Genomic DNA, 136,081 nt, shown 5'->3' on the forward strand with positions numbered 1-136,081 from the left:
ATGCTATAAATTTATTTATTTCATATTAGTTCAATTTCTTAGTGACACAGTGAATTTCAATGTTTATTGAGTGGCTTCATAAAATGGATAGATTGACAAGAAAGAACTTTGCTAAAACACTAGTTTTAGAATGTTCAATCATGAGAGGGAATTTGGAAAGAGTACTAATTTCAAATGTTTTTATAGTATTTCCTTAGTAACCTAGATTCATTTTTCATTTATGGTTTGAAATATTGAAAATAAATATATTTTCAACAATATTAAATACATACATATTACCTTGTTTGACCCTGATTGAATCTAATCACACTTTATTATATGGTGTTGTCACTCTGTATCAAAAACAACATTGCAACTGACATACTGAAATCCATTTTTACCTGACTAAATATTTTAAAATTATATTATTTAATATGACATTTAAAGTGCAATATTTCTAACCAGGGCTTATCCACACTCACTCACACTAGCCAATTTTAGAGTAAACATTTATCCTAAATGCATGCATATCTTTGGAAAGTGATCTGGAATTAAAGCCAACACAGACAGTTGGAGAAAGTGCAGATTTCATAAGAATAGGGTCTGAGCCAGGATTAGAAACCTACTGTCACACAGTTTTATGGCAGCAGTGCTAACCACTGAACCTCTATGTCACCAAGATATCGTACATTAAAAATGAATTTTAAGCCAGATGGCCATATTCTCCATACCTGTAGTAATAATTTATGTCATGTTTTCTGTTTTTAGAAAACATTGTCTAAACTGAGGTTAGTTAATTTGTACTTACTTCTGAATAGTTTTTTTAAATTGTGTAATGCTTAGGAGAAACAACTCCTGCTTGGAAATTTCAAATTATTCCTTGGATACTGTACCCAGCTCAAATCCCTCTTCACAGACTAACAGTAACAAATATACATCACTGTGGATTACAAAAGAGCAACATGCACTGCAGAAAGAAGAATTTTTTACCTTGACGGCTAAAGATGTTACATTTCATTATGAAGGTATGCTCTGGAGATTTACTGTCTGCTGTTAGAATAAATGTGTTATCAGAGTGGAATATTTTTTATTGTATTTTATTAACAGAGTTAACTCAGTTGTTTAGTGCTATGGAAATAAAAAATATTATTATTATTATTACTCTTGTCTCTTTCTTTAAAAATATATAAATTATAAATGCTTTTGAAAATACACCACTTCCTTGTGTAGGTTACTGTCATTACTGTCCTTCTGCTATGCAGAGATTCCAACAATATTAACAAGACTAAAAACATTTTCAAAATACTAATTTCACTGTAGTTTTCAGATAAACTGTTTCAGACATACTTGCCAAAATTTCATATTCATCATGTTTAATACCGTATTTCATTATACTGTACTTTTCCAAAAATGATTAAATATTTTATGGCAGTAAAATGTAGGAAATGATGTGCGGCCTGTAGGGGGAAATAACAGCACCCCAAACTCCAAACACAATTCCACTGACTCATGTCCCAGGTTCAAATAAGAATTTATTTGTAAAGAAATACCTCTAAACAGATATCTTCACAGGGTTCACAACCACAGTACATTTTTTTCCCCTTGTATCTCTTGTTCCTCCTCTTCTCTTTCCAGGTGATCTTTATCGGTTCTCCACACCCAACTCCAACTTGTCTGGGTGAGGCAAAGCAGCTTCCTTTATGCCAGATCCAAGAGTACTTCTGGTGCCACCACAGTGCCTCCTGAAGCACTTCCAAGTCAGGCAGAACCTCTCCAAAATGAGGAATGCTCCTTCGCACAGCTCCCTATGACAGCACCCAAGAAACCCACCAGGGCCTCCCTTTGAGACTACAACTGTCATGCAGCCCTGTAGGTGTACACATGGGAGATTTACCAGAGAGATGTTACCACCTATCCCTTTGGGGAAGCACATGATCTTGGGAGGCTGCTTCTGCCATCCATCCATTATAAAGGCCTCCTTTCATATCTTCTCTGACAATAGTTATGATAAAGGCTACTACTGGCAAGATGCCAATAATATATATATATGCTGTACATACATCTTTTTTTTTATAAAATACAGTTTTAATGAGTAAGGTATTAATCATGCTGTGTTTAAATTTAAATAATGGTAATATGTGTATAAATCATCTTTAACATCTTTTTTCACTTCACAGATCTTTTCTTACAGGAGCACGTAGTGTTTCAAGACTACCTGTCAGCATTTTCTAGAAAGATGCCACGGCTGTATAATCTCCTTGAGAGATTAAAAACATTCATCGTTGAAGATCCCTTGTCAATCAATGAAAAAGAAATACTGGACGAAATTTTTTTTAGGTATAGGTATTTGCTAATTTATAAACGATCACCAGCTGTTTCTTATGCTGCTGATTTAAACTTTTTCTGTTACATATTGTAGTTGATTTAATGATGATTGTTGGAGCATGTAAATGTTTCTAGAATTTTCCACATTGTAAAGATCACTTTTTAACTATGAAATCATCTTTAAAAATACCAAAATATCTAATAAAGTAAAATAGAAACAAGGTAAAGTTTATGTTTACAATTCTTGTTCAAAATGAATTCATAAAATACTTTTAGGTTTTTTTTCCCACCATTTCTCAGTTGTGATAAATTCTTCACTAAAAAGTAACCTTTTCAAGGATCAGTAGGTTGATTTCTGAAATAATGATGAAACTTAGTTATTATGTGCATTCTTATTAATGAAAAGCTTACAAATTGAGTTACTGTACAATGCATTTTTTCATAAAAAGTGTGTTAATAATAAAGATTATTTGCTTTTACACTGAGATGCAGAGCTTTAAGATTGTCAAAGAGTTACTAATTGTAATTTCTTTCATTTGCAGAAAGTGTATGAGGTTTACTGCGATAAATAATGGGAGCAAACAGCAGAACAGAGGAGATAATCATAAAGAATTATGTTGCAAATTTCCTGTGCTTATTGATGAGGTACAGAAAACAAAGAGAGATCATTGTTTTAAGAATATTTGTGAAATTATCCATCTTAAATTGATAAAATTTTTCAAAAGCACTAAATTAGCCTGTAATAAAAATATATGTAAAAAAATATTACATGTCTGTTAAGTGAAACAAATTAAAGTGACATGTCTTTTAAAAACAGCAGCAGAATTTCTTGACCTGTATTAACTATTCTTATGATAAAATATTGTATGTAATTTGGGCTCAGATCAAAGTTCTTAATTCAAATTAAGGAAATTAATATATAACACAGTGTAAACATCCGAGTTGGATAATGGATGGATGGATAAACATCAGAGCATGTGTATGTGTATAATTAATATACAGTTTATTTTTACAGTCCTTTATGCTGCCTAATATTTTGGAATTATCTAACCCATTTGAGAAAAAATTAAATATCGGAGTAACAGAACTCAAAAATATATTGGGAATTATGGGTGAAATAATGCAGGAAGAGGGCGCATGGAAAGATACTCTTAAAACAGGTAAGAATAATTTGAAATGTACTGTAGATTGACAAAGTAATTGTAGTCAAACATTGATAATATCACATAAAGACAATTGTAACAAACAATAGGTAGAAGACTTTTTGAGAATTCAGCTCCTGATTCACTGTTTAAAGACTTCCATGTTCTGAATTAGTAATTTTTGTCTTTTCATATTTGTCTTCACATGAATTATCCAGTCAAATGTATTAATGTATTCATACTAATAGGTTTTTCTACTTGCAAGTCATGGTGAAAACCACTGGAGTGTTGTTTAGCATAGATAAAGGGCTTAGTTGAGGATTAAGAGGAAAAAACACATTGCTAACTAAATAACATATTTCCTTCTGGTATGGGAAGAAAGGGTACAGTGAACATGTTTACAGAGGGTGCCCTCATTGTATAAAGTGCAAAGGAACCAAGTTCATGAAGATATGTTTGACAAATGAAACTAAGGTAAATGATATCTTTCAGGCCAAACATTTACTACAGGGGTTTCCCAGAGCTGGTGAATGCTGACTGTTATAGAGAACAGGTAGCACAAAAACTTGACTTGTTAAAAGAAACACAAGTCAAACCAAGTAAGTTTTATTTTTCATAACAATCATTGAGAAAACTACCACATTAACTTTGTGTACAAACCTTTTGTATGCCACTCAGATAGATCATATTGTCTTCCTTATACAATCTCTCTTCTGCAGCTGGCTTGATGTTTTATTTATATCATAGCACTTTTGGCAGAGGTAGCCCTTCAGAGAGCATCTATTTGCAGAGCTGCAGCATCTTGATGTCAGTACAGTTTTAGGACATGACATCAGTGCAGTTTTAAGTTTGAATACAAAAGACAAAGCTTTTATACACATGAATAGAAAAGTAAACATCCATCCATCCATTATCTGACCTGCTATATCCTAACTACAGGGTCACAGGGGTCTGCCGGAGCCAATAACATCAAATGGCTATTGCACAGTAGTTACATTTTATTGTTAGCTAGGTACATGATTAACAGAACATGAAGAATGTAGGCAGCAATCTCCTTAAACCCTAACAACATCCTAAAACTGCCATTCTAAAAGAAAGCTAACATTCTGTCCTAATACAGCACTGAGGTCATTGGGCCATTCACACCCTTAACCTTAACTTCAATCCTAAAGCAGGTCTGATGTTATGTCCTAAAACTGCATTGACTTAATAGCAGCTTTGCAAATATATTAAACCAGTAACGGCACACTGCATGATAACTGAATACACTTGACTTGAACATTCATAGTTTTCCTCCTCTTTCTCTGTATGTTTAGCATTCATTTGCTCAGAGGTTGATGTGCTTGCTGCTTCATGAGCAGCTCTTTTCCCCACCCTAGCGGCCCACTTCTTCTCTTCTTTCGTCGACATCTTTTCACGTTCAAACTGATTAAGTCAGTGTTTGAGTTGCAATTACTTTGTAAGTTTAATTAAATTTTTCACTTAAGCTGGCACTTAAGTCTTTAATCTGCCTCCAGAATGATTTCAAATATGAAGAGGTAGGGGCAGTGATGGCGAAGGCGGTAGGGATGAGAATGGCACCCATACACATGCGCCATACGGCCACCCTGCTGGCCACTGCTGAGAGTTGATTCTACAATAAAATAAAAATAAAAAGAGGAATAACCTTGGAGATCAATCATCACCCCAAAAGCGGATAGTAGACGTCATGTAGTATATGTGTACCAGATTTCAAGTTAATAGGTCAAACAGTTTGCAAGTTACAGGTGATTTAAAATCCTGGGTTGATTTGTTTTCAATCCTATTTTTTGTAAAAATTTATATATTTGTATGGAATGATTACAATAAAATCAATAAAATTAAAAATAAAAAAAAATCCTGGACAGACAAACAAACAGCCACAGTAGCGTATTATATAAAAAGATTGCATCAGATGGGGGAACAGGTCATATTAATAAGATCATAAGTCTGGATAACAGGATATAGTGCTGTCTTTGGAAGGCTAACCAGACTATGGGTCATCTTTGAATGACATCCTGCCATGACGGAATCTTGTAACTGGAAGCTTGTAGTTTACATATGGAGCATGTTTTTGACCACTTACAGTATCAGAATCTATATGGAATACCCTTTTCACGTTCAGGCTCAAATGTATATAATGTGTGATTGTGTCGTATAATTATTTTCCTTCCTTTTCCTTTCCTTCTCTAGGTACTAACACAGATACCAAGCATACATTGGAACTCTCACAATATTGTCCTTCTTTTAAAACTAGAGAAGATATGTCAGAAAATATAATTGACGTATTAGAACAGATAGATCAAGGTAAGTGGAATCTGGTAATTATTCATAGTATCATTATACTCTATACTGTTTATTGAAGTAATTTCACTTCACAATTATATTTATTTTTGTCTTTTTTACTTATGAAAATGTTTTTTGCCTAGCTGTATTTTTGTGAAGTATGTATGACTTTCAAGTAAATCTGGAAACTGTATATGTTGATTTCTATGTTCCTAGGGTTACACTTAATATTTAGATAATCTATGTGTTTCATTTTTATGAAAACACTTTAAAAAGATACAAACATGAGAGGTAACTGCAGTTTATTTCCAGATTCCCTACTGCAATGCAAAACTAACTATATTAATATACAAACATTATTTTTCACTGTGCTGTATTGGTTGATTGACAATTGCAATTATATTCATAAAGCAAAAATTGAATGTAAAGTGTAATTCTATGATTATAAAGATATAAATGATCTCTTTTAATTCCGTGTAACCACTGATTCTATAAATTTCACATAGTCCAACTAATAAACCAAAATGTTTCCCTTTATTAATAAACTGTTTTATCAGCAACTGTAGCAATATTTTTTTTATTTTATTGATTTTATTAGAATCACACATCATTCCATACCAATAAATCAATTTTTACAAACCTAAGATCAAAAACAAATCAACCCCCACCCCTGAGAAAGAGAGCTAAGCCAGCAGAGTAAAACTTAAAGCTAGTAAAAATAAGTAAATAGATGAATTAATAAGTGAATAAAGATAAATGGAGAAATCCTGAGTGCTTTAAAAGCTTATTCTAAAATGTTATTGATCAGATCCTGCCAGGTTGTGAAAAAGTTCTGCACAGATCCTCTAAGTGAGAATTTGATTTTTTCCAGTTTCAAATAGTATATACAGTAACATCAGTTACCCACTGACTTAGAATAGGAGAGTTAGGATTCTTCCAGTTGGGCAAAGTAAGTCTGCGTGCCAATAGTGTAGTGAAGGCAATCACAGTTTGTTTGCCCTTCTCCACTTTAAGCCCATCTGGGAGTACACTAAACACAGCTGTTAATGGGTTAGGAGGATTGTGACACCAAGGCTGTATGATAGGCATTTAAAGATTTTGGTCCAAAATGATGTTAATTTGGTGCAGGTCCAGAACATATGGCCCGGTGAGGCTGGAACTTGCTTGCAATGTTTGCAGGTTGGATCTTGCCCTGGAAACATTTTGGACAATTTTAAGCGAGACAGATGTGCTCGATATATAATTTTGAGTTGAATAATTGTATGCTTTGCGCATAAGGAGCTCAAGTGGATTTACTGTAGCGATAATTAGTAGCAGAATTGTTCCTAGTGTTCTACCAGTGAAGGAAGTGGCAGAATTTAGTAAAAATACTAGACAGTGAGAGAGAATTGTAGTCTTTTAAATAAGTTAAATAAAGAAAAACAAACACATGTGAAAAAATAAGCCCAGAGAGAAGCAGAGTTCAGATACTGATTGCCACCATATTTATACTGGAAGGTACTATATAATAATGTCATTAGCTGTGACAGTTACAATCATTTGACATACCTGGGAGGGTGTTGTTGAAAATTAAGTTGTGAATGTAAAATTGAAATCCACATGCCTCAAACCCAGTTAAAGAATGTGAACTGTTACCAACAATCATCCATCCATCCATTTTCCAACCCCCTGAATCCGAACACAGGGTCACGGGGGTCTGCTGGAGCCAATCCCAGCCAACACAGGGCACAAGGCAGGAACCAATCCTGGGCAGGGTGCCAACCCACCGCAGGACACACACAAACACACCCACACACCAAGCACACACTAGGGCCAATTTAGAATCGCCAATCCACCTAGCCTGCATGTCCTTGGACTATGGGAGGAAACCGGAGCGCCCGGAGGAAACGCACGCAGACACGGGGAGAACATGCAAACTCCACGCAGGGAGGACCCGGGAAGCGAACCCGGGTCTCCTAACTGCGAGGCAGCAGCGCTACCACTGCGCCACCGTGCCGCCCTACCAACAATCAACAAGCACAAAATGATGCTGCCCATGTTAAACAAAATGGTGATGTATAATATAAACAAAATAATGAGAAAGAATAATATCAAGCAAAGAATAATTCCCAAAAAAACAGGAATATATATTGATAAAGGTGTATTTAGAAATCATAACATCCACAGTCATGACATGACTCCTATTCCATAACTACTACTACTTCTCTCGGCTGTTCCTATTAGGGGTTGCCACAGCAGATTTTTTTTTTCCATATCTTTCTGTCCTCTGTCTTGCTCTGTCACACCCATCACTTGCATGTCCTTTCACACCACATCCATACACCTTCTCTTAGGCCTTCCTCTTTTTCTGTTGCCTAGCAGCTCTATCTTTAGCATCCTTCTCCCAATATACTCAGCATCTTTCCTCTGCACATGACCAAACCAACACAATTTTTTGTGATTCTTCGCACCCTTTTCTTGTTATTTTGACCACAATTTTGGTTCATGTTCAAAGCTTTGGTGCTTAATATTTAAAAGACTCACATGTGCAGCCCTCTGCCTGGCTTAAGACTTTCTTTTGCTTGTTACTTAAAGCAAACACGTCAATACCTGGTCTTTGACCTCAATAAAGCAATAATTTAGTCTTTAAGACTTGTCATTTTCCATTTCTACTTGCACAGTCTTCCATGATGAAAATATCTTAATTCAAAGAGCATGAGTAGTCAACGAAAAGGCTTGACATCTTCATCCCAGTTAAGCACTTATGGAGATTCTAGAATAACTTTCTAGATCATGTTCAAAAATTTCTCATTGTAGAGTGGGGATTTGGTATAGATTCTACAAGCCAAATCACGTTGTAGCTCATGGTGGCTCATTAATAATAATAATAATAATAATAATACATTTTATTTAAAGAAGGACTTTCCTTTTGTTTCATTAAGACTGTTAGTTTAAGTATTACTTCAGTTTATTTGTTTCCTATACAGTATATCTATACTAATAAAAGGCAAAGCCCTCACTCACTCACTCACTCACTCACTGACTCATCACTAATTCTCCAACTTCCCGTGTAGGTAGAAGGCTGAAATTTGGCAGGCTCATTCCTTACAGCTTACTTACAAAAGTTGGGCAGGTTTCATTTCGAAATTCTACGCCTAATGGTCATAACTGGAAGGTATTTTTCTCCATTAACTGTAATGGAGTTGAGCTGCAATGACGTGGGGGGCGGAGTTTCGTGTGACATCATCACGCCTCCACGTAATCACGTGAACTGACTGTCAACGCAGTGCGTAGAAAACCAGGAAGACCTCCAAAAAGCGCTTAAGAAAACATGCATTATATAATTGAGAAGGCAGCGAAACAATAAGAAGCGAGCGAGTGACATATACTACCATATTCATGAGTGCTGCTACCTCGGAAAGAAAGCACGGTGTAAACCTAAACTTTAAATTAAGTTCATAGACAGGCTACTGCTGGCGTTTCACATGCCCACAGGTAATGCGGGATACAAGTTTAATGAGAGGACGAGGATATAAACGGGAGTTTTGATCACTTTGTAACTAAGTTAAAATTGTAGGTGAAGGGGTGTGCTTATGCAAATTCCGAGACTGTGTTTGTGGGGGATTGACAGTTAAGGCGGGTGGGGGAGTCACGTCATCATCTCCCCGCCCATTCATCCCATTTCACTCTGAGCTGAGCTCTGCAGCTAACGCCGTCTTCAAGCAACCGTCAGACTGCCACCAAATACTCACAGAAAAATCCACAAGTTAATACACACGCTCTCTCTAGAGTTTCTCCACACTGAATCCTCCAGGCACTACTTACAAAAGGTTACATTGACAATCGTGTTACGCTATTTTTAAAATCTTTCCTTTTCTTAGCACAAGCACAGCTGAGAAGCTTCGATGCATGTGCTCCATAACGTTAAAAATAATGCATTTAATCACACTTTGCATTACAAGCAAAGGGGAGCTTTTGTCAATGCATGATTTCCTGGTACACGATTACATTGATCAGCGCATCCCGATTCATTTTACCCTCGCACCACCTTAGTTTGAGAAGAAGTATGAAAAATATGAGGTTAACACAGAAAAACAGATCACCAATTCAAGCTTTATGAATAATCGATTCGCCATCAATAATTGTTTTGGTAAAGCCATCCTCCTTCCATTTTATAATTTTTCCGCCATTAGCCATGATTAAATGAACGGTAAATAAAGTAAGAGCAAAGCGAGGTGACTTATTTAGGCAGGCATATATATGACAGCAACACTCATGACAATGTCAATCATGTTACGTTATTATTAAAATGTTTCCTTTTCTTTTCATTACTTCTTTAACACACTACTTCTCTGCTTGGTAGCGGGTATTTTGCTATATATATATAATATATGAATGACCTCCAAAAGCGCTGAGACTTTTGATATCATGAACGTGTCTGCAAAAGGGTCTCCTGCCCAGCAAAAGTCGAGCAGCCAGCGTGCATAGCTGTGCCGGCCTTTGAGACGCTGACTGCGCTTCTGCTTTAAGTCAAAGTGAGCACTTTTAATTTTTTTCATCCTCCCCCTGCGCTATAGCCCAGACAAGTGCAAACACAGGACCCCTTTTCTACACCACGGCAAAATAATATTAAGGCGATTCACACTTTCTTTTGCATATACGATTATGAGGTCCTAAACTCGGATTATGAACACGCACACGAGTGGAGGACTGACAGTGCCATCACAGCCGATTAATGGCGAGGACGTCTCACCAGTCTACACAAGACCCACCGCGACTGTCCCCAAAAGGCGATCATAACGCCAGCGAACACATCTCTCTATACTATATAAAAGAAAAGGCAACTTTCCTTTCTTTACACCTCTTTTCCTTTTATCCCAAACCAAAGCCTTTCTCTCTTAACACTGCAGAGGACACAAAACTAATTTTCTTTAAATGCCGGTAAGGCACATTACCAGAGGCACAAATTTGAACGTTCACATAGAAAATGTAATTTCTATACCACAGCCGTCGTGTAGCGCTTTCAAAAGGGATCTACTACGAGAGATGATCCATATACATTTTAGCTGCTGTTAGTTACTTACCTGTTGTGTTACACAGTCTTTAAAATGTAGTTTACCCACAACCACTCCAGTAGTGCTCAATGTACCTGTACTTCTTAAACGTTAATGTTTTACTGTTTAATAACTTATAGACTATATTTTATTATTTTTCCCTTGCACTCAGTGACCAAAGCTATACACACACATATAGACACATACAAACATAAACACAAGTATATGTATGTGTATATATATGTATGTATGTGTATATATATATATATATACACACACACCCCTATCTACATATATATATATATATATATACACATATATACACACACACACACACACACACACATACATACATACATATATATATAATTTGTGTGTGTGTATGTATGTATGTGTGTGTATATATGATGTAGATAGGTATGTATATATATATATGTGTATATGTAGATATGTATATAGATATGAAGATATGTATGTGTGTATATATATATATATATGTGTATGTATATATATATATATATATATATATATATATATATGTATGTATGTATACATATGTATGTATGTATGTATGTATGTATGTATGTGTGTGTGTGTGTGTGTGTGTGTGTGTGTGTGTGTGTGTGTGTGTGTGTGTATATATATGACAGCAGCAATCCAAGCTGTGAGAAAACAGTAAAAAGGAGGCATGTCAGACGTCGTGGTACATTTTCTGATGCAGCTAGACGAAAATAACTTTGTGACGCTGCCACCAAATACACAAAACAATTACTTTGACAATCATGTTACATTATATTTAAAATGTTTCCTTTTCTTTTTCATAACTTCTTTAACACATGACATCGCTGCAAAGCGTGGGTATTTTGCTATATATATATATCACAGCGACACTCATAACAGTGACAAAACAATTACATTAACAATCATGTTACGTTATTTTAAAAATTTTTCCTTTTCTTTTTCGTACCTTCTTTAACACACTACTTCTCCGCTGCGAAGCGCGGGTATTCTGCTAGTCTATAGTAATAAAAGGCAAAGCCCTCACTGACTGACTGACTGATTCACTCATCACTAATTCTCCAACTTCCTGTGTAGGTAGAAGGCTGAAATTTGGCAGGCTAATTCCTTACAGCTTACTTACAAAAGTTGGGCAGGTTTCATTTCAAAACTCTACGCTTAATGGTCGTAACTGGAACCTATTTTTTCGTCCATATACTGTACTGTAATAGACTGCAGCTCGATGGCCGTGGGAGGTGGAGTTGCGTCTCGCGTTATCACGCCTCCCACGTAATTGAGTACCTGCCCATATAAGGTAAATATTTGCGGGTCAAGGACTGTGCTTAGCATATTCATAAGTAAAAATATCTGAATCACAAACTGATGTTAATTATATTTTGTCCATGAATACTTATTAAATAATTCCAAATAGTCTGTCCACTTACTTTCATAGCTTTTCCGATGGTTGTGCTGCTTCCAGGCATATATTTTCGTATTAAAGAATTTAACCAATCACATTTCAGCGATCATTTGTTGCTAGGCAGAGAGGACTTCACAATCCGTTGTACAGGCACTCTAACACAGAATAAATGTCGATTAACCTGTTGCTTCAAACAATCAGATTTTGAGTTGGTGTCAGTATGGCCCTCTAGCAGGCGTACGGCAACGTCACCGTATTCAGACCCATTGATTAGATAGAAGCCGCAGGTTCGACTTTCAGCATAAGTTTCGATGGCGATAGAAAGGGACTTTTTGATGTAACTGAGGCGCACGGATAATCCGTATGACAGAGTGATTGAACTGTTTTTGAGGAATGAGAGGAGGATGGATTTTGTTTACAAATAATCCGAATTTTTGGTGAGTAAAATGTTGCGATTTTCCTAAATAATATTGCAAGTTTATGAGTTACTAGCAAAATACCCGCCCTTCGCAGCTGAGAAGTAGTGTGTTAAAGAAGTAATGAAAAAGAAAAGGAAACATCTTGAAAATAAGGTAACATGATCGTCAATGTAATTGTTTTGTCACTGTTATGAGTGTTGCTGTCATATATATATATATACTAGCAAAATACCCACGCTTCGCAGCGGAGAAGTAGTGTGTTAAAGAAGCAATGGAAAAGAAAAGGAAACATTTTGAAAATAACGTAACATGATTGTCAATGTAATTATTTTGTCACTGTTGTGAGTGATGAGTGTTGCTGTCATATATATATATATATATATAAATATATATATATATTTACACACACACATAAACATATATATATATACATATCTATACATATACACATATATATATACACACACATATATACATATATATATATATATATATTCTAATTTAATTTTGCATAATCAGTCTAGACCTAAGGTCATGTTTTCTGTTATTAATTCTATTGTCAATCCCCCGGTACACACTGGGTCAGTTGCTTCTGTTGCCCTTTGTGAAAGCTTGAGATTTTTAAAGACAAAGTAAGTAAACCTGGTCTGAGAGCCCATATCTTCTCTACCAAGCAGCCTGCTCCTCTGCCGTTGTCTATGTCTTGGGATACTTTTGAACCAGTCTCTATACAGTCACTCAAAGATACTATTGTTAAACTGAAGCCATCCTCCTCTCCATATGACGCTATCCATCCTAGATTTTAATACAAATCATTGATTCGATCGGACCGGGCTTAGCGTCCTTTTTTAATAAGTGCCTCTCAACAGGCGTGGTTCCTTCTAATTTGAAAGTGGCTACTGTTACTCCCCTCCTCAAGAAGCCTTCACTCGATTTGTCAGTTTTAAAAAACTATCGCCCTATCTCGGTCCTACCATTTCTTTCTAAGGTTTTGGAAAAGATTGTGTTTTTCCAACTTCAATCTTTTTTTGCTTTAAACAATTTGTTTGAGCATTTTCAATCTGAGTTTCAAGCGGCCCACAGTACCGAATCAGCCCTCTTGAGAGTGTTAAATGACATCTTTTTAGCCACTGATACGGGGGATTCTGTGGTCCTTGTTCTATTAGATTTATCAGCTGCTTTCGACACTATCAATCATTCGATATTACTAAATAGACTAGAGTCCTGGGTGGGTCTTTCTGGCACAGTTTTAAAATATAAATAAATGTACAGCACTTTGGTCAGTCGTGTGGCTGTTGTAAATGTGCTATATAAATAAACTAAACCTAAACCTAACCTAAAACCTATATATATATATATCTACATATATACACATACATATACATACACACATACATACATACACAGACATATATACACACAAATACATATATATATATATACATACACACACACATATATAAACATATATATACATATACATACATATCTACATATATACACACACAGCTATTTCGTATCAGTGCAATACGCTGCTTGTTAAAACAGATAACTCCCGCTATTACGTGCAAGTCTGCGTGGATATTATGAACTATGGTATTTGTTCAAGTTCTATTTAAATTTTAAATAGAAGGAATTTTTATTTAGTCGACAGAAATATCTTTGGTAGGAATGGTAAAAACAGACAGGAATATTATTCCTGAATAAATCAACTCAAACCTTAAACAACTTATAATATTTTGCTCTCCATAAAAATATATCCTGTCTAAATTATACAAGTTAGAAATAAAGTAAACGTTAAAAGAACAAACATTCAAATTTCTTTACTCTTATGTAATTTTATATAAAAAATAAACTTAGATTTTAAATATCCCAAAAGATTTTGCTCTCCATAAAAATATATCCTGTCAAAATTATACAAATTCAAATACGAACATGCTGCATAACAAAACCTGGAAATATAAATAAAATGTGTTCCTTTCAGCAATAACAAATCAAATCATTCAGTTGTCTTTGCTCATATGTCATTTTAGAGCTGGACGCCTGGCATCTTTTTTTGGTAACAAGTTCGTTTATGTTTGGTGTGATGTTCTGTGTTGTGGAGATTCTCAGGATGGATTGCAGGTGCTCATCAGTGAGGCGACTCCTGTGTGCTGTTTTGTTAGTCTTTATCACTGAGAAGAGCTTCTCACACAGATATGTGCTACCAAACATGCACAAAGTTCGAGCCGCATGTAGACGGACTTTTTTTGTTCTTCAAAGTCAAAATACCCACGCTTCGCAGCGGAGAAGTAGTGTGTTAAAGAAGCAATGGAAAAGAAAAGGAAACATTTTGAAAATAACGTAACATGATTGTCAATGTAATTATTTTGTCACTGTTGTGAGTGATGAGTGTTGCTGTCATATATATATATATATATATATAAATATATATATATATTTACACACACACACATAAACATATATATATATACATATCTATACATATACACATATATATATACACACACATATATACATATATATATATATATATATATATTCTAATTTAATTTTGCATAATCAGTCTAGACCTAAGGTCATGTTTTCTGTTATTAATTCTATTGTCAATCCCCCGGTACACACTGGGTCAGTTGCTTCTGTTGCCCTTTGTGAAAGCTTCTCGAGATTTTTTAAAGACAAAGTAAGTAAACCTGGTCTGAGAGCCCATATCTTCTCTACCAAGCAGCCTGCTCCTCTGCCGTTGTCTATGTCTTGGGATACTTTTGAACCAGTCTCTATACAGTCACTCAAAGATACTATTGTTAAACTGAAGCCATCCTCCTCTCCATATGACGCTATCCATCCTAGATTTTTAATACAAATCATTGATTCGATCGGACCGGGCTTAGCGTCCTTTTTTAATAAGTGCCTCTCAACAGGCGTGGTTCCTTCTAATTTGAAAGTGGCTACTGTTACTCCCCTCCTCAAGAAGCCTTCACTCGATTTGTCAGTTTTAAAAAACTATCGCCCTATCTCGGTCCTACCGTTTCTTTCTAAGGTTTTGGAAAAGATTGTGTTTTTCCAACTTCAATCTTTTTGCTTTAAACAATTTGTTTGAGCATTTTCAATCTGGTTTCAAAGGCCCACAGTACCGAATCAGCCCTCTTGAGAGTGTTAAATGACATCTTTTTAGCCACTGATATGGGGGATTCTGTGGTCCTTGTTCTATTAGATTTATCAGCTGCTTTCGACACTATCAATCATTCGATATTACTAAATAGACTAGAGTCCTGGGTGGGTCTTTCTGGCACAGTTTTAAAATGGTTTCAGTCATTTTATCTGATAGAAAATACATGGTTAGGCTAGGAGACTTCTCCTCCTCGACGTCCTCTCTCTCCTGTGGTCTTCCTCAAGGCTCTGTGTTGTCTCCCACTTTATTTTCTCTGTATATGCTACCTCTAGGCTCTATTTTTAGAAAACATGGGGTATCATTTCACCTTTATGCTGATGACACACAAATTTATTTACCTTTTAAGAAAAATGATCCCTGGCTATGAATGCCTTGTTATCTTGTTTAGATGAAGTTAAATCTTGGCTATCCCAAAACTTCTTATCTTTAAATGAAGAGAAGACTGAGGTGATAGTCTTTGGCCCTTCTGAACATATGAAGGCCCCGGAATTTGACCTGGGACCTTTATCAGCTTTCAGGTCTTCACAGGTTCGGAATCTGGGTGTCCTGTTAGATGACTCATTAAAACTTGACAAACAAGTCTCTGCCGTGATCGGATCGAGCTTTTATCAGCTTCACGCTTGCAAAAATTAAACCTTATCTCACTAACAAGACCCTGGAGATGGCCATACATGCTTTTATTACATCTCGCCTCGACTATTGCAACTCTCTTTATTATGGCATCTCCAAATCCCAAATTGCCCGTCTTCAATTGGTCCAGAACGCAGCTGCTAAATTTCTTTTAAAAAAGAAAAAAATGGATCATGTGACTCCGCTTCTGAAGTCCCTTCATTGGTTGCCTGTTCAAGTTAGAATACATTTTAAAATCTTATTATTTGTTTTTAAAACACTACACCAACAAGCACCCATCTATTTATCTGAATTGCTTCACCAATATACCCCCCTGAGAAGTTTGAGATCCGGTGATCAGAACCTTCTTTTAATTCCACACTCCAGACTCAAGCGTAGAGGTGACCGTGCTTTCTCGGTAATTGGGCCTCATCTTTGGAATGATCTGCCTATTGAAATCCGAATGGCTCCTAGTCTGACTATTTTTAAATCTATTTTAAAAACACATCTGTTCTCTCTGGCTTACTAGGCTTTATTTTGCCTACCTAGATGTGTGTAAGTGTAGATATATGTATATGTATAGATATATTTATACAAATTATTTTTATGTGTTTCTGCTGTGCTTCTTTTGGCTAAATCAGTATATTTCTATTTGATGTGGTTGTTTCTAAATGTACAGCACTTTGGTCAGTCGTGTGGCTGTTGTAAATGTGCTATATAAATAAACTAAACCTAAACCTAACCTAAAACCTATATATATATATATATATATATATATATATCTACATATATACACATACATATACATACACACATACATACATACACAGACATATATACACACAAATACATATATATATATATACATACACACACACATATATAAACATATATATACATATACATACATATCTACATATATACACACACAGCTATTTCGTATCAGTGCAATACGCTGCTTGTTAAAACGGATAACTCCCGCTCTTACGTGCAAGTCTGCGTGGATATTATGAACTATCGTATTTGTTCAAGTTCTATTTAAATTTTAAATAGAAGGAATTTTTATTTAGTCGACAGAAATATCTTTGGTAGGAATGGTAAAACAGACAGGAATATTATTCCTGAATAAATCAACTCAAACCTTAAACAACTTATAATATTTTGCTCTCCATAAAATATATCCTGTCTAAATTATACAAGTTAGAAATAAAGTAAGCGTTAAAAGAACAAACATTCAAATTTCTTTACTCTTATGTAATTTTATATAAAAATAAACTTAGATTTTAAATATCCCAAAAGATTTTGCTCTCCATAAAAATATATCCTGTCAAAATTATACAAATTCAAATATGAACATGCTGCATAACAAAACCTGGAAATATAAATAAAATGTGTTCCTTTCAGCAATAACAAATCAAATCATTCAGTTGTCTTTGCTCATATGTCATTTTAGAGCTGGACGCCTGGCATCTTTTTGGCAACAAGTTCGTTTATGTTTGGTGTGAGGTTCTGTGTTGTGGAGATTCTCAGGATGGATTGCAGGTGCTCATCAGTGAGGCGACTCCTGTGTGCTGTTTTGTTAGTCTTTATCACTGAGAAGAGCTTCTCACACAGATATGTGCTACCAAACATGCACAAGGTTCGAGCCGCATGTAGACGGACTTTTTTTGTTCTTCAAAGTCACCAAAGCGCCGTGCAAACTCAGTGCGCTCAGTTTATCAGCAAAGTGCGTATTTGGGAACACCGTAGTGACGACTTGGTTTAACATTACTTGGCAACAGGAAAGTGGGGCAAGTTGCACTGGTGCATTTGTGTCTCCCATAAAAGCAGCTTCACTTGAAATCACTTTGTGATTGTGCACGGTAAAAGCGTCCGCTGAAGTGTCAGATTCTTATTTAATTCTTCTGCTTTCTGTATCTTCTGCATTGCATTCAGGTCTTTCAGGTTACCCTGATGTTTTGTCTCATAGTGCCGTCTTAGATTAAATTCTGTAATTACAGCCACATTAGCTCCACAAATGAGACACACGGGTTCAGTAAACATATACTCAGCCTCCCATCGGTTTTAAAGGCTCTATTTTCAGAATCAACTTTTCTCTTCAGCATCGTGTGAGCTAGCTTCGCAATAACTTGCAGCATCATAAGCTAGACTTGATTAACGATGTAAGTGTTCGCAAGGCAGCTGAAGCGCTGCATTATGGGATCTGTAGTTTATTGTGTTACCAGCGCTTCATATACCGGGCCATTAATAACAATAATACAGTATATAAAATGATCTCGCGGGCGGATATAATTACGCCGGGCGGATGTGGCCCTGGCCCTTGAGTTTGACACATATGGACTAAATAGAACTTGAAAAGATATATTTTTCAAATGTGATCGCAATTCAGATAGAGTTGACGCACTACAGCCTGCATGCCTCAATAAGTCATCCTCCCTCGCTCTTACTTTTTACCGTTCATCTAATGAATACACTGAGTATGGCTTTACCAAAACAATCATTGATGGCGAATAAAGTATCCATTATTCGAGTATGTAGATCGGGATATATATATATATACGGAGCGTAGTGTGTTAAAAAGCTAGAAAAGAAAAGGGAACATTTTAAAAATAACGTAACATGACTGTCAATATACAGTATTTGTTTTGTGAGTGTTACTGAGTGTTGCTGTCATCAAGGATTTGATTATCATTATTTCTTTCAATCAGGTTCGTATTTGTAGGATGTGTTGTGTTCAAGTTACATTCCGTGTTTGTCAATCGTTGTAAAGATGACAGGTTTCATTCATCGATTCGTTTCTTACTGCATCAATAAACAGCTCGTCTTCTTCTTTATCTGAGACCTGACACACTGCATGCACGGGTTTTTTACACTGTCTTCCTTTAGCGGGACATTGACTATTTCCAACGTGTGCTTTGTTTCCACAGTAGCTGGATTTATGAATATGCTTGTATGTATCAGGCGCTTCATATTTTTGCTGCCTTTTCAATTGTGTAATTGGTTTTGTTCAGCTCTTTGGAACTGTTGCTTTTTCTGTGCACTGCGTCAGTTCCGTGAGCCGCTCGGTGTACATGCATCGAAGTTCCCAGCTGTGCTGGTGCCATCTCGTGCTATGTCCATGGCTGTATTTAATGTTACCTTAGTCCTGGCACTTAAAACTTTCTCTCGCAGTTTCGCTGAGTTTGTGCCAAACACCACCCTGACCATCTCATCTTCCTCTGCATAAGCACAGTCCTTCACCCGTGAATATTTACCCGTGGCAGTTTGCTATTGGATTGCCGCTGACGGACGGCCTTATATGGGCAGGCACTAAATTACAAACGCCAGCGGCAGCCTGTCTATGAACTTAATTTAAAGTGTAGGTTTACATCGTGCTTTGTTTCCAAAGTAGCAGAACTCATGAATATGGTTGTATATGTCACTTTCGCTCGCTTCTTATTGTTTAGCTGCCTTCTCAATTATATAATGCATGTTTTCTTCAGCCTTTTGGGTCTTCCTGGTTTTCTATGTACTGCGGGATTGCGTGGAAGGCGTGATGATGTCACACGAAACTCCGCCCCCACAGGTTTCAAGCTCATCTCCATTACAGTAAATGGAAAAACAGCTTCCAGTTATGACCATTACGCGTAGAATTTCGATATGAAACCTGCCCAACTTTTGTAAGGAAGCTGTAAGGAATGAACCTGCCAAATTTCAGCCTTCTACCCACACGGGAAGTTGGAGAATTAGTGATGAGTCAGTCAGTCAGTCAGTCAGTCAGTCAGTGAGTGAGTGAGTGAGTGAGTGAGTGAGTAAGTGAGGGCTTTGCTGTTTATTAGTATATATATATATATATATATACATACATACATACATACATACATACACACACACACATTATATATATATATCTATATCTATACTAATAAAAGGCAAAGCCCTTACTGACTGACTGACTGACTCACTGACTCATCACTAATTCTCCAACTTCCCGTGTAGGTAGAAGGCTGAAATTTGGCAGGCTCATTCCTTACAGCTTCCTTACAAAAGTTGGGCAGGTTTCATTTCGAAATTCTACGCGTAATGGTCATAACTGGAAGCTATTTTTCTGCATATACTGTAATGGAGTTGAGCTCGAAAGCCGTGGGGGGTGGAGTTTCGTGTGACATCATCACACCTCCCACGTAATCACGCAGTACGTAGAAAACCAGGAAGAGCTCCAAAAACCGCTGAAGAAAACATACATTATATAATTAAGAAGGCAGCGAAACAATTAGAAGCGAGCGAGTGACATATAAAACCATATTCAGCGACTCACGTGAACTGACACAGTGCGCAGACAAAAGCAACAGTTCCAAAGAGTGCTGAACAAAACTGAATTACACTGCTACGCTCAAATAGACAAACCCACACGCCGTGGCGCAATAGTAGAGGCTTCGCCTCTAGCACCGGCGTCCGAGGTTCGATTCCCAAGAGGGGATGCACTGAGTATGTACGCGCTTCGATTCATTTTAGCCTCGCATCCCCTTGGTTTGAGACGTATGAAAAAATATGCGTTAACGCAGAAAGACAGATCACCAATTGAAGCTTTATGAATAATGGATACTTTATTCGCGATCAATGATTGTTTTGGTAAAGCCATACTCAGTGTATTCATTAGATGAACGGTAAAAAAGTAAGAGCGAGGGAGGGTAACTTATTGAGGCACGCAGGCAAAACCACAATAGCACGCGGGCTCGATGTACTGTAGTCCGCGTCAACTCGATCTGAATTGCGATCACATTTGAAAAATATATCTTTTCAAGTTCTATTTAGTCCATATGTGTCAAACTCAAGGCCCCAGGCCACATCCGGCCCGCATGTAATTATATCCGCCCAAGATCATTTTATATATTATTGTTATTAATGGCCCGGGATATGAAGCGCTGGTAACACAATAAACTACAGATCCCATAATGCAGCGCTTCAGCTGCCTTGCCTAACACTTACGCGTTAATCAAGTCTAGCTTATGATGCTGCAAGTTATTGCGAAGCTAGCCCACACGATGCCAAAGAGAAAAGGTGATTCTGAACATAGAGCCTTTAAAAAACGATGGGAGGCTGAGTATATGTTAACTGACATTGCCGGTAAACCCGTGTGTCTCATTTGTGGAGCTAATGTGGCTGTAATTACAGAATTTAATCTAAGACGGCACTATGAGACAAAACATCAAGATAACCTGAAAGACCTGAATGCAATGCACAAGATACAGAAAGCAGAAGAGTTAAAGAAGAATCTGACACTTCAGCAGACGTTTTTACCGTGCAAAATCACAAAGTGATTTCAAGTGAAGCTACTTTTATGGGAGACACAAATGCACCAGTGCAACTTGCCCCACTTTCCCTGTTGCCAAGTAATGTTGAACCAAGTCGGCACTACGGTGTTCCCAAATACGCACTTTGCTGATAAACTGAGCGCACTGAGTTTGCACAGCGCTTTGGTGACTTTGAAGAACAAAAAAAGAATTTTGAGTTGTTTCACAACCCATTTGCCGTCGATGTGGAAACTGCACCTGTGCAGATTCAGATGGAGGTGATTGAGCTGCAGTGTAATGGCACACTGAAGGCAAAGTACGATACTGCAGGCCCGCACAGTTTATTCACTCCATTCCCCACAAATGCTCCAGCTCCGCCTACATGCGGCTCGAACCTTGTGCATGTTTGGTACCACATATCTGTGTGAGAAGCTCTTCTCAGTCATGAAGACTAACAAAACAGCACACAGGAGTCGCCTCACTGATGAGCACCTGCAGTCCATCCTGAGAATCTCCACAACACAGAACCTCACACCAAACATAAACGAACTTGTTGCCAAAAAAAGATGCCAGGCGTCCAGCTCTGATAAAATGACATAAGAGCAAAGACAACTGAATGATTTGATTTGTTATTGCTGAAAAGAACAACATTTTATTTATATTTCCAGGTTTTGTTATGCACCATGTTCATATTTGAATTTGTATAATTTTGACAGGATATATTTTTATGGAGAGCAAAATCTTTTGGGATATTTAAAATTTAAGTTTATTTTTTATATAAAATTACATAAGAGTAAAGAAATTTGAATGTTTGTTCTTTTAACGTTTACTTTATTTCTAACTTGTATAATTTAGACAGGATATATTTTTATGGAGAGCAAAATATTATAAGTTATTTAAGGTTTGAGTTGATTTATTCTGTCGACTAAATAAAAATTCCTTCTATTTAAAATTTAAATAGAACTTGAACAGATACGATAGTTCATAATATCCAGGCAGATTTGCACGTAAGAGCGGGAGTCATCCGTTTTAACAAACAGCGTATTGCACTGATACGAACTAGCCTGCCCATTTAATTATTTAGGAATGGATAAATAAATTAAGATTTTGTACAAATAATGTTTTTCATTTTTCTTCCTTCATGGATTCTGGCACCCCCAGCAACAGTTGCTCGCACCCCAAAGACTGCATATATATATATATGATCGATGGTGATCACCTCGATAGACATGTTAATGCGGGTACGGTTGGAATGATAAAGGAAATGGGTACCTGAACAATGTAAAGTAAGTCTAAAATACCTACACAATAACTCTAATCGTAATAAATAAACAATAAAACAGCGGAGAAGCCGTGGATTAAATAAAAAGGCTGTAGTTATCAGCAGGGAGACGTGAATCCCATGGCGAAGCAAGGAAGGGAATGTAGAGACTGGAGCGACGGACGACCTTATATAGGCAGGCAGCCAACAACGTGGGAGGCGTTGGGATGGGGGACCCAATGCCGCCTCACATGGTGACTGAGCTGCAGGCTATGGACGTATATATGTACGTAAGTAGGATTCAGTTAGCGTTAGGAACCCACGTACCAAATTTCTTGAAGATGGGCCAATAAGTAACAAAGACCGTTGAAAAGTTCAATATGGCGGCCGACAGTGGCATCATACCACCGAAATAAGTACCAAATTTCAGCCTTCGACCTACACGGGAATTTGAAGAATTAGTCACGTTGGAAAGTTCAATATGGTGGCGACAGTGGCGTCATACCACCGAAATAAGTACGTACATTGGTTTCGGTTAGCGCAGGGAAGCCGCCTACCAAATTTCGTGAAGATGGGGCTATAAATAAGAAAGTTCAACATGGCAGACGTTGTTGACCGTTATGATCGTTACGCGTAGAATTTCTAAATGAAACCTGCTTAACTTTTGTAAGTAAGCTGTAAGGAATGAGCCTGCCAAATGTCAGCCTTCTACCTACACGGGAAGTTGGAGAATTAGTGACGTTGGAAAGTTCAATATGGCGGCCGACAGTGGCATCATACCACCGAAATAAGTATGTACATTGGTTTCGGTTAGCGCAGGGAAGCCGCCTACCAAATTTCGTGAAGATGGGGCCATGAATAAGAAAGTTCAACATGGCGGACGTTGTTGACCGTTATGCGTAGTATTTAGAAATGAAACCTGCTTAACTTTTGTAAGTAAGCTGTAAGGAATGAGCCTGCCAAATTTCAGCCTTCTACCTACACGGGAAGTTGGAGAATTAGTGATGTTTGGAAAATTCAATATGGCGGCCGACAGTGGTGTCATACCACCAAAATAAGTACGTACATCGGTTTTGGTTAGCGCAGGGAAGCCACCTACCAAATTTCGTGAAGACGGGGTCAGCCTTCTACCTACACAGGAAGTTGGAAAATTAGTGACGCTAAAATGTGCGCTCAGATCCGAAAATTATATCTTTTCAAGTTCTATTTGGATATAAGTAGGTTCTATTTAGTCGACAGAAGTATCTTTGGTAGGAATGTAAGATGAATTTAGTCTATACATTTCTATGATGAAGAAAAATTTATGCAATGATGACTAAATTTAACTTACATTCCTACCAAAGATATTTGTGTCGACTAAATAAAAATTACTTACATTTAAAATTTAAATAGAACTTGAACAGATACGATAGTTCATAATGCCCACGCAGCACTACGTGCATGTAAGAGCAGAAGTCATCCGTTTTAGCAAGCAGCGTATTGCACTGATACGAAATAGCCTGCCCATTTAATTATTTAGGAATGGATAGATAAATTAAGAATTTGTACAAATAATGTTTTTCTGTTTTCTTCCTCGATGGATTCTGGCACGGCCAGCAACAGCTGCTCGCACCCCAAAGGGTATATATATATACATATATACAGTATATATATATATATATATATGTATGTATGTATGTATGTATGTATGTGTGAATATATGTAGAAAACAATTACATTGACAATAATGTTACGTTATTTTCAAAATGTTTCCTTTTCTTTTTCATTACTTCTTTAACACACTGCTCCTCCACTGCGATGCGCGGGTATTTTGCTAGTCTATATATATAAAAGCCAAATACCACTGGCTCACTCATCACAAAATCTCCTGAACCATAAGGAATTGGGACTTGAAATTTGGAATGTAGGTTACCCTTGGTCCATAGGTGCTTGCTGAGAAACGGTTTTAAAAATTCCGTGGTCCAAGCGCAAAATTTCTTATAGTTTTTTAGACCTGTTTGTATGTCTGTCCACTTTTCACGAGAGAACTACTTAAAGGATTTAGATCGTTTTTTTTTTCTATAATTTGCTTGAACATTCCATTGATTTTGCCACTTTCTCTAAGTATCATAGTTTGCTTGCAGTACCGATTTATTCGCACGAATCAGAGAGAGACTCATTGGGCTCATGGGGAGACTCGAGGGGAGGGGGAAGAGGGATGTCAGGAGTAGAGAGTTGGGCAGGGCCATCCTCACTGTCCTGTTTCACTACTACGAGGGCAAAGCCGTGGGGGATAGCTAGTATTCCTATATAAGGTATACTGGGCACAAAATTAGTAGTAGGCTACAAGCTTTACCATGATTTTGGAAGTACAGTGGAACCTCGGTTTACGAGTAACTTGGTTTACGAGTGTTTTGCAAGACGAGTAAAATTTTTTAATAAATTTTGACTTGATAAACGAGCGATGTCTTGCAATACGAGTAGTATGGATACACTTTGTCTGCTGAGCATCATGTGATCACAACTGAGCTAATGGTTCTTCTCTCTATCGCGTGCGCTTGTCTCTCTCTCTCTCCGTATCTCTCTCGCTCGCGGGCAGCGTGTCTCTCTTTTTCTCCTTATCTCTCTCACTCACGAGCGGGTCTCTCTCTCTCCTTATCTCTCTCGCCCGTGTCTCTCTCTCCTTATCTCGCTCATGTGTAGCTCTCTCTCTCTCTCTCTCTCTCTCTCTCTCTCTCTCTCTCTCTCTCTCTCTCTCTCTCTCCCTCTCCCTCTCCCTCTCTCTCTCTTCTCTTCTCTTGAGGGCAATCGTCTCCTATTCTCCGTCTGAGTCTGTGTGCCTTACTCATAGTCTCAGTACTTTAACAACACCAGCTTTATTCAGCTTGAAACAGCAACAGCGCTATTATTTATTGTATTGGATCTTTATAATGTTCCTTGTATCACCCATCGACGGCAGGCGCTTATAGCATGTCTGCGATCTTTTTGGATGCGCTTATACGGCGAACTGCTACAGCGTTGGGAGACTGCGATTGCTTTGGGACACTCTTCGCGTGTCGTCCCGTTGGGTGGAATCCCACAAGAGTTTAGAAACTCACTCACACCAGCCATGATTCTTTTTAAAGGTAAAGTGCAGGTTAATTTGTTTTATGTATTTTTACTTTATATTTTGTATTAATAATTTTTATATGAATAGTTTTGGGTTGTGGAACGAATCATCTGAGTTTCCATTATTTCTTATGGGGAAATTCACTTTGATATACGAGTGCTTTGGATTGCGAGCACGTTTCCGGAACGAATTATGCTTGCAAACTGTGGTTCCACTGTACTAATAACCTAGATTTGTTACTAATTTTTTTCATTGTAAAGACTTTCAATGAATGGTCTGTACAGACATAATGTGGGCAAGGCAAACAGTATGATGTCATGCATGGTGTTAATAATGATTCAGAAGTTTTTTCTTGTTTTCTTTTTATTTTGTTGTATGCTAATTTGAAATTACTGTGCAAGTGCTAGACAAAAAATATTTTGCAGAGTGACAGTGCTGTAGTTATTGTTTGTGAGATGCTTTTTTATCATTTTACATTAGTCCAAAAATTGGAAACATTTAACATTTTAATTTTTACCTATTCCCCTAATGACAACATTGCATAATCTTTATCACAGCTTTAAAGTCTTTTATTGGAGACATTCTGTTGTGGTGGGGGGGTGCTTCCGATGTTTATGTTTTATCACCTCACTTTTTATCTGTTTCACAGTGGTGTCTTCCATAGCTCTCAGTACTGGGTATTATAATCTAAATCCATTTTAAATTCAATATAATGGCATCGGGTGTTAGATTAGGGAATCATATACTTTTTGAGGATAGCCTCTAGGTTACTGAGAATTTGAGAAAGATTAAGTGAAGATTAATGGATAGATCAATCAATGGATGAAATAACAAATTCAGAAGATTTTCAAACACATGTATCTGTATATTATAGTGAACTACCCAAATGAAACCATTTGCATTAGCTGGACCTATCATTTCTGCTGAGTTATAACATGTTTATGCTTAAAAGAGAACAAATGCACCATGTATTGCATATGACTTCATTTAATTGTAGGATAGATCCGGATCTGGCATATTGTTTTTCTGCTGGGGAAGGAGCCAAAATAGGGTGCTGAAAAATGCTGTTTCTTTTGACTCTGAAATCAGACTTCTTATTTTGGAGTTTCTCCACAGAAAAGACCCAGGGCATCTAGAAGAGTTCTCATAAGTGCCCAGCTAGTTGTGGTACGTCTTGTGTTAGTACTGAAAATGACATGGTTACCATAGGACAACTTTGACATACACAGAAGAAGTCTTTGTTTATTGAGTTTATGAATTTATCAGCTGCTCATAATATTCTGACTATTTACAGACAGTAGTAGTAGTAGCAGCGTTCATAGCCCAGAACAAAGTAGCTAACAGTGGGTTGCTAAGTTGGTCACATTTGCACCTGTGTGTGTTCAAAATAAATAGTCTGAATGTGCATTCTCTGCTCAATAGGTTATCACCTACTGAAATTGCTACCCTTGAGGGTAGAAAGAAATGAAAGAAGAAAGGGTAGAAAGGTATGAAAGAAATGCTTGGAGGGGTCTGATTGAGAGGAATAGCCAGCTTTCTATGAATCTTAGTGGACGCTGTGAATCACTGTTGATTTTATGTGCTAGTCATAGATTTCCAATAACACATGCCTGGTGCCTGTCTAAAGAATTTACCAACCTTGGATGTTGCCCTAATTAACTGCAGGGCACACTCACATATACACACACTCAAATCAGGAACCACACTGATTGAAAACAATCTCAGATACATTTTCCCTTATTCAAAATGGCTGCATGCTGCTAATTTGTCCAATATGTATGTTTTTTGTAAAGTGATATAAACTGAAATACTTTTAAAAATCCACCAAGACAAGAAGACAATACAAAAAAATGAACACAGCACCATTATGTCACCCCTTTATATTTATATTCATTCTTTTGCAAATAACGTGTATAATATGATGTAATATAACATTTCAGGTATGTCATCTGGAGGAAAAATTATTCATTAGAATGTTCACCCATTATTCATTTTCAGCTTCTTTCAGATTATACACTCAGATGGAACTAGAACCACCCTTCACACCAACTCTCCAGCCTGTTAAGATTGATAATAGTTTATCCTGCCAGTTGCTTAAACCAGAACCACTATCTCCAATCACTAAACAGTAGGTTTTAGGTTTTTATTCTGTTTAAGATCAATTAGAGTTCAGATCAAATTGACATAATGTATGTTTTATAAAATGAAGAATAAGACAAGGTACAAATTGAGTAACAAAAATATTTTCTTCTACTAGTGGAAAAACCTACTGTAGGTGCTAGGCTTGTATTGCAATATTTATGCATTTGTAGATTGATGATACTAGCCATATAAACTCTTTCTGATTGCAAACTTTGCAGGTATAGTAACCTGTCACGTGGTGTGTGCACCATAACTATAATTTATGTGAATGAATCTGGCATGGAAGTAAAGACATTAAATTTTCTATCCCCATGGTACTGCCAAAGTATGCACTTGAGTGTAAATATTATCCTCCATATTATGGTAGCATGCTAGTTTTATTTATTTCATTAAGTGAAAAATAGTATGTTTATATTACTAAAACATTTATTTAATATGAAGATGTATTTGTGTGTGTGTGCACCTGTGAATATTTATTCCCCATTGGCATAGTGTCTTATACAGTATAAGCCTATTCAGAATTTACTTAGGTAAGAACATCACATTTCTAGTACAGTGATTCAGCAGTATAGTTAAATGTATTCTTATTTGCACTGTTAATAATTTTGGAAGTGACTTTTTCATTGAGGACTGTGGAAAATCGACGTTCTTGTGCTTTAAAAGCAACAATTGTGTTTATCAGACTGAGGCAAGATTGCAAAATAATAATTGACCAGCTGTCTTTAAGACCACGGAATACATAAATATTGTGTAAACTATAGAAATATAATAGATTGAAATTCAAATGCATGAAACGTGGCACATAAAAGGAGGCAGACATTTGCATCCCAGGTGCTTCATGCATGGAGTTTGCATGCTACCTCATTGTCTGTGTGGGTATCCTCTAGGTAGTCCAGTTTCCTCCCACAGTCCAAAGACATTCAGGTTAGGTGAATTGGCATTGCCAATTTGGCCCTAGTGAGTGCGTGTGTGGGTGTGAGTGTGTGATCACCCTGTCATGGACTGTTTCACTGTTTATGTGTTGTTCCTGTCTTGCACCAAATGATCACTGCCCTGCAGCCCTGTTCTGGATAGGCATGACAGTGATGTTTGCCAGCATGCAGCAACCATGTGGGATCACCAGCTACAAGATGAGAACTGAGGCTAAGGTGCAATGTCAGTTGCCTGACAGGCAAGAGTGGAACAGACTCAGGCATACTTGATATTGACAATGGAAACTATCTCTTAGGAGTTCTGGTTCTAAAGGACTTACCAGTTATGACCCTTTCTTTAATTTCAAAACTACTATTTTGTTTAGTACTTAGGTTCTTGATCTCTACTGCTTACATATATTGTTAAAAATCTAGGTAGGTTAAAATTAAGAAATATTGATTTTGCTTATTTGCTTTATTGGCTTCACTGACTGATGACACTGAGAGCAGTTGCTCAAATACTTACACTTGTTTCAAAGAAAGGGATAGAATATTATTCTTAAATGTTAAAATAAACATACAGAGATGTAAAAATATTCTATACTTCTGCCCCATATTATTTTTTTGTTAAACACCACATATATTTTGTATACAGCAGCAATATCAGTTTTCACATTATAATTCAGAGAACACAACTTGGACTTTCTCCACACCCAGTAAATTATATGTAGATAGTGTGTTTATTTCCCAAAATACACAAATTATGGATGAACAAAGGCAGAACCCAAATAATTTAAAGAAACAAAACACAAGCAAAACCCTTTCACCCTTGTGGGCCTACAGGATTTTGCCTTGTGTGTCAAATTGAATGATCTCACCATTTTCCCATCACTTAGTACTAACAGGAGAAATGCCTTTTACTTCCTCTCTTTTTTTACTCACATAGTCATTGACTTACTTGTCTTACCCTCTGATAGTAATCCTTCACCTCAACTCATCTCATGAAAATCGTAGCCATTGAATACCACACTAGCAACACTTTCAAGGCATGGTTTGAAAGTAACTTCAGTCTTCTTACATGGCCAGACTGGAGGAATTACTTTGTCAACCTGTTGGCTCTCCAGGTATTTCTCTCAATCAGAGGGCCTTTCGTGCCCAGTATCTACTGGATTACGTCTATCCAAGATAGCCACTTCCTATCTCTCTTGCTCTGGTGCCTTCAGATGAGTACGCACTACAGTTACAAGGCTTACTGACCCCTGGCATTTCCTATCCTCTTAAATATCCAGAGCCAGTCCCTCTCTCTCTTTCTCTCTCTCTCTCTCTCAGTTTTAGGGCTCTTCTTGGTCCTATCCTCATGTTACTGCCAGAGCTAATATGTGTGTTTCTGAGCTATAAAAATGCAGGAAAATATAAATATGTTTGCATTATTAATAATTCAGCAAAATAATTTCAAACAGTATTTAATTTTTTCAACTTGAATCAACTTGACGTTCCTTTTAATCACAAATTGTTTAATGTGTATTCTGTATTTATTTGAGACCATATTACTCACATTCTGGAGTGCATTCACTGCCATAATTAGGCAGGAATAACGTTTGCATCCCATTATATACAAAAAAAGTGAACATATATACTGTACTGTGATTACATAATGCAAGCCTTCTTGCATTTTCATAAATAAATAAAACTTTTATATTCAACAGAGCCTTTAGGTGCAGGTTCTACAAATTGTGAAATGATCTGCCTGCCTTTTTAAGGGAGTCCCCATTTAAATCAAAATTAAACATCATTAATTTAGCATAGAATACTGTTAATATTCCTGCTTGTAAAGATGTTTTGTATTGTTTACTTATGTCAATTATACATCTAAATTACTGCATAATTGTGTTATTTATCAGGAGCTGCAGTTATTGACTTTTTCTCTTTCTTAGTAATCACTTAGTATACTGCTGCAGTGCTTAGCTCTGCTGAGGCAATGTATGGCTCTTGGCTTACGTAATAAGACATAATAGTGGATGGAAACCAAAAACATAAATAATGACAGACACTGAACCAGATTGTCTTATAATTAGTCCTCATTTATATATCATAACAAATTGACAGTGCTCATGAAGTGGCTTTGCGGCTCACCCAGACTCAGACTTTGATTTACTATTAAAAACAGACTTTGTTCTGCATAGGTTTATTTTTGTCAACTTTATTGGATGATTTTTTTTTTGTACATCACTGCCAATTGGCTTTAAGTTATGTTAGCTTAATTTATTCACTGAAAGTGCTATCCCCCATCTCCTCTGTAAAAAGGTGTCCTTTTTTGTTATTTCTCTTCTGATTTTAACCTGAACTTCATCTAAAATGGAAAACACACGTCTCTTTAATTAGCCAGAAAAGGTAAAATGTGTAGCAGATTGTCTATTTCAGTTGATTTTTTCCATATCTGTAAACATTATTCTATAATTAAGGTTTGGTGGTCCCATGTAGTTTCACAGTAGTTAGTTTACAATTTCGCTGCATGTTCTTTGAAACTGTTCAATGAACTGTTATGACAAACATTTTCTGGTAATATCAAAACAAAGAAAATAGGTTTTAGTGTATGCATTTGTTACTGTGCTACTTGCTCATAGTACTGAGAAAAATAGCAGATAAGAGTAATCTATTTGCTATTGTGTCAGAAAGAAGTACCTTTTTATATCTGATTCAGTAAAGATTTTGAGATACATCTTAACTCCACCAATGCTGAACAAGTATGGCACTCTCTGTATATACCATGAGATACAATGTGTGCTGGTGAATTCAGTCCTGGCCTTCATACAGATGAATCATGACTCTCCTTGAATATTTACTGGGAAATAAAGTTATTTTTTTGCCAGCTATGTTAAGGTGTCATTATGTCTTAAACTGTCAGTAAACTAATAGAAACCAGCTGCCCATGAAACGCAGTCATGCACAATGTCAGTAATAGTAATTAAAATACATATCTAATGTTTTTAAGTAAAGTATTTTTTACTTTTTAAATTAGCCATATGAATACTGTATATAATTTTGTTATTCTTTTCAGCAGTGATGTCCATTTTCTGAAACTTTTAACATAAATGAGTATTTTTTTGATTACATGATACCCAGTCAAAATGGCTTGACAGCTTCCAGAGTTTTTTCATATAATTGTGATTTATGGTATATAAATAAATATAAATGTTCTGTCTGTGTTGCAGTTATATAAACCAATTTTGTATTTAAATGTAATTATTATAGAGAGACCATGTTTGATGTGTTACAGTGTTTTGATGTCAGAAGCTGATAAAATGTTGATTGAGGACCTGTTATGGCAAGTAGAGAAACATCATACAATTATTTCAAGTGTTCTCCTTCCAGGTAAATTAAATTGTACCCTCTCAAGGTAAAATATAGCCCCTTGTCCCAGCAATGTAACAGGTACAAAAAGCTGTAATGTACTGCAAAGAAATAATTTAGTTTAATTATTTATTTTTTATTCAGAGTGCTGTAAACATGTACAAATGAATATACAGGTGCAGGTCATAAAATTAGAATATCATGACAAAGTTGATTTATTTCAGTAATTCCATTCAAAAAGTGAAACTTGTATATTAGATTCATTCATTACACACAGACTGATGTATTTCAAATGTTTATTTCTTTTAATTTTGATGATTATAACTGACAACTAATTAAAGTCCCAAATTCAGTATCTCGGAAAATTAGAATATCAATTAAGACCAATGAAAAAAAAGGATTTTTAGAAATGTTGGCCAACTGAAAGGTTTGAACATGAAACGTATGAGCATGTACAGCACTCAGTATTTAGTTGGGACCCCTTTGGCCTGGATTACTGCAGCAATGCGGGGTGGCATGGAGTCGATCAGTATGTGGCACTGCTCAGGTGTTATGAGAGCCCATGTTGCTCTGATTGTGGCCTTCAGCTCTTCTGAATTGTTGGGTCTGGCGTATTGCATCTTCCTCTTCATAATACCCCATAGATTTTCTATGGGGTTAAGGTCAGGCGAGTTTGCTGGCCAATCAAGAACAGGGATACCATGGTCCTTAAACCAGGTACTGGTAGCTTTGCCACTTTGTGCAGGTGCCAGGTCCTGTTGGAAAATGAAATCTGCATCTCCGTAAAGTTTGTCAGCAGCAGGAAGCATGAAGTGCTCTAAAACTTCCTGGTAGACAACTGCGTTGACCTTGGACCTCAGAAAACACAATGGACCAACATCAGCAGATGACATGGCACCCCAAACCATCACTGACTGTGGAAACTTTACACTGGACCTCAAGCAACGTGGATTCTGTGCCTCTCCTCTCTTCCTCCAGACTCTGGGACCTTGATTTCCAAAGGAAATGCAAAATTTACTTTCATCAGAGAACATAACTTTGGACCACTCAGCATTAGTCCAGTCCTTTCTGTCTTTAGTCCGGTCGAGACGCTTCTGACGCTGTCTCTTGTTCAAGAGTGGCTTGACACAAGGAATGTGACAGTTGAAACCCATGTCTTGCATACGTCTGGTTCTTGAAGCACTGACTCCAGCTGCAGTCCACTCTTTGTGAATCTCCCCCGCAGTTTTGAATGGGTTTTGTTTCACAATCCTCTCCAGGGTGCGGTTATCCCTATTGCTTATACACTTTTTTCTACGACATCTTGTCCTTCCCTTCGCCTCTCTATTAATGTGCTTGGACATAGAGCTCTGTGAACAGCCAGCCTCTTTAGCAATGACCTTTTGTGTCTTGCCCTCCTTGTGCAAGGTGTCAACGGTCGTCTTCTGGACAACTGTGAAGTCAGCAGTCTTCCCCATGATTGTGTAGCCTACAGAACTAGACTGAGAGGCCATTTAAAGGCTTTTGCAGTTGTTTTGAGTTAATTAGCTGATTAGAGTGTGGCACCAGGTGTCTTCAATATTGAACCTTTTCACAATATTCTAATTTTCTGAGATATTGAATTTGGGACTTTCATTAGTTGTCAGTTATAATCATCAAAATTAAAAGAAATAAACATTTGAAATACATCAGTCTGTGTGTAATGAATGAATCTAATATACAAGTTTCACTTTTGGAATGGAATTACTGAAATAAATCAACTTTGTCATGATATTCTAATTTTATGACCGGCACGTGTAGTTAGGTGTGTTATGATAAAATAGAAAATTAAATAAAAGCATCATGTAAGACAACACAACACAAAAATACCATGGATAAAATATTTTGTACATTATAAATATACCATTAGATTTTTGTGATGGCCCTAATAGTAACAAACAACATAATATAAATGATAGTTTATAACTGCTGTATATACAGTTAAGAATAGCTGCCAATGAAAGAGGAAAGGAAAATGCTATTCTATAAAAGTTATAGAGAAAATAAACCATTGAAGCCTGCAATCATTAGGAAAGGACAAGTTATAGTCAGTCTGGCCGGCCTAGGTTACCTTGCTGTTCAGTTCCACCTCCTTTGGTGTTTGGCAGTATAGTATACTACTGTGCAGATTAGTTTCTATAACTTTAGAAAAAGTGTCATAGGTCTGATGAAGGCTGGGTCTCTAGGAATGGCAATGTCTCCCATCAACCCAGAGTTTTATCCCAAAACCAAGAAGTATAATTTGGTGAAAGTAGCAGCAGTGCCAAAGGTTATCCCAGGAAATACAAAAACAAAAAGAAAGGTGGAACAGAAACTTTAGCGTGGATCACAATCATTCATGCTGTAGCCCAAAAAACCCAATATAAACAGTTTTACATGCAGTTCAAACTAGAGAATAAATATTATATCTTTAGTCACAGACTGTTGGACAGAATGCACCTAATATAGGTAGGTAGATCATCATTGAATCTGAGGGTCCTGTAGCTAAAGGAGTTGCCTACTTTTTTCTCTAAATTGGAGAACGTAGATCTTAATTTAAAAATTTGCCTACTAACAGATTAGTTTCAAACATAGCACTTAAATATTTTGTGGATTCAGCCAAACTACTATTCATAGTATTCTAATTAAAAAAGTCAATATTAGTCAGTGATTTCCAGAATTTTGACTTAACAGTTAAATTTACATTTAAGGAAAAGTAATGTCCACTCACCCACAGTTTCATCTGATTTGCTGCCTTCCATTACAATAACTGGATTCCAAGTAAATTCTTGGTTGTGTTTTTTTTTCTGTATCCTGTTGATTAGTTGGCAGCTCCAAAATGACATGTGTGTTATTTGATGTTTCTCTTGCTCCCAGTACTCATAAGATATTCTCTAACCCCTGAAATACTGTAGATTAAACATATCTGGTAATGGATAGACAGATGAGATGCCCTGTTTTGTAAAATGTATATTGTCTTAGCAAATTTGGAGCTAATTGTCCAAATGTTAATTGAAGTATAGATTAAAGTCTGACCAATTTAATATGAAAGGTGACATTAGGTGTGTATTTTACTATAATGTTTAACTCTTTACTACCTCACTTTTATGTAAACGTATCTACAAATCTCTGAGAAATAGTTAAAAAAAATCTTTTCACAAATAAATCATAAGCATTAGACACTTAGGTTGATAACATGCCTGTTCTATTCTACACATGTACAGAACTTCTGAATACATGATTGTAGGATGTTTACCTAACCCCCCTGGTCCTGAGGCCGTGTTTGTAGCTTATTCAGCTCAAAGAGCATTCCTGTAGCTCTTAACACTACAGCTGCCCTTTTTCAGTGTGGGCTGATGATGCACAGCACAGTGAAATAGTTTTATTTCTTTATTCTTTTACCCACGATCCCACTACTAACAACTAATGTAACAAGCCTGAATTGTGCTTGCCTGTGGTGTTTCTTCTCTTGACACCAAGTGAAATATGTTCACTCCGTAATTCGTTCAAATATTTTTATGATACAATTTATTGACAACCATAAAGATAAATTACTGTATGATTTTTTTAAATGAATATTGTGCAAAAAGTTTTTTTCAGCAATCTCAATAAAATTTACAATATTTAGAGGAAATGAAAACATATCAGGTTTTGAAAGCATGTAACTAAGTTTTGCTAATTTGTAATATGTATTTGTAATGTATCAAACATACTGTTGTACCAATATTTTTTATCTTGCAGAATTGAATATGCATTTTTGGCTCTTTTTGTTTTTAAATAAGCTCTTTAAAAATATCAAATTATGCAACTAAAATAAAACAGTTTTTACTGCTGTCTGTCATGCAGAGCCACAAATTACCAGAAACAGATTACATCTTAAAATAACAGCACACCATGTCCGTGAAATACTGAAGATTGAACCATTCCATTTATCTGATGAGGAATTCAGAGACAGCCTTTGTCAATTACAGCATTTAAAAAAAGCTCCTCTGAACGTCTTAGAGAAATACTCCATGGTACCCTATCAGATAATGCAGTTAAACCCAGTAAAATCAGAGTCATTTTCTTCTTTTAGTATAAATGAAATTAATGGTAAGTTTTGCTTTATTTGTTAGGTTTTATTTAATTATGTGACTTTTCCATTGCCATTTTCTGCATTTACAATACATAGAAAAACATAGAAAGGTAAGTGAACATTTTTGTTGTTTGATCCAAGCTAAGGTATATATATTGTACTGTATGTTGAAAAAAGTCATATTTATAATGGACTGGTTCTCTGCCCAAGGGATTGTTCTTTCCTTGCGTCCTATACTTGCTGTGATAAACTCCAGGGCCCTGCAACCCAGCTCAGGATTAGACAGGATTAGAAAATGGTACTGTATGTTATGGAACTTTTAGCAATAGTAAAAAAATTTTATTAATTAATAAATATTGTGAAAATTCAAACATAAATTAAATGCACTTTCTCATCTTCCCAATAAATGGTCTGAATTTTTAGGGTACAACTTCACTCAACAGAGTGTTTAAAGAATAGCATAGGTACTGCATACTGACCAGGGCTGTTTCCAGCTATCTGACAGTGAGTCTCAATAATGGATAGCTTTTTAGACTAAGATTTAGCAACTTTGGAATCTGCTCCATTAATCTGAAATCACAGCCATGCTCCTCAAACCACTTCTGGACTCTACTAGCCTTGTGACATAAGACATTTTCCTGCAGAAAAAAAAAAAAACAATTCCCAAGTGATAATATTGTCAATATAAAGTGATTCCTCAGACTGACCATGATGTTCAAATATCACATTTCAGACAATACTTGCTGTACTAAGCTAAAGGTTCAGTGTGCACCATAGTTAAATTCTTTTTAAAATAAGTAAAAATTATACATCGCCACCATATGGAGAATTAGGACTATGTTGCTCCTTTAAATGAATTGCATGCTGTGTAGCTGCCATGAACACTCCAACCAGAAATATTAATTTTCTTTATTTGTTACTTACCCTATGTGATTTGTGGTGATAGCCAAGGAAAACTGTTAATCTCATGCTTTCAAGGAAAACGGAGATCACGATTTATAATGCAATGGGCTTCAATGGTGAGCAGTAGGTGGCAAATGCTGAGCAACAGCAAAAGAATTTTAAAACATCCATGAAAAAAAATTACTCATGTTGCATAATACACATGTCAGTTATCCAGTCATATGTTCACAATGTCCAGAATGTATGCATTTTATGTTAAAATTAAAAGAATCCTTCCAGGAAATGAAAATACTGTCCAATGTGAAGTCTGTTCATATGTGATCGAGCTTTTGAATTGAAAACAGGACTTCAATTGACGTTTGAACAAGTTTCCTGGTACTGCACTAATCTGATGTTCCAGAAGTATTTCTTTAACCATATTTTAGCAAAAAAAATGCATACAATTTGAATGTTGTGAGCTATGACTAGATAACTGATATGTGGATTATGCAACACAGGTAACTTGATTTTTTTTCACAGCCTTTTTAATATTTTTTGTCGTTCATCATTGGCCTCCATTAAAGTCTCTTGTATCATAAACTTTGTGATCTCTTAAATATTTATCTCATCTATCACTGCAAGCAACACTGAGTTGTTTTTGGTTGAAGTATTCCTTAAAAGCTACACAAGATTCAAATACACAGGGATACCAGCGGACACTAAAGGCATCTTCAACCAAAGAAAGACACCTCCTGCACTGAAGATGAAGCTGCAACATGTAAGACATATATATACAATTTACAGTTAGGGTGAAAGAAGTACTTTGGTGTTATAGTTAAACACTTGGTGAATAGACACTAAGGGTGAAAATTGACAGAGATCCTTTATTACAATATTTTCCTAATACTTGAGATCAAGATAAAATATTTAGATTTTTCTAATGTTCTAAAATATTGCAGTTCAGTATTGCTGTTCAGTTCAGCAATATGTCATTTCTTTTTTATTTGATTGAAGTTGAAATTTTATGTCTGCAGGCACAAATGTATCTTCTACCACACCTGATAAGAAAGTCCCATGGCTCTACTCATTCTTTTTTTATTGTGGAAATCTATTTCAAGTGTCTCAGCATAGGGTGAATCCTTGTGAGATTCCTATACCAATATATGATGCAATCACTGTAAAAATAGACTTGTCTTCAGTGTATGTACAGTTTGACTATTTTCTCTGTTATTTACTACATATTCTGACTTATCTCCTGTATATTTGAAGAAAGATTAAAAATACACTTTTGGCATGATGCCATTTGATAATAGAAGTCAGGTAGAGTGCCCTCCTTTTACAGAATATATGAAATATGCTCAGTATGGTAGCATTGAAAAATTGTCAAAAACAGTTTAAAAGTCTAAAAGAATTTCATTATACATACATATACATTCTTGTCTCCTCAAAACAGTTTTAGTCATCTAATGTAAATTTATATTCTTTTCAGAGTATTATTGTATGATTTTTTCTGAATTTTGTTAAAGTAATATACAGTATGTTTTGGAGTAGACAGTAGTTATGATTAATACTTGATTTTAATGTAACAAACTGACCAATGAATACACATACTTTATATTGCAGCATCATTATTATTTACAAACAGATTCAACTAAGTATTAATAAATTCAGATTCAATCACTGTCTCATTTCAAAATACTTCAGCTTTGATGTGAAATTTTTGGGACTGTGATTAATTTCTTAAATGTCTACTGAAATATAAGACATACCCTGTATATCTTTGGATATATGTTTAAATGTACTGCAAGTTTATTCAACTTTTAGTTAAGTAAGCTGTAGAATTTCTGCAAATAACGGAAAACAGAATGGAAAAAGGCCTAAAGGAGATTAATATGCTGGAAAAGTAAAAGAGAAACAAATGTAAATATAGCACCACTAAGCTGGCCCAGTCCCCAGCATAGCTGCTGTGCACTTCATGCCAATGGTTTCAATTTGAACTTCTGAATTTTTTTAGCTCTCTGTTGAATGGGTGACACAGTCACTGTAAGTTTTAAAACTAAAGTTTCTTTATTATGGTGTTTCAGAATCCAACTTTCTGAATGCTGAAATTGAAGAAAGCACAGCTTCAAAGGAAACTGCACACCTACAAACAAAAGTAGTTCCAGACATCTACAAACAAGATAAAGCAGGCACTTTGACTACAATGACTACAACAATGTGTGGAACATCACAATTTCAAAAAACACCAACACAGCATTATGGAGAACATTTAGAATGTGAACAGGAGACATCAAATCCAATAAATCCATCAGTTAGAAAACTGAATTGTGAGCATCAAACGAAAATCATTGCAAAGGCTCATGATGCACAGAAATCTCTACCAGAAGATTTAAGTCCACTTGCTGACTTCATTTTGCTTAGGTCCAAACAGCTAACCATTACTTCTCCTATGGTCGAAGTCGAAAGTTCTAACAGTAATAATGTAAATGTTGGTGAGTAGCAGACCACCTTTTAGGTAAAGGGTGTTTTCTAATTGTGTTCAAATTAGGGAAATTAATTTAAACCTTTTTTCAGTTACAGTTGTTGGACTTAATCATATGTTATGTGAAGTTTGTACATTCTCCCCATCTCTGTATGGTGTTTCTGCCCACATCCTCAAACAATATGCATTAGTTTAACTAGTAAAGCTATATTGGCACTATGTGTGTTTATGTGTCAGTTGGTCCTACAATGAGCTAACCCTTTAGCCACGGTTGTTTTCTGACTTGTGAAAAGTGCTAATGGAACTATATATCTGTGTTTGTATGGTATGTTGGATCAACAGTAATTCCCAAGATTAGTTTGAGCCATTATATTAAATTTTTGTTTTGTATATTATTGGTCAAACTGTAAAGTTTTCTAGTATTTCTGTGTGACTTATTTAATACAGGAAATATTTTTAATTATAGAATTTTCGTAACTTGGTACAGAAGTTACCTTCAATATTATCCTTGCAGTATTTTTGATAATGTATTAAACTGTAAGAAGATATATAAGTTGATGTTAACTGATTACTTTCTTTCTTGAATATGCTTAAGTACTCTTGTTTCTGACAGAATCCAAGGTTGAAAATCACCCAATCCAGATGAGAAAAAACAATGTGACTATTGAACATTTGTATATACAAGCAGATCAACAAAGAACAAGCACTGTTATTGAGGTTCAAGCTTCAGGTACTCCATATTAATCAATTCTAAACTATTTATAACCTACAATCTTTTCCCAGGATATTACTCTCTTGTTTATTTTTTTTTTCATGTCGATAATAAACTTGAGTCCATACAAAACAATCATGATAACTGATGAAAAGTATTACATTTATAAGTCAAATGTTATTTTTCCTTGTGATATTTCAGTTCTATAGATGGCAGTACAGATTGTTAGCGGTTGCCATTAGTGTACTTCTCTGCATGTGCATATCAACCAGTTTAGCACAATATGTTTGGAGCATTACTGCTGCTAAGAATGTTGGGAATGAGCACTGACAGTGGCAAATTAACTCTAGTGAAAGGGAGAGAAAATGGAGACAAATCTTCATCTTACTGCTAATTGACCTTAAAAAGACCTATACGATGACAAGATGTAACTAATGCATGCGCTTCACCTGCTTTAGTTGACAATTATATCCATAGACTGTATAAACAAACATAATTAATATTAAGAAGAAGCGATCAAATCATGTCTTTTTTGTAAGACCAAAATAATACAAAGATAGTAAAAGTGTGAGTTTATTCTACTTGTCTTTCTCTTTCTCTCCCTGTGCTTCTCTGTATATCTATAATTTAAGCTTGTCTGCTTGTCCTCTTTTTGCTTTTTACACATCCAATCTGTCATTACTTAGTTTTTAGTTTGAGTGTCATTGATGTTTTTTTTTTCCATTTCTATGAACTTCAGCAATCAATGAACAATGGCACACATCTCATAAATGTAATTGTATAACTGTAGACTAAGGGGCTGCTGCCTCGCAGTAAGGAGTCCTGGGTTCGCTTCCTGGGTCCTCCCTGCGTGGAGTTTTCATGTTCTCCCCTTGTCTGCATGGGTTTCCTCCCACACTCCAAAGACATGCAGGTTAGGTGCATTGGTGATCCGAAATTGTCCCTAGTGTGTGCTTGGTGTGTGCGTGTGCCCTGCAGTGGGCTGACGCCCTGCCCGGAGTTTGTTCCTGCCTTGTACCCTTTGCTGGCTGGGATTGGCTGCAGCAGACCCCTGTGTTAGGATATAGTCTGTTGGACAATGACTGATTGTCTGTCTACAAACTACCTTCAAAAATTGTTTCCACTGCATGCAATTATGTTGCATGTTATGATAAGATGTATAGTGTGTAAAATCAATCAAGCTCCATTTATTTTTGTACAGTGCTTTTCACTGAGTATAACACACACTTTAATGCAAATGACATCATGTACTGTACATACATAAAAATATACTTCAGGTAAAACAAACCTTAAAACATATACAAATTGTGACAATATAAGTTCATTAATAGTGTACATGAGATATGGCAAGTTGACAACAGAGGAAAGGAAAAGGAAAACCAAGTCAGAAGCATTCCTGGACAAAATCATTCTGTGTGATCCACAGTTAATTATAGCAGACACACACACAGACAAAATCAGATACGGTGACAGTTCTGGACGTGCTTCCATCTTGACAAAGAAAAGGAAAATGTGGATGCTGTAACTGTTTAAAGGGTTATGAATCAGGTCAAGGACAGAGTTCTTCTTTCTGATCAGTAAGTTCCAGACTGTGGAAGAAACAGATATATCTGGTACTGTTCATAACCTCTCCATGTGTTCTTTTATTGTATATCTAAATTAGTGAATGGCCACTTCATGACAGTATAGATGCTAATATAATTTGTCAGTCTAAGTCTTGATGACTTTATGACAATTTACTCTTTCAAATTGACTCTTTTACCATAATATAGAAAGCAAATTTGACTAAGGGTAATGCTGTAACAAACCATTAACATATTTTACAAAGACCAGATCCCATATTTTAGAAAATCCTGCTTCCAGGAGCACTTTGATTAAATATACTGTAGCAGACAAGAAGAGGTAAAATAATGCAGTCATGTTCCCAGGTATAGCATATAATCTGCTGTGATGGGGATTTGTTATAAAACAGCAGCCTCATGTGGACATTTGCAAAGTGACACAGAATAGGGGCCATGACTTTCGCTTCGCAGTACAATCGGTACTAAGAAGCAGTTTATATGTATTTGATGGGATGTAAAAATTAAACCTATAATATTATTTAGCATGTGTTTTAATTCCAAAGGTCCAAGACTGCTTTATTTCTGTTTTTCTTTTTGGAGTCTAAAAATAAAGATAGGATGACTTTCCAATTGGCATATTAAGAAAGGCAACAACACTAATCATTGCTAAGATATTGTGTTACTGATTAGTAATAGAATTAAAGTTTTAATAACTCCACACACTTAACTGTAGGCAGCCAAATTAAATGCAACTTGCCGACGCATATCTCTTTCAAATAAATCGGTGTCACAGTGGCTATCACTGTGTTTTCAGTAGTAAACAAATATTCAGGCTTCAGCAGGGTGTCTTGCTATTCATAAAATACTGTAAGCATGATTTCTGCCTCATCAAATACATGGCAAGCAGATGAATGACACAAAAAATTTTCAATTATAGGACAGTTAAGGTAAAATAATAATAATACACGTAAAAACTCACAGGAAATATAAGCCAGAATATATTTTTCCTTTAGATATCTACAAATCATTGACAAAGTTCTGCACTCTCTTCTCTCTATCTCAGATAAAATCAGCCCAGGTCCCTCTGACATGCTAGGACATAAACCTAATTCTTACATGAAATGTTTTTCATTAACAAAGATCAGAATATTTTTTCATGTTGACATAAACTGGCTTGAACCTTGAATGGTGTACAAATGGAGTTCAATCTCCCTGTGGTGAAATTATTTTGAATCTTAAATTTACAATGAATCCTGAAGTTACCAACATTTTGCATGGAAAATCTTGCATTTTTGTAATATAAAAAATGATAGTCTCTAGTGTTATATCTGCTTTTATTTTTTTTTTAAAAACTCTTGATTTTTGCTTTAAAAATTATGCATAAAGCATTCTGAATCCTTAATAATGCAAAGAAGTATGGTACATTTTTTATGTATGGAAAAGCTTCTGCACATCTGAAGAACGTACATTTTTGTATTATTTTCTATTGTGACTATGCCATTATATTTGAAATATAAAGCTGTCTCTAAACTTTCTTAATATCTGCATAATTTCAACATTTTCTGTCTTTTTTAATTGCAGAAAGTCAATGCCGAGGTTATTGCATGCTTCATGATGTGGCAGTTTCTGTTCAGACTCAATTAAAAGACATAGGCACAGACTACAATTTGATGGGAAATTTTGCAATGCTATCTTTCGATAAAACAAGGTGGTTTTTAAAGCAACATGAAAAGAAGGTCAATAACAACATGAAGGAAGGTTAGTTTGAGTTATGGCACTTTAAATTTAAATCTCAACCAAACAAGTTTTAATCCAAATTAAATAATTGTTAAGCAAGGATGCTTATTACAATATATTTTATATTGTCCTAGGTATGGGAATGTATAAAACCAGTCAAAATGTACCATATCTCATTGAGAGTATATTGATATATTTACACAGAATAAATAATACACTGGTGGCAGAATTAGAAAGTAGGATAAAATAATGGCTATGTTTGTACCTTCTAATGTAATCTACCTTTGTCTGTCAAAGAACTGTTGAATAATATGAATGCTGAGATGGAATTTGCAGTACCTGCTTATCATTCTATTTTTTTTTTATTGAATTACTGTATTTTTCTAAAAAAAACTGAGATTTGGGTGCCCTGGCACATTAAAATGACACATGAATATGTTACATTACTCTGTGTGCAACACAGAGAGGTACAGGTAGTTGTGCAAGACTTTAACAAAAATGTTTAGGAAACAATGTTGGAGGGTATCATGGGAGTTAAAAATGAAAATTAAGGATTATTTCCCAGCTCCAACAAGACAAGGGAGTACCAAAGTGGAGGTCTGCTGCTTCAGAACTCTAGAGTTTAAATCCCAATTTGGCATTGTCTGTGTGAAGTCTACATGCTCTCCTCTTGTCTGTTTTGAGTTTTGTTTTTTTCTAGATCTGCTGTTTTGTGCATGTCGGGTTAAATGGCAACTTGAAACTTACATGGTATATACATGTGTGTGCCATGTGATCAGTTGACATTCAGTCCAAAGCTGGTTCCTGCATTGTGCCATATGCTGTTGGCATACACTCTCCTACTATAAATTGGATTAAGCATTTAGAATTATTAAGAAGGGGCATGGCAACCAAAAAAAGATGGAGTGCCCTATCTGGGTTGGGGATAACGTGCTGAATCAGGTGGTGCAGTACAAGTGTCTTGGGAACCAGGTCTTGTTCATGAGTGAGGAAAGAAGGGGTTGGGAGACTGAGAGTTGTACAAGTTAGTCATGGTGGCGAGAAAGATGAGCTGAAAAGCAAACTTCATGATTTACCAGTTGATCTGCGTTCTTACCCTCACCTATGATTACCAGCTTTGAGTAGTGAGCAAAAGAACTACAGTAGATTGCAGATGCAAGTGTCCGAAATTAATTAGACCAGGTCTTACTGGAGAGATTATATCTCTCAGTTGGCATGGGAATGCTTCCATATTCCGCTAAAGGAGTTGGAGGAGGTGGAGAGAAAAAAGGGAAATTTGGGCATCTTTGCTCAGACTGCTGCCTCTGTGATCTGGACCTGCAAGCAGTAGAATATAGATAGATAGATAGAAGGAAGTCCTCATATACTGTTCAGGAATCTTCAAAGAACACACACACACAAGAAAAAGAAAAATGTTCACCTGCTGTAACAAGCTACAATTTTATCTCTTTTTATAGTAATATCAAAACAGTTTGCTCTCCTTCTTACCATGTTTTGCTCCATCTCAATCTGTCCCATTTTGACATTACTACTTCTGTTCTCTTCCTTGTTCCTTTTTCCCATTATCTCTTTCATTTGTTACTATATTATCGTGGGCTGGGTAAGGTTTGCTAAGCTCATTACTTTGATTCATTTGTCTAGTCTCACACCTTAAGATTAACACACACACACACACTCACACTCAAACCCTAGTCATACAATTACATATGAGTGATACCCTACTGCCAGTCATTCTGTACTATTTATTCCACATACAATCTTTTCCACATAAGTACATAAGAATGATGCCTCAAACCTGTCACTTCTCAATACCCCACAAAGGGGCCAGCACTAACATACATACGGGTGTCCCCAAGACACACAAAGGTGCAACACTCTTTTGGTTATATGCCATTTACCAGCCAACGAGGTCTTACTTCTACCACACCTGTTCTTCTGTTGAGGTATGACGTGTCAGCTTTGATAACTCTGTGGGTAAAAAGTACCAATCTTCCCACACCATATGCCCTAATATTTACTTTATTACTTGAATCATTCTAGATATAAAGACAAAGTAACGAACTGTGAAAGTAATGTTATCATTAAAATTTAATAATACCAGTATAGGCCAAGATAATAGAAAATAAAATAAACAGGAAAAGTCTGGATATAGTCTTAGAAAAGCTTATTGAAAATCAGCAATGTCAAGAGTGAATATAATCCTGGGCGTCTTTTTAATTTAGCAATTGGATGATGCATAATTTTGCATTCTCTGACGTCCAAATAAAATGGTCAGTGTCTCTCCTTTTTTCTGGCATGTTTTGGTCTCTGATGTCAGTTCCCTATGTCACTGCTGTTTTTGCCGTTTTCTTCTTTAGACGGGCCATCATCGAAATGGGAGCTCTGGGACATATGACATTATGCACATTTGATCTTTTAGCTGTTCTTCTGATGGATGTCTCTGCTCATGTTCTATGATCCTGTAAACAACTCCGCACTGTTTTCCGTTCACAAGTTATAAACTGACTGAAACAGCTTTTGATCCTATGGCATTTGCACTGTTTTACGTTCCTATTAAAATTATGTTATTAACTGACTGAAACAGATGCATTATACTTATTACTTTTAAAATGGTGCGATACAGGAAGAAGGTACAAGAGAAAATACTTTCAGCGTGAATTGCCCCTGTAGTTAAATTGCCTTATAGTTTGTCATGGTGTGTTTGAGCAAAATTTAATCTTAATATAGGCAATCTGTAGTTTTAAAAATAATGATTTTACACTCCAGGATGGCTGTAGTACCATTTTGGGGAAATCAAATAAATGGGGGGCCAGGCAAGGTTTTAAATTACATGCTCAAAGAAGAGATTGATTAAGTTAAAGAAAAACCCGTGGTCTCTACAAATCTAAGGAGCTTAGCTTGTCCATCATTTCTTCAATGAATGCTGCTGATCATCCTGGGCTCCCAATAAAGAAATGTACAGTATAACAGTTGCATTCTATATGTTAAACAGACCATGATTGCTTTTACTATGAAAGATGCAACATAAAAAAAAATAGTTATCGTGTTCTACTTGGAATATAATTAAGGAAAAAAATCAGTAGTAAAATAAATGTTCACTTAATTAATCTGTACATTTTCTTTTGACAGCAGACTCTTCCTCCTAAGAAAGAACTTGTCAAACCTGCTGTTTACTTTTCACCAACTAGAATCTAGAATGTATTCCTACCTGTATTCATACATGAAAATATAATACTCCCTGCATTGTGTCTGTTTTAGGTAAATGCAGTGAGGTGGATATCATGCTGTATAAGCACTCTGCTCTGGTGCATCTTCTTGTAACAGTTCGAGATTTGCTTTTGGCATGTGGTCTTGATGCTGCTGTAGGTAAGTAAAAGAAGTATTTATTCATTTCTACACATGGTTTAGAAAAATGAGGCACCGCTCTACTGTACATAGCCAAATTAGAAATCTAATAATTCAGACTTGTTTGCTGTATTTTAATACTGTGTAGTGTATCATGGGAGTAAAACAAAAACTAACCGCCAGCTCTCCTTGTTTGAGAAGTACTTAATCTCATTTCTAGAATACTTCATAATCATTGTTTTTCAAATCAGTTTAGGAGAGTTTATAATCCACATAGTCATCAGTACCTAATTATTGCTCAAATGTGTAATACCATGTGTTTGGTTGTCTATGGTATCTTGATATCATTATGTCTCTTGAGTTGATACTTTACTGAGTTAGGGTCTGGAAGTCAAGAACTCTTTTAAATTCAAGCCCTGATCTTTCCTCTCACTTGCTTCTGTCCTTAGTCTTTTGTCTCTGACCCTGTCCAATTAATTTTGTTGTTTAGAAGCCTAAACTATGATTTACTCATTTTTTGTTGTTGTGTGCTCATAGTTTTGTATGTAATGTGTAACCAGCATACTTACATACAAACATTGTTTTCATTGTAATAAATGTAATTTGTGTGTTGCGTATTCAGTGTAATACTATGAATTCAGAAATTGATGCCTTCTGGTTTATACTATATTCCTTCTCTAGAAATTTTTTTTTTTGATATTCATTAGCAAGCACAAGCCTAGTGGCATTTTAAAGATGAATATTTGGCTTTTAAAAATCATATGGGATTGTCTCATCTAAATAGAGAAATCTCTATACAAGTGCAAGAATTCCCGTAATCCCTCAGCAAGAAGTATTGTGCGATTTCAACATTTAATTATTCATTAAGTAAATAAATCATTAGTGAGTTAGACTCTGTGCTCTGTTTGACACTGTATTAAGATGATTATGAAAATAAATAGAGGTTCCTGTAATTTATGAAAGTGCTGAAAGCTTTTAGAGTAAAAGTAATGGCTGACGACTAGTATGAGAATGTTAAATTTATTTAAATTGTATTTTCAATCATTTAACTTGCCCACATTATTTAACGAGGTTCAGTTTAAAGCTGTAATTACTCTTTGAGTAATTTGTTAAGGAACAATGCTGTTAGGATTGGATATCTCTGGCTGTGAATATAAAAGTAGTTATTGCAAAAGAAAGCAGAAATGAAAATTGCTTTTCTTCTTTTGCACTATGCAAATGGGGTAGGGAAGTGTTAGTGCAAATTCAGCTTTTGTAGTCTATAACTAAAAAGTTCCCCAAAAAGTCTCAAGATAATGAGTATAAATACCTTTTGATGAAGCGAAACTAATAGATTCCTCAAAATTACAGGAGATTTAAGAAGCATGTTATATAGAAGATTCTGTTTTTTTATAAGCTAGTATGTGTAATGTGATAGCCGTCATAAACAGTTTATTTATTAAAATCTTATTTGCAATTTCATTTTAAAGCAGAGTCCTGTGAGTGATAAAGGACATGCTGACCAATGAAGGATGTATTTTTGAAAAGCAAAGCATTTTCTAGCATATGACCAAGTTGATGTTTCTTGACTGAGGAATAAGGAGTGACCCCAAAAATATTGTGCAAAACCTCTATATCTGCTTTTTAATAATTATGTCTATTGCAAAGTAGTTGATAGCTGCACAGGTAGACTTATATTCAAGGCTGGAAAATATGCTGTGAAAAGGTTTTTCAGTGCCGTCTCTAAACCATAACAGCGACAAAACACCAACAACAACACAAATCATTTGAAACAGAAATAATAATTGTATACTTAAATTTCATGAAAGAATCTGTTAGCATACACATTTACAATCAGGCCCTGCTAGTAGACCTCCACTATAGGTTGACAGAGTAACATTGTGCACTCTGCCTGTTGTCTTCTCCAGATGCTGGACAACATACAGACATATTGGAGGGTGGACGATTTCAAAGGGCCGCAATTCAAAAATGCCAGGCTTAAACAGGTCAGCAGCTGTGGCGTTGCAGCATATCATGAGTTATTTTGGGGTCTAAAGTGCCAGTGTATGATTGCACTTTTTTGTAACTTAGAAAGTACTGTTTTAGTACAAAAAAACAATCAATGTTTAACTAGGAGACTTGCCACTAGCAAAAAAATGTAGCCTAATAATAATAAATAGAAACAATACATGAAAGAATAATATTTCATAATTAGGTTATAAGAATTCAAATCCTATTGAATACACAGACCATAAAAAGTAATCAATATTAATAGAACTTCATCGCTGCCAGCAACAGTAAAAACTGTCTATACAATCTGTCCCATCATGGCTTATTATAGAAAAAGATTCTGCAATCTCATCCTTTCTGAGTGCTATTGTGCATGCATCTGTTTCTTTCTTTCTCTACAAAATGTTTTAGCTATAGTCAAAGGTTCCAGGGAGGTTCCAAGGCCATCTTAACAGCATGCTAGATCCCCTATTTTCATATCAAAACAAAAACATACATAGACATCAGAAACGTCATGGGCCCTAAAGCTCCTGGGGCCCCCAGCCGACGCCCATTGTGCCCATATGTTAAGATGACCCTGGGTGGTAAATGAAAGAATAATCCTATGCATGGTAAGGAGCTCCACCCTGGTTTTAGCAAAATCAAATGTAGTCAGGTGAAGTTAGCAGAATTCTCTGTTTGCATGCTATTGGATAACCTGTCAACCTGGATAACCTTCATTGGAACAGCATATTTAGATTGTGGAACTATATGTTCACATTGGCTCCTTCAAGTTGACACATGAGTGATTCATGAAACATTATCCTGTTTCAAGGTCTTGTGCAAAATGCTTAGTTCAGCCATTGGTAAAAAAGTGGCATACATCTTGTTCAGTGAGCAGTGCACCAAAAACAAGAAATCCTTCTGTCCATAATGCAAAAGTTGTGTTCAACTTTGTGGAAAGAAGTCTTACTCATTTACACATATCAAACACTGATTCAAACACCCATGACTACTGTAGAGAAACAACAGCTTCACAGTAATGATAAAAATTAGAAAATAAGGTTGTAATTTAAATATAGGTTTCATTAATGTAGGAGTTAGCTTCAGTGAGAATCTGCAGTCACTTTACCCACCAAGAACCAGGACTGAGCACCCCTACTCCAATTCCTAAAGCTGTTAAAATGCCTAGAAACATTAGAACAGAAAGTCCAAAAACATGAACATAAACAGAAGTTTCATTGATTCTGTGTAAGCTGAAACGTATATAAATTTTACCTGCATGTTTATGTGTAACGTCTATATAAAAATTGGAACACAGTATGTGGAAATGCAAATACATTGTTGCTCATTTTATTCTAATAAAACAATTAAAATTGAAACTTGTATTTTTAGATATCATAAAATAAAAAGCGACATATGCAAACATAAGATTTATTCTGTCTTTACAGCATTTGGTTTTGGTCAGATTATTACCTTTATCGTTTCATTTATTAACATTCTTTTGAATATTTTGCATTGCAGGCTACATGACGAGAGCCAAGGACACCTACACAAGCTCACTGGGTGCTTGTTTAAATGATGTTTGGAGAAGACTCAGGGTTGTCCAATACTTTAGCCAAAGCACAGAAGAAATTAATCCAAAAATAGCTGAGTTACAAAAACAGATGTCAAAGTGGATCCAGAGAAGTATATCACATGAGCATGATTTTAAAGTAGGTTTTATTCTTGTTACTGTCAATTGCAGGATCTTAACAAACAGTGCATACTGTGTGCAATTTATTACAATGTATTAAAGAAATGAAAAATTCATTAATTAGGTGATAGCTTATCACAAATGTAATGTGCCACAAAAGTATAAAGATGCAAGCTAACACAATGACTGTTGTGTTAGTCTATCTGACACTAAATTTTTTTTTTTTTTTTGAAAATAAAATAAAATGTATTAAGTGTTATACAATTTAAGGAAAGTCGAGGTTTACAGAATGTGCATCATTTTGAGGTCACTTACGTTTTGTATCTTTGTTACATAATTTAATGCATTATAAATTTTATGTTTCATAATCTCTCTAACATTAAACCTTCAGATATGTTAAAAAGAGTAAAAAATTTCCTAGTTATTTATTATAAATTTGATTTCTGTCTTTTTAAATAAATGCTTATTTGATTGTATTTCATGTCCAGCAAACCTGTAGTAGCAGCAGTAACAAAATGGGTGGATGTATTTTATGTATTATTTCTGTCTCTAGGTGCTTGTAATAATCAGAATGGATTCAGATTGTGTAAGGGAAAGTCTTATTAATAGTCTCAGGCAGTTCACAAGTAAGTATGTTTTTCAGTTTTCTAATAGTGCAAAGTTACTTCCAGGTTTAATCATTAATTCCACTACAGTATATATGTTGTGGTAGTTTATATAATATATCACTTGATGTTTTTAAAGTTTTGAATTCTTGTTACTGTTAATAATGGTTTTTTTTCTGGGATGAATAAGTCAACATATTTCATACAAAAAGCAGCTGTCTTCTTATATAAGCAGAACAGATTGGGAAATGTGATAAGCTTTTCACTTAAGTAAAGGTACAGTATATGCTGTGGAAACGTTTTGTGAAATCCTCTATTATTGCACATTTTTGATACCTAAGGGTTCAGGTCTTCAACTAAAACATCCATTTTGGTCCATTGATTAATTGTTGAACTATGGCCAGTTGACAATGGAGGAAAGGAAAATAAAACCTCAAGTCAACAGCATCCATGTGCTGGGCCACCCAATCTGATGACAGAAGCTTTCCATCCAGTGATTCTGATGCTCTCCAAAATGACTTTTCATTGGACAGGAGAACAGTACTAATACCAATTGGCACTATGCAAAAAAAAAAGAAAAAAAAAAAACTCTTTCAAGTTATTAACAGGTTGTGCAACCTTTAGCTACAATGATTTAAACCAGATGCAGAAATTTATATTCTCTTCTTTGGTGAACTGCTTTAATTCAGACTTATTGATAAGTTTTGAGTGTGAGCTGTTAGTTTCACGTCATGCCTGTTTGTTTCAGTCTGGTTTTGACTAGGCCATTTTAAAAGTTTAATTTGTTGTTTTTAAGGCATTCTGGTCTGGATTTGCGTTTGTGTATTGGATCATTGTCTTGTTACATGTCCCAATTATTCTACAGCTTCAGTTTATAGATGGACAACCAGACATCCTCCTTAAAAAATTTTGATACAGAGCAATTAATGTTTTTCTCAATTTTTGGAAGATCATCCAGGCCGTGACACAGGAGGGTATCCCTAGACCATTGTACTATCAGCACAATGTTTGACTGTTGATATTATATTCTTAATGTTTAATTTCATTTTTGCTTTACAGTCGACATAACAGAACATCTGTGGTTATAGAATGTTGCCCTTTGTTCTCATCAGTAAATAGAACATTGTCCAAAAAAATTGCTTGAGGATCATCTATGTGCTTTTTGACAAATTAGAGCCAGGCTCTTATTTTCTTCTGGGTTAGCAGTAGTTTCCACCCTTGATGATTTACAGTGAAGCTCTTTTTGCCCAGTGCCTTTCTGATTGTGGAATCATGATCATTAACCTTTGCTGAGGTCAGAGTAGCATGCAGTTCTTTGGATATTTCTTTATGATCCTTTATGACTTAATGATGTGGTTACCAGGGTGTGCTCCAGCTCCTCAACACTTGATACAAAGGCTCGGACGCAAATGTAAAATAAACAAGAGGAATTATTGGTGTTAAATCTTCCTGTAAGCTTTTCCCACAGTGTCAAAGCACAGTTACAAAGTACAAGCACAATGCAGCAGACAGCAATACTTTATCATCTTCTTTTCTTCCTCTCCCCCCTTCACTTCTCATAGCAAGCATTGTCCTCCACCTCCTGACTCTGGCTTCTTGAGCAGTGGCAGGCAGCTCCTTTTATGTGAAAACTGGAAGTACTTCAGCTGTCCCATAAGCGTTGTCCAAAAAGTATCTCTGGGTTAAGCTGGAGCACAACAAGGTAGGGCTTGTTAGTCCCCACAGCACACCCTGACGGCGTGGACGAAACCCAACAGGACTGAGTCTGAGAACTCCAGTTCCCATGATACCCTGTGGGAATCTATGGCACTGCCGCAACCCAGGGGGGTCTACCATCTAGCAGTCCGGTGGTGACAATGCCCCATGCATACTGCCTCCCCCTATCCTTCTGTGTTTAGGGTGTCCCAACTGGGTAAGGGTGCCAGCTGTCCCTCAAAATGATTAATAGTATACTGTATCCTTGGACTAATTGCATAAGGCCAAATGCTCCTAGGAAGATCTATGGCTGTTCAAGTCTTTCCCATTTGGAAATCATGGCTCCCACTTTGAGTCAGTGGACTCTTTACCCTCAGAAACGGTTTTGCAGCCCTTTCCAGTTTGAAAAATATTAGTACCATTTTTTTGACCTCATCAGAAATTGTCAGTAGCCAGTTTATTTGGTCAAAATTTGACAAATGAAGGGAGTGAAGAGCATCCTGATAATTTCCCAAAAACAGACAGAGGCATGGAGATGTGATAATCAAAGGGCAAACATGAAACTGTTTCATCTACAGGCTGAAGCTAAGAGTCTCAGCTGATTGCTGAAACACTGGCTGGGCAGAAGTCAGTCAGTCATTTACCAACCTGCTATATCCTAACACAGGGTCACTGGGGTCTGCTGGAGCCAATCTCAGCCAGCACAAGGCAGACACAAAACCCCAGACAGCCCACCACAGGACACACCCACACACCAAGCACACACTTGGGACAATTTAGGATCGCCAATGCACCTAACCTGCATGTCTTTGGACTGTGGGAGGAAACAGGAGCACCCACAGAAGACCCACACAGACACAGGGAGAACATGCAAACTCCACACAGGGAGAACCTGGGAAGAGAACTCAGGTCTCCTTACTGCAAGACAGCAGCGCTACCACTGCACCACCGTGCCGTCCCTGGGTAGAAGTGTGAACAATTATCCAACTGGACAGTGAAGCGAGCCTCACATTCAAGTCAAGTCAGAAAATATTTAATTAAACTTAGTTATAATAAGAGTAAAAATCAACAATACAATATGGAAAACACAAGGATTCCAAAAACCCTTCAGCAGAGTACATGACACATGTTTCACCCTAATTGGGGCTCACCAGGTGTACGCACCTTTGCTTCCCCTTGCAGAGCCTCAGACATTGCACCACGGCAGCTGGTTCAACCTACAATTCCTCCATCCTGGGTATGATGTTAACCTACATCCAGCCCTGCAAGTACGTCCTCCAACTTGCAGGGAAATCTCAGGGGTTTGTAGCAGGATTGGCACTCTAGCTACTATAAAAAACTTCACACTTTTCCATTCCAATCGAACTAGTGTGGTACTGAGTTGTTACCCGTTACACGGTCCTAATTTGGGATCCTGAGGTGGTTTGTCATGTGGTGGGTTTGTCATGTGGTTGGGTGCATGCTCCCAACCTTTCTCTCTTTTGCAGAGTGACAAACACAACTACACTAAACAACAAATAGGAGTCACTGACACTGCCTTAATGGACCAATCAGGATCAACAAAGTTGTGGCCATACTCCACGAACCTGCCATAATTGATTCCATAGGAATCAATTCCTATGTTCATCCAAGTTATGAGAAAAGAATTGTAAGCCATGTTAGTTATTCTATCCCAAGATGATTAGACAGATAGGAAATTTAATTCCTTTCATAGTTTAACTATTTCCTGAAAGTCAAACTTCATGTTCATAAAATATTTAGTGTTCTTCATTATACAATGCAGAATCTCAGTTATTCAGCATTTTTTTTTGATACAATTAATGTCTACACAACTACATTTCAACATTCTTCTCTTGTGTATCATAAATCGTTCATCCATCTTGTGTGTATTCTTTCATCTTTTAGCCTTGGCAGCAACTGCTATTTTACCTGAAGATAGTAAAACTTTGGATTACAATACTGTGATATGCTGGTGAGTCATTTAATTAGAAATTAGACTATACTGTACAGTAAATGCCAGAGGGCAAACTTTTTTTTTTTCATACTCAGTAATTTTACTTTTTGTTATCAGGGTATGGATTCTAATATAAATGTTATGTACAATTGTTTTATTTATTAAATTGGAAAGTTTTAATAAATAATTGATCACAAAAAAACTATTTTGCTTTATTCTTATGTAATCCTTTGAATACTTCTGAATTCTTAATGGTCACAGCTTAAAAATATGTGCAATAATATCATTTTTTCTTACTTATTGTACATCAAGATCAGTAGATATAGAGAATCATTTGCAGTTATTACTAGCTATTAATTTTATTCCCCTGTCAATCCATTATAAGGTTGATTGCTCAGTCGGTAGAGCAGGTGGTCCAGCAATCGGAGGGTCGCAGGTTCGATCCTGGCTCCCGGCATGAGAATGCAGCTGTTGTGTCCTTGGGCAAGACACTTAACCTACCTTGCCTGCTGGTGGTGGTCGGAAGGATTGGTGGCGCCAGTGTTCGGCAGCCTCACTTCTGTCAGTGTGCCCCAGGGCAGCTGTGGCTACATAGTAGCTTATCATCACCAGTGTATGAATGTGTGTGTGAATGGGTGAATGACTGTTGTGTTGTAAAGCGCCTAGGGGGGTTCTTGAACTCTAGTTAGGCGCTATATCAAATACAGGCCATTTACCATTTGATTGTACTTTAACTGTGTCACAGAAGCATTATCTTCAAAGCAGGAGCCAACTCAGTATGGAAAACAGTCAACATTAAGTGCTTATCTAGAGCAGGGTTACAGGGAGGCTGGAACCTGTCCCAGCAAGCACTGCGTGTAATCCAGGAACAATTCTTGAATAGGGTGCTAAAATAATAATTCCAAATTGAAACAAAATTAACTTTCGCAAGCAACATATTACAGTCTTTTAATGCAATACACGTGAAGCAAAATGCTGGCCATTGGAGAAGATAAACAGGAAAATTGAAAAGATTTAAAAGCTTGTTTTGGTTAATGAATATCACATAAAATAGATCTCAGTCATACATACAGTACATTCCTGCACACCCCCCACTTGGCAAACTTAGCATTGCTAGTTGATCAAATGTGCATGTTTGACATGCAGGGAAAGCTTAATTAATGCAAAAAACACAAAAATAATAATGTAAAAACAGACAGTGTACTGACTGGGAGCTGAGGTTTTCTTCTGTGGGACAGCAATACTAACCACTGCTGCAGTATGCTGCCCTAGGCGTATCAATTTTGTTTAAATAAAATTTGTTAAAAAACATAAAAAATGTATTAACATACTTATTAAAATATTCTAAAGTATAACTGAGAACCAAATTACATAAACAAGCTCTCTTTACTGTTTGCATAATAAAGCATGTTATAGTCCAAACTTGAAATAAGCATACATTATATAAAAACATTATGTAGATTCCAAAAACATTTTGGCTTAATGACCTAAATGTTGAATTTATTGTAAGTTTAATATGTGTTATTTATTATTTAAGTCTACAGAGGCATTCCTGTGTGGTGGTATGTAGTCAGCACTTAAGTGCCAATTTTCCATGGAACTATTTCTCATTAGTAGTGGAATATGACTACTTGGAACCATCTGGTTGGACTCATCACTGCAAGGACAAGGATATCAGCCACATAGCATTTAAAACTGTCCTTCCCAATGTGATAAGCAATAATATACACTCACAAGGTAAGTAAATTCCAAAATGTATATTTTTTCCATTTAGGAAAATGTAAAATAAATAATATTTCATTCATATATGTATATATAGAGATAGATAGATATTGTTACAGCTGGGGTTCTTACCTAGCCGGGATGCCTGAAAGGACCGGAAGATGGCATTGATAGCTTCTGGGTAACAAGGGGGCAACTGCCCTGGGTTAGGAGAGGACCATGAGAGAGGAGCAAGGAGGTTCCAACCTGGTGGGACCTGTAGCCACTGTCTTGGGGCGCCTCAAGCCTCAGGGAACCCGGGAAACATTTACTTCCGCCACACCCGACAAGATGGAGAAAGAGTCTTCCAGGTACGCCTGGAGTACTTCCAGTGCAAAGGGCAGCACTTCTGCCACACCAGGAAGTGCTGCCGGAAGGACGTCATCAGACACCTGGAGCACATCCGAGCGGGAATAAAAGGGACTGCCTTCCTATAATCGGGGAGCTTGAGTCGGGAGTGGGAGCAGGACGAAGCTCCCATAAGGATAGAAAAGGCGGCCACGGACAGTGAGAGAAAGCCCGTTATAGTGGTGATTGGTGCAGGGGCACTGTGTGCTGTGTATGGGACTGTGTTTATTTGTGCTTAATAAACGTGTGAATTTTATAAAGATGTGGCCTCCGACTGGTGGTGTCCGGGCAAGTCTCACAATATATATTGTAAAAGAGGACAAAAGATAAAGAGTTGGGGTGACACCATGACCCCTAATATTATAAGGCAAAATAAATGCAGCTTTTCAGCAAAAAACAAACGTCACGAAGAATGCGAGTCTCATATCAGACTATCCAAGATGGAGACACTTCCAATTACATGTCAGCCAGGCAGGAAGAAGCGAGTCCAATGGGACCGACACCTGAAGTTACATCAGAGGTGTTGAGGTTGTTAATTATCTGGTCTGTAGAGGGAGAAAAAGTAGAGGCCTGTGGATTGCCAAAAAATTACCACCACCATAGCCATTAAGCTGTTCCCAAAACACATGTGTGTGACAATATCTAAAATAAATCAGTCAATACAGTAGATAACACTGCTGCCTCCCAGCTTTAGAATTTTAAGATCGAAGTTGGCCCCAGGAATTGTGTGCATACTCTTCTGTGTGTTTTATTTGAATACTCAAATGTATCCCTATACCCCAAATACCTGCATGTTAGATTGATTTGCAACTCTAACGTGGCCCAGTGTACGTCATGCCATATAGGGTTGGTTCTTACTTTGCATACCAAAAATCTTTACATGAACTATTCACAAATACATGTACAACACAATAAAATATTACTTTGAACCAGAAACATTTTTACCCAGAAATATTGCAATAATCTTATTTCTTAATCCTTCTGTACTATTTACACTTTAAAAGGTACTTAAATAAATCTTGTTGCAAGTCTAATTTGTCAGTATCTAAATAAATGACACCCCAGAATTTTCTTAAAATAAATATTGCTGAATTCACTTTCTGCCCATTCTGCTTGAGCTGTAACTGAATTGCTCTTCCTGCATGAAATGGACGTGGGCTTTTACTGGTTTTAGATTCAGCTGGGAAGGAGCCGTGTTAAATGCTAGCCAGTCCTACTAAACTGTGGTTCAGAGAGAAGTAAGATATGTTCCCTGCTAGCGTTAACCAAGACAAACTATGAATTGTTTTGAATTGGTGTGTAAAGATATTTGTCCATATGATTTTGTAGTTGGTAAAGGCTTCATGCAGCTTTCTTAATACTTTGGCTGTGAAATACACTAAATTTGATATATACCTATGAATAATCTTTTTAAATATTCTCATACATGTACATATATAATATAATAGGGCACATTTTGTTTTTTCTCATCTAATTCCCAGGAACTCTAAAATGTAGAAATTATAGTATAAGGAACTCTGATACATCTTTGATACATATATTTCCATGATGAATTTACTCTTACTGCATTGGATACAGTTTCCATATTAAACATATGTAAACAAAATTAAAATCAGGCCAGACAATCACTTTCAATAAAGGAAAATGTGTCTTACTTAAGACAATTAATTTATAGAAAATTACTGAATTATAACATTTTTCAAAATAATAATCATTTTAGAATTACTATTAGTTTTAAAATGTTATGTAAGTTGGGTGAATCTTAATTAATTTTGAGTAATATAAAATTAAGTGTTAAAAAAAAATATTTTAATGAGGTTAAATAATTCCATGGGATTTTTCAGCAGTTCATTTTCTAATTATTTTTTGGTTTAACTTTAATCATAGGTCTTCCAAATGAAACCTTCAAATGGAATTCATCTGTCCTCCTAATGGAACTCGAGGTTCCTTTTGTGTTTCTTGCAACTGAGGGTCTAATTCGCTCCTCACAACTTCTGCAAAACCTGGAGTCAAGGTATGACTTTCAGTAATACATTGAGGTGAAAGCCTTTGATTTAGAATTACAAGGTAATTGTAAGACTGGTGTAGTAATTAGCTATGCTATTTATCTATGGGGAAATGGTCATGAATCCTGACTTGGCCATTCTGTGTGTGGAGTATGCAGATTTTTCCTGTTTATGCATGTCTTTTTTTTAGATATTAATGTTTTTCTGTCACATTCCAAATAAATTGGTTTGTGCCAAATCTAGGCTCACCTGGCATAAATTATTGTGGTGTGTTCATGATGCACTGGCAATATAGCTGATTTCTAAGTAGGATAAGATTCCATGCAACCCTGAATTATGAGTTGCACAATATTATATTTATGGATAAATATAAAGTACAGAGATGGAAAGTTGTTCTAAAGACAGTATTTAAATGCTACATTGTTAATGAGCGACACCATTACAAAAAGTAGCTAATGACCCTAACTGTCTGCAGCTAACATGGAGTTTCAGAACCTGATCATGGTTCAGTTCTTGAAAACCAGTTTCTGAGTGAATTACTGGATCTTTCAAGACAATTTTATGAAGTTCCATAAACTAAAAACATGTTTATCATACATAAATTGAATATTTTTGATAGCTTTAGTTTAATTGTGTTTTGTTTTTCTTAACAATACATATAGCAGTAATATGAAGATGTAATTACTTTCTGCAAATGTAAAACACAATATTTTTTTTATATTAGTGGATGGGTAGTTAAAAGAATATCTTTTATTTGTGTATGCATAACTAATGCCAGTTCACTGTGCCTTTATCTGTCTATCTTTCCATCCATCTATGTGTTCATTTATTTATATTCCCACAACTGCTCTGATTTACTTTTTCATCCAAAAGATGGGTATATTAGTTTGGCATTTTTTAAGTGGCCCCTGTGTTAATGTGTTTGGATGTTTGTGTTTGTGTATCTCTTGTCAAGGACTGGCATCCTACACAGGGTTGGGTTTTCTCTCTCTCTAATGAAACAAACTGGTCCAGAGAATGGAAGAAATTATACATTTTCAAAGTGTTTCAGACCAAAAACAATTCTAAAAATTGTAAATGCATAATTTGTAGTAGTGATGATATCTGTGAAATTGCAGAGAAATATAAAACATGGTTTATTTAAACATGTTCTTTAAAGGCATATAATACAATAATTGTGCTCAGTTCGTACTGAACTTTCAAATGACATATTCAAGTATATCACAAATCATAACATATGGGAGTGCTGTAAAATAATTGCAATATTTAAAATGTTATGGTTATATTCTGTTGTACATCTTGTGATCAATAAGTTGTTTTGTAATGATAATAATTTAGCTGCTTGGACCCTATTCAAAGTCTCTTACAACTTTATAGTTTGCAGATAGCAATGTTAGATACTATCATCATTATCATAATGTATAAAATAAAAATAATCTATACAGTGACTACTAAGTACTTTTTGAAAATGTAAACATGCAAGTATATTTATGTTGCTTTTTCCACTTCCCATGCATTTCCTGGTAGTTTGTGATCAGCAAGCATCAGTGGAAATGAAACCGAGACATTAGCAAGAACTAAGCCTGCTCATACTGTTTTCATGATCTCCAGCAATGTAACTTTAATTACGATATCTAAGAAATATTTTATCAGTAACCAAATAATACTATATTTAACCATGTTTGCATATTTATATTGCAGATATAATATTACTATTTTAGAAAGAAGCTGTCCTGTGTCCGTGCAACTTTTTGAAGGAATGTTGTGTGAGGCAATTATTACAGTAGATGAAAGTACTGCAGTAGTTGTACAGGTATTCAGTTTACTAATTCACTGATGAAGAAATATTAAAATAAGAAAACATATTGATCTGTACAAATGTGTAGTGTAAAAGTTTCACAAGTGTAAAATGTTAACTAGTAAAAATGTGCAAATGTTGATTAGTGAAAATGAAATTTTAAGTTAACTTGTATCTCATTTCCAGTATATTTTAAAAAATGCAAAAAGAAACAGAACAGCACTGACTGATAACTTAGATTGTGCACATACTGTACATGATAACTTACAATACATGTAGAACTGAAATAATTATTCGATACACTGTATTGACAACAATGAAAAATCATTGACCTATATTTCTGGTGTCCATTTCTTTTGTTAACATTTTTAAAGAGATCTCATACCTCCAGCAGGTTAATGACTTGACCTGCTTTTGCAGCGACTTCCACCAGTAACAGCCTTGCTATACTTGCCTTTTTCCAGGATTTCTCCTGCTCATTGTAGCAAAGCTCAGTTGAAGGAATGAGGTTTGTCCCAGCTGCTATTAGGGAGGTTACACAACCCTGGGTGAATTTTCTTGCTGGACACAGTATTGTAACTATAAAAAATGTCAATGAGAAATAACTATGGTGGGAATTTCAGAATGAGACCATGTAGGAACATTTTCATACAACAGAAGAAAAAAATATAACCTGCAGAATATGAAGGCAGTACTAATGGCAATACTACATGTACAGGTATGTTTGAGCACATGAAAAGGAAAGATCCTGCTGTGAAAGAAAACTAAGTAGAACTGGTCTCCTCACCACGTGGTTATGTGGCAGATACGGTTATTTATTATTAACTAGCAAAATACCCGCGCTTTGCAGCGGAGAAGTAGTGTGTTAAAAAAGTTATGAAAAAGAAAAGGAAACATTTTAAAAATAACGTAACATGATTGTCAATGTAATTGTTTTGTGTTATGAGTGTTGCTGTCATCAAGGATTTGATTATCATTATTTCTTTCAATCAGGTTCGTATTTGGAGGATGTGTTGCGTTCAAGTTACATTCCGTGTTTGTCTAGTCTATCCCTGACCATCTCATCTTCGTTGTCAACCGTTGTAAAGATAGCAGGTTTCATTCATCGAAGTGATCACCACCCAAATCATTACTCGTGAATCTAAGATGTTTAACAGGCATTCCCGGTATTAAGTTGTGGATTTGCCTGCGAATATTTAGCGGCACCGTGTTTATAAACGTAATTTAAACTTAAGCTTTACACCTTGTTTTCCTATTGATATGTCTACAAAGGCTTGTTCAGCGTCAGAGGGTTCCTGTTTCTGTCCTACTGCATCAATAAACAGCTCGTCTTTCTCTTTATCTGAGACATCACACACTGCATGCACGGGTTTACCTTTCCCAGTCCTGCAAACTTTAGCGAAGTGCTTCAATTTACCACATTTTTTACACTGTCTTCCTTTAGTTGGACATTTACTTTTTCCACCGTGTGGTTTGTTTCCGCAGTAGGTGAACTTATGAATATGCGTGTATGCATCAGTCACTTCATATTCTATTGCTGCCATCTCAATTGTGTAATGCGTTTTTTGTTCAGCGCTCTTTGGAGCTCTTGCTTTTTGCCTGTGTACTGCGTTCACAGTCAGTTCACGTGAGCCGCTCGGAGTACATGCATCGAAGGTTCTCAGCTGTGCTTGTGCTATCTCGTACGATCTTGCGATGTCCACGGCTTTATTTAATGTTAGCTCAGACCCAGCACTTAAAAGTTTCTTTCGCACTTTTGCTGAGTTTGTGCCAAACACTGGTCTATCCCTGACCATCTCATCTTCATTTGCATAAGTACAGTCCTTCATCAGCAATTTTAACTCCATTACAAACTGATCAAAAGTCGCGTTTATATACTGCGTCTTCTTATTAATCTTGTATCTCGCGAATATCGTATTCGTCTTAGGCATGAAAAACGCCAGCGGCAGCATGTCTATGAACTTAATTTAAAGTTAAGCTTTACAGTTTGCTTTCCTATTCGTTTGCATAAGCACAGTCCTTCACCAGCAATTTTAACTCCGTTACAGCAATTTTAACTCTGTTACAAAGTGATCAAAAGTCTCGTTTATACCTTGCGTCTTCTCATTAAACTTATATCTCGCGAATATCGTATTCGTCGGAGGCATGACAAACGCCAGCGGTAGAGTGTCTAAGAACGTAATTTAAGCTTAAGGTTTACACCGTGCTTTGTTTCCGCAGTAGCTGCACTTATGAATATGCTTGTATGCGTCACTCACTTCATATTCTTTTGCTGCCTTCTCAATTGTGTAATGCGTTTTTTGTTCAGTGCTCTTTGGAGCTCTTGGTTGTTCTCTGCACACTGCAGTCATGGTACAATAATTTCCTGCTGTTCCTGGAGTCTAGCTGTTGTCCTTTGTACCGCTGGTTCTCCCCCCGTTGAGCACAACACAAAGTGGTGGAGATTTGCCAAGTAGAATGCACGTATTGTGAAATTTTAGGACCTGGTGTTGCAAAGACAAAATTAGCAACTGGAAAATATAAAATAATTTTGATAATTCACTATAAGTTAAGTGTAATTAGAAATTTGCATACTTTTTATGACCTAGAATAAAAATAATTGAAACTTTGGAAGCATGGTGACAAAGAAATTGCAGTTCCAAAACAGTGCCAGAAAACAGGTGCACAATTTATTATGATGTCACAGATGGAGTCCATGTTGATTACATGTTTCAAAAGACTCACATAATCAATTAATATTACACCGAACTGCTCTGTCATTTGTGGTAATCAGTCAGAGAAAACTGATGAGGAAAGCTGTTAAGCATGCCCTCTTCAGCTACATGACAATGTCCCCACACACAATGGGATGCAAAAGCTGCTGTCTGAAACTTTGTATTTGAACAGCCATTACACCTTCCATATCTGGTCCTGTGTGACTACCAGCTTTTACCCAGTCTGAAGGGAAACATAGGTGGGACATGCTAAGAGGGGGATGAAGATATCAGGTCAGCTACAGAAAAATGGTTGTGAAAGTAAGACAAAGTTTTACTTGAGTGGCATTAGAAAATAATGTGAATGTTATAACAGTACATTGAAGAGCATTTAGATTATGTTGATGACTAAAACTTGCTTTGTTTTATTGGTGTTTCTCCTAATAGGCCTGGCTCAAAACTTTCTGAACTGTCCCCACAGATCTTTTATTTGTTTATTAATGTACAGTACTACCATTGCAGCTGCAGAGGAGACAATAAATAAAATGTATTGTAGCAGTTTTTTTTTAAATGCTTTACAGTCATCCCAATCTAATCTCTCTATTATCTATACTAATAAAAGGCAAAGCCCTCACTGACTGACTGACTGACTCACTCACTCACTCACTCACTGACTCATCACTAATTCTCCAACTTCTCGTGTAGGTAGAAGGCTGAAATTTGGCAGGCTCATTCCTTACAGCTTTCTTACAAAAGTTGGCCAGGTTTCATTTCGAAATTCTACGCGTAATGGTCATAACTGGAAGGTATATTTCTCCATATACTGTAATGGAGTTGAGCTCGAAAGCCGTGGGGGGGGCGGAGTTTCGTGTGACATCATCACGCCTCCCACGTAATCACGTGAACTGACTGTCAACGGAGTACGTAGAAAACCAGGAAGAGCTCCAAAAAGCGCTGAAGAAAACATGCATTATATAATTGAGAAGGCAGCGAAACAATAATAAGCAAGCGAGTGACATATACAACCATATTCATGAGTGCTGCTACTTCGGAAACAAAGCACGGTGTAAACCTAAAGTTTAAATTAAGTTCATAGACATGCTGCCGCTGGCGTTTGTCATGCCCACGGGTAATGCGGGATACAAGTTTAATGAGAGGACGCAGGATATAAACGAGAGTTTTGATCACTTTGTAACTAAGTTAAAATTGCAGGTAAAGGGCTGTGCTTATGCAAATTCCGAGAGACTGTGTTTGTGGGGGATTGACAGTTAAGGCGGGTGGGGGAGTCACGTCATCATCTCCCCTCCCATTCACCTCATTTCGCTCTGAGCTGAGCTCCACAGCTAATGCAGTCTTACAGAAGTGACTTTGTGACGCTGCTACCAAATACTCACAGAAAAATCCACAAGTTAATACACACACTGTCTGTAGAGTTTCTCCACACTGAATCCTCCAGGCACCACTTACAAAAGGTCACATTGACAATTGTGTTACGTTATTTTTAAAATGTTTCCTTTTCTTAGCACAAGCACAGCTGAGAAGCTTCGATGCATGTGCTCCATAACGCGTTAAAAAATAATGCATTTAATCACACTTTCAATTCCAAGCAAAGGGAACTTCTGTCAATGCATGATTTCCTGGTACACCGATTACATTGATCAGCGCTTCCCGATTCATTTTACCCTCGCACCCCCTTGGTTTGAGAAGAAGTATGAAAAAATATGAGGTTAACACAGAAAAATAGATCACCAATTGAATCTTTATGAATAATCGATTCACCATCAATAATTGTTTTGGTAAAGCCATACTCAGTGTAATCCTCCTTCCATTTTATACATTTTTCCGCCACTAGCCATGATTAAATGAACGGTAAAAAAGTAAGAGTGAAGCAAGGGTGACTTATTCAGGCAGGCAGGTGACAGCTCAATAGCTCGAATTTGGATATAAGTAGATTCTATTTAGTCCCCAGAAATATCTTTGGTAGGAATGGAAGTTGAATTTAGTCTTTAAATTTCTATGGTAAAGAAAAAGTTATGCAATGATGACTAAATTTAACTATATAAAGTCAAAACTTGTATATATAAAGTCATTCCCAAATATATAAAGTCAAAACTTGATTATATAAAGACGGCGTTGGAATATTTCGGAATATATAAAGTAAGCGCTACAATATATAAAGTCAAAACTTAAATATATAAAGTCAGCATCGGAATATACAAAGTCAGCGCTGGAATATCCATCCATTTTCCAACCCGTTGAATCCGACCACAGGGTCACGGGGGTCTGCTGGAGCCAATCCCAGCCAACACTGGGCACAAGGCAGGAACCAATCCTGAGCAGGGCACATGCATCATTTTCAAAACATAAACCGAACAGTGTTTTTTTTAATGTATTTTTCTGAATACGTTTTTGTTAACTTATTTCAGTTCAGAGTCGTTTCAATCAATAGATTTTGTCTTTGACTTTATATATTCAGGAATGAGTTTATATACTCCGATGTTGACTTTATATAATCAGGAATGACTTTATATATTCCAACGCTGACTTTATATATTCAACTTTTGACTTTATATATTCCAGCGATGACTTTATATATTCAAGTTTTGACTTTATATATTCCGACAGTGACTTTATATATTCCAAGTTTTGACTTTATATATTCGGGAATGACTTTATATATTAAAATTTTGACTTTATATATTCTGACGCCGACTTTATATATTCAGAAAATCAATGTATTTGCCTGTTTGGCACCCCATAGTATAGGTGTGTGTGTATATATGTACATATGTACATATGTATATGTGTATATATATATATATATATATATATATATATATATATTGTGGAGGTAGACCCGGACACAGACAGGCAGACACCATCATTGTCACCCAAACACATGTTTATTTACACTAATATTTACAGTAAGTGCACCACCAAACCCCCAAAGTCCTGGCCACACAATGCCTTTCTCTCACTCTCTTCAGGCCGCCTCCTTGCCTTCTCCAGCTCAGTCCTCTCCGCTCCCGACTCTCAACCTGAATGAAGGGAGGCGGCCCCTTTTATCCACACCCGGATGAGCTCCAGGTGCTCCCCGGCAATCTCCCGCTGACACGCCCCAGTGTGGCAGAAGTGCCGGCTATTCTTCCGGAAGCTCTCCGGGTGTCCCTGCTTCTCTTCCCCACAGCACTTACTGGTGTGGCGGAATTTCTGAGGTCCAGGGTCCCCAAGGCATTGGGGCCCCTCCTGGCGGTGAGCACGGGCCCCTACAGGGTGGGGCTTCCACGCCCTGAACCCGTGGCCCCCAAAGCAACCAGGAAGGCGGCCCCCACGTGATCCCAGATGGGCACACGCCCACTTCCGGTCCTCCAAGGCGTCCTGGCCGGGTCGTTGCCCCTGGCACCGACGGAGGTTCGTCATAGGAAGAGCGACGGACTTCCGGGTTGAAGAAAAGAACTTTTACCTGACCCGGAAGTGATTGAGAATCACATGGACTGGAGATAGGGAACACTTCCGGGTCAGGGAATATAAAAGGACTGTGGGAGCTCCCAGACGGAGAGCTGAGTTGGGAGGCAGGGTGGCTAAGCGTCTGGGAGTGGAGGATTGTGATTTATTGGTTTATTGTATTGTTTATTGAAGAATAGTGGAGTGGTGGTGCTTTGTGCACAATTATTATTATAATAAATAATTATTGGACTTTTTATCTGGTGTCTGACGTGTGGTCTGAGGGTACAAGGGTGCGAGGAAAACCCTTTAATCTGTCACTATATATATATATATATATATATATATATATATATATATATATATATATTGTGAACGCTGGCCCGGACACACACAGACGGACAACATATTTGGTACCCAACACACCATTTATTTACAATATATACAATGTTTATGCTCACATGCACCCCCAGTGCCTTCTTGCACCAATTTCCCCTATGTCCAGGCCCACAGTCTCTGTGCCTTCCTGTCCGCCTCCCGTCCTCTCTCTCCAGCTCTATCTGCTTCCTCCCGACATCCACTAATGACTGGAGGGAGGCGGCCCCTTATATAATGCTCCCGGATGAGCCCCAGGTGTTTCCGGTATCCACTCCTTAGCCACGCCCCAGCATGGCGGAAGTGTTGGCTGTCCTCCTGGCAGCTCTCCGGGCGCCACATAAAGTCTTCCCCCCAGCACTTCCTGGTGTGGCGGAAGTGCTGGGCTCCAGGGACAATTAGGCACTGGGGCGCCGCCTGGCGGTGGCCACGGGTCCCTACAGGGCTGGGCTTCAAAGCCCCCTACCCGAGGCCCCCTGCATAACCAGGACGGACGCCCCCACTCGGTCTGGAGGAGGCACACGCCCTCCTCTGGTCCTCCAAGGCGTCCCGGCCGGGCTCCAGCCCCGCCGAGGACCACACGGATAAACCGGCATCGGGCGCCGCCTAGCGGTGACCACGGGCCCCTACAGGGTAGGGCTTCCATGCCCGCGACCCGTGGCCCCCAACAGAACCAGGACGGACCCCCCTCGCGGTCTGGAGGAGGCACAAGCCCTCCTCACGTCCTCCTGGGCGTCTCGGCCGGGGACCACAATATATATATATATATATATATAGATATAGATATAGATATATAGATATGACAACAACACTCATATCAATGACAAAACAATTACATTAACAATCATGTTACTTTATTTTTAAAATTTTTCCTTTTCTTTTTCATAACTTCTTTTACACACTACTTCTCCGCTGTGAAGCGCGGGTATTCTGCTAGTATAAAATAATCTTGCGATGAGACAAGACTTTTTTGGAAGAGATTTTTTTCAAGTCCCGTGATTTGAGACCTTGATCAAGAGATTTTTTCAAGTCACTCCCTCCTCTCATCCATTTTCAACTATGCACACAGTAATCTCACCTCTCATTCTTGTGAATGCTTTTGACAGACACAGTTTCTGCAATCTCAGCTCTTATAAATTTGAACATTTTCCTCACTTTAAGTTCCCAATTGAAGAAGACGTATTATGTCCAAATCTTATTGAAGAATTTCATCACAAAGGGTTATCAACAGAAAAAATGAGTACACGGGCAATCCTAGCACTGAGAAACGATGAAGTCACACAAGTTAGCGGCAAAAATGACTATCGGTTACACGGTAAATTGGTTAAATGAATAGCAATAGACTATCCTGAAACAGTTGGTGGTGATCGTTTGGAAGATGAAAACGTCAACTTACAATATGCCGAAGAATACCTATAACCATTAACACCGTCCGGTCTTCCACCGCACGAATTACTGGAGAAAGAAAGATGTATCCAAGAAAGGTAATGTAGTACATCTTCCATGAATACCATTACACAAAAGAGGAGATCTTGATATGACATTCGTATTAAAATGTTGACAGTTTCCCGTTAGAATAGCAAAGACGATTAACAAATCTCAGAGCCAAACATTCGAAAAAGTCGTTTTATTTAATAGAGAAATGAAATTCAATCACGGGCAATTATATGTTGCGTTGTCACAATGAAAGTCCAAACACAGAATGAAAATTCAATGCGATATTGACAAAAATTCAGTTCAAAAAATACTTTTTACTGAAGTTTTACAGTTAAAGTTTAAGTTTAAAAAGTATTTGCGTAAATTTCAAAGCCAAACAGAATAAAATCGTATTACGTAATAAATAACTAATGCAACATGAAACATAATTTACTTTTAAATTATGTTTAACTCTTTTTTTAATATGGTTAATTACTCGCTGTAATGTAAAATAGTTATATTATACATATGTAACAATTCCCATGAAAATAAAAATCTTTTTAAATTGTACAACCACATCCCCATACGCGAGCAACAGAATAGCAAAGAGGCTAGCGCAAAGCGCAGGAGGGGGGTTGGCAAGCGAAGTGAGCAGGGGGCAAAGCCCCCTAATTATATAATAAATTTAAACTGTATTTATCAATGGTTATTGTGCAATACAAAACAGACTTCCTTCAGAACACACAGCTATACAACTGAGAGAGAAGCACTAGGACTGTGTCAGCTAGCCCTCTATGTACACATAGGACCATAAAACATACACCCAAATATGTATTTTAGACAGAAAAGGGCAAACTTAATCTTAAATGCTTAATCAAAGTTTGGTATCCTGTGTATAAAGTTTTCTACAATGCTATTTGAACTGTTGTCACTTTAAGAAAACAGATTCCATTAAATGTTTGTATTGTTTTAATGGTTAAATAAAGCTTTAAGGGAAAAACACTGCCCTCTAGTTTATAGAGTATACTGCTTGTTTGAAAAGTCCCAGACCCATCTAGTTCCCTGCCACACATAAGATTTATTTTGGAAACTTAAATTTGAGAGTTTGTGGGTACTAAATAGCTTTTATAGGATATACAAAAATAATCTCTATGCCAGTTAGAAAATGTCCTATTTATTCTGCTTTTGATTTGCTGACTGTTTCCAGGAAATAGAACAGCTGACAGAGGAGAAAGCAGCCGATTGCTTTATCCTGAGAATGCTGGCATTATCTCTGCAGTACACCTGCTGTTGGATAATTTTAAGTGTTACAGACACATCAAGGTAATCTAATGCTTGTTATTCTAAGACCTGGTAAGTAAATTTGATTTATCAAGTGTAAGGATGAGATGATGGATACATTCTCAGTACTTTGGAGACACATTTTTGTCATATGCTATATTTACTTGTTTCTAACAGACTTATACAGTGCATCCGGAAAGTATTCACAGCGCATCACTTTTTCCACATTTTGTTATGTTGCAGCCTTATTCCAAAATGGATTAAATTCATTTTTTTCCTCAGAATTCTACACACAACACCTCATAATGACAACGTGAAAAAAGTTTACTTCAGGTTTTTTCAAATTTATTAAAAATAAAAAAAACTGAGAAACCACATGTACATAAGTATTCACAGCCTTTGCTCAATACTTTGTCGATGCACCTTTGGCAGCAATTACAGCCTCAAGTCTTTTGAATATGATGCCACAAGCTTGGCACACCTATCCTTGGCCAGTTTCGCCCATTCCTCTTTGCAGCACCTCTCAAGCTCCATCAGGTTGGATGGGAAGCGTCGGTGCACAGCCATTTTAAGATCTCTCCAGAGATGTTCAATCGGATTCAAGTCTGGGCTCTGGCTGGGCCACTCAAGGACATTCACAGAGTTGTCCTGAAGCCACTCCTTTGATATCTTGGCTGTGTGCTTAGGGTCGTTGTCCTGCTGAAAGATGAACTGTCGCCCCAGTCTGAGGTCAAGAGCACTCTGGAGCAGGTTTTCATCCAGGATGTCTCTGTACATTGCTGCAGTCGTCTTTCCCTTTATCCTGACTATTCTCCAAGTTCCTGCCACTGAAAAACATCCCCACAGCATGATGCTGCCACCACCATGTGTCACTCTAGGGATGGTATTGGCCTGGTGATGAGCAGTGCTTGGTTTCCTCCAAACGTGACGCCTAGCATTCACACCAAAGAGTTCAATCTTTGTCTCATCAGACCAGAGAATTTTGTTTCTCATGGTTTGAGAGTCCTTCAGGTGCCTTTTGGCAAACTCCAGGCGGGCTGCCATGTTCCTTTTACTAAGGAGTGGCTTCCGTCTGGCCACTCTACCATACAGGCCTGATTGGTGGATTGCTGCAGAGATGGTTGTCCTTCTGGAAGGTTCTCCTCTCTCCACAGAGGACCTCTGGAGCTCTGACAGAGTGACCATTGGGTTCTTGGTCACCTCCCTGACTAAGGCCCTTCTCCCCCGATCGCTATTTTAGATGGCCAGCCAGTTCTAGGAAGAGTCCTGGTGGTTTTGAACTTCTTCCACTTACGGATGATGGAGGCCACTGTGCTCATTGGGACCTTCAAAGCAGCAGAAAGTTTTCTGTAACCTTCCCCAGATTTGTGCCTTGAGACAATTCCTTTGACTTCATGCTTGGTTTGTGCTCTGACATGAACTGTCAACTGTGGGACCTTATATAGTGTGACAGATTGGGGCTCTCCTGACCCCTTGAACACTCAGACCACTCGTCAGACACCCGGTAAAAGTCCAAATACTTGATTTATTAGGACAATAAAGTGCACAAAGCACCTTCCTATCCACAATACTCATTAAATTAACCACAATTACAATAAACCAATCCTCCAACTCCCAGATGTGGTGCTACCCTTCCACCCAGCTCAGCTTGCTGTCTGGGAGCTGTCACAGTCCTTTTAAAGTCCCTGATCCGGAAGTGTTCCAATCCCCAGTTCATGTGATTCTTATCACTTCCGGGTCAAATAAAAAGTCCTTTTCTTCATACCGGAAGTATGTCACTTCTGCTGTCGCTTTGCCTATGACGCACTTTCAGGTTATAGGGCACATATGACTCTCTATGCCTCCCTGCAGCATTCTCTGTTGACCCCTGTAGTATCCAGCAGGTTTGTAGGGGAAAACTCCAAATTCCATGATTCCCTGCTGATATCCGGGGCACCTCCATGCTGCAGGGAGAGCTCCATCTTGTGGCCTGGGGGTATTGGCCGTGATGACAAGCCGGCCATAGACCACAATAGACAGGTGTGTGCCTTTCCAAATCATGTCCAATCAACTGAATTTACCACAGGTGGACTCCAATTAAGCTGCAGAAACATCTCAAGGATGATCAGGGGAAACAGGATGCACCTGAGCTCAATTTTGAGCTTCATGACAAAGGCTGTGAATACTTATGTACATGTGCTTTTTCAATTTTTTTATTTTTAATAAATTTACAAAAACCTCAAGTAAAATTTTTTCACATTGTCATTATGGGGTGTTGTGTGTAGAATTATTAGGAAAAAAATGAATTTAATTTGTTTTGGAATAAGGCTGTAATATAACAAAATGTGGAAAAAGTGATGCGCGGTGAATACTTTCCGGATGCACTGTAGGTGGAAGGGAAAGAAAGATTCATAAAAAAAGCTAATGTGATTACCTTAATGAATCTTTTTAAATCCATTCTTGTACTACACCCTAATTTAAAATAAGAAACTAATTTGTAAAGATAACCTGTCTTAGATTCATATTTATCCATCCCATCATTCATTTTCCCAACTCGCTTATCCAGGGCAGGTTTGCAGGACAGCTGGAGCCTATCCCAGCATTCATCAGGCACAAGGCACGAACAGCTCCTGAGCAGGATGCCAGTCTATAACAGGGCAAATGCACACATACATTACTGTGCAAAAGTTTTAGGCAGGTGTGAAAAAATGCTGTAAACAAAGAATCCTTTCAAAAATGGAAGTGTTAATCATTTATTTTCATCAATCAGCAAAATGCAATGAATGAACAAAAGAGAAATCTAAATCAAATCAATATTTGGTGTGACCACCCTTTGCCTTCAAAACAGCATCAATTCTTCTAGGTACACTTGCACACAGTTTTTGAAGGAACTCGGCTGGTAGGTTGTTCTAAACAGCTTGGAGAACTAACTACAGATCTTCTATGGATGTAGGCTTCCTCGCATCCTTCTGTCTCTTCATGTAATCCCAGACACACTCGATGATGTTGAGATCTGGGCTCTGTGTGGGCCATACCATCACTTCCAGATCTTCTTGTTCATCTTTACGCTAAAGATAGTTCTTAATGACTTTGGCTGTATATTTGGGGCCGTTGTCCTGCTGCAGAATAAATTTGGGGCCAATCATGCGCCTCCCTGATGGTATGATGAATAAGTATCTGCCTGTATTTCTCAGCATTGAGAACACCATTAATCCTGACCAAATCTCCAACTGCATTTGCAGAAATACAGCCCCAAACGTTCAAGGAACCTCCATCATGCTTCACTGTTGCCTGCAGACACTCATTATTGTACCGCTTTCCAGCCCTTCAACGAACAAACTGCCTTCTGCTAAGCCAAATATTTCAAATTTTGACTTATCAGTCCAGAGCACCTGCTGCCATTTTTCTGCACCCCAGTTCCTATGTTTTCGTGCATACTTGAGTCGCTTGGCCTTGTTTCCACGTCGGAGGTATGGCTTTTTGGCTGCAACTCTTCCATGAAGACCACTTCTGGCCAGACTTCTCCGGACAGTAGATGGGTGTACCTGGGTCCCACTGATTTCTGCAAGTTCTGAGCTTGATGGCACTGCTGGACATCTTCTGATTTCGAAGGGTAATAAGCTTGATGTGTCTTTCATCTGCTGCACTAAGTTTCCTTGGCTGACCACTGCGTCTACAATCCTCAACGTTGCCCGTTTCTTTGTGCTTCTTCAAAAGAGCTTGAACAGCACATCTTGAAACCCCAGTCTGCTTTGAAATCTTTGTCTGGGAGAGACCTTGCTGATGCAGTATAACTACCTTGTGTCTTGTTGCTGTGCTCAACCTTGCCATGACATGAAACTGTCTTCCACAACCTCACCTTGGTAGCAGAGTTTGGCTGTTCCTCACCCAGTTTTAAGCCTCCTACACAGCTGTTTCTGTTTCAGTTAATGACTTTGTTTCAACCTACATGTGACATTGATGATCATTAGCACCTGTTTGGTATAACTGGTTGATCATACACCTGACTATAATCCTACAAAATCCCTGACTTTGTGCAAGTGTACCTATAAGAATTGATGCTGGTTTGAAGGCAAAAGGTAGTAACACCAAATATTGATTTGATTTAGATTTTTCTTTTGTTCGCTCACTTTGCATTTTGTAAATTGATAAAAATAAACAATCGTTATTTATATTTCTGAAAGCATTCTTTGTTTAAATCATTTTTTCACACCTGTCTAAAACTTTTGCACAGTACTGTACTCACACTTAGTAATTTATGTAGTGACTAAATTACATGAAGTGTTATTTTACATTGTTTACTGCTTTTAAAGAACACAATTTTTCTATGTAATTTGTTTTTTAATATCCTATCAGAGCATTATATTAATGTTTTTTTCTTGTGGAGTTTGTATACTCTTGTGTAATTAAGTTGTTAAATATCCAAGTCACAGTTGTGACCCTTATAAATGAGGAAGCAACACCCACGTTTTTCAATACCTAATGGACATAAGACAAGCCACACAACTGGACAAACAACAAAACAGAAACTTGGCTTTCAAGTAGGTTGTTATCTATATTCAAGTCCAAAGTGAGTATCTAAAATATAGCTATCACTAATAAATTCCATGTATAAAACCCATAAACCATCTAACTTATTCTTTAAGACCACCGGCACTGCAAAAAAAAGCTTCCCCTCAAATGTTTCCATATTCCATCCATCCATCCATTTTCTAACCCGCTGAATCCAAATACAGGGTCACGGGGGTCTGCTGGAGCCAATCCCAGCCAACACAGGGCACAAGGCAGGAACCAATCCTGGGCAGGGTGCCAACCCACCGCAGATGTTTCCATATTAACACTAGATTATTAACTATAGTCTCATCTTTTATGTGGTTCATCATCTATAATAGCAGGTATCTAAATATACTTTAGTGGACAACATTACTGCCACCAGGCACCCTGGGGGCATCTTTTAGTCTTCCGTCTGTCCTGCCAGTGCCATTCTTCTATTTTTGCATCCATGGAGCAATTATTTAATACAGAAGGCACGCTGTTCCCTTGTGTTCTTCTTCTTCCCAACTGCAATAACAGCACTGTTCTGCCAAGGCTTTCTGTTTCTTGGTGCTCTATTTGAACCATGTCCTTGACTTGTAAATTGCCTTTCTGCTTCCACTTAACTTTATTGTTTGTGTCCAGCTGAGTTCAAAGTTTGCAAGCTACAGCGTTTGTGAACATCACCCAATGGTGAAATGCAGCTCTTCACAACAGCAGTGTATTATTCTGCAAATTTACTTTTTCAGCAGAACAGTGTTCCATTGTACATGGCTAACAAGTTCAGAATGCTGCATTAGCCACAAAGAGTAACTAGATCCCAATCCTATCAATCATTTACATGATGAGATGATACAATACAAAAAAGAAATCCACCACCAGGTCATTTACAAACCACATTAGTATTATCAATGGCCAGTATCCCCATTTGCCTATTCTAAGAACAAATTAATCTGCAGTCCTTTAGGCAGTTAAAATGAAAGAGGTGTTTTTTGGACGTTATATCATATTATGCCTTATTGTTTGTTACATTAGGAGAAGAGTATCACTATTACATTACTTGTTAATGAACTAAATTGGAATATTTTCAATAGGTACACTTTTACTGGCAAAGTATTCTGTAATCTGGTACTAATATATGCTGCACTAGTGCTCTTGGGGCTAAAGTCAGAGGACCTGGAAATTAAGGTACAATATTTATTTGCATTTTCTTTGGACAATGAGAAAGTGCCAGCATAATTACTAATCATATTAACACAATACTTACATCACTGAAATATTATTAAATAGCTGTCCTTAGCAATAAGTTGATGAACATTTGTGTTTATGCTAAAGTGGTGGTTTATAAACTTATAATAATAATTATTAATGGTTTTCATGGTGTGTATTTGTATTCATGATTTATTTGTATGAGCGCCACCAAACTAACTACTGTCTACTGTCTACTGACTGCCAATAAAATCTTTTAAAATACACAAAATTTTACCAAAACAGAAAAATCTGGAGTACATTATTATTGTATTATTCTATACTTTGAGTATCCAGAATAGTAAATTAGAATGACTGTTAATATCATAACAACCTTTAAATCAGGATTAGTAACTCCCCTTTGGAGATGTGAAATGATGGTCTTATATATTTATTATACTTATTATGTCTGTATTCTTTATAGGTATTAATTTCATCAAACACAGCTGAAACAGCACAACTAATACATCAGATAGGTAGCTTTACACTAATGTCTTCCAAGACTGACCCCTTAATCTGGCTTGATAGATCTTGGCTTTCTGTTGTAGCATCAGAGGTGAGCATCGTTGTGTGCAGAGAGTCATATATTTGTTTGTATTTTTTACTTTAAGGAGGCTTGAGAACATGATATTTCGACATGTCATGTGCCACATCACAATTTTATTGTGTTTTCCAGTATATGTCTGACAATACAGCTGACCAATGCTCCCCAGAAGTCCTAGTTCCCCAAAGCAAAAATTGTATTGTCACAGAATGTACAGAATTAGTAATACATTTTGATGCTGTCAGCTGTTTAGTTACAGTAGCTTTGAGTAGAAGTTAAAGTGTGTCCTATGATAGTATGGTAGTGTTACCTTTTGTCTGGCCACTGTGACGGTGCAGGTCAACTCCTTGCTCTCTCTTCTATGATGGGAGCCTCTTGAACCCAACACCGTCGATAGTCATGACCGAGATGAGCTTGGCAGATGAGGACAAAACACACCAAGCAAGGGGATAGTGAAAACTGCAAGTGCTTTTATTAAAATAAATCAAAGTGTTCCAAAAAGTGCAGCACTCCAAACTGTCAATAAATAATTCATAAGATGAAGTGTTCTGTGGATGATAAAAATCAAAAAACAGGAAAATCTATTAAAAATGAGGTTAAAACACATTGCAGGAAATTCATTGCAAATCCCACAAGCCCTGGTGCCTTCCTTTAAAACTGATGCCTCTCCAGCTTATCCTATTGAGACCTCGCAGCCCAGAGAGATGTCGACCAGCAAGTGCAGACTTCCATCTCATCCAGCCCGTGTCCCCTGCCGCCTATCCTACGGCGTCCGTGGGCGACCACTGAGCCTTGCTCCACTCGTACCGCTACCAATCCAGCCTCCACCCAGTGTAGGCACTCTGTACTCCCACTGCTGCCGTCTCAAAGGCTCCTCCCAGCGAGTGTACCTCCAGAGCATAATGGTCGCTCCTGCTCCCAATGACGCTCAACAGGAGCAACCAAAAGCCCCTTCCTGAGCAATGGCCACTCACTCCTCCTTGGGGCTCTACTCTTGTTCACCTACTTCCAGGTGGGAAATCAGACTGCTCACGCGTGCCAGCAAGGCAGTGCACGGACAACTGACCACTTCGCACCAACCTGAAGACAAGGGTGTCTTCACGGCAGATCACTCGCACCTGCTCCACTTCCCAGCACGAGCGAGTTCATTATTTATTTATTAAAAACTGTCAGTTTTTCTGAGCCATGGATCCACTATGCCACAGCCGTCTGTACTTATCTGAAAAGGTACATATTGAATAAGTTACATATTATTTAAAAATTGAACATTTTAAGTAGGAAAAATGCCACTGTTCACCTTTGTATGCACTTTGTAAAGTATAAAAATATATTATTTTCTTAGTATATATGTAATTGATGGGTTCTTTTAGTAATTAATTTCTTTTCTGTCTGAATAATGTAACATCCGTTTACTGAACTCCCTAAAATATTTATAATTTAGTATTCTTGAATGTTTTAAATAAACATTTTTAGATTTAAAATCATCTAATGCATTCAGAACTGTTTAATATATTTTTAAGATCACATGTTTGCATATTTTATTAGCCAGGAATGCACTGTTTTAAATTGCTGTTATTTCAATAGAAGTAGTGTCAAAGTAGGTGATAGTCTTTCTCCATTGCACCAAACTTCCTGGTCCTTCACAATCACTCTTCTAAAGTGCATGAGAAAGACAGAAGCCTGTGTATAATAATAGGTCCTGCTGGGCTACAGGATTTTGTTTTCAGTTATTATTTTTATTTTTGTTACAGCATTTGACACTTTATTTTCTTCCAGTGTTGATCCCTTTTGATATTTTCAGATATTGAACCACTAGAGGAGGACTGTATATTAACTATATTATGTATTTTCACTACTGTTGTACTTGTTTAGTAACTCTGCTTTAAATGTGGATTTTGCTCAGTCCTCTCCTCCCCATTGTCTCGGTCAAACAATTCTACAAATGGAGAAATTTAAAATGAGGCTAAAAATATTAATTTCTGCCCAGTCCAGAAACCCTAACCCGTCCACCTTCTGCATTTTCTCCAGGTAATTTCTGTGCACATAGGACGTGGAGTCCACCTCCACAATATAAATTTGTCCAGAAAGATTGCATAAACTGCAGCTGAGGCTCCATCTCATGGGTTAGAACCAGACCCCCTTTGTTACCTCTGCCACCTACTCCCACATGCTCCTGGAATGTCCTCCAGATGCTACCTTCTGTTGTAGGATTGTGTGGTATACCAGTACTGGAAAGTGCCAAAAAACCCAAATTTTAAGCCGGTAAGGTACCAGCATTTTGGGTTTTTTGGTACTGGAAGAAAATGTTAGTTTTCCTGTGAAACCCTCCCTTACTTGTGGAAAAATATCTATTTTATAGACTACACGAAATAAAATTACACGTTTTTGAATCAATCGGATTTTCATGGGGGCATCCAACCCCACCATTGCTTCGACACAGTTGAGACTTCACGGCTATCCAGTGGGAAGCAATGAGCAACAGGGAAGGGAGCAACTGTGCAGCACATCAGGGGGCTGGAGTAAGATGTGGGATTTTGTAGTTATCCATTATCTGCTTTGCAACTGTTTTGCCACTGGTACTGAGGTTCAAAAGCTGGTATCAACACCAAAGTCAACATTTCAGCACCAGTCCAACACTACTCTGTTGCTATGTGGCCAAATCCCTCTCTGTTATTCTTACCCTCCAATACAACTGCCCCATCAAGTTGTGTTCCTGCTGGACTTGGCTTTCTTTGCTGTCCCACCTTGTAACTACTGGTATCTTGCTGTTCCTTCAGATTGGAAGTCATCATTTTATAATCTTGTCCTTCTTGAACTCTTTTCATCCTGGATCAAGAATGCCTCTGGATGTGTTAAACAAAACTAACTTAATGTTGTGGAGGCAATTAAGGCCTGTTTGGGATCCATTTTGTGATGGGGTTTCTCCTTTTCACTTTTTTTGATCTCTTTTCTTCTTTGCTGTGCTGGGGTTCTCTCATTGGAGTCCTGCTTTGCTTTATTTTATTTTTTTTTTATTACCTCAGATTGGTTTGGGTTGAGGGGGTTTTGGATTGTTGTTTTGTTTTCATTTTAAACAAAGCGATACAATGTTGATCTTAAAACAATATATACAGTATGTAACCTGTTCTCCAACTTTGAGCCGATGAAAGATGACAAATCATAGCGTCGCTTTACATGATGTACCTTTGCTACTACAATATCAATGTACTTTTTTGTGAATAATTTAATGCATAGCACTGTACATGCATAATTTGTTGTACCCTGCCCAATGAAATGGCTACAAGATTCCACAGTAAATCCAGTATAGTTCATCTATGCAAAGTAAATTATCCTGTGACATTTAATACTTGAGGAAGGCACATGGTGTTTAGGATGTGGCCAAGACGAAAATACTTATACTGCAATGCCTGTATATGCATTTAGAAAAAAAGTCATTAACGTGTTTTTTATGTTAACCAGAGTGATTCAATGAAAAGTGTTTCTTTTGCAAACTCTAAAAATTAATTTGTGCAAAAAGGAAATGCTGTTTGTTACCATTTTGTCTTTTAATTTCTTTTTAATTTTAGGCAGAGCAATGCCTGCTCAGTTTCCCTTGTATTAACTCCTTTGCAGCACAACTTATGTTGAAAAGGACACCATCACTTGACTGGCTATTTGCGGCAACACATAGTGAGCTACAAGAGGTTCTTCCTGAAATCCCCAATAAAGCCATAAAGGTTTACATGTTAATTGTTTTGTTCTTCAAGTTTTACAAAATCCATGAAAAAGAAGTTAATTATCTAATCATAAATAGATTACTGTTTTATTTGCTACATGGTGAACCTTTACAAAGAAAAATTAACTGAACAGTTCTTACAATAGATTTAATTATAGTGAAAAACAGGTAAAAGAAACTAGGATGCACTTTGGCTTCAACTCTAAAAAATGTAATTAATGCAAAACATAAAACTATGATGATTCCTAATGTGATTTCATGTGAATGAGAGATGAAACTGTAACAAAGACGTAAATAGGTTGAATTGATTTTGACCAAGATGTTGTACACAAATGTGTTCTAAAGTTGTTTTTCTTTGTTGGCCTTCACACAGTTTTAATAATGAATCCAACAAAAACTGCACTCATTAAATTTCTAATTGATTTATGATGGGAGATGTGTTACAGTCTTACCTGTGTTTAAAATACTGTATGTCAGAATTAAGTATTGACCTTTTGACATAAACATTAAGAAAGAAGTATTAAGATGAGAACCTGTGCGCCAAAACAGCATGATTAATTTCAGAACAAGTATGGAAAAAATACTCTTATGGTAAGGGTTAAGTGGCAGAGTGCTAGATTAACATCCTTCACCTGACTTCCCAGCCTGATGAAGCACTTATTAATCTACCAGTACCTTTCCACTTTTATTTTTGGACATAGTTGCTCTGTAGCTAGCTGACTAGTGTCCTCCAATGAGACTGCTAAATGTGAAGCTGTGAAGTCACCAGTCGCAAACAAATTAACATGGTACAAAGTGCTTAGGGCAGGGTTCTCCATGTTTAAACATCAGCATCGTAGCAAAATGTTAGTTGTTGCTGGAAGCCTGGTGAGAAGTAAAATGTGCATTTACTGAGCTTCAGGGATTCAGCATAAGTTATGTGACCCTTCTGTAGTGACAGCATTCAGAGAGAGAAAGGGAGACAGTGGATTTACTAAGTAATGCATTTAGCTGCTAGGAGAACATACAGTATGCTAGTGTTCTGGGATATGAGACCATCTTTAGTCAACAACAATAGTCAGAAATAAAATGATAAAATACTACAAAAGGCAGCAATGCATTTCACTGATGCATCAAAGTTACAATACCTCAGCTTTGCAAGCAAAAACAGTGCAAAACATTTTTATGTGCTCTTTCATAAAATGGCCAGAGTTGTGGTTCTGAGGCTAGAGATCTGTGCCTGCAATCAGAAGGTTGCTGGTTCGATTCCCATAAATGCCCGAAGTAATTCCACTCTGTTGAGCCCTTGAGCAAGGCCCTTAACCTGCGATTGCTCCATCCTGGATATGACGTTATCCTGCATCCAGCCCTGCAAGTAGATCCTCCAGGGGATTGGCACTCCAGCCACTGTAAAAACCTCCGACTGCTCCATTCATGCTAGTGTAGTGCTGAGGTGTCACCTGTTGCTCGGCTGCGCTTGGGTCCTAATTTGGGATCCTGAGGTGGTTCGTTGTGTGGTGAGTGTGACATCGTGCTGCATCAGTACATGCTCTCAACCTCCTCCTCCTCCTCCTCTCTTTCACAAAATCCAGTTCACTACCTAATAAAGCATTGTAACTTCATTGACTGTGACCCAGCCAAAATGAAAATAGTTAACAGATATAAAGTTTCTGGGACAACAGAACAGTTCTTTCTTGATTCTAATAATTTTGTACTTTGTAAAGCAGACTGTGATAACTGTTGTCTCAAGAAACAATACACCAACACGCTGATACAGCTTTGTGGGTGTACAGCACATAAAACAAGCTTCTGTTAAACATGCCATCATGTGTTTAAAGGCAGTTACTGTGTGTGTTACAACAGACACGACTGTTAAAGCTGTAACCTTTCATTCACTAGCTCGTAGGTTTTGTGAAGAATATTGAAACACTTTCTCTGGATTCTGTTGCACAATTTCCTGATACTCTAGTTGAACTTGCAAGGTGGCATAACTCAGTGAATGATGTGATGTAACTAAATAATTGTTTACTGTTTATTTTAGTAGTCTGAGCTGCCATACTTCTAGCATAAATTCTCTAAATCACAAAAGCATTAAGTCCTAAAACCACCACTGGCCCAAAGACTGTCACCCTTAAAGGATTAAACAATTTTAGTGTCATTTTTTAATCTGGGGAGCATTATTCTTTTTAAAAATCCAAAAGAATGCAGAAAATGTGCTGTCTTGGCACTATTTTAAATTAACCACAGATAAAGAGGTGATCTTTAAGTTGGTAAATGGTAGTCAATACATTTAAAAAGTCAGTTCTGAAACCTTTCTGCATTCATTAGTTATGTTGTGATCACGGAGTGCTGGCATGATGCTAAGCAGTTCCACAGGAAACACTTCCCAGCTAAATGCAAAATAGTTTTGCTTTTTTTATTATTATTATTATTAAATAACAAGTGAGGGAATGCAAGCCAGGCACACTGGTAAGACAACACTGAGCTTATCCATACGGCAGCGGACTGTCAAAATTAACGGTAAACGATTTTCTTTTTTTTTTTCTTAAAATAGTATTTTTACTCATGATCCCGTGATTACCCATAAGCTCATGAGTGGAATCTAGGAAGTGATTTAGAGAATGACTTAATCAGACAAGTCTTTACATAAATGTGTAAAGCAGACTAAAAATATTTTAATCTGCTGCAATAGAAATCTCGGTTTACCCTAAATGTGGCAATAACGGTGTTAAGCAAAATAGGATTACATCTTGAAATGTCAAAACTGCTATTTAACAATGTCTGCTTGTTTGTGAATTCAGACAAAAATTAAAACAAAAAAGATACTTTTAACAGTCTCCAAAGGGAAACGTTTTTATTTTTTGTACTATAGGTACTTCTGGAAAAAAAATGCTAAAAAAGCAATGATATGCCTTTAAGCACAATTTTTATTTAAGAGTTGTAAGGAAAGTGGGGTACGACTCCACCACAATAAAATAATAGGGATAAACACAAAGAATATTAACAGCAGGTTGGGAGACACAAAGTACCATTCTTTATATAAAGTAGATGTTCAGTTTTAAGACTAAAATTCAACAGTGCCTCATACTGCTGTGAACATGCAAATAAAAGTAATTGTTATGGCTGTGAATTTAATGTAAACATGTAGGGGTACTGTGTGTTAGAACGCTTGGTTCAGCTCTTGATTGTCTGACGCTGTCTTCTATGTGCCCACCTAAGTTACTTGTCTAGAATTTGGATCCCTCCGAATTCCATTTATTTTGCTGAATCGGCCTGATGCCAGTGTGAGCACGCGCACACCGTGTAATGGAGTGATGTACTTTTCTGCAATACTAAACTGGGAAAATGCAGGACCAGAAAATGAACAGACGGAGTCTTCAAATACTGTTGTGTTTTTTTTTTTGTTTTTTTCTTATTGCTCTTAACAGCTAATGGTTTGTGTTTGTTTCTGTGCAGCTCTTCACTAGTACAACAGCACTCTACAAATTAAACGCATCACATTCACCAACACCACGGGAATCTCAGGAAATATCAGGGGACCGTAAGGAATCTTGCTCCCATTGTACTGTTGAGAAAACTTTCCCACCCACATTGGATGTTTCTGCACAGCAATTTCTAGAAGATGAAATTTACAGTTCTCAGTACCGTTTGGAATTCAGTCAGAAATGTGACAATTGTTTTGCTGAAAATCAACAAATAGAAAACCTGGGAATATCCAACTATACTAAAAATGATTGGAGACAAAAGAGGATCAGTGTGGCTCCTTTACAAAACAGTAATATGGTAACCCAAAATATTTCTAATAGCTCAGTTCCAAATAAGGACACATGCGACAGGAATCAATTTGTGCACCGTTCACCTGAGAAAGAATACTCAAAATTCACATGCTGTAACAGATCAAGAATTTTCACTAAAGAATTACAAAGCTCTCAAGGTACCAACAGTCAGGCATCAGTCCTGCCATTAAAAAGACCACTGTCTTACAAGCGTCAAACCACCCAAAGTGCAGTCGATTTTTCTGTTGGAGGAAATGTTGTGTATCGTCTGCCTAGCAATTCCTCTCCTACACAAAGAGATAACTTTGAGTTTGGATATGAGAAAGCAAATTCTTGGAATTTAAGTAACCTCTCTCCAGACTGCAGCAGACTGCATGAAAATATCGCAGAAATGAGAAAAGGGATGTTTAATGGATCAGAGAACGCTGGTATGGCAATTACTATGTTTATTGTTGTGTTATATTGCATTGTGAGTAGTAAGGGAAGTATAGTCCAGCTGTGTTACAAATTAACACCTAACCAATGACACCCGCATTGAACAGGAACACACTGAGACAAAGGTGGGTCTGTCAGTGGGTTATTAAAATAAGACTTTCACCCACTCAGCATGTGCGGCCTGCTACCCCTCCCAAATCAGCAAGTCAGAATTCATTCTTATGTTTCTTCTAAAAAATAAATTCTAAGAACTTCATTTCACAGTAAATATGTGCAACATACAAGGTTTCCTGAAAAATGCTGAGCAAGTTATCTAGACAACTGAAAGAAACACGCCACATGTTCAGTGCATGGGCTAAAATGAGACATTTAGAACATTAAAGTGGAGAATGGCCAAAACAGTATCACTAGCCTTCCAAGAATGAATCAGAAGTTTCAAAGACAGCAGCCCCTTTCGTCTTCACAGAGTTAATGTTACTTTTACCTTTTTTAGCATTATGCGTTGTTCCTGTGATTTTTTTCTCTTTCACGTCATACAGCAGTTCTTTCAATGACTTTATTCGGTTCTATTTTACCGTTGTCCCAACCACTTCCATCCCAGCACTCCTCCAAAACTTCAGAAAAAGACCCACTGCTTCCACACACTCCTTTGTCTCGACTCACCATTCAATGACACTCCACACATCCTCATCATTTTTATTCAGCTTATTTTCATATGGTGCCTTCATTAGCAATCTCTTTCTTCCATACGTCATACCTACTGTAGCTGGCAGTAAGATGAGGTCAGACCTGCTCAGGTTGTACCACAGGTTTATATTGAAAGTCCTCACCGTTTGAACAGAGAAGGTCCAGCTTGTAGTGCCCATGAATGGGACATGCTGATTGATGGTAGTTTTCTTGTTTGATATCATTGTCATTCATCATTTTGGTACAAAGTTAATCATTTCTGTTGCCGAATCAGTCAAGATGATGCACCTTAATCTCCCTGGGCTGTGACATGGATGAATTCAGTCCACATTTCAATGTCTAGATCACTCATTTAGTTTTCATTGTACTGTGCTCCCTTTTTCACCTTTCCACATTCACAAAAAATCTTTAGTGCCCCTCATGTTTTTTCCACTGAATCCGATGAAACCTGAAATAAGAGGTTTAGGCGAGGCCTCCATGGTACCCAAAAGGTCACAGAACCTGAACTTGCCGTGATTTGCCATGAGATGTAGCAGTTCATACAACTTGCATAAAAGCAATCAAGCATTTCTCATTTTATGGAGTCAGGCCACGTCTGACTCCTTTCCACCTCACTTAGGGTCTTCACCTGTTATCCATTTTTCATCTTTGGATGTGATTGATCAAAGCAATTGATGCACACAATTTTAAAATGAAACAGTTCTGTTTATTTGTTCATACTATGTTTGTAAAGTGCCTCATCATGTCCACTGTTTTGGTACCTTAAGATAGTGTCTACCCTTAAATAATAATAATAAGTGTCTTACATTGTCATCTAAGAGCTTACATGACAGCCTTCAGTGTGTGAATCTCTGAATATGCTTGATATTTCTTGCTTTCTGGCCGCCTCATTAAAATGACTCTGTTGTTTCACTTTTCAGGACAACTGTTATTTTCTCCTCAACAAAAAAGAAAATGTTTGACCTATGAAAAGATTCCTGGTAGGAGTGATGGGCAGACAAGACTCACATTCTTCTCACACAAGTGAGCTTTTGCCCGAAGTATGGATGACAACTTTTAGATCAACTGAAGCAGTGACAGTGATTTACTTCATGAGCATCTCAAGGTGTCAGCATCCAAATTTTCTTTATTAATAATTGCCATTCTTCTTCTTTGAATTACATATTGTATTTATTATATGTTGCTAAGTGTGTTAAAGTTCTTAGCTTTATAAGAATCGTTTGTGTCATATAAAAGAGTTAAATATTTTATATCTATTGAGTGTTTGGTGTATTGTAATAAATTCCTGGTGCCAAAGTTACTGCTAATTTATTTAAATCTTCTCATCTCATTTTCTGAAACTGCTTTTCCTGGCGAAGGTCATTGTGGCAGCAGACCAAGCAGGTCTACCTAGGCTTTCCATGTTCCCAGCTACGGATTCCTGCTGACCCCAGGGAATTTACAGGTGTCCCTGAGCCAACTGAGAGACATAACCCCTGCAGGATATCCTGGGTCTGCCCAGTGGAATATGCTTGGAGCAGCTCTACGAGGAGCCTTCTGGGATATTTAGGGTCTAGTCTGTCTTGGACTTTCCCACCTATGCCTGCCACTAAACTGGCATCACACCCAACCCTCAGCCTTCATCTTACAGGCGGTGAGCACACAAGACAGCTTCATTACACATCTCTCTATTATAATAAAAGAATCTTGGGTGGAGACGTGATCTTCTCAGAAAGACACTTTGACGTCCCGCGAGACTAGACTTTAACAACCTTTGGAAGCAAGACCCGTGAGACGGTCACTTTTGCACATTACATCCTACTTATAAACAATTTAAAGCAAGATCATGGACATCTAACCTCTCAGTTGTTGGGATGCTTTTGGCAGACACACTTCATGTGCTCACAGCTCTTAAAAAAATTTATACATTCTAGATGGCACGTCAACAACTAAGTGAAGAAGAAAGAGCAGCTATGTGCAAATTTTTAAAATAAGGAAAGTAATAATCAGCCCGGTCCAAGTGGTATTAAAAACCTCGTAGGTCCAATTAGGGTCAGAAATAAGAGACTTCATAATGAGGTTCAAAAACATTGGTGCGATACACTTGCAGAGCAAGTTACAGATTATGAAAGTAGTAAAATTCGAAAGTATCAAAAAAAAGAAAGTAAAGATCACATTAGTACAAACAAACAGAAATTATTACTTGGTGAAATAATGGAACAGCAAAAAGAGATTGAATATATGGACATAAGTGATATGTCAGAAGTATATAGATATTGTAAGGTTTTAAAGTTTAAGTTGGGAGACTTGTAGATCGTCTAATTCGTGTTGCCATTAGGGAAAGGTAATGTTGCCCCCCAATGAAGAGGCGTATCCGCGAGAATTAAAAGATTTGTTGTTTGGCGAAAGTGAAATCCACAAACTGTACAGGCAAAATATCCGAGTCTACAATAACCTTTTCGCGTTCGCATCATTCAATGCTCAAAATGTAGATTTACACAATAATGAAGCATATTCTATGAGAATCTGTGGTCACGCAACAATTAAAGCTATGACAAGTTTAATTTCAAAGAACCACAATTCGGTCAGGTGTATATTTATGATCACGGAGAAGCAATGCAACATAGAATCAAAAGAGAATATAACAAATCCCATGAAAATGACAATGTCTTTAAATTGTATATCCGGATAACCAAACCCAGGGGTGGGTGAGCGAAGCGAGCAGGGTGCGGAGCCTCCTAGTATATCTAAAAATGCAAAATGAATGATCTTAATTGATGCTGTTTCCTTTTTCTGGACAGACTTCTGACCTTCTAAATCAGAGTTGGACAACCAACTTGAGGCCAGGAGTACTGTTGTGACTGTGGAGTTTTGATACATCCAGTGTTTTAATTAGGTACTAGTCCTTGCCAATAGTGACATATTTTATTTACGTGGTGTGTCCTTATCGCTCTGAACTGGATAAGCAGGTTGGAACACTGAAGGTTAGCTAATGCTGTCATCAGGTGAGCTCAGCCAGTGCAACTCTTCAGCACACACAGACCATCATTTGTAGTTTTAAGTGGGTCTTTTAACGTTATTAGGTTAACATCTCTGCCTTTTTTTATTCATACAGTCTTCTTTTCTTCCATAGTCTTTCTGTTTCCTTTCATAATCTGAAGACACTGAATCAGGTTGATTAGCAAGGAATAAAATAGCCCCAACATGGCAAGTCCCTGAAGCTGACTGCTGGGGTAGGCTTAGGGTAGGGGATATTTGCCAAAGGCATGCATGGGTACACTTGTTCTGTTCATAATTTGTTTTATTTTTAAAGGTACATACACCCATTCTATAAAATATCACTAAACTCTCCAAAAATCCAATAAATCTTGTCCTCTCTATGCCTACTCACTAGTTTTTAATCTTTATTACCAATTCCACTAATTTTTTACTTAATTTTTCAAGTTTCGGGTTATGGTTCAAATATACCGCCGCCTACAGGTCAAACTTAAAAATACTCAAAAATTTGGAATGAATTCTCTACTAGCAAAATACCCGTGCTTCGCAATGGAGATGTCGTGTGTTAAAGAAGTTATGAAAAAGAAAAGAAAACATTTTAAAAATAACGTAACATGATTGTCAATGTAAGTGTTGTTGTCATCAAGGATTTGATTATCATTATTTCTTTCAATCAGGTTCCTATTTAAAAAACGTGTTGTGTTCAAGTTACATTCGGTGTTTGCCAACCGTTGTAAAGATAACAGGTTTCATTCATCGAAGTGTTTACTACCCAAATCGCTATGCGAGTATTTAGCGGCAGCGTCTCTATTAAGTTGTGGATTTGCCTGCAAGTATTTAGCGACAGCATGTCTATTAACTTGTGGATTTTTCTGCGAGTATTTGACGGCAGCGTCACAAAGTTGTTTTCGTCTAGCTGCATCAGAAAATATACCGCGACGTCTGACACGCCTCCTTTTTAGTGTTTTCTCACAGCTTGGATTGCTGCTGTCATAATCCGTTTAAGTACATATCTACATTATATATACACACACATACACACACACACACACAAATCTATACTAATAAAAGGCAAAGCCCTCACTCACTCACTGACTGACTCACTGATTCATCACTAATTTTCCAACTTCCCGTGTAGGTAGAAGGCTGAAATTTGGCAGGCTCATTCCTTACAGCTTACTTACAAAAGTTGGGCAGGTTTCATTTCGAAATTCTACGCGTAATGGTCATAACTGGAACCTATTTTTTCATCCATATACTATAATAGACTTCTGCTCGATGCCTGCCCATATAAGGCCGTCCGTCAGCGGCAATCCAATAGAAACACTGCCGCTAAATATTCACGGGTGAAGGACTGTGCTTATGCAGAGAAAGATGAGATGGTCAGGGTGGTGTTTGGCATAAACTCGGCGAAACTGCCGGGTCTTAGCTAACATTAAATACAGCCGTGGACATCGCACGAGATGGCACCAGCACAGCTGGGAACCTTCGATGCATGTACACCGAGCGGCTCACGTGAAATGACGCAGTGCACAGACAAAAAGCAACAGTTCCAAAGAGTGCTGAACAAAAACCGAATTACACAATTGAGAAGGCAGCAAAAAAATATGAAGCATGTGATACATACAAGCATATTCATAAGTGCAGCTACTGCGGAAACAAAGCACACGGTGGAAAAAGTCAATGTCCCGCTAAAGGAAGACATTGTAAAAAAAAAAACCCGTGCATGCAGTGTGTCACGTCTCAGATAAAGAGGAAGACGAGCTGTTTATTGATGCAGTAAGAAATGAATCGATGAATGAAACCTGTTATCTTTACAACGATTAACAAACACGGAATGTAACTTGAACACAACACATCCTACAAATACGAACCTGATTGAAAGAAATAATGATAATCAAATCCTTGATGACAGCAACACTCATAACACTCACAAAACAATTACTGTATATTGACAATCATGTTACGTTATTTTTAAAATGTTTCGTTTTCTTTTTCATAACTTCTTTAACACACTACTTCTCGCTATAAGCGTGGTATATATATATATATATATATATATATATATATATATATATATATATATATATATATGTATGTATGTATATATATACCCCGATCTACATATTCTCAAATAGACAAACCACACGCCGTGGCGCAATGGTAGAGGCTTTGCCTCTAGTGCCGACGTCCAAGGTTCGATTCCCGAGAGGGGGTGTACTGAGTATGTACACGCGCTTCCCGATTCATTTTACCCTCGCATCCCCTTGGTTTGAGACGTATGAAAAAATATGCGGTTAACGCAGAAAGACAGATCACCAATTGAAGCTTTATGAATAATGGATACTTTATTCGCCATCAATGATTGTTTTGGTAAAGCCATACTCAGTGTATTCATTAGATGAACGGTAAAAAAGTAAGAGCGAGGGGAGGGTAACTTATTGAGGCACGCAGGCGAAACCACAATAGCACGTGGGCTCGATGCGTTGGTGCGTGTCAATTCGATCTGAATTGCGCGATCACATTCGAAAAAAATACATCTTTTCAAGTTCTATTTAGTCGACACAAATATCTTTGGTTGGAATGTAAGGCGAATTTACTCTTTACATTTGTATGGTGAAGAAAAATTTATGCAATGATGCCTACATTTAACTTATATTCCTACCAAAGATATTTCTGTCGACTAAATAAAAATTCCTTCTATTTAAAATTTAAATAGAACTTGAACAGATACGATAGTTCATAATATCCACGCAGACTTGCACGTAAGATCGGGAGTCATCCGTTTTAACAAACAGCGTATTGCACTGATACGAAATAGCCTGCCCATTTAATTATTTAGGAATGGATAAATAAATTAAGATTTTGTACAAATAATGTTTTTCATTTTTCTTCCTTGATGGATTCTGGCACGGCCAGCAACAGTTGCTCGCACCAAGAGTATATATATATATATATATATATATATATATATATATATATATATATATATATATATATATATATATATATATATATATATATATATGTGTGTGTGTGTGTGTATATGTAGATATGTATATATATATGTATATATATGTGTGTGGGTGTATATGTAGATATGTATATATATGTGGATGTGTGTATATATATATATATATATATATATATATGTGTACACTCACCTAAAGGATTATTAGGAACACCTGTTCAATTTCTCATTAATGCAATTATCTAATCAACCAATCACATGGTAGTTGCTTCAATGCATTTAGGGGTGTGGTCATGGTCAAGACAATCTCCTGAACTCCAAACTGAATGTCAGATGGGAAAGAAAGGTGATTTAAGCAATTTTGAGCGTGGCATGGTTGTTGGTGCCAGACGGGCCGGTCTGAGTATTTCACAATCTGCTCAGTTACTGGGATTTTCACGCACAACCATTTCTACGGTTTACAAAGAATGGTGTGAAAAGGGAAAAACATCCAGTATGCGGCAGTCCTGTGGGCGAAAATGCCTTGTTGATGCTAGAGGTCAGAGGAAAAAGGGCCGACTGATTCAAGGTGATAGAAGAGCAACTTTGACTGAAATAACTACTCGTTACAATCGAGGTATGCAGCAAAGCATTTGTGAAGCCACAACATGCACAACCTTGAGGCGGATGGGCTACAACAGAAGAAGACCCCACCGGGTACCACTCATCTCCACTACAAATAGGAAAAAGAGGCTACAATTTGCACGAGCTCACCAAAATTGGACAGTTGAAGACTGGAAAAACGTTGCCTGGTCAGATGAGTCTCGATTTCTGTTGAGACATTCAAATGGTAGAGTCAGAATTTGGCGTAAACAGAATGAGAACATGGATCCATCATGCCTTGTTACCACTGTGCAGGCTGGAGGTGGTGGTGGTGTAATGGTGTGGGGGATGTTTTCTTGGCACACTGTAGGCCCCTTAGTGCCAAATTGGGCATCGTTTAAATGCCACGGGCTACCTGAGCATTGTTTCTGACCATGTCCATCCCTTCATGACCACCATGTACCCATCCTCTGATGGCTACTTCCAGCAGGATAATGCACCATGTTACAAAGCTCGAATCATTTCAAATTGGTTTCTTGAACATGACAATGAGTTCACTGTACTAAAATGGCCCCCACAGTCACCAGATCTCAGCCCAATAGAGCATCTTTGGGATGTGGTGGAACGGGAGCTTCGTGCCCTGGATGTGCATCCCACAAATCTCCATCAACTGCAAGATGCTATCCTATCAATATGGGCCAACATTTCTAAAGAATGCTTTCAGCACCTTGTTGAATCAATGCCACGTAGAATTAAGGCAGTTCTGAAGGCGAAAGGGGGTCAAACGCCGTATTAGTGTGGTGTTCCTAATAATCCTTTAGGTGAGTGTATGCTACTTTGGCCGGCCATTTCACAAAGTGGCGCAAACTCCCTGGCCAAATTTCAATGTGCTGATGTAAGACTGTCCGTTCAAGGTGCGAAGATGCTTAAAAATTTTCAGATGCAGATTCGGAAGTGAGCTTTCCATTCTGCACAAGACACTGCTCACACAGGAATCTGTAGGCACAGAAGAAAAAATCACTACGAGCCGTCATGTCTTCCCAATCACCGACCAAGGCTACACTCAATGCAACTGCGCTACTAAGTGTGCAACAAATCGCTGCTCATGCCTTTTTTCTTCCGAATTTGGCCAATCGCTATTTCGCAAACTAGCCAGCCAAATCCCAAAATTGAGGAAAAGATCGGACATTGGCCGGTCAATTTATAGCGACAATGGCCATTTCCCGATTTGGCCAGACACTTCCCGCTTTCGCTGACTTAGTTTTCAAATTTCTAGATTGTTCCCAAAACACAGAACTTGGGAAATAAGACATCACATAATTAGCCCAGGAGTCCAATTAAAAACAGAAGCTGGTGAACAAAAACCTGCAGCCAGAGTGGAGTCATCAAGACCGAGGTTGGGAAACAAGATCTACATTACAGACAAAATGATGAAGTCTACAAGTGGTACACAGGAACAGCAGTTTTTTTTTTTTAAAGTGGGCCTTCAAATCAACCTGGACACTTAGACAGACTGGAAAGAGGAGTGCAGTTGAACGGGGGGCTTTATGGGAAGACCTCTGTTGTAGTACAGATGTGCACAGGGCTAAGCAGCGTTAGTAAAGGCCTGAAGTTTGAGAAGCAGAATTATTAAGGGATTTCAAGAATGCACAGTAAGCCATATCATCTTTGATTCAAGGCCCTAGCAGCATTTTCTACCTACATCAACAGATTTACAATTTTTAATTTATAAAGGAATGGCAGAAATCCTGCCAAGAGTCCATAAAGACCAGGAAGGACCAAATTCAGTCCCCTGTTCTATCCATCCACTGCATCATTCAAATCCGTTTCTCAAGGTGCTAAACCCATTAAAAACAAATCCCTATAGATGAGATGGGGGCAAGAAATGGACCCAGTCCTGCACGGGATGCCAATTCCATTGCTGGGCACTTTCACTGGGTGTCAGTTTTGCGTTGCCACTCATCTTTACCTGCATATCTTTTTGGATGCGAGATCAGAGCCAGTGGCAGAACAATGGATTGAGGGGGATTGGTGGACAGCATATAATTCTCAGTATTTTCAATTCACAACAAATATTCTAAGGATTAGTCCACACTGGTACAGATATCTGAAAATGCGTTTTTTCGTTTAAAGAGGTTTCTATCTATTTTAGCAATTTCAGAGCATTTCCTTAAAGTTTGTAATCCATACTGAAACACCAATAATGAGTAAATGTTTCATTTTGGGCCTACCCAGTTGACCAGCCAAGTGCACCATTTGTTTACAAACAAAATAAATTGAAATGCAAAACAACAAACAACCAAACTGACTTCTTTGTGTGGACTGACAGACAATGGCGCACAACAATAGAAGGACTTGTAGGAATTCAGTTTGAGTCAAATCAAAGCAGCCTGCACACTATGCTGTTAATATTCACGTTTCTAAAATAGCAAAAATGGATCCTAATGTAGGAGAAGGAGCCAACAGAAACGGCCGCATCATTGCTTCACCAACTGATGGAAATCTGCAGCTGTTTAGATAAACACAATAGGCAAACTTTGTGCTAAATTAAATACTTTTAATAATATTAGTTAAAAAGAGGTGCAACATATTAGTATCAATTTCATAAACAATAGAAAATCCAAAAGGTAAGAAATATTATCAAGAGTAAGTGATCCAAAACCTGTGACCTTGTTAAAAATATCATTATTCCCTATTAAAGATGTATAAAATATGTTCTATTAATATGAACAAATTTTAAAACCTGTGCAACCGGTTATAAAGAGTTCAAGTAAAATGTGATTTTTTTTCCCCCCTTTAACAAGAATGTGCATAAACTTTAAAAGAGTGCCAATGCCTGGTGAAGACTGGAGCAGCACACAAGCTGAACCAAATCAACACCACTAAAATGTTACGCTTTAAAAACAGAAACGATCCGTCAACAAGTGGGCATTAGATCTAACAAGATTTTACACGTGTAAACATTATTTCAGGTGATTCAAAAAGTGAAGAGCATTAAAAATGTATCAGCATTGTGTTCTTTTATATAAAACAGTATACAAACAACAAAAAACATCCATTTGTGTGACTGTAAATATACTAATAAATATTTCATTTGGCCAGGTATTTTAAATGGCTTCCCCCCAGTGAAGGATGCAGGCAGCTGCTGTAGTCTTGTGAGGCTTCTGAAGTGTCAAAAGTGCGAGCGTCAGGTATCCCTTAAAACAAAAAAACAAAAATAAAGACTTTTAGGATTCATCGTTTTTAAATGTAAATTAAAATGGACCATAAAAGTACAAATCAAAGCTGAAAGCAAAAAGATAATGAAAAGGTTAGAGTAAGAACGGCTATAGCATGAATACTGTGAGAAAAGACCAAAGATGGCATGAAAAGCACCAGGCACTTTGCTAATGGCGGCACCAGTAACAAATCTTCTATATCAAGAAGGCAGAGCCCCAGTACATCACCTGTGTAAACCGACTGGTGTGGAGATGCTTCCCAAATGGAGCCCAGCAGATGTTAACAGCTTCATAGCCCACAGGTAAAAACTTCAAGCTTCCTGATGTAACACTGAATGCTAGAATAACATTTCTGGTTGGAAGGATGGTGTCCAAGGTCTCATATGATGGAATGTTCTTTCTTCAGATATATCTTGTCATAAATCCCTAGTATAGATGACATGGCGACTCTAGTGGTGAAATGGGCCTTTTTTAGCCACCCACTATAGGGTCCTGGAGTCTGCTATATAGCCATTGTCAAACCTCAATGCTATGAATGCGTGACTTCTATGCATCTACAGAATTTACGAAATTCAGGGAGACCCGTCTAAATCTTTGACTGCTGAAACTTTAAATTAAGAAAGGTGATGTTCAGGGACAATATGTATGACTGGAGGCTTACACGTCACTGTTTTAACTGCAACCCTGTAAGTCTCGGCATAAGCAAGGCCACCCACATTTCCTGAAGTCAACAATCAGTTCCTTTCTTCTGCAGATTTTGAAGGACAGATTGTTGTTATTACACCGTTGTCTTTTCATTGTTGATAACCAGATTACTAGTGCTGTATCCTCTGTTCACGTCAGGTATGGCAACACAGTCACATATAAACAAAGGAAACAGTGTAGGGCTGTGATGCTCCTGCGTTCAGAGTGAGATTCTTACCTACACATTAAGTAAACCTGTCGGTCTGAGGTGAACTCCTCAATCCAGTTACACTGTGTGGTGACCACAACTAGAGCCCTGAAACACACTCACAATTACTAAATTATGGTGCTGGATTCTTAGCTACGGTCCACAAACTGCTTTCACATTCTGTATCAGTATTCCTTCCATCAAGGCTGTTTGTGAACGGATGGCTTTGTATTTCAGTTTTGTACAACAGGTAAACAGACATGGGTCTAATGTGTCTGGTATACTGGAGATCAACACTGCCAAGCACTCCTGACGTTCAGCATAAGTGGTTAGCAGTAATTCAGATACGGGACTGTAGACATCTTTGGCACTGAAACAATTGTGGTTTCATCAAAGCTGCTGGAGACTGTCACCTGAACCAGGGACACATTTGAAGTTTTCCAGTTGACCAGAGTATGATACGACTATATAGCAAGTGACTGTCATCCGGATTTGCAGATTTGTTTCTTTATTCACTTCAGAGATTTTCCTTATCTGTGAGGGTTACAATAGCCAGGTCTACCAACATAAAAATGTTCTTTTTTTCTGGTTATTTAGGTGTTGTTTTATTCACAACAATCAGAGAAGCTGTTAAACTCATCAGGAAAGAAGGCATTATAGGTTACTGCACAGGCTACGTTTCTTAAATGGTTTGTATTTTGAGTGTTCAATTCAGAGATTGCCATGCTGCAGGTCCATTTTGTAGGAGTGGTGCAGACTTTTATTTTGACGGAATCTTAAATTAATACTCCATCCTAAAATGTTACATTTGTTTTTGTTGCTTATTCCATACTTTGCAGTAGTGGGCAAGAAAAATTTTTATTCTCATTTCTTTAATCTTAGAGAAAATGTGGAATAACATAATTGAAGACAACAGTGATCTACTGTATACTGTACAATTATGTGAAAAATGTCCATGAAAGAAAAAAAAAAAAAATCACATTATTCGTGTCACATTATCCACATGCGAGTTATCTTGCAAAACATGCAAAACACGTTATCATGCAAAGCACATGCTTTTCTGCTAAGATCTTGGTAAATTATATATATTGTGGCAAACAACCGGGGACCTTGCCCCACGGGGACGCATGGAGAAGGGAAGGAGCAGGAGAGGGGAAATATCTTCCCTGGGGCGCAAGAGGGCAGTCCCCCTGAATTACATCAGGGCCACAGATTGGGAGCTTGGAAGCACAACCCTGTTGGGGTTCATGGCCCCCGCCAGGGGGCACAATTGCTGCAGGACGTTCATCAGGGCACACCTGGAGTACATCTGGGTGCAACATAAAAGGGGCCGCCTCACTCCATTCAAGGAGCTGGAGTCGGAAAGAAGAGGACAGAGCTTGTGAGAGAGGAGTGGAGGCAAAAGAAAGGACTGTGAGCATTATTGTGATGCATTGTGTTGAATAGAACTGTAATCAAATGTGTGTGTTCTGGACATCTGGCTGTCTTAGTGTCTGTCTGTGTCCGGGCTTCTTTCACAAGAAAGATATATATACACAAACATATACACAGAGTTATTGATGACCATCATAAATAGGAATTTAATTCAAAAAGCTTTAGTTTCCTGTTCATGATGTCCATGAATTTTTCTGGAAGCATCTGACGTGTGTAATGTGAGACTTTTTTTTTCAGTTTTCCCATGGACATTTTTCACATTGTCTATTGCACAACATTGGTCACCATTGGTCACCATTGACCTCTGTGATATCAAACTTTTTTCTCTCCATTCAGAACGAAAACATGAGATTACATTTTCTTCTCGACCATAACTACAAACTACATAGCTTAAGTAACATGTAAAAAATATAATATTTTTGGGTGGTGTACTCCTTTAATTGAGTGATATCACACAGAAAGGCCCAGAAACAGGATCAACACTCAAATACTACACCAATAAAAAAGCGATACTGGAGTAGCCGAAAGAAGAAGACGACGACGACAGTTAACGACCTTTGTATTTGCCAATAAGAGTCAAGAAAAATCTAGAATGTAATTAGCTTGGATTTTTTTTTATCCAGAAGACCAATGGATCCCTGTCAATTTTAAACTTGTGCATGGATAACCTGAGAGACCGCACACACAGCTGTTGTGCATGGGATGAGATGCTCCATTTCCCTGAGCAGGCAAGCCATTAGGGACAGAATTCTACAACCCCTTGCCATGGATTTCTATTGGCTGCTGATAACAGAATTTGCTTGTTCTCAGTAAAGATCAATCTGCACCACATAATTTGCTTTTATGGGCTTTCTATGAAGGAGTGTGGGTTAGGAGTGAGGGCAAAAGATATTGGTTATGACGATCAGGCTGTCAATATTCCACTTTAAAGTAACCTGAAAGTTTTCCCATATTCTTGATTCAAAGCTGTTAGTGGAATACTCTTCTATTTGTGTTTTGTGCTTGTTTTTTTGTTTGCAATTCTGTTTCCATCTTCAATGTTCTTCTAGCTGTTGTTAGCACCACCCTGGTTCCAGAAATAAAGGTTGCAACAGGGACTATGAGCAGAGAAATGGCTGCACAATCCATCCAGGGCTTGTGGTTAGGCAGTGTCCTTATTTATCTGGTGGTTACAACATCATCAGCACATCTAATGATGTAGCCAATGGCTGATAGTTTTTGAGAGACTGCTACTCTGAACATATTCCAGACTATGTGATCAAAACAGCCCTACAATATTATATGCCACATTCTCGCCACATTTCATTGTTAATACTGTTGATTTGACTTATTTAAATGCAGTAATAACAAAGATGTATAGTCTCATTCACAAAAGTAGAGGATTGCCTTACAATTTTCATAATTATTCCTGTTGCAGCCCACTTCAACAGCCAAGGACACTGTGAGAGGAACTTTAAAGTCACAATGCTTATGGGCAACTTCAGAACACAGCAAGAGAGAAAAGAATGGGAAGTTAAACACGTTAAAATTTAACACATTACAACATGGTTTGAATAGAGACATGGGTCTTATGGGCAGATATGAGTATTGTTTGCATCTCTCAGACTAACATGGACAACCTGTCTACAGTCCCACATTGTAGAGAAAAACTCATCATAAATTTCAAAAGACTTTATTGGACAGTTATCTTATCCAGAGACCTTGTTCTCCTCTCTTGCTTAATGAATCTTACCCTGAAGAGGTCTATTAATTTTTTACATTTAAGATGTCTTACTTAAAGGTTTCCCAATGTTGTATCTGTCCTGGTGTCTATATAAACACATGGAACTCCAGTAGAAAGGGCCCGAGTTGCCTCGAAAACTTGCATATTGTAATCTTTTTAAGTCTGCCAATCAACGCGCCTTCAACACAATCCAACCTCTGCTCCTTAGGGACAAGCTGACAGAGATGGGAGTAGATTCATACGTGGTGGCATGGATCGTGGACTGTCTTACAGACAGACCTCAGTATGTGTTTCGGGAACTGCAGGTCTGACATTGTGGTCAGCAACACAGGAGTGCCGCAGGGGACTGTCCTTTCTCCGGTCCTGTTCAGCCTATATACATTGTAGGCATGGAGCTGGATAGTTTGACATCCGTGGCAGAGTGACGGGCGCTGAGCAGGCTCCTGTCAATCATGGAGAATCCACTGCATCCACTGAACAGGATCATCTCCAGACAGAGGAGCAGCTTCAGCGACAAACTGCTGTCACCGTCCTGCTCCACGGACAGACTGAGGAGATCGTTCCTCCACCACACTATGCGACTCTTCAATTCCACCCGGGGGGTAAACGTTAACATTATACAAAGTTATTGTCTGTTTTACCTGCATTTTTATCACTCTCTAATTTAATATTGTTTTTTATCAGAATGCTGCTGCTGGATTATGTGAATTTCCCCTTGGGATTAATAAAGTATCTATCTATCCATCTAAAAGATGTCATTTTACTTGACTTCGCACTACACTTGTAATGGCTAACATGGTACAACACCATAGTACTATAATCATTTGTATAAATTATTTAATAATTAGTAAAAATATAATTCAAAATACACCCTGCTCTGTTAAACAAAATATTTATTGATTAAGGTTTGAGGGAACACTTGTAAGACTTGTTTGATTAAAGTCATCTGCAGTTGTTTACTACTCACCTTCGAGTTACTCTGAATACCCCTGACTTAGATCAGATGCAAGACCTTTCAAATTTTGAGGAGACAACATAACAAAGCCAACAAAGTAGTAAGTAAGCAGTGAAGAAAAAGAAAGACATAGAATCTTGACTTTAAAGTAAGACAGAAAGCAAAGACAGGAAGAAAAACTGATGTAGCAACATGAAAATGTTTAGAAAAAGACATGCAACAAGTTAAATCCAATTAAATTAGTGAAGGGCTACTTCAGTGCGTCTCTTCAAATGATATCACCCGAAGACAGCTACATAGACAAAACATTACGTCTCTAATTTTATTTTTCTTTCACTATGGGAGTAATGTTTTTATTTTTTTTATTTTACAGATATACACTGATGTGGCCATTCACTGACTCTTATGAATGTCAACTGCTACTTTAGAACACTGTACTGGAGCATCATATCAATTACCAGAATAGGTTCATAGGCTTGACACAGTTAGTTTCAAACCACAAACCTGTCAATGTTATACAAAGATCATTTGGTTTCTAAAGACTTTTACAAAAATAATTTAGGATTCTTTTTTTTTTTTTTTTAAGAAATTAATGATGGCAAAAAATAGGAGAACAGCTGGACAAACCATTTGCATGATTTGAATGAATAGATGGCCCAAAGTTCATCCAGTCTAAACACCAGTACCAATACATTCTAAGAGTTGCATTTTACACTTACAAAATCAGGCATATACCTTTTGCTTAGAGCACAGAGCAGGACCGAGGCTCCCGGAAAGGGTTGCTCCCTGCAGGCACTCCAACCAGCAAAGCATCTTTGCAGGCATTCTGAATGCAGTACTGCTGCAGCTCTAAAGCTGCTTGAGACACCTAGAGCAAAAGTAGAAGAATTCAAAGAGGGGGGAAAAAAGTAATTAGAATAAAGGAGCTAGATGTTAGTTTCTCTTATAACTTCATTTTATTTCAGGTACTGTAGCAGCATAGATAATCAGCTATTGTTTATGATAAAAACAACAAACTGAATACTTAATCAAAATGCAGTATAGCAAAGCATATGTTTTGAATTAGAAATAATAACTAAAACACCAACTCAAATTGCTCCTCTCGTCAGCTGAAGCAGCTACCTACTTCAAGATCCTCCTATATCGCAGAACCCCTCACACCAACATGAAGGGTGAGCTCAGCAATCATGAGAACAGCCATCACTTCAGCTAGAGATGGACCGACAGGCAAATTCTGGGTTGGTATCCACCATCAAACTATCCCAAATCAAATTTGTCAATTCCAAATACTGGTATTGATTATTCCCCAATATTTTTGCTTATCTGCATTTTGCAATCAAGTTTCTATATAAAGACGTAAAAATAATATATATATAAAAAAAATAATATAAGCATGGTTTTTAAAAAGTTAAAAAGTGTACTAAAAACTAATAAAATAAGTCTCTCATACATCACTTGTAAAATAAAAGGTGGGCGCTTATGCTAACATTTTAAGAAGTGTTTTTTGATTGTTGATTGATGAAAAGCACCCATGCTTTTACTTTGCGAGTGGTGTATGAGAGACTTATTTTTTACTTTTTAGTACACTTTTTAACTTAATATAAGCGTGGTTTTAAAAAGTATTTTTTATATATATTATTTTCAACTTTTTAGTCTTGGGTTTGTTTTAGTATAATTTTGTAATCAATATTTTGACACTTCCTTTATTATTTCTCTCCGTTACTAGGGCCATCTATTGGTGAAATCTGTTAACTATTCTTCGTATGAAAATTTCATTTCTTAATTAACATGGATTAATTGATCAATTAGTAAAACTGATTAGTGATTCATGTATTGTCATTTGAAGTGAGTACGTGTGCAAAATTTCAAGTCATTTGGACAATAGGAAGTGGGTTAAATATCGATTACAAGATTTGTACCAGACAACAAACAGGTGAAGTTAAAAGAAGCATGGGAATAAAAATCACTTTTAAAATAAAGTAAATGATTTTACTTCAATATGTTTGACCTTTGAAAATAAGCTTAGTTTAAAAAAAAAATAAAATATAGTCAAACATATTATATTATTTCTTACATTTACACTGTAATTAGCACATGCTTTTATCGAAAGAGATAGACAAATAAGGTCAACATATCCAAGTCACCATCAATTTAGGGACTGCTTTGAAACAAGTTACAAGACTAAGTTATAGAAATTGACTGAAACAGATAAACCAATTAAAGGAAAAGACTAATTAATCCTCCCTTAACTACAAAAAGAAAAATAAATAAACTAGCATCAAGACAATTAGCAAAACACAAATGTTATGATTTGGTTCTTTTTTATTGCCACTGTTTGGAAACTCTGAACTATTTGCTAAACTACTGGCTGGGATGTTCAGAGAATGCCACATGTGACATCATCACTGCAACTGTATAAAGGTCAGAAATTTGGATTTTCTGATTAGTCAAGATTGCAGGTGAAGGGAGATCTGAAAAAAAATACTTTTGTACATTAAAGTTTCAACTACGCTTATATCCCTACTCTTGGTCCCTCTAATACTTCTCACTGCCTCTCATCATTGTACCAAAAGGAAAGGCTCAATATATCCAGGCTGAAGGCAAAACTAAACACCTTATTCGGTAACTGCATTAGTTTGGCCTCAAGAGAAAGAGACATACCAGCATTAAAAATACATTAAGTGCAGGGCAGAAATCAACAACTAGCCGAAAGAAAACCTTTTTGCAATAGCCACTTCAGTTTATAAGTTTAGATCTGTGTAAATAAGAGTATACGTTTAATATGTCACTGTACTCTGTGCAAATATATCTTATAAATCTGCCTTTTTCTACTTACCTGCAGAGTTGACACAGAGCCAGATTTAGCACAGGGGTTCACCAAATAAGAACTGCTAGGCAAGCCTTATAATATAAGACAAGACAACTGGGAAACGGGCAGTCAGACTGAGGACTGTTGTATACTATTTTTGTCTGTCAAAGATGCCATGAAACTGTATCCTCTTTGCTTTGTTTGGAAAAGCATGATTCACCTAAGTGGGGGCCTGCACATGGAGAAAACGAGTATAAAGCCTTGGAACATTGCCCGGCACACCTTTGAAGCTGACAGACAGATGGGAGATAGCATCATCTGATCTTCAAAATCCTTCCACTGTAACAGCAAAAATGGCACTCTCTACACATCGGGCCCCCACTCCCAAACTGGGTTTTTGCCATTGGCTTCCTTCGTCTGTTGTGCAGCGTAAGCCGTAATTAAGCAAAGCTAAGTTATTTCTCCTATGTGTTTTCTTACCGCCATATCACTAAGGGAAGGGTATCACCTTTTTATATTATTGTATCTATATAGTTTTGGGTTATGTAATACGCAGAAATTACAAAATAACTCATTCCAAGGGAGATAACACTCTTTGCTGGATACACCCTGACTGAAAAATTATTGTTTGAATTATTGAGTGACAATACTGAACCTATAAACCTATACAAAGTAGTCCAAAAGAACATACCTTAAATATCAAATGATCTAGAATATTTCATTATGGATTAATACCCAATTCCTCCCAGTGTATTCTATGATCTTCCTCAACATTACAGAAGAGAATTCAAAAGAATGTGAACACAGTAGCATTAGCAGATACAAGAGAAGCAATAAACTTTACACCTATATTTTGACAGTAAAATTAATATTACACCTTTAAAGCTTTTGGTTTGAAATAAATACATTAAAAGGTCTGCAGTTTTCCTATTTAAAACAAAAATGAAGATGCATATAGTGTTATTACCAGACCCAATTATTCTTGGGTATTAATAGCATTCATGCATTAATATATTTGTGTAGCCTGTTTCAAAATATATAGTAATAGTAATTCATTTGCCAACAAATACTGTAACTTTAATATTACATACAGTGCATCTGGAAAGTATTCACAGCGCATCACTTTTTCCACATTTTGTTATGTTACAGCCTTATTCCAAAATGGATTAAATTCATTTTTTTCCTCAGAATTCTACACACAACACCCCATAATGACAATATGAAAAAAGTTTATTTGAGATTTTTGCAAATTTATTAAAAATAAAAAAGCTGAGAAAGCACATGTACATAAGTATTCACAGCCTTTGCCATGAAGCTCAAAATTAAGCTCAGGTGCACCCTGTTTCCCCTGATCATCCTTGAGAAGTTTCTGCAGCTTAACTGGAGTCCACCTGTGGTAAATTCAGTTGATTGGACATAATTTGGAAAGGCACACACCTGTCTATTTAAGGTCCCACAGTTGACAGTTCATGTCAGAGGACAAACCAAGCATGACGTCAAAGGAATTGTCTGTAGACCTCCGAGACAGGATTGTCTCGAGGCACAAATCTGGGGAAGGTTACAGAAAAATTTCTGCTGCTTTGAAGGTCCCAATGAGCACAGTAACCTCCATCATCCGTAAGTGGAAGAAGTTCGAAACCACCAGGACTCTTCCTAGAGCTGGCCGGCCATCTAAACTGAGCGATCGGGGGAGAAGGGCCTTAGTCAGGGAGGTGACCAAGAACCCGATGGTCACTCTGTCAGAGCTCCAGAGGTCCTCTGTGGAGAGAGGAGAACCTTCCAGAAGGACAACCATCTCTGCAGCAATCCACCAATTAGGCCTGTGTGGAAGAGTGGCCAGACGGAAGCCACTCCTTAATAAAAGGCGCATGGCAGCCCACCTGGAGTTTGCCAAAAGGCACCTGAAGGACTCTCAGACCATGAGAAACAAAATTCTCTGGTTTGATGAGACAAAGATTGAACTCTTTGGTGTGAATGCCAGGCGTCACGTTTGGAGGAAACCAGGCACTGCTCATCACCAGGCCAATACCATCCCTACAGTGAAGCATGGTGGTGGCAGCATCATGCTGTGGGGATGTTTTTCAGCAGCAGGAACTGGGAGACTAGTCAGGATAAAGGGAAAGATAACTGCAGCAATGTACAGAGACATCCTGGATGAAAACCTGCTCCAGAGCGCTCTTGACCTCAGACTGGGGTGACGGCTCATCTTTCAGCAGGACAACGACCCTAAGCACACAGCCAAGATATCAAAGGAGTGGCTTCAGGACAACTCTGTGAATGTCCTTGAATGGCCCAGCCAGAGCCCAGACTTGAATCCGATTGAACATCTCTGGAGAGATCTTAAAATGGCTGTGCACCAACGCTTCCCATCCAACCTGATGGAACTTGAGAGGTGCTGCAAAGAGGAATGGGCGAAACTGGCCAAGGATAGGTGTGCCAAGCTTGTGGCATCATATTCAAAAAGACTTGAGGCTGTAATTGCTGCCAAAGGTGAATCGACAAAGTATTGAGCAAAGGCTGTGAATACTTATGTACATGTGATTTCTCGTTTTTTTTATTTTTAATAAATTTGCAAAAACCTCAAGTAAACTTTTTTCAGGGTGTCATTATGGGGTGTTGTGTGTAGAATTCTGAGGAAAAAAATAATTTACTGTAATCCATTTTGGAATAAGGCTGTAACATAACAAAATGTGGAAAAAGTGATGCGCTGTGAATACTTTCCGGATGCACTGTAAATATAACAAGTCAGAATGAAATAACAGCAAAACTGATACAGTATGTGGATAGTTAGGCAAATCACATGTAAATGTATATTATGAAACAACTGATATTTTGTAACCAAGAGTTCATCACTTAGGGTGGCCATGAAAGATGGAGATTATAGCCTAAAAAAAGGACTGGTGAACTCAGTGATGACTCTAACAACTTTAGTTGACAAACCTGCATAAGGCAAGCTGTATTTTTTCATCTCAGTTAGTGATGTGAAAAACTTTCATCTTACCACTTACATATCAAATAAGAAGATTCCACTTATTTATTTCCAAAGATCCATCAATTCACATTTAGGAATATTCATTTTACTATCAAAATACAACAGCCTTAAAAAAATTCCAGCCTGCAGTATGATCATATGTATTTATTTTCCCAGTCCAGTATGCATGAGCAAGGCTGAAAGTGTCCGCATCAAGGTAGAAACCAATGCTGGACAGAAGGGTTAACCATTTTTACGAGTGGACCACTGGCTGCTCTAAGCCAGTACTGTACACACCTGATACTCTACTGTAGGTAAGCTACTGTACATTTCCCCCTTACTATTGCATCTTTACATACCCACATTTCTTTGAAAACAATTTCTTAATTTATCTATACCACTTTTATTTAACTTTATACAAGACTATTAGGACCATCACTCTGTTTTTTCAGATGATATAAAAAGGTGCCATTGAAGCTCACATATATTTGATGAAAAGGCTGTACAGAAAGTGTGTGTAATATTTACAAGAATTGCTCACTTTGACATATTTACTTTAAGATACACAACTTGTGTCTACCGTTTTCCAAACCTTCTCAACTTGTCCTATAGCCTTATCCTTTGGATGTTACCCATGTTGCAATGTTTTAGTAGTTTCAATATGAATTGTAGACATCATTATTTTAGTTTAGGCTTCTTATAGAATCTAATACATCCTTTCCGTTTCCTAGCCTGCTTATTTAGGGTAGGGTCATGGGGAAGCTGGAACCTATCCCAACAAGCATTGGCTGCAAGGTAGGAACAATCCCTGGACAAGACCCAGCCTATCAAAGGGTGAGAGTGAGCGTGCGTGCACACACATACACACACAAACCAATTTAGCATACAGATTGGATGGATGGATTTATTTTACTGTTATTAACATTATATAACACATAAAATATTTTTTTTCTAGGAGATATAATTCAATATTTTATTAATCACCTTAATTGACTCCCTGTAATAAATTAATTCTGCCTCTTGTTAATTATTTTACTTTTCATAATATACATTTTATATTTTACATATTGATATAAAAGGAACATGCATAACAAAGGAACACACATTCATTTATCACACTAAATACAGTAAGTCTGCTGAAGGAGAAGTACAACTGATAAGTTCAAAGTTAGGAAAATCACATGTAAATGTGGACCATGAAACAACACCTTCTTTGTGATCAGGAGTTTATTGCTGGTAGTGACCATGAAAGATAAAGATTATATTCTAGAAATAACTGAACTTGCTGATACATTTCCTGTCATGTGCTAACCAAACCTGCATACGCCAAATGATATTCTTTTGTGCCTCAGTTTGTGAGACTAAAAAATAAATACATCTTACAGTTGCAGAACCCTTTGAAATTACCTGGATTTCTGCATTGACTGCTAATAAAACGTGGTCTTATCTCCATCTATCTCACAATTATAGACATCACTATCTGACTAAACTAATAAAACACAAACAGTTGTATGCTTCATGTCTTTACTGAGCACACTGACTAATCTTCCTCGCTATGTGAATCCTTGATTTGAATAACTTCTAGATCCTCCTTTACCAAAAACAACTTCGACCAAATGTTTACTGTAGCTGCTTATAAGACTTGCACAATGCTAATGGTGAGTTCTGGACGATTCCTCCCTACAAACCTGTTTTACTTCAATACTTTCTAGGTTGTATTGATTGCACAGTCCTCTTCACGTCACGCCACAGCATCTCAATCAGGTTAAGATCTGGCCATTCCAAAACACATATCTCTGCAGCAATTCTTTAGCAGATCTGCTTGTGTTTTGGGTCATTGTCTTGGTCCATCACTCAACCTCTGCTGCCCTTACATTCACCAGTAAAATGTATTGATACATTTTTGAAATTCATTATTTCCAAAATGATTGCAAAGCGTCCAGGCCCTGAGGCAACAAAGCAGTCCCCAACCATAATGCTTCGCAGTTGGGATGAGATTTTAGCTTCAGTGTCATTTTCCTCCAAACACAGTGCTGTGTATTTGTGACAAAAGTTCACAGAATGTTTTCCGAGAAGCACTGTTTAATATCTGTGGTCTTGGACAAAGCTGGTATGTGCTGTGATTTTTATTTATTTATATTTTTATGACAGCAGTGGTTTCCATCAAGGTGTACTTTTGTGAAAACCATTCTTGTTCAGTGTTTTCCTGATAGTGGACACATGAACAAAGACTTCTGCATTCTGTAAATTTTCCAGGAGGTCTTTTGCTGTTACCCTTAGGTTCATTTGTACATCTTTCAATATTACCCTTTGTGCTCTTGGAGTAATTTACAGGATGCACATTTGTAAGGAGAGTATTTGCAGTCATGCATTTTCTCCACTTGTTGACTATATGTCTTACTGTGGATGGATGAATATCAAGGTCCATAGAAAAGGTTTTGTAGCCTTTTGCTAGTTTCATACATCTCTACGTGTCTTCAAAGGTCCTGTGACAGTTGTTTGGACTGAAGCATGGTTTACTTCTTTTTTTGAGGAGAACAGATTCGTCAGTAACCACGTTTTGTGTGCCTTTATTCAAAGGGTGAGGCACCTGGGCAACCAACACTTCCAATCAAAACACCTTTCTCTAATTAGCTTTCCGAGAAAATGTGTAACAGTTTAACCTATCAACAATGAATACACCTGTGTAATTTTCAATAGACTAAATCACAAATCCGAACCGATTCTGATGATGTTGTACAGATGTGTTTCTTTAATGTAAGAAGTGACATCCTTCACATCATCTATAACTCCGTGATGGCCAGTGCGATTAAGCTGTGGTGTGTTGGGCTGATAATATCGGTTCAAGAGAGGCTCACCAAATCAACAAGCTAATTAAAAGGGGAAGGTCACTTATAGGACGCACTCTGGACCCCCGAATGTCGTAGCAAAGGACAGGATTAAAACGAAACTGAGTGTAATTATGAACAATGCTGCTCCTCCTCTCTCTAACACAGTAACACTGAGAACTTTCAGCCAACGAGTTAATTCAACAGAAGTGTTCTGGGACTCCTTTATACCAACAGCTATATGTCTGCATAATGCCTCACTGTGACTTTGACATCCAAGTCAGAACTTTATTTTCTTCTTAATTTTCTTGCTTTATAGTCATTCTGGCGTGTGTCCAGACCAAAGTGTGTGTGTTTATTTCTTTATCTAACTATTTATGCAACAAGACGACTATGGTTAATGTCCCAAGTGATCCCTGCGTGGATCTCATAGGTTCTTATCGTGTCTGTGTTGTTATGTTAGCCCCAGATGTGTATTTGAGTGTGTGTGTTCATCCTGAGATGTGCTGGCAGTGAGCACTCTGCCCTGGGATTGTTCCTTTCTTGCATCCAAAGCTTGCTGGGATAGGCAGCAGCCTCCCTATGACCCTGCACTAGATGAGCAGGTTAAGAGAATGGAAGGATGTTTTAAAACACAATTACAGTTTCATATGGTGCTTTTCACAGTATTACACATCTTTTAAACATAAATACATAATATATTAGAAAACAAAAATGCAAGTAAATTAGACTGGTCAGTAATACTTCAGCTAGAACTCCTACCACTTATGGAGCACAATGCCAACAAATTTAAATCTAATAAAAAAAATAAATAAGCTCATAATACCCATGCACTGAATTCACAGCCTGTATAGACTATAGTTAATGCCTCTGCTTCCCCTCCCCCACTCCTGATTTCCAGCAAAAAATTAACTTTCAGCAGCAATTAACAATAAGGTCTGTTTGTCTCTGCAGTTGCCTGATTAACATACCATCTTTTTCTTTTTAGAGAAGTGGCCCTTTGTGCTAAATGATCCAACTTTAAATAAATTGGCAAAATGACAGCTGTAAACATTCAGCAAAACCCAGTGACCACTAAAAGCTGAAAGGCTAGCTCATAGAAACTCAAGTTTCCTTCCTGAAAATATTTCAAAACATGTCGCCGAATTATTATAGCCGTGTTGCCACCTATTATTGTCATTGTCTGTTTCCTGGTATACTTTAAATAGAAACACAGAAAAAACACCAAGTAGCTAAAATGCTGTTCAGAAGTTTGGATATGTTCCCTTTTTTAGAGTAAAAGACTGCTAAAAAAATTAACAGAAATATTGTGCCTTTATGTTTCCCGATTCTCAAATATACTAAGTCAATTTAAGGATAAATGATAATTACCACATTCAGGCTTTTCAAAAAAAGAATACTTAACACAAAGTGTTAAAAGAAAATAATAAAGTAATCTTCTTCTTTATTCGACTGGTCCTGTTAGGGGGTTGACAAAGCAGATCATCTTCTTCCATATCTTTCTGTCCTCTATATCTTGTTCTGTCACACCCATCACCTGCATGTCCTCTCTCACCCCATCCATAAACCTTCGCTTAAGTCTTCCTCTTTTCCTATTCCCCGGCAGCTCTATCCTTAGCATCCTGCTCCCAATATACTCAGCATCTCTCTTCTGCACACGTCCAAACCAACACAATCTTGCCTCTCTGACTTTGTCTCCCAACCGTCCAACTTCAGCTGACCCTCTAATGTCCTCATTTCTAATCCTGTCCATCCTTGTCACACCCAATGAAAATCTTAGCATCTTTAACTCTGCTACCTCCAGCTCTGTCTCCTACTTTCTGGTCAGTGTCACCGTCTCCAGCCCATATAACATTGCTGGTCTCACTACCATCCTGTAGACATGTTCTCTCACTCTTGCTGATATCCGTCTGTCACAAATCACTCCTGACACTCTTCTCCACCCATTCCACCCTGCCTGCACTCTCTTCATTTCTCTTCCACAATCCCTGCTACTCTGTACTGTTGATCCCAAGTATTTAAACTCATCCACCTTCACCAACTCTACTCCCTGCATCCTCACCATTCCACTGACCTCCCTCTCATTTACACACATGTATTCTGTCTTGTTCCTACTGACCTGCATTCCTCTCCTCTCCAGGACATATCACCACCTCTCCAGCATCTCCTCAACCTGTTCCTTATTCTCGCTACAGATCACAATGTCATCAGCAAACATCATAGTCCACAAGGGACTCCCATCTAATCTTCTCTTTAACCTGTGCATCACCATTGCAAGTAAGAAGGGGCTCAGAGCTGATCCCTGATGTAATCCCACCTCCACCTTGAATGCATCCGTCACTCCTACCGCAGACCTCTCCACGGTCACAGTTCTCTCATACATATCCTGTACAACTCTTGCATACTTCTCTGCCACTCCTGACTTCCTCATACAATACCACAACTCCTCTCTAGGCACCCTGGCAATGCTTTCTCCAGGTCCACAAAGACACAATGCAACTGCTTCTGGCATTGTATATTTCTCCATCAACACCCTCAGAGCAAACATTACATCTGTGGTGCTCTTTCTTGACATGAAACCATACTACTGGCTCACTAATCATTACCTCCCTTTGTAACCTAGCTTCCACTACTCTTTTCCATAACTTCATGTCTTGGTTATCAATTTTATCCCCCTGTTGTTACTACAGTCCTGCACGTCCCCCTTATTCTTAAAAATCTGTACCAGTACACTTCTTCTCCAATCCTCAGGCATCCTCTTACTTTCCAAGATTCCATTTAACAATCTGGTTAAAAACTCCACTGCCATCTCTCCTAAACACCTCCATGCTTCCACAGGTATGTCATCTGGACCAACGGCTTTTCCATTCTTCATCCTCTTCATAGCTGTCCTTACTTCCTCCTTGCTAATATGTTGCACTTCCTGATTCACTATCTACAAATTGTCCAACCTCTTTTCTCTCTCATCCTCTTCACTCTCTCGAGGTACTCTTTCCATCTGCCCAACACACTCTCCTCGCTTGTGAGTACTTTTCTATCTTTATCCTTTATCACCCTAACCTGCTGCACATCTTTCCCAGCTTGATTCCTCTGTCTAGCCAATCGGTACAGGTCCTTTTCTCCCTCCTTAGTGTCCAACCTCTCATACAACTCATCACATGCCTTTTCTTTAGCCTTCACCACCCCTCTCTTCACCTTATCTCCTTGTACTCTTGTCTACTTTCTCCATCTCTCTGACTATCCCACTTCTACGCCATCCTCTTCTTCTGTATACTCTCCTGTACTTCCCCATTCCACCAACAGGTTTCGTTTTCCTCCTTCCTCTGTCCAGATGTCACGCCAAGCACCCTTCATGCAGTCATCCTTACCACATCTGCTGTTTGCCCAGCTGTCTGGCAACACTTCACTGCCAACCAGTGCCTGTCTTACCTCCTCCCTAAACTCAACCTTGCAGTCTTCCTTTTTAAACTTACACCATTTGATCCTTGGCTCTGCCTTCACTCTCCTCCTCTTCTTGATCTCCAAAGCCATCCTACAGACCACCATCCTATGCTGCTTAACTACACTTTCCCCTGCCACCACTTTGCAGTCTTCAATCTCCTTCAGATTGACTGTTCTGCATAGGATGTAATCTACCTGTGTGCATCGTCTTCCACTCTTGCACGTCACCCTATGTTCTTCACTCTTCTTATTATACATATTCACCACAGCCATGCCCATCCTTATTGCAAGATCCACTATTCGTGCCAGCAAAGCAGCGGGTCCAGATGGTGTATTGCCACGACTGCTGAAGGCCTGTGCATTGGAACTGGGGAGTCCTCTACAGCGCATCTTCAACCTGAGCCTGGAACAAGGGAGAGTCCCAAGGCTTTGGAAAACATTTTGTATCACCCCTGTCCCAAAGGTATCACGTCCTAGTGAGCTGAATGACTTCCGGCCTGTTGCTCTGACGTCACATCTGATGAAGACCATGGAGCAGCTGCTGCTTCACCACCTGAGGCCACAGGTCCGCCATGCCCTCGACCCTCTGCAGTTCACATACCAGGAGAAGGTGGGAGCGGAGGATGCCATCATCTATATGCTACACCGATCCCTCTCCCACCTGGACAGAGGCAGTGGTGCTGTAAGAATTATGTTTTTGGACTTCTCTAGCGCCTTCAACACCATCCAACCTCTGCTCCTTAGAGACAAGCTGACTGAGATGGGAGTAGACTCACACCTGGTGGCATTGATTGTGGACTATCTTACAAACAGACCTCAATATGTGCATCTTGGGAACTGCAGGTCTGACATTGTGTTCAGCAATACAGGGGAGCCGCAGGGGACTGTACTTTCTCCGGTCCTGTTCAATCTATATACATCAGACTTCCAATATGACTCGGAATCCTGCAACGTGCAAAAGTTCGCTGATGACGCTGCTATTGTGGGCTGCATCAGGTGTGGGCAGGAGGAGGAGTACAGAAAGTTAATCAAAGACTTTGTTAAATGGTGCGACTCAAACCACTTACACCTTAACACCAGCAAGACCAAGGAGCTGGTGGTGGATTTTAGGAGGCCTAGGCCCCTCATGGACCCTGTGATCATCAGAGGTGACTGTGTGCAGAGGGTGCAGACCTATAAATATCTGGGAGTGCAGCTGGATGACAAATTGGACTGGACTGCCAATACTGATGCTCTATGTAAGAAAGGTCAGAGCAGACTATACTTTCTGAGAAGGTTGGCATCCTTCAACATCTGCAGTAAGATGCTGCAGATGTTCTACCAGACGGTTGTGGCGAGTGCCCTCTTCTACACGGTGGTGTGCTGGGGTGGCAGCATAAAGATGAAAGACGCCTCACGCCTGGACAAACTTGTTAAGAAGGCAGGCTCTATTGTAGGAGTAAAGTTGGAAAGTTTAACATCTGTGGCAGAGCGACGGGCACTAAGCAAACTCCTGTCAATCATGAAGAATCCACTGCATCCACTGAACAGTGTCATCTCCAGACAGAGGAGCAGCTTCAGTGACAGACTTTTGTCACTGTCTTGCTCCACTGACAGACTGAGGAGATCGTTCCTCCCCCACACTATGCGACTCTTCAATTCCACCCGGGGGAGTAAATGCGAACATTAATTTTATTTTTTTCATTTTTATTACTATTTAATTTAATATTGTTTCTTTGTATCAGTATACTGCTGCTGGATTATGTGAATTTCCCCTTGGGATTAATAAAGTATCTATCTATCGATCTATTCTCTGACCTTCTTCATTCCTCTCCGTGACACCATACCTACCCATCACCTCCTCGTCTCATCTATTCCCTTCACCAACATGCCCATTGAAGTCCGCTCCAATCACCCTTTCTGTCCCTTGGGTACACTGTCCATCACTTCATCCAACTCACTCCAGAAATCTTCATTTCTCCTCCTATCCACACCATGATAGAACAATTTGAATCCACCTCCAAACCACCTGACCAGTAAAAAAAACAAATACAGTAATAACGGGATAAAATTAAATAAAAAAAACTAGGCAAAGTAATACGTTTTGTGAAATGTAACAATAAAGAAATTAAAACAAAGATGCAAGAATAAATGTGTCATGAAATCTTTTGTTGATTTTTTTCTTTACATATTTAATTATTTCTTAATTTATTTCAAAAAAACTGTCAGTTTTCAACCTTCACAACTGAGAGGGTGGGCTCTAGTGAGTACTGTTTTTTGATTGGTGAATATCTTTCAGTGTTAAGATAATGGATTTCAGCTTGAATCCTAGTCAGTAATGGAGAGCAATTATTTCACTCTAACAGTTGCTGTTTGATGGGTTTGAAACTTTTTTTGCTATAAAGTCTTACTGGTGGAGACTGAACATGCACTCTTAGATTTTACAATCCAACTTTTTTTTTTTTTTTACTATTCTGAATTGCGGCTTTGCAGTTAGTAAATGATATAGTGCATTAAAATGGTTTATATTGCTTTGAATGATTCCCTGCATGAAAATAAATAGTTTATTTTATAAATTTGACAAAAAGCAACATGGTCTAACAGTTACAGTGTTAAGACTATAAACCACAAAATAGGTTCAGTTTTTCTGTGAAATCCACAATGCACAAACCCCCTCCATATTTTAGCATGAAGGAAGGGTAAACCCATGAAATATTACTTTTACAAAAACTAGGGGGCTTTGCTCGCCAACCAAGGCCTGTGCAACACGCCAGCCACTTCACATCTCTGCCGCTCACATATGTGGATTTCACTTTCACCAAACAACAAAACTTTTAATTCTCGCGGATACGCCACTTCATTGGGAAGAAACACTACTTTTCCCTGATGGCAACACAAATTAGACGATCTACAAGTCTCCAACTTAAAGTATAAATCCGAACAATACGTTTGATATTTTTTTGCTGTTCCGTTATTTCACCGAATATCAATTTCCGTTCGTTAGTACTAATGCGATCTTTACTATCATTTTTTTTTAGACTTTCGAATTTTCGTACTTCCATTATCTCTAACCTGCTCTGCATGTGTATTGCGCCAATGTTTTTGAATTCTTTACGACGCTCAAGTTTGTCATCTACTTTAAGTCTTTTATTTCCGGGCCCGGGCATGATTAAATGTCTTGGCACAAAGCCTCATCTCACGGGACATGAAAGTATCTCTCTGAAAAAGTCTCGTCTCATCCCAGGATTTTTTTTATCATAATAAAGAGACAATCCAGTTACTGTGTTTTGCTTCAAAGCTAGAGAAATGTCTAAGGGTTTCTGCATATTTTATATTAGCTAAGAAAGAGAACAATTACAGTTAAAACCCAAGAACATTACCTGGTCCAACTTAACGTATGGATTTATCTAATAATGTTAACTTGGCCAACTAACATGCAAAAAATGTGCCTACAAGCAGTGACGTTTAGAGGAACTGTGTATTCATTTTTTTAAAGTCAGTTTGGTGTAGTGTTTAAGGCTTTGGACTTCCAAGTTCTAAACCTGTGGTTGTGGGTTCATATCCTGCTACTGACAGTGTGTGACCATCAGCAAGTCATTTCACCGGTCTGTGCTCCAACTTGAAAAACAAGAGTAATGGAACCAATTGTGTCTCAAATGTAAAGCATTAGGCAAATAAACCTAAAAGTGATATTACTAAATTGTCAAGAGTAACAACTACTAGGGGGATAACAACAATTAGTGCCTGAATCTTACCTAAACATGAATACTTTACAATCGTAACGTTTCAGCTCTACAAGAAAGTGAATATGGAATATTAAACTTTTTTTTAAACATACTTCCAACGTCTGACATATTTAGTCTTTTTTCTCTTACAGCCAGTTAATCGTCTTAAAATTATTCAATCTAAGTACAAAAATTTGCAAGTACTGTATGTAAAATTTCACTTCACGTGAATGCAGTTTTAGTTATCCAGTGCAACACAAGGACTTATAGGCGCCTGGAAACGTCCCATGCCTTTTACTTACATGTTGTATTTTCTTAAATTATTTAACGACAATACAGAAATGTCTTTTACCACGAGTACTATGAGGGATGTTTTGTTAGTTGCGTACCAGGTATGTCTATATATATATATATATATATATATATATATATATATATATATATATATATATATAATACCTAAGGAAACAAAATGTTGTATATTTGTGCTTAGTATCGTCAAGATGTATTTTACTTTTATTATACACCGAGACCTCGCTTACTGCCAGGATGGGAGAGGTCCGTACATTTTTGGTGGAAACCTGAACCATATGAGGAAAACACAGGGTGCGGCTCGCTGGAGGATGTGATTAAAATAGTTTGGTTCTTTTTTTGGTAAGCCACATCTCGATTAGCATATTAAGACTAAAGAAGATTCTGAACCACCCTTGGGAACTCCGCGGTCCATACACGTTCACAAAAAGGCTGAAGGGTCGCCAGTACATTTTAATAGATCTTCCTCTTTTCATTCTTGGGCATCTGTATATGCGAAGTGTGTTTCGACTCGGACAATTCGTCACGATTTGTCTTTTCTTTTTTCGTTAATTGTAACAGAAACCGTGTTAGAAAGATACTTAAGGATGCGGACGAGCTGCAAGTAATCATACCTTTAATGGGCTGAAGTATAACGGGTTTGTTGGTTTTGTGAAAGGTCATCCATAGGGTCTTGATACTCCAGGCAAAAAGAAATGACAAACGAGGGAAGCTAGTTGAAAATGTCAACACCCATCGCGGCCTTCCTCCGGATATCAAATTAGCCCAATATGAAGATATAACGGTCCGAGGAAACTCCGCATTCACTGCTTTTAGCACTCAAGACACGACAGCATTTTGATTATTTTTTTTTTCTGTCAACATACACCTCATCTTCCCATCCGTGTAATTCAGTCGTTTTACAAAACTGAGCAACTGAAAACAAGCTAACAGCGTTTCTTGAGTGACCGAAGGACTCAATTTCCTCGGACAAGTGGCGGCAGCGGCCTCTTGGAGACGAGCGTCCTACTTGAGCGCATTCCCGCCAGTGCAGTGCGCGCGCGCGCGCCGACAGACACAAGACGGGGAACGCATCATCCGCTTCTCTATCGTCCCGGTTACAAAGCGCAATTGTGCATTTCAGCTACCCAAACACACGTCCACTGTCCACTGTCCACTGTCCACGAACTGTTACCTTAATTCGCTCCACACTCGCTTCCAGCTTCAGTTGCTCCACCAGACGCCGCATTGAGCTCAGGTTCGAATTGGACGACATCTTTCCTCCGGAGAGTCGTAATACGGTCAGTCACTTCAGGCACTCAGAAGGGAAAAAGTTGTAAGAGGAAACTGCAGCGGGAAGAGGGAAGGCGGCTCCTCAGCTCGGACAGCCAGTCAGCCGGTAAATTCCTACGTGATTTCACTGCACCATCTACAGGCGCGGAGTGGCTATGTTTTACTTGTTTTGTTTGTTTATTTATTTATTTATTTACACACACTTATTTCCGAGAATACACACCACGTCTCTTTTGATCGATGTGTGGAGCTCCCGAATAGCGCCGCACCAGTATACAAATAAGCTAATATTTGTGTGCATTAAGGAACTGGACCCAGTAGGAGCTTGTGTTGTCTTCGCCTCCCTCTTTTTTATTATACCGGTTAAGCCTTGACTTGTGTCGCTTCTTCTTTGTGTCAAGGTTTCCTTAGGTAGTGTGCCTTCTGAAAGTATTCAAACCCTTTCTCACTTTTTACATATTTTGCTATGTTGCAGCCTTATGCTAAAATTACACCAAATATCCCAGAGTGACAAAATGAAAGCAAGACTTTAGGAATTTTATTAAAAATAAAAAATATGTGAAATATCACCCTGATGCAAGTGTTCAGACCCTTTGCTATGAAACTTCACATCTGGCTTAAATGCACCCAGTTCTGTTGATCATACACATCTCCACCTGTGGTAAAGTCAGTTTGATTGGAGATAACCCCCCGTGACCCTGTAGCCGGTTGGATAATGGATGGATGAATGATTAGGAAAGTCACATAACTGTCTGTAGAATATGTTGACAATGTATATCTGAGCAAAAACCAAGACATTGTGTCAAAAGTCAATTGTCTGCTGAGCTTAAATGCAGGATTGTGTCAAGGCACATATATAGGGAAGGATTTAAAAAAAAAATCTGCAGCATTGAAGGTTTACTAGAGCAAAAAAAAAATTCCATAATGCCTAAACAGAATACATTTGGAACAACAACAGCTCTTCCTAGTGCTGGTAGCATGGCCAAACTGAGCAGTCGCTGGGGATGGACCTTCATAAAAGAGGTGGTGAAAAACCTGATGACCATGATGGCTGAGCTCCAGAGAACTTGTGTAGAGATGGGAGAAACTTTGAGAAGGGCAAACACCACTGCAGCACCCCACTAATCTGGGCTTTATGTCAAGGTAGGCTAATGACATGGAAAAGCCACTTTGCAGAAAGACACCTAAAAGACTTCCAGACTGGAGAAACAAGATTATCTGGTCTGATGTAGGCAGGATTAAAGAGTTTGCCCTCAATTCTAAGTAAGACATCTGAAGGAAAATCAGGCGTAAAACCAAGCATGGTGGTGGAAGCATCATGATGTGGGGTTGTTCTCAGCAGTTGGGACTAGATGAGGGTTAAGGGAAAGCTGAACAGAGCAAAATACAAAGATATCCTTAATAAAAACATGCTCAAGCACACTCTGGACCTCAGACTGGGCCCAAGGTCCAGCATCCAATAGGACAAAGACCCTACACACAAAGCAAAGACCACACAGGAGGGGTTTAGATTCAGCTATGGGAATATTTTGAGTGGTCTAGCCGAAGCCCAGACTTGAATCCAATCAAACATCTCTGGAAAAACTTGGAAATAGCTGTCCACTTACAGTCTTCTTCCAACATGACAGAGCTTGAGAAGATCTGCGGAAAAGAATGTCAGGTAATCCCCAAATCCAGGTATGTGAAGCACGTCATGTCAAACAACCAAGAAGATTCCAGGTCGTAATAACTGCTACAGGGGCTTCAATGAGTTAATGACCTGAATACTGGTGTCGATGTGATATTTCAGTTTGTTTTATTTTTAATAAATTTGCAAAAAGTTCTTAAATCCTGTTCTGCTTTGTCATTCTGGAGGATTGAGTGTTGTTTGATGAGAGAAAAAAATAATGTCAATGATTTTAGCACGAGACTGCAACATAATAAAATGTGTAAAAACCTAAGGAGTCTGAATACTTTCTGAAGGCACATCCAAAGCACTACACTTAACGTTCTCCTAACTTGGATAAAGTGGGTTTGAGAAAGAGCAGAAACTGGCCCTGGACGGGACACCAGTTCATCACAGGGCCCACTAATGTTTATACTGGGCCAACCTGGAATTGCCAATTAATCTATTCTGTACATTTTTCATAGGTCAGGGGAAAACCCACGCTATCTTTAGGCATCCTTGAACATCATTCACCCACTTTCATAATGATGTTCTTTTGTGTGTTAGGATGTGAGCCTGACTACATGGTAAGTCAAATAACTAATGCATTATACATGTTATTCAACAATATTAAAGGAATACTTGACCCAGAAAAATATTTGTTACTTACATCATGTGTTTTGTAGTGATGACCAAGAAAAAATGTTAATATAATGTTTTCATGGAGAACGGAGATAGAAATGTTTAATGATTGAATGACAATCTATGGTGTTTACCACTGGACCACAAAAAACTATCCAAAATGTCCACATAAAACAAAAATCTCATTTTACTTCTGTTGCATAATCCTCCACCACCAACGAATGAGGAGGACAGGTGAATCTTGAATGGAAAAGATCATCACTTGAAAAACTATTCTTTCTGGGTACAGCATTATGAGGTTGGAAACGTATATTTGTCTCTGGATTATGTTTTACGAAAGCTACAAAACAAAATAGGATGCAAAACACTCTGGGGCTTCATTGCAGCTTCCAGTTCTCCAAATAGTAGCTATTATCTATGAGGCCCAAGAAGAATCAGCAGGATGAAGTATGTTTGTTATCTTCTTGTCCTCATTGGAGATGTATATCCCAACATCTAGGCAAATGTTCAAGCATCACTGCCAATTATAATCAAAGCGGAATCAACACCGTGCAAAGGTGCTCATGTCAGTTTTGGCCTTTTCCCTAAATGGACTCCAGCCATACTGTAGCTGCTTCAGTGAAATCAACATAGATTTTAAATCACCTTCAACACTGGCTGAGGATGACTAACAGAAGGAACTTATTTAGATAGCCTACTTGCAAGCAGGCAGATTCTAGAATTCTGTAGCATAAATGTTGATATGGTGATGGTGGTGATTTTAGCTAGCAGGAAAGTGCTGAGTTTGCCACTTAACTGTTCTATATTTATATCAATGATAAATGAAAAATTTCACATTTATCTGTTTATATTATGTACATACTAAGATATATATATATATTTGTGTGGCTTAGGTGATTATCCACTACTGAATAAGCAGAAGCTATACACAGGAACACTCCCAGGATCTTGGTAGTCTCTGTGCAAACTAAAATGCACAACCACATGCAAACATATTACTTGATACTGCAGACAGAGCTCATTTAACTTTACAAATAGTACATCATACATACTACTGTATGTTAAGCAGATCAGCAGTTCTCAATGTTCATTCCTCAGTGGCTGCAGATTTTTGTCCCAACCCATTTCTTCTCTTAACTGGACTTCTACCTTAATCAAGCAAGCCAATATTTCCAGGTTTCTGTGTTCTTTTACAATTAAAAATTGATTATGCTATATTTATAATGAATGAAGAATGAATTTGCATGGGTTAGATGGTTAAGTATGAATTGTTTTTCCTTTTACATTTTTAATAATATAATCTTCATTTGGATCTTGATCTTTGTTTGTCCGCAAATGAATTAGAAGATGAAGCACTAGATGGCAGTAGAGACAGAGCTAAAACAGGCATTGCATTAAGAATCTCCTCCAGGCTTATACTACTGAAGACTGTAGTACTCCAGTCACACCTCAAAACACAGACATTCAAACTAAACAAATTGTTGTGCTTTAAATTAACTAAAGAGATCTTCATTTAGAACTTGATCTTTGTTTGTCCGCGAATTCCATGCATGCATAGACCACCTTCCAGTTTAGTACGTTGTTCTTACTCACAGATGTCAACAATGTGCCGTAATAACGAAAGGGGTGGTGGACAGTGTTACGCTGGTTAGCTCCTGAGGCCTGATTAGAGAATGAGATTGCCGAAGATAAAAGTTACGTGCCTACGTAACATATGAATGAAAGAAAGACAGTGGGTAAAATGAATGACAATGTAACAGCACGTTCCGGAAATTATTATTGTTACGTTGTACCTGGCGAGTGCTGTGCATCTCACAGTTGTACCGTGGCTTGCTCACATGTCAGTAAAATGATCCCTATTTATGCTTTAAAGAGCCTGGATACCTATGTGTCCCCCTTTTATTACCATTGCTCCGTGTATATTGCCTTACTCTTTGGATTGCCACAAAGCAACCTGCAAGACTGGAGAAAGGTTGAGAAGACATTGTGAGAGGAAACGATAGCGTCATGAAAAAGAGACGGACTGTGAACGGACAGAAGCAGAAATGCTCCTACACCACCACATAATTACTATTCGGACAGTGATTCCGAGTAGGCAGTTCCTATCAAATCAATGTCCAAGGGTTTTCTTTTGTAATTTTGTTTCCCTTATAAAAAAATCATAATGCTGTGTGACGAAGGGCCCAGTTCACGACTGGCAGCTGCGTTTAAACAGGGAGCCTTTCACAGACAACTTTAACACGCGCAACATAGTTGGGCGCAAATGGCTAGTTTTAAATGTTCAGTTTATTTAGATAAGTGCATAACACTGAAGTAGCTGATTTCTTAAGTCATTTGTAATAGTGTCTGCTATGCTTAGCACTGTCTGTGTTCAGATGCAGTTGCAATTAAGAAAGCAAATTCCACTGAAAAAGTGAATTAAAAAAGCAAAGTAAGCATTCAAAGAAACAGAAAAAATAAAACATATTCTATTTCCTAAAAGTGTAAATCTGACACTACTTTCCAAAATAAAAAGAAAACAAAAATGAGGTCAATTAATTTCTCAGTGAGATGAATTAAAGGTAACGATGATTGACTGATTGAGAAACTGATTGGAACAAAAACCTGCAGCCACAGAGGGTAGGAATTAGAAGCATAACCTTCATCTACCTTATCCATTCATCTTCTAAATCTGTGTTTTCCAGCCTAGAGTCATAGAGAAGCTTGAGCCTATCCCAGCAAGCATTGGGTGTAAGGCAGGAACAATCACTGGATAGGGCCCCAGTCCATCCCACCTCATTCTCAAAACAGGCTTAATCTACGGTAGTTCAGAATCCCAAGTTAATCAAACCATCATGTGTCACAACAGCAAACCTATACAGACAAAGAGAGGCTATGCCAACGGCATACAGACAACTGCTAGGCTATAGGATTCAAACCCAAGATGCTGGATCTGTGAGGCTGTAGCAATATCCACTGTGCCAATCCAGGATGTTTATTTATTTGTGTTGTAAGGTACAAAATCTGTAAATTTTGTTCTGTATTTTTATTATATTTTGCTCAAAACAACAACAGATGAACTACATTCAAAACAAATTAAACCATATCCTCTTCCTAGTTGTACCTTACTCTTAAAACAGCTGTTCCAACAAAGAAAGGAAGGCAGGCTAGTGCCTAAAGTTATTGATTAATCTATAACCTGGGCATCTGGGACAAAAGTAGCTAAATTATTTTACAGCCTAGGAAAGGAAGACATGCCGATACTTCAGGCAACATCAAAAATGTTTTATTGTTTGGGAAAATGGACAGTGAATTCATTCATATTGACAGCCAGCCAATCAGAATATCTAACAATCACATCTTGCAAAAACCCCCCCGGTAGAATTTTATAATAAATATGCCTCTTCTGAAGAGCGACATAGGAGGGAGGAAGAAGAAGGGCTGAAGACTTCAGTAGAAGGGAACAGAGCGATGTCAGAAGAGGGCGCTGGCAACGAACAACAACGAGTGCTAGATCACAAGCCACCTACAAAATTCATCCTTGTCTTTACTTTTTTGTCAGCTTTTTCTAAAGACTATATACACTCACCTAAAGGATTATTAGGAACACCTGTTCAATTTCTTATTAATACAATTATCTAATCAACCAATCACATGGCAGTTGCTTCAATGCATTTAGGGGTGTGGTCCTGGTCAAGACAATCTCCTGAACTCCAAACAATGTCAGAATGGGAAAGAAAGGTGATTTAAGCAATTTTGAGCGTGGCATGGTTGTTGGTGCTAGACAGGCCGGTCTGAGTATTTCACAATCTGCTCAGTTACTGGGATTTTCACGCACAACCATTTCTACGGTTTACAAAGAATGGTGTGAAAAGGGAAAAACATCCAGTATGCGGCAGTCCTGTGGGCGAAAATACCTTGTTGATGCTAGAGGTCAGAGGAGAATGGGCCGACTGATTCAAGCTGATAGAAGAGCAACTTTGACTGAAATAACTACTTGTTACAACCGAGGTATGCAGCAAAGCATTTGTGAAGCCACAACACGCACAACCTTGAGGCGGATGGGCTACAACAGCAGAAGACCCCACCGGGTACCACTCATCTCCACTACAAATAGGAAAAAGAGGCTACAATTTGCACAAGCTCACCAAAATTGGACAGATGAAGACTGGAAAAATGTTGCCTGGTCTGATGAGTCTCGATTTCTGTTGAGACATTCAAATGGTAAAGTCAGAATTTGGCGTAAACAGAATGAGAACATGGATCCATCATGCCTTGTTACCACTGTGCAGGCTGGTGGTGGTGGTGTAATGGTGTGGGGGATGTTTTCTTGGCACACTTTAGGCCCCTTAGTGCCAATTGGGCATCGTTTAAATGCTACAGGCTACCTGGGCATTGCTTCTGACCATGTCCATCCCTTCATGACCACCATGTACCCATCCTCTGATGGCTACTTTCAGCAGGATAATGCACCATGTCACAAAGAATCATTTCAAATTGGTTTATTGAACATGACAATGAGTTCACTGTACTAAAATGGCCCCCACAGTCACCAGATCTCAACCTATTAGAGCATCTTTGGGATGTGGTGGAACGGGAGCTTCGTACCCTGGATGTGCATCCTACAAATCTCCATCAACTGCAAGATGCTATCCTATCAATATAGGCCAACATTTCTAAAGAATGCTTTCAGCACCTTGTTGAATCAATGCCACGTAGAATTAAGGCAGTTCTGAAGGCGAAAGGGGTCAAACACCGTATTAGTATGGTGTTCCTAATAATCCTTTAGGTGAGTGTATATATCCAGATGTTACTATCAGTCCTATTTTCTATTGATCTTTGTTCCAGTGGTATTCCTGTAATAAATGCCATGCTGCTTTTAACTTTCTATGCTTTGTCTTGAGTGATTGAAGTAATAAAGTATATTTCTTTGAGCACCTGGTGCGGCCTGAGATTTGCCATTACCTCTGTGCTGCGAGGTTTAATAGGGCTGAGGGTGAGACCTCCACCTAATAGAAGGGAACAGTACATAAAGTAAGGCATTCTTGGCTGATAAATAGCCTATAGTCAAGGATGCTGTGCCTTTGTATGTTTAAATGTATTCTTGGAGACCAAAAGTAATATTTATCGTTAAAACATCATATGTTGTTTGCGCCGATAATAAGCAAGTCTCCTGAAGTGCTGAGAAAGTGACAAGTTATGTTATTTCTAAGGCACTTGTGTGGTTTAAAGTGCTAAAGGTTAATCAGCTGTGTTTTTGTCATTCACAGGGCACTGTTGAGTTTCTGTGTGTATGCATATAGCTATGTGTTATTCTTAAGGTGCAATGGTAGATCACCCTGGTAAGGAATCTGATGAGTACACTTACCCCTAGGTAAAGGGTAAGTAGAGGGGAATATCACGATAATACAATTTGTTATCAAAACAGAAGCAAATAAACAGTAAGCAACATTAATACCTGAACATGGCAATCAAGCCTACTTTGGCTTGAAAACAAGTCAAACTGTTACTTGGATGTGATATTTGCATATATCGATTCATAGCAAACTATTCACTGAGAACCTATAGTATTTCTGGTGTGAATTCTAAAATAAGAAAGTTGCAAAACACCAATGTGTTCCTAGAACACTGCAAAGTTATTAAAATCTACAGCACAGCAAAAACAAGAAACTATTTTTTTAGGATATAGGCTAACAATGATATAAGAAAATATACCATATTAAACCTCACCCATGAGAGCAGTTAAGAAGTTCACTTCACTAAGATGCCCTTATAAGGCAAAGTTTGAGAAAGTAAGAAAGGAAAAGCTATGTATTATATTACTGGCAAGACAAAAAAAACGCTCCTGAAGACAAAAGGGTACAGTACACCCACGGACAGCAAATTGGCACTCACCCAAAAAATAACTAAAAAGAGAAGAATAAAGCAAGGCCGACTACAAACATGCTAGTCTCACAGCTTGATTTATTATCAACAGAAATAGGAAAAATCTTCAACAAGGATGGATAAGAAGGCTAAGCAATGGCTGGATGGAATAACAACGTAAGAAATGCTTCATGAGAATAGGTTATTCAGACCAACATATCTTAACAATCCATCAATTTTCACAATCCGCATAAACCAATTTAGGGTCATAGGACAGGAGCCTTGGGCGTCATTGGCATGATACAGGAAGAGTCCAGTGCAGAGCATACTTGTATAAACATCCACACTTACTCACAGCAGGCCACTGTAGAGTTACCAATTATCCTAACAAACGCACATCTTTGGAATGAAGGCCTCACAGCCATTGGGAGGACAGACAAACTCAACAGAGACAGTAATTAGGTGAAGACATTTAAATATTCTAAAGGTGAACCAAAAGTTACTAAGTCTTTATATTGAAGGAGTACCCTCTCTTGGACTGAATTTTTAATGTATAATAAAGTTCCTGTTATTATTGATATACTGTGTTTTAAATTAACAAACTGAACAAAATGACCTTTTTCTCTAACTGTGCACAGTGCAGTCTGTTTTTGAAATATATTTTTAAATTCCTACTAACTATAGTACGCACAAAGAAGTTACACCTGAAGTTCCAATGTACTACATACACTGTGGCCACTAGGGGACATCGCAGAGCCCCAAACCCCAGATACAGTTACTCTAACTACAGTTCTGGGTTTATATAGCCATTTTTATTTTCACAAAATACCCTTAACCAGGTTTCTTCTTGTTCATAACAATCTTGAGTGTGAGTGTGTGTGTGTGTGTAGCATGTGTATATACAGTATATAAAAATAAATAATAAAAACACTGCTTGTCAGTTGTTGTTTCTTTGTTGATTTCATTTAATCTGTGTAACAGTGCCTTATGTTTTTGTACTTTTCTGCTGAAAACAAACTTCGATCTGGGGTAATAAAGTCTACCTAACCTAATCTAACCTTCTTCCACAAATCAATCAATTCTTATTACTTGTGCTGAGCTTTGTCCACCTCCTCTCCTGAATCCAACTCTGAAATACCGGTAATACTTCTAGAGCCCAATCACTCCTCCAGGAACAGCTTCTTGGTTCCACCAAAAGAGTGAGGAATCAACTCCCAATGACTCTCATTGGCAGCACCCATCAAACCCAACATCGCAGCCTCACAGAGCCAGAACTCCCGTTTTACCCAGCAGGTATCCAAAGAGGGACTTGCCAAAGCAGATGCTGCCCTCCACTGTACAAGGAATCTACATCTCTGGCCTCCCAACTGGAAAAGGGAACACTACCCATCCCAACTGGGATGCTCCGAAAGTTTCCATCAATTATATTGGCCTCCCATCCATTGTAGCTGGGGCACCAGTCTGACTACATATTCCGCCCAGCTGGCTGAGACCATCCTTAGTGCTAACTTCCCATTCAGGTAAGAGTACAGGGGTCCACCCCCAACTGGAACACCATCCATCCATTACAACACATCTACAACAGGTAGCTATGAACCCTAATGTTTCAGATGGACAATTCGGTCTACAACTGCAACTTTCCAAATATCTTTAAAGTACAGTACATTTGTCCAAAGTTTCTTACTTTATAAAGATTAATTTGTATACATATCAACCATCCTGATAGTTTGTAAGAGACCAGTTGTACAATTGTAACTATGATTTTTTTGTAATGCTTTATATTTGTGCTAATAAATTATCTCCCTTACACTCACAACAGAATAGACTTCTAATTTCCTCTAAGAAAAAGCAAAAAATACTGGGTGACCTGGTGAACTTATTATTGAGGAACATTTGGAAAGAGCCAGGAGGAGGACAAAAAGAACACTGAACAATACTGACAGAGTATATTTGTTATTTTAGCAATTTGAAGCATTGTGATTCAATTACTTTAAAAGACAAAAAAATAACACATTTAAATGCTTTGTGTTGGGCCCTACAGTTGTCAAGAGAGAAAATTACATCTAATTTGTTCAGCTATATTTTTTCCAGCCTGACACCTAAGGGGTTCCATAGATTTTGTAATACAGTGGGATGCAAAAGGTTGGGCAACCTTGTTAATAGTCATTATTTTTTTGTATAAATCGTTGGTTGTTACGATAAAAAATGTCAGTTAAATATATCATATAGGAGACACACACAGTGATATTTGGGAAGTGAAATGAAGTTTATTGGATTTACAGAAAGTGTGCAATAATTGTTCAAACAAAATCAGGCAGGTGCATAAATTTGGGCACCAAAAAAAAGAAATGAAATCAATATTTAGTAGATCCGCCTTTTGCAGAAATTACAGCCTCTAAACGCTTCCTGTAGGTTCCAATGAGACTCTGGATTGTGGTTGAAGGTATTTTGGACCATTCCTCTTTACAAAACATCTCTAGTTCATTCAGGTTTGATGGCTTCCACGCATGGACAGCTCTCTTTAACTCACACCACAGATTTTCAATTATATTCAGGTCTGGGGACTGAGATGGCCATTCCATTCGTCGCTTCTGTCTATCCGAAATCTTTCTTGGTCTGCCACTTCGAGCCTTAACTTGAACTGAGCCTGTGGTCTTCCATTTCCTCAATATGTTCCTAACTGTGGAAACAGACAGTTTAAATCTCTGGGACAGCTTTCTGTATCCTTCCCCTAAATCATGATGGTGAACAATCTTTGTCTTCAGGTCATTTGAGAGTTGTTTTGTGACCCCCATGTTGCTACTCTTCAGAGAAAATTAAAGAGGAGGGAAACTTACAATTGACCCCCTTAAATACTCTTTTTCATTATAGGATTCACCTGTGTATGTAGGTCAGGTGTCACTGAGCTTACCAAGCCCATTTGAGTTCCAATAATCAGTTGTAAAAGTTTTGGAAGCTGCGCCGGGGCTGGATCTTTCAACAAGACAACGACCCAAAACACTGCTTAAAATCCACTAAGGCATTCATGCAGAGGAACAAGTACAACGTTCTGGAATGGCCATCTCAGTCCCCAGACCTGAATATAATTGAAAATCTGTGGTGTAAGTTAAAGAGAGCTGTCCATGCTCAGAAGCCATCAAACCTGAATGAACTAGAGATGTTTTGTAAAGAGGAATGGTCCAAAATACCTTCAACCACAATCCAGACTCTCATTGGAACCTACAGGAAGCGTTTAGAGGCTGTAATTTCTGCAAAAGGCAGATCTACTAAATATTGATTTCATTTCTTTTTTTTGGTGCCCACATTTATGCACCTGCCTGATTTTGTTTGAACAATTATTGCACACTTTCTGTAAATCCAATAAACTTCATTTCACTTCTCAAATATTACTGTGTGTGTCTCCTATATGATATATTTAACTGACATTTTTTATCGTAACAACCAACGATTTATACAGGAAAATAATGATTATTAACAAGGTTGCCCAAACTTTTGTATCCCACTGTATATGGAAATTGGCAAAATAAATTTTTGTCACTAACCATATGTCAAACATTTCAACACATACCATGACATTCATTTATGTAACAATAATAGGATACCCATATAATTTATTTATTTATACAGTAATTTGACAATAATATGAAACCATTCTAGAATTAATATTTGAATTAGTAAAGTTGTATGTGGTTGAAAAATAGTGTATGGAAAGGATGTAAAATGATATAATGTTATAATAAACGTGATTATTTTTTTTTATTATTTTAGATTATTTGGAAATGGACAGTCAAGTGTCTGTTGTTTTTTTGAAAATGAAATCCCAACTTTTGAAGCGACTCAGTTGGGAGGAACACGCGCGTGGCGTTAGGTTGACGAAACCCGCTTCCTCCGTGATCCACGGCAAGGAAGAAAAAGGAGATTATTTAACAGCATTATAAATTACTAGCTGTGTAAGCCTGTGCTGTAAAAAGCCCGGGGTCCTATAAACTATTGCAATCATCAGGAAAAAAAAATTGAAATGTAGAAATGTCAGGTAATTGAAAGGAACTACTCTAGGTGTCTCTCTCATAGGAGAATTTGTTTTGCCGACATGCGCACCTCACTTGTGCTTTAGCGGCTGAGCAAATGTCTCTTTCTTCAGAGTTTTCGTTTTGCTGATCTGCTTGTCTCGCTTGTGTATTAGCGGCTAAAAAAAGTTTGTCTCTTTTCTCCGCAGATTCACTTTGGCGACACAGTCGCTTTCTTTGAGCTTCATGCAGTAGCCTCGCATTTCCAGGCCAGACAGACAGACACACACTTCCATGTGAAGACATTTATATACAAGACAAAAGGTGTATGGGTCTTTGCATAAATCATGGCGTTAAACATTCACTATAGGAAAACCTGATAAGAAATTACCAATGAAAATGGTTTGCAATGGTGCATCACCAACATTCAGCTCCTCCCCAAACACCCATCTCCTCCCCATTCTGCAGGCTGCAGAGAGAACAGTCTTGATTTATACATCCTAGAGTCGTCCTCTTGAAGGTGTGTGCTGAACTATACCCTATGCAGTATTATAGAGACCATCACGCAGAACTCGTGCGATTCCTGTTCCATTACAGGCTTAGAACACGGATGGATGGATGGATGGACAGATGACTGATGCCTCACTGAAGTACACAATAAAATGAGATTTTCTGTTCACTTTATTGTCCTGCTACCTGGAATTGCCAAAGTGGCAACAACAAAAAAGCTTGTGTAGGACATCCTTGTGTAGAAACTTTCCATAATTTTTAGCCAATTTCCATTCCAAGTTTATGTTTTACAAATCCAAACTTTTGCGTAAGAAATAGTTTATGTATGTTTTTGAGCATAAGCAACTTTCATATATGAGGCCCCTGGACAATGGCATGGCTTATTATATTTTCTTTGTTAGAATTATTTACAAACACTTTGAAATCACTTTTTTTCTATTAATGTTTTATCTGTTGCATGCCTCAATTGTTTTATAATATGGACATGCGCACAATACTTTTCTTTTAGTAAAGTAAGGTTAGTCGACAAACAAATATTTCATGTTAGAATGTAGCATTGTAAGATATAAAAATAAGGAGCTGCAAATTTTCAAACAGCATTAAATGTAGTGTACAAAGCAGCAGTATAACTAGTAAAACAAAATTACATTTTATATTAATTAAAGAATTAAAACAGTGTATGCCTGATTAAATGGTTTAAGAGAAGACACAAATTATTTCACAAAACAAGGAGTTCAATCCATTGTAACAAAAAACTGCCAAAATCCCCTACTGTACTATAGTTTTAGGAAGTATATATTAACAAAAACTGTTTTAAACCATCTCAGAATTCAAATTTAACTTTAAAAAAAGAATGCACATAGTACTGAAATAAAGATGTCAGAATCACAGCCATAAATTTAGTTCAGCAAGATGTGGCAAATTTATGGATCGGATGTAACTTAATGATGCTCTTCTTGGCCTCGTCTGAAAACAGCATGCAGACTGTAAGAGCATATCAGGCTAAAATAATGGATGAGTCAGTCTATAAAACTGATACCAAATGCAGCCATATTAAAAATATTAAGGACACACACCTATTCATTGAAAATAAGTGACCAGATTAGTACAATACCTAAAAACAAAACAGAAAAACAGTGGATTAGTTTTACTTCTGAGGGAGCCCTGCAATATGCTTTCAATGTCAAAGAGGCTGGTAATTAAAATTGCTGCCATCACAGTCAAGTCCTGTAACCTCTCCGCTCTTTTACTTAAGGCAGCGTGACACTGTAGCCTGATAATGTTCAGTGAAGGACCATACATCTTTCATAGATCTTCTGTTAAATGTTTTTTTGCTTAAGTTAAAAAAGCCTCAAAGTCACTTAGAATGAAAGAAGTAATACATGCTTATTAAACAGTCACATTTAAACCACATCAACAGAGCACACATTGTTTGAAAGAGTGATCCTGCAACTGTAGTAGGAGACTTCAAAAACACATCACAACATCCACATGTTTTATAGAGTATTACAAATGGTGGCTGTGACGGAGCATGTCGTTTATAGAAATACCATATATGCTTTTAAAAAAGTGAGCATCCAAGACTGTAATGCAATGCTCCAGTGCTCCACTAAATTGTGAATTTACTCACCCTATTTCTTCAATGGACCAAACCCATACACATGTATAAGTCAGTAAATCAACATTTGTAGACACGGCATTTTATAACCTAAAGCCATACATTTAAGTAAAGCAGTACAACATCTCCACATCTGCTTCAACACTGCATAAAAGTAACAAAACATCTATGTATTTTTCAAATAAGCAAATACCTTTAGATCATCTACATTCAATTATATTATAAATGCTGCATAGCAAAAACAGCATTTTGAATTCTTAAAAACTAAAATTAATTTGGATCTCAGCAATAGCTTTCTCTTGCATTTGTGGTCAATACCTTGTATAAAAATGATCCCTTAAATAAGTTTTATAATGCATTTATTTTTTGGTATTCATACTAATGCCTGGGCATCAGTTACTTTTGCTACTGCTGGCAATGGTACACCACACAACTGTAAAACGCTGGTTTTCATTTATTAAAAATACAATTATATAAATGATTATGACATTCAAGTGTACAGGCAACATCAATTTAAAGTCAATGATTTACATCACTTCTGCTTTTTTATATTAATGCTGTAAAAACTGGTATTCTTCAAAATATCCAATTGAAAGAAGATGCTAAAAAAATCAGACATGCCCATCAATTTATGGCACACATGGCAATAATGCTTCACTGTGTATTAATAGTTCACGCATGACTGATAAGCCAATCGTGACACTTTGTTTTCTGGCATACTGTTAAACAACATGCTTAAAAGAGGGGCGTCACACTGCATCGGTGACACACATTGTATATCACACCGAACTGTTGTACAAGGTTGTTGCTTAAATAATAAAATCATGCATTTCTGCTGATCTTGAACTTCCCCTATCCCTTCACCCTCAAAACAGAATTTGCAGAACTTGACTCTAAAATACTGAACCGTATCTTTAATTAAAATAACTGTTTGCAGATATACTCACACATCTTCTGCAGGTAAAGTCTGTGTAAAAATGATACAACATATTTGGGTAAAACCAACCCCAACAGGCATAGGTTGCTTGAAAGTTTAATTCTGTAACTTACATGATAGGCTGATGTTTAGCTACTAGCTTCATAATGACAGTATGCCTTGAAGATTTTGCACAGTAGTCCTCTCTCCGTTTCACTCACCTTTCTAGCAATCAAAGATGTTCTGCACAAGTATGTTAACTTTTAGCTGAACTGGAATGGCAAGATAACTATTGCATAAATTCTTAATTAATCCCTAACTGAAGAAGTTATAACTTTTATTAAGAAATAAGCTGGAACAAAAAGCCAGTACTACTGTAAATTAAAAAATAATGATTACAAACATCTAATGGCTATTTATTATGTAATATAAATTACTATCTCGACATTTCATTTTTGAACTCTCCCGTAGAGCACCCCAACATCTGATAGTTTTTGTTTTACCATTTTCTACTATACAGTAGAACAAATGACTGGCTAGAAACAAACTGTTTGCCATCCTTTCACTTTAAGAAATAAATAAACAGCAATGTGCACTCTGCTTTTGCAAAAAGTCATCAGAGATCAGTTTGTTTTTCATATAAATGGAAAGGCATTCCTTATCTAGAACTTTCCTTCATTTGTGTTCTAACCCCACATACTATACTGCTATCTTAAGTCGGAAATGTAGCCTGGTAGTTACAGCTGCAAGGCAGGAACAATCCTGGATGGATCATCAGTGCATTGCTAGTCACATTCACTCACAGACCTGTACTCTCTGATTTACAGTTGCTAATTAAAGTGAAACTTAAATTTATCAGATTTTGCAAGAAACCAGATTACTATGGAGGAATATTCTGGATAAATTAAATAAATAAATAAGCAAAAAAATAAATGTATTGTGAAATATGACAATAAATACAATTAAAATTCAGACATGAGCGTCAGAAGGCTTTGCACCCTAGGAACCAAGTTACCCGAACTATTCCATAACATTTCAGAAATTATTTACTACTCTGATGCTGATCTTTCGGATCATAAAATAGGTCATTAAGACCACAATTGACAAGAAGAATTCATAATTAACTGCAGAATTACAGTATTTGAGGGTTCCTCTTTCTCTTACACGATTTAGCTTAAAAACTAATCAGCACATCGTCATCTCATAATAGGCTTAAGTTTTGACTTTGTTATTTTTATATCCAGCTGTTTTAGCTCTAGACTGTCCTCAAGAAACTGTGACACACAGATACACACACACCCATCACCAATATATTGATATTTTCAGGATCAGGGGACCCTAAAATGTCGAGACCTGTTGAAATCCGGAGATCAAAATTTTTGATGAATTTAAAGCTTTCACTCCTCCACCATAGACGATAAGTTATGGTGGGGGCAGGCGCAAAGAAAAGTAACAAAAAACATGCTCACGTATCACTCTGTTTTTATTATTATCATCATGGTTCACTATACATTCTATTCATTTTTTTAGTTATATATTTAATTTTGTCCAAAAATATTCATCCATAGGTTAATGGGGGAAAATCCATACAGACGTAGGTCAAGTCTGCAAACTCCAAATAAAGTAGTGCTTTGAGCAGACCTCAAACTCAGGGGCCGTGAGGCAGAAACACTAACAACCCTGACATCAAGTCATCACCTTTCTTGTATGAATCTGTGGAAAACATGTCCTAATTCCTGCATTTGCAAGATATAAGGAGTTCAATTCACAGAAAAGTCAAAAGTGTTAAATATTGGAAAACAGTTGGTTAAGTAGGGGATGACTTTAATTAGTAGCTGTCCATTTCTATTAAAGGGTATTGTTTTAATAAAAACCAGCGATCAACATTGAGATCCACCTCTGGGGTCCAAGATTTACTCACATGTATAATACCATAATCGGCTAAACCCTTCTTTAATATGATTCAATCTAAACACCAGGCAAAGAAACACTTTTAATCATAAACAGCAAAACCTTTCCAAGGAATCTAAAAAACAAAACACACAAACAAATCTGTTTGATTTTCTTTTTCACTTTAACACTTCTGACTCGATATCAGTGCTGTTAATTTGAACATCCAATGAAAATGCTCTTGGTGTAAATTATATTAAGCCTCCCTTGTGTGTTATTTTTGCCTCCTTTTTGTAACCACTGCACGGTAAACCACATCTTTGCATTTCATGTTTACTGCATCAGTAAATTCAAGACTTGTAACAATGTTTGGGCTAGAATGAGTAAAAACTTGTCAACATCACTTTTATTTATTTATTTTTATTTTTTTTTCTTAAAGATGGCTATTGTTCTAATAATTTCCAAACAGTATTACTTTTGGAAGGGTGGTTTTAATAAGTTTATTTAACCTGTCATTCAAGCGGAGCCGATTCATATTCCACCATAACAGTGCAAGTTGCATACACCAGAACACGACTCTCACCATTTACAAGTTGGAAAGCCAATGGTATTCAGTTGGTGACATTTTAAGGCACGATATTACATTTTGACATACTGTACATACATTATATTTAGTTTTTGCATGATGTTTAAATATTTTAATCATTTTTTCAATTACCTTGCATACAGTATACTGTATGTGCATATACTTATATTTTATTCTATATGAAACAGATTGATTTCAATATTTCACAGGCAGCCCGATACAGTATGTATCAGTCTCCTGCCTACTGAAGAACTCAGAATCTTTTTACTCCAAAAACAGAAAACGTCCTCCCCCTTCCCCTCAAACTTTTTGTTTTTTCACTTTTTTTTTTGTGTATTGGTTGTAATGTGTATTTACTATAATAGCAATGTTAAGTTAACCCAAACTCCACATGTCAATAAAGAACTTTGTTTAATTTAAAAGCTGCATGGTGTTTTTATTGATCCAGTGTATTGTTTTATATATATATATATATATATATATATTTTATATATATATATATATATATATATATATATATATATATATATATATATATATATATATATATATATATATATATACCAAGAATTGTGCAGGCCAATGTGAGATATAGAAATCTATTTATTAAAGATGTATATAGTACTAGGGTGTTGTACCGTGTTAGCCATTATGAATGTAGTAAAAAGTCAAGCAAAATGACACTTTTCATTGGATAACTAAAAAGATTACAATATGCAAGCTTTCAAGGCAACTCAGGCGCCTTCTTCAGGCAAAATGTAATCAAAGATTAATAATTTAATTACAATTTTATCTGTATGTCTCTGCCAGTGCAAAAAAAGTAACAGAAGATGGACGTTAGTGTTTAAGCCATCAATGCTTTATATCAAAATATCCTTACTTTATATTAATATTTATAGTGTTACAACGCCGAGTTTAAGTTACTGGATTCAGACAACTGGTAACTGGCTGAATGTATAGTGTTGAATTGATCTGCAGTGTTTAAATGATGATCAAGTAGTTAAGAAAGATGGCAAAAATTACACAAAGGAAAGAGGGGTAAATGCAAGGTGTTTTTAAAAGTATGAATACTTAGGTTTTTCTGCTTTACATTTTTACAGAGACCACAAAATAACTCAATTGTCCTCATTAAGAGGAGAGGGTTCTCAAATGGTCTACAACAGATATGTAGAATATCCTTT

At 37.5% G+C, this 136,081-nt stretch overlaps 3 protein-coding genes and 1 long non-coding RNA gene across 4 annotated transcripts; 3 read left to right on the forward strand and 1 right to left on the reverse strand.

Annotated features, from left to right (window-relative positions):
- Positions 1–3,412: 3,412 nt before the first annotated feature.
- Positions 3,413–46,330, forward strand: LOC120532087 (protein shortage in chiasmata 1 ortholog-like). Its single transcript, XM_039757990.1, has 6 exons — positions 3,413–3,464; positions 5,658–5,771; positions 39,465–39,872; positions 40,476–40,592; positions 43,718–43,894; positions 46,191–46,330. Exons 1-6 carry the CDS (start codon positions 3,413–3,415, stop codon positions 46,328–46,330), a joined length of 1,008 nt encoding a protein of 335 aa, XP_039613924.1.
- An 826-nt stretch (positions 46,331–47,156) lies between these two features.
- Positions 47,157–51,497, forward strand: LOC120532217. The gene is made up of 3 exons (XR_005634259.1): positions 47,157–47,239; positions 50,711–50,901; positions 51,436–51,497. It is a non-coding gene; the product is annotated as an uncharacterized LOC120532217 (long non-coding RNA).
- Positions 51,498–53,350: 1,853 nt separating this feature from the next.
- Positions 53,351–86,434, forward strand: LOC120532088. The gene is made up of 11 exons (XM_039757992.1): positions 53,351–53,399; positions 55,088–55,154; positions 56,674–56,873; positions 59,133–59,259; positions 60,953–61,064; positions 70,185–70,300; positions 75,865–75,958; positions 76,443–76,574; positions 80,129–80,278; positions 83,713–84,460; positions 86,075–86,434. The coding sequence occupies exons 1-11, from the start codon at positions 53,351–53,353 to the stop codon at positions 86,179–86,181; spliced, it is 1,902 nt and encodes a 633-aa protein (XP_039613926.1). The 3' UTR covers positions 86,182–86,434.
- Positions 86,435–94,219: 7,785 nt separating this feature from the next.
- On the reverse strand, positions 94,220–117,325 carry gng10 (guanine nucleotide binding protein (G protein), gamma 10). Its single transcript, XM_039759521.1, has 3 exons — positions 117,145–117,325; positions 100,641–100,773; positions 94,220–94,880 (listed from the first exon to the last, which is right to left on the reverse strand). Exons 1-2 carry the CDS (start codon positions 117,223–117,225, stop codon positions 100,648–100,650), a joined length of 207 nt encoding a protein of 68 aa, XP_039615455.1. The 5' UTR covers positions 117,226–117,325; the 3' UTR covers positions 94,220–94,880; positions 100,641–100,647.
- Between the last annotated feature and the right edge of the window lie 18,756 nt (positions 117,326–136,081).

The sequence above is a fragment of the Polypterus senegalus genome, chromosome 7, assembly GCF_016835505.1.
Source record: "Polypterus senegalus isolate Bchr_013 chromosome 7, ASM1683550v1, whole genome shotgun sequence".
Classification (NCBI taxonomy): Eukaryota; Metazoa; Chordata; class Cladistia; order Polypteriformes; family Polypteridae; genus Polypterus; species Polypterus senegalus.

Coding starts and splice junctions, on each gene's coding strand:
- LOC120532087 (XM_039757990.1), top strand. CDS start 3,413: ATGGGTGAAATAATGCAGGAAGAGGGCGCATGGAAAGATACTCTTAAA. Junction 3,465..5,657: donor GAAAGATACTCTTAAAACAG/GTAAGAATAATT, acceptor TTCCTTCTCTAG/GTACTAACACAGATACCAAG. Junction 39,873..40,475: donor CAGTAATAATGTAAATGTTG/GTGAGTAGCAGA, acceptor TGTTTCTGACAG/AATCCAAGGTTGAAAATCAC.
- LOC120532088 (XM_039757992.1), top strand. CDS start 53,351: ATGCATACTGCCTCCCCCTATCCTTCTGTGTTTAGGGTGTCCCAACTG. Junction 56,874..59,132: donor CAATAATATACACTCACAAG/GTAAGTAAATTC, acceptor CTTTAATCATAG/GTCTTCCAAATGAAACCTTC. Junction 76,575..80,128: donor TTTCTGTTGTAGCATCAGAG/GTGAGCATCGTT, acceptor TTTTAATTTTAG/GCAGAGCAATGCCTGCTCAG.
- gng10 (XM_039759521.1), bottom strand. CDS start 117,225: ATGTCGTCCAATTCGAACCTGAGCTCAATGCGGCGTCTGGTGGAGCAA. Junction 100,774..117,144: donor CGAGTGTGGAGCGAATTAAG/GTAACAGTTCGT, acceptor CTTTTGCTCTAG/GTGTCTCAAGCAGCTTTAGA.